Source organism: Heterodontus francisci, chromosome 12, assembly GCF_036365525.1.
Source record: "Heterodontus francisci isolate sHetFra1 chromosome 12, sHetFra1.hap1, whole genome shotgun sequence".
In the NCBI taxonomy this organism is placed as follows: Eukaryota; Metazoa; Chordata; class Chondrichthyes; order Heterodontiformes; family Heterodontidae; genus Heterodontus; species Heterodontus francisci.
In genome coordinates, this window is record NC_090382.1 from 109,518,520 (window position 1) to 109,657,483 (window position 138,964).

General features: G+C 44.4%; 3 protein-coding genes across 6 annotated transcripts; 2 read left to right on the forward strand and 1 right to left on the reverse strand.

Moving 5' to 3' along the window:
• Positions 1–386: 386 nt before the first annotated feature.
• LOC137376069 (UDP-glucose 6-dehydrogenase-like) lies at positions 387–63,158 on the forward strand. Of its 2 annotated transcripts, none has more exons than XM_068044079.1 (12): positions 387–566; positions 5,498–5,668; positions 15,547–15,648; positions 16,938–17,138; positions 29,574–29,771; positions 30,372–30,519; positions 39,562–39,656; positions 43,821–43,951; positions 46,409–46,548; positions 47,585–47,676; positions 56,903–57,013; positions 60,790–63,158. In XM_068044079.1, the coding sequence occupies exons 2-12, from the start codon at positions 5,507–5,509 to the stop codon at positions 60,895–60,897; spliced, it is 1,488 nt and encodes a 495-aa protein (XP_067900180.1). In that variant the 5' UTR covers positions 387–566; positions 5,498–5,506; the 3' UTR covers positions 60,898–63,158. The 2 variants fall into 2 exon arrangements, with proteins under 2 accessions (XP_067900180.1, XP_067900179.1); XM_068044078.1 differs by lacking the exon at positions 387–566 and adding an exon at positions 1,107–1,175.
• A 690-nt stretch (positions 63,159–63,848) lies between these two features.
• Positions 63,849–77,063, reverse strand: LOC137375726 (uncharacterized). Its single transcript, XM_068043112.1, has 7 exons — positions 76,945–77,063; positions 72,796–72,886; positions 72,685–72,708; positions 71,516–71,712; positions 70,502–70,586; positions 65,510–65,721; positions 63,849–63,951 (listed from the first exon to the last, which is right to left on the reverse strand). The coding sequence occupies exons 1-7, from the start codon at positions 77,061–77,063 to the stop codon at positions 63,849–63,851; spliced, it is 831 nt and encodes a 276-aa protein (XP_067899213.1).
• Positions 77,064–79,989: 2,926 nt separating this feature from the next.
• On the forward strand, positions 79,990–128,454 carry LOC137376070 (histidine--tRNA ligase, cytoplasmic-like). 3 transcript variants are annotated; one of them, XM_068044080.1, is made up of 14 exons: positions 80,018–80,121; positions 81,904–82,293; positions 86,888–86,977; positions 87,322–87,441; positions 94,042–94,137; positions 97,727–97,852; positions 100,457–100,564; positions 106,205–106,303; positions 115,759–115,852; positions 117,445–117,572; positions 119,378–119,638; positions 122,033–122,149; positions 123,430–123,576; positions 127,883–128,454. In XM_068044080.1, the coding sequence occupies exons 2-14, from the start codon at positions 82,183–82,185 to the stop codon at positions 127,940–127,942; spliced, it is 1,557 nt and encodes a 518-aa protein (XP_067900181.1). In that variant the 5' UTR covers positions 80,018–80,121; positions 81,904–82,182; the 3' UTR covers positions 127,943–128,454. The 3 variants fall into 3 exon arrangements, with proteins under 3 accessions (XP_067900183.1, XP_067900181.1, XP_067900182.1); XM_068044081.1 differs by having other exon boundaries at positions 80,027–80,121; positions 81,838–82,293; XM_068044082.1 differs by lacking the exon at positions 81,904–82,293 and having other exon boundaries at positions 79,990–80,121.
• The last annotated feature ends 10,510 nt before the right edge of the window (positions 128,455–138,964 follow it).

Below are 138,964 nucleotides of genomic sequence, written 5' to 3' on the forward strand. Positions count from 1 at the left end.
TGAAACGGAAGGGTTGGGAAGAAACTCATGACAGTATTGAAGGAAACTGATCTCCCTTGCAATGTTTGTATTTTTTGGTGCTGTTTGGAAACTGTTTGGCAATGTAATTTTTACAGATTTTTATGAATAAAGTATATTTTGGAAATAAAAAAAAAGAAAATACAGGGCTTTGCGGAAAGAGGAGGGGGGGGGGAGTGGAACTGATTGGGGAGCTCTTTCAAAGAGCCGGCACAGACACGATGGGCCGAATGGTCTCCTTCTGAGCAATCTAGTTCCTTCTCGCACAAAAAAGCCTTCACTGGTAGACAAACCAGGCGGAGTCACTGGTTGTCAGAACCTCTATCCCTCCCACCGTCCATGACATCAACAGCGAGCTGACGCGGCCAAGCTCCCGGTTTAGAAACTGACGCTTGCGTGGCTCCTGGATGAGTCGGTGGGGAATCAATTTCAAGTCTCCGGGAATTGGGAATTAACAAGTAATTATAGCCAGCGCCGCCCCAATCCCAGCGTTACTTCCTGTGTCTCCCACCACCATTCATCCGTCTGCGAATTTTATCAGTTCTTGGGTAAGAGTTTTGAGGATTTTTTTTTAGTACATGCTATTGCATTGAGTAGATTATTTTTATGCTGTCTTTATTGGGGTTGGTTTTCTCTTTGGGAGAGGGATCAGGAATTTATACTTTTATAGGTTTAATCTATCAATAGATTTGCAACTGCTTTTTAAAAAACAATGCGGCAGAGTTGAAGAGTCGGGGTGTCTCTGCTTCTCATTGCTTGGCTCCGGGCGGATTTACTGTGGTTCGTGGAGTTCCCTCTGTGGATGATTGATTCGCTCAGAGTGCGGACCTTAAACCCCTACATACTGCTTCCGCAAATATCTCCACCCCCCCAAAAAAAAACCCTACCCCAGAAAGGGAAGAGATTTTGACCCATTGGTTGTAAGTTACCAGGCTGGAAACGAACTTGTTCACCTCCAAACATCAGCATCTGCTGTAGGAAGAGCGATGTATGGGTTTTAAAGACTGTTGGAGAGAGGGAGGCGAGGCGAGGCATTGTCCACCAGCACTCACTGAATTCTGAAGTTGGGGTATAACGTGTGAACTCACTGAAAGATTGCATTTATGCACCGTCTTTCAGAACCTCAGGATGTCCCAAAACCCTTTACAGCCAATGAGGTACTTTATATTAAAAAATATATAGTTACTGTTGTAACAAGAAACGTGGCAATAATTTCTGCACATCTATCAAACAATGACCTGTTTTTAGTGACGCTGGTTGTACATTGACCCAGGGCACTGAGAACTCCTTAGGATCTTTTCTTTTCTTTTTCTTCTTTTGGGCCTCCTTATCTCGAGAGACAATGGATACGCGCCTGGAGGTGGTCAGTGGTTTGTGAAGCAGCGCCTGGAGTGGCTATAAAGGCCAATTCTGGAGTGACAGGCTCTTCCACAGGTGCTGCAGAGAAATTTGTTTGTTGGGGCTGTTACACAGTTGGCTCTCCCCTTGCGCCTCTGTCTTTTTTCCTGCCAACTACTAAGTCTCTTCGACTCGCCACAATTTAGCCCTGTCTTTATGGCTGCCCGCCAGCTCTGGCGAATGCTGGCAACTGACTCCCACGACTTGTGATCAATGTCACACGATTTCATGTCGCGTTTGCAGACGTCTTTATAACGGAGACATGGACGGCCTGTGGGTCTGATACCAGTGGCGAGCTCGCTGTACAATGTGTCTTTGGGGATCCTGCCATCTTCCATGCGGCTCACATGGCCAAGCCATCTCAAGCGCCGCTGACTCAGTAGTGTGTATAAGCTGGGGGTGTTGGCCGCTTCAAGGACTTCTGTGTTGGAGATATAGTCCTGCCACCTGATGCCAAGTATTCTCCGGAGGCAGCGAAGATGGAATGAATTGAGACGTCGCTCTTGGCTGGCATACGTTGTCCAGGCCTCGCTGCCGTAGAGCAAGGTACTGAGGACACAGGCCTGATACACTCGGACTTTTGTGTTCCGTGTCAGTGCGCCATTTTCCCACACTCTCTTGGCCAGTCTGAACATAGCAGTGGAAGCCTTACCCATGCGCTTGTTGATTTCTGCATCTAGAGACAGGTTACTGGTGATAGTTGAGCCTAGGTAGGTGAACTCTTGAACCACTTCCAGAGCGTGGTCGCCAATATTGATGGATGGAGCATTTCTGACATCCTGCCCCATGATGTTCGTTTTCTTGAGGCTGATCTTTAGGCCTCAGTTTAATGTCTCTTCTGTAAGAAGGAACCTTCAATAGTGCAGCATTCCTTCAGTACTGCACTAGAATGTCAGCCTGGGTTATGGGCAGGATTTTACGCCGGGCGGACGGGAACTCGCGTCCACCCAGCCCGGGGATCCAACTCGCATTTTATGGGTCCCCGGGCTTTAAATGTTCCGAAGCGGGACGCCCCGCCTCAGTGAGCTGCCGGCCAATCATCAGGCCATCAGCTTTTATTCCCAGCAGTGCCACCAGGAGCGGTGGCCACTGCTGGGACTGCAGCCCAGCCAAGGACATGGAGCCAGGACTGAAGGTAAGTAAGGGTTGCCTCGCCAGGCTAATCGGTCGCGGTCCGGCGAGGCAAGGATGGTCGCTTGGGGGGAAGGGGAAGGGGGGGTGCGTCTCGGGTCCTGGGGATATGGGGGCGGCCATTCACATCTGCCGGACACCCGTTTGCCATGGGTAAAATACCAGTGGAGGTGGGCGAAGGCCCTTAAGTGGTCACTTAAGGGGCGGAGGCCGGTAAGGCCTCCAAGAGCCCCCCGCTCAACTTTATGCTACTACCCCACGCCCCCCCCCCCCCCCCAGCTCGCTGGGGTGGCATAAAATGTGCCTGGGGTGGGACTTGAACACACAGCTGTCTGATGCAGAAGCATGTGTGTCCCACTCAGCCCTGGCTGACAATGCAACTGATGTAGTGACTAAAGTCTGCAATTTTTCTTGTTGGTTGTATTGAGTGGGCAAGTGCTGTCAAGTTGCTCATCCCCAGTACAAAACCATTGAGTATCCAATTTGACCGTCACTCAGTGCCAGTTTTGGGAGTGGCCAGTTTCAGAATTCTGGATTCTCCTGAGGTTAAGACAAACAGGAGAGAGCTTTACTCTGTAGCTGCCCATTCCCTAACTGAACTGCGAGTGCTTCAGTGTTGCAAACAGAAAGTCATTCTATTCCCTGGTACTGACTCTTTACTGCAACAAATTATCCAATTGTTATCAGATTATTATTTGCAAATTGGCTGCTGTTTCCTACATGATATCAGTGACTGCACTTCAAAAAAAAGTTCCATTGTCAGTAAAGTGCTTTGTCCTGAGGTGGTGCTGTATAAATTCAAGTCTTTTACTGAGATCGCAACAAATTCCAAGTTCTGCAGCAGATGTTAAATTGCAACCTAATGACAATTATGATATTTGGTAACTTGACTGGTTAGTATGTTCAGTAATAATATTCACATTACTGAATAACTCCATGACTGCTTCTGGGCCAATTATATCCTTCATTTCCATAAAACGTACAGCTCAGAAACAGGGGCATTCAGCCCAATTGGTCTATGTTGGAGTTAGGAACACAGGAGCAGGAGTAGACCATTCAGCCCATCGAGCCTGCTCCGTTAGTCAATATGATCATGGCTGACCATCTACTTCAAGGCCTTTTTCCCACACTATCCCATATCCCTTTGTCATTTGTATTTCGAAATCTGTCAATCTCTGCATTAAACATAGTCAATGACTGAGCTTCCACAGCCCTCTGGGGTAGAGAATTCCAAAGATATCTCCTCATCTCTGTCCTAAGTGGCTTCCCCCTTATTTTGAAATTGTCTCCCCTGGTTCTAGACTCCCTGACCAGGGGAAACTTCTTAGCTGCATCTACCCTGTCTATCCCTTTTTAAGTATTTTGTAGGTTTCAATGAGATCACCTCTCATTTGTTGAAACTAAAGAATACAGGCCCAGTTTTCCCAATCCTGGGAACAGGTCTGGTGAACCTTTGTTGCACTCCCTCCATGGCAATAATATCCTTCCTAAGGTAAGGGGAGCAAATCCGCACACAGTACTCCAGGTGCGGTCTAACCAAGGTTCTATACAATTGAAGCAAGACTTCACTACTCCTGTACTCAAATCCTCTTGTGATAAAGGCTAACATACAATTAGCCGCCTTAATTGCTTGTTGTACCTGCATGTTAGCTTTCAGTGACTTATTGACAAGGACACCCAGGTCCCTTTGTAAATCTACACTTTCTAATCTCTTACCATTTAAGAAATACTCTGCACATCTGTTCCTCCTACCAAAATGGATAACCTCACATTTTTCCACATTATATTCTATCTGCCACGTTCTTGCCCACTCACTAAGTGTATCCAAATCCCCTTGAAGCCACTTTGCATCTTCCTGAACACACATTCCCACCTAGTTTTGTGTCATCCGCGAACTTTGAAATATTACATTTGGTCCCCACGTCCAAATCATTGATATATATTGTGAACAGCTGGGGCCCAAGTACTGATCCTTGCGGTACCCCACTAGTCACAGCCTGCCAACGCGAGAATAACCCATTTATTCCTACTCTCTGCTTTCTGCCTGTTAACCAATCCTTAATCCATGACGGTATATTATCTCCTATCCCATTTGCTTTAATTTTGCTAACCAACTTGCTGTGGGGAACTTTATCAAAAGCCTTCTGAAAATCCAAGTATACCTTGTCCACCAACTCCCCTTTATCAGTTTTGTTAGTAACATCCTCAAAAATCTCCAACAGGTTCATCAAACATGATTTCCCATTCATAAATCCATGTTGACTGTGCCCAATCAGATTGTTTGTGCTCCAGTTGAGCCTTGTCCCACTTTACTTCATCTGACCCTATTGGTATAACCTTCTGTTTCCTTCCCCCCCCACCCCCCCCCTTGTGTTTGTCCAGCTTCCTTTTAAACGTATCTATACCATTCTCCTAAACTATTCCTTGTGGTAGTGAGTTTCACATTCTTAGCACTCTCTCAGTAAGGAAGTTTCGCTTGTGTTCCCTATTGAATTTATTAGTGACCATCATATTTATGGGACCTAGTTTTGGTCTCCCTGACAAGTGAAAACATCTTCTGTAAGTCTACCCTATCAAATCCCTTCATGATCTTGAAAACCTCGACCAGGTCACCACTCAGCCTTTTTTCCTGAAGAGCCCCAACCTGTTCAATCATTGCTAGTTATGGTTATAATCGCTCAGTTCTGGTATCACCCTTGTAAATCCTTTGCACCTTCTCCAGTGCATCTATATCTTTTTATAGACCTGTTCACGGCACTCCAAACATGGAAAGTCAAGTGACATTAATTCAGTGAAACAGAGGGGGTGGTTTTGGCAGGGGTGTGAGGACTATGTAGTAGGGTGGGAGAATCTACTGCTCTGCATTAAACAGTACTGCTGCAGCTTGCATTTGTTAAATGTATTTTACGATGTTCAACACCAATGTTGCTCCCCACCTCTTTCAAACTAGGTTGAGAAGATGGTGCAAGTCAATAAGATTTGCTGTATTGGAGCAGGATATGTCGGGGGCCCAACGTGCAGTGTCATTGCACAAATGTGCAAGGAAATCACCGTGACTGTGGTGGATGTAAATGTCGAGCGAATTAAGGCCTGGAATTCCAACCACCTTCCTATCTTTGAGGTGAGTCTATTGACTGCATTCCTTTTGTGGAAGGAATACCTGAAAATGATCTTTGGAGATGGGAGGGACAATACTGTTGTTATAATTTTTGATTTGAGAGTTGAATCCTGGTGTGTAAGGTGTTGAATGCAAGACTGTTAAATTAGGGAGAGGAGGTTGATGCAGATTCCTAGAACAGAAGTAATCGGTGAGGTTCTGAAGAAGGGTCACTGACCTGAAACGTTAACTCTGCTCCTCTCTGCAGAGATGCTGCCAGACCTGCTGAGTATTTCCAGCATTTCTTGTTTGTGTTTCAGATTTCCAGCATCTGCAGTATTTTGCTTTGATATTAATCGGTGAGGTTGTTGGAATTAGGGAGCCACTTGCAGCAATGCAAGAACTAAACTCACTACATTCATATGTGCCTGAATGAAAAGTACTAGAAGTATCAACTAGAGCAGGAGTTCTGAACCTTTCTCGTTTGAGGCCCCCCACTCCTATGTTACAAAATGCCACAGACCCCTGTAACACAATGCAAGTAATTTACCTGCATTAAAGTATTAATTATACAATTAAGCATATTTTTGTTTTACTTAATGTGCAGCTTGTTGCTGGTGCTGAGCAACAGTTCAGTCAAAACATTGAGGTATTCTCGACAAGCACACGTGCATGTCACAGTCACTGTTTATCCTCGGTTATTGCTCAGTTATCCTGAAGTTGATCGACAGTCTCTCTCCCAGCAACCACCAACCCCTGCCCCCCGACACCAGGAGACAATCAGTCTGGGTTTTCTGGAGTTAAACTGAAGTTAATAGACTGTCACTAAGGTTGGCAGACTGTTACTGGAGCTGATAGGGTGCTGATGAGACCAGTGGTGTTGACAGCCATCCCAACTCTTGCTTCGCCTCTTGTCCTGTTACTAAAGAGCCAAGCTGAGCGTGCCTGCTGAGACTGGATGCTGTCTCCTTGACAACAGAGAACCAATGACAACATACCTCTGGGGCAAAGTGGAGGTTTTTGGCTTTTCAGTAAAGGACTGAAATGATACTGTGCTGGTGTTGATCGGTGAGTCAGGGCTCGAAGGTAAAACTCTGCCTTGGATACTGTAACCCTTGGGAATCAGAATTAAATCAACTTTAAATTGTCTGAGCAGTGGAAACAGGCAGATCCCTTAAATCCTTTTTGCAGACAACTGAATTGGAGAAGAGTAGACCATGGGAACATAATCTTTGGCCATGAGAGATCAAGGAAGCTGGAAATGTTTACTCAGTTGGAGCTTGGCAACGATTTCAAGTTTCTAGCTAAATTGAGCCCCAATAATATGTTTGATGAAGGTGAGGAGATAGTTGAGGTTTGATCGGTGGAGGGGGACACAGACACCACAACACATGATGAATATTTAAAATAGAATAATCAGGGGCTGAGTGAAGGGAGGTAATGTTGGCAAATTAAAGGGAGTTCACTACTTTTTTCCCCCGAAAGAAATAAGGATATTGGAGAATATCATAGATTTTGTTTTGAACTTTGCTGGTTGATCACAATGCTCCTTTCCAATCTATACACCAAAGTTACAGCACAGAAACGGGCCATTCGTCCCAACAAGTCCATGTAAGCATTTATCTTCCACAAGAGCAAGTAGCCAAGTCATGTTTGCCCACCTTATTTTCCTATCCCTTCAACCGTTGTGTAGGAACATAGGAATTGCTAGGTTGAAAAAAGACTAAGGGCTAGCTATTCCATCTTCTATCATTCTGACAATAATGGTGTTGACATAGCATCTGCCTCAACTACTAATCCCATCGCAAAAATGTTTCTCTAATCCTCTGCCATAAATCCTTTACATTTAATCTTTTAACATTGACCTTTAAACTACTGGAAACAGTCTGTTTCTATCTATAAGAGCAGGTCAGACGCTGGGAATTCTGCAGCAAGTAATTGTCGCTACCTGACTCTCCAAATCCTGTCCATCTACAAGGCACACTCCATTCCACAAGTGGAATACTCTCCACTTGCCTAGAAGGGTGCATTTCCAACAACATTCAAGAAGCTTAACACCATCCAGGACAAAGCAGCCTGCTTGATCGGCACCCCATCCACCACCTTCAACATGCACTCCCTCCAACACCAACACAGTGGTAGCAGTGTGTACCAATCTACAAGATGCACTGCAGCAATTTGCCAAGGCTCCTTCAGCACCTTCCAAACCCTTGACCTCTACCATCTGACACACCATCCTGATTTGGAACTGTAATCACTGTTCCTTCACTGTCACTGGGTCAAAAACCTGGAACTCCCTTGCTAACAGCACTGTGGGTGTACCTACCCCACATGGACTGCAGCAGTTCAAGAAGGCAGCTCACCACCACCTTCTCAAGGGTAATTCTGGATGGATAATAAATGCTGGCCTAGCCAGCAACACTCACATCCCATGAAGGAATCAAAAAAACTAGAAGAACAAGGGCAGCAGATGTATGGAAACACCACCGCCTGCAAGTTCCTTTCCAAGCCCCACACCATCCTTGTTAAACAGACAAATGTCCAGTCACCAAAATGGGGAAGCCGATGAATTCAATTGTTTATTGATCAATGCACCTTATCCCAAAATTATCGCAACCGCATTCACTCATGCGCCACACACACACACACGTGCACACTAAAAGACAGATAGAGAAGGGAAAAAGGAAGGTGACTTTTAGTGGGGCAAGAGGTCATGATAAACCTGTTGAATGGATGCAGGCCTGAGATGATTGTAGGTTTCTCTTTTGATCGGACATTCAGTTGAAGATGGGTCACTTCTAGTTTTCACTGCTGTATAATGTAGAGGTAGGATGCTACAGCAGGGCACATGCCTGCTGGATTGGCTGGAACACAAACTGTTAGGATGTTGCTAGGTATATGGGCTGTTCGTCCCAAAGACTGGCAGATCGTCACAAACAACATGTCCCTTCCACTGTTCGCAACGGGCAAGGTACAGGCAGACCCAACCAGCCCGTGCTTGCAAAACTCAAAACACATTGTCCAACATTAGGTGCGAGTCTGTGATTGGACAACATTTGCTAAATAATTGTCAGTAAGCTAAGAATTACATTTGACAACCAGTTTGATTGTCAGTCGGGTTTGCAGTGTGGCGCATTTGTGCGTACTGGAAACTACATATATTAATACATAGGGCCCTGTTCTTTGCAGACAGAATATGTACAAACATTGCACCTGTTGCAGCTAAAAAAAAAAGTGACAGCCATTCACTGGTTCATTCCTCAAGGCAATGCCTTGACCAATCAGAGTCAAGCTGCCTGGTTTAAATTTCAAACAAAGTTTGGCAGTTAACTGTCAGTCACCATAAACTGGTGCATTCTCCATGGCAACGCCTCTACCAATCAGAGTTCACTTGTCAACCAATAAGCACTCTCTTCTCATACAGTATAAAGTTGTTGTTTTCCCTTACATTGGTATTCTTTCAGATTGTCCTGATGAGTGCAAGATGAAAAGCTTTGACAACATATCTCTATTTTCAGCAACACTCAAGTTGTGCTTGTTTTGGAAAACCTGTTTGGTGAACCCTAGTTCTTTGAGTTATCTGATTTGCTTAAGTTTAGCTTCATTAACAGGGAGCGTCTCCTTAACATGATTTGCTGGGATAACTGCTGTTTAAATTCTACTCATAAGATCATTTCTTGAACCAGAAACTCCTGTGCTAGTTGCTGTTTAAAGTTCTTGCTGCTTTTGAACTGTTGTTTAAACTCTCTTCATGAGTCACTTTCAGTAAGTCACTGTTTAAACTCTAGTTCACTGAGCATTGACTGTTTTAAATTCTGATCACATTCTGTCTGGCTTCTTTCTTATTCCCTCGTCCCACCATTGGTGGCCACCCTTACAGCTGTCTCTGCCCTAAGCTCTGGAATTTGCTCCCCCTGGAATTCACATTTGCATTCTCGTGCTTGCTCTCTGTTTTTCCCACCACTGAGGGCGTTGATTAACACATGGGAATATGATATTATTGCTATCACAGAGACATGGTTGAGGGAAGGGCAGGACTGGCAGCTCAATATTCCAGGGTATAGAATGTTCAGATGTGACGTTGGGGGGGTGTAAAAGAGGAGGTGGCATTGCACTATTGATTAAGGAGTCAATTACTGCATTAAGGAGGGATGATATCTTAGGTTCCTCAAATGAGGCCATATAGGTAGAACTTAAAGACAAAAAGGGGCAATCACTTTGCTGGGAGTGTACAGACAGGGACAGACAGAGGAGCAGATATGTAGGCAAATCTCAGAGGTGTAAAAATAATAGGGTCATAACAGTAGGGGATTTCAACTTCCCCAATGTCAACTGGGTTAGCCTTCATGCAAAAGGCTTAAAGGGGGCAGAATTCTTAATGTGCATACAGGAGAGCTTTTTGAGCCAGCACATAGAAAGTCTGACAAGAGAAGAGGTGGTACTGGACCTAATCCTAAGGAATGAAGCGGGGCAGTGGGGGAGCATTTGAGGGATAGTGACCATAACTATGTAAGATTTAAGCTAGTTATGGAAAAGGACAAAGATGGACCGGAAATAAAGGTACTGAACTGGGGGAAGGCCGATTTCAATACGATAAAACAGGATCTGGCCAAAGTTGACTGGGAGCAGCTACTTGTAGGAAAGTCTACATCAGACCAGTAGGAGTCATTCAAAAAGGAAATAGTGAGAGTTCAGGGCCAACATGTTCCCATAAAGGTGAAGGGTAGGACCAATAAGTCCAGGGAACCCTGGATGTCAAGGGATATAGAGGATTGGATAAGGAAAATAAAGGAGGCTAATGGCAGATTGGCAGAGTCAGAGCGCTGAAAACAGCGGAGGCGCTAAAGGAGTATAGGAAGTGCAGAGGGTACTTTAAAAAGTAATTAGAAGAGAGGAGGGGGCATGAAAAAACACTGGTGGGCAAGATAAAGAAAAATCCCAAGGCGTTTTATAAGTACATCAAGGGCAAGTGGATAACCAGGGAAAGAAAAGGGCCCATTAAGGACCAAAGTGGCAATCTGTGTGTGGAGCTGGAGGACATAAGTGAGGTTTTAAATGATTACATTTCACCTGTGTTCACTATGGAGAAGGACGATGTAGGTGTAGAGATCAGGGAGGGGGATTGTGATATACTTGAACATATTAGCATTGAAAGGGAGGAAGTATTAGTGGTTTTAGCGGGCTTAAAAATGGATAAATCCCCAGACCCAGATGAGATGTATCCCAGGCTGCAATGTGAGGCAAGGGAGGAGATTGCAGGGGCTCTGACACAAATTTTCAAATCCTCTCTGGCCACAGGAGAGGTACCAGTGGACTGGAGGACAGTGAATGTGGTACCATTATTCAAGAAGGGTAGAAGGGATAAACCAGGTAATTACAGGCCAGTGAGTCTAACATCAGTGGTAGGGAAACTACTGGAAAAAATTCTGAGGGACAGGATTAATCTCCACTTGGAGAGGCAGGGATAGTCAGCATGGCTTTGTCAGGGGGAGATCATGACTAACAAATTTGATTGAATTTTTCGAGGTGGTGACTAGATGTGTAGATGAGAGTAAAGCAGTTGATGTAGTCTACATGGACTTCAGTCAGGCTTTTGATGAGGTCCCGCATGGGAGATTGGTCAAGAAGATAAGAGCCCATGGGATCCAGGACAATTTGGCAAATTGGATCCAAAATTGGCTTAGTGCAAGGAGGCAGACGGTGATGGTCGACGGTTGTTTTAGCGATTGGAAGCCTGTGTACCGCAGGCATTGGTGCTGGGATCCTTGCTGTTTGTAGTATTCATTAATGATTTAGACATGAATATAGGAGGTATGATCAGTAAGTTCGCAGATGACACGAAAATTGGTGGTGTCATAAATAGTGAGGAGGAAAGCCTTAGATTACAGGACAATATAGATGGGCTGGTAAGATGGGTAGAGCAGTGGCAAATGGAATTTAATCCTGAGAAGTGTGAGGTGATGCATTTTGGGAGGACTAACAAGGCAAGGGAATGTAGAATGGATGGTAGGATCCTAGGAAGTACAGAGGGTCAGACGGTCCTTGGTGTACTTGTCCATAGATCACTGAAGGCAGCATCACATGTGGGTAAGGTGGTTAGGAAAGCATATGGGGTACTTGCCTTTATTAGCCGAGGCATAGAATATAAGAGCAGGAAGGTTAGGATGGAGCTGTATAAAACGCTAGTTAGGCCACAGCTGGATTACTGTGTACAGTTCTGGGCACCACACTATAGGAAGGATGTGATTGCACTGGAGAGGGTGCAGAGGAGATTCACCAGGATGTTGCCTGGCCTGGAGCATTTCAGCTATGAAGAGAGACTGAAAAGGCTAGGGTTGTTTTCCTTAAGAGCAGAGAAGGCTGAGGGGGGACCTGATTGAGGTATACAAAATTATGAGGGGCATTGATAGGTTAGACAAGAAGAGACTTTTTCCCTTAGTGGAGGTGTCAATAACCAGGGAGCATAGATTTAAAGTATGGGGCAGGAGGTTTAGAGGGGCTTTGAGGAAAAAAATTTCACCCAGAGGGTGGTTGGAATCTGGAACACACTGCCTGAAGGGGTAGTAGAGGCAGGAACCCTCACAACATTTAAGAAATATTTAGATGAGCACTTGAAATGCCATAGCAGACAAGGCTACGGGCCAAGTGCTATAAAATGGGATTCGAATAGATAGGCTTTATGGCCAGCGTGGACACGATGGGCCAAAGGGCCTGTTTCTATGCTGTGTAACTATGACACCCTGCCACCACCACCCCCACTCCTCCAGTAAGGCACTCTTCTTTTTTTAAAAAAAAAACCTCTTTGACCAAACATTTGGTTACCTGTCTTCTCCCCTTCTTTGGTTCAGTAACTTTTTTTGTAGATAATGCTCCTGTGAAGCATCTTGGGACATTTTTTAAAATGTTATAGATGTTTTATAAACATCCAAAAGATGCATTGCAGCAATGCACCAAGGCTCCTTCGACAGCACCTTCCAAACTAGCAACCTCTAACACCTAGAAGGACAAGGGCAGCAGATGTATGGGAACACCACCACCTGCAAGTTCCCCTCTAAACCACACACCATCCTGACCTGGGACTATATCGCCGTTCCTTCACTGTCGCTGGGTCAAAATCCTGGAACTCCCTCCCAAACAGCACTGTGGGTATACCTACCCCACATGGACTGCAGCGGTTCAAGAAGGCGGCTCACCACCACCTTCTCAAGGGCAATGAGGGCAAATGTAGGAGCATGATTAAGTTTGCAGATGATATGAAAACTGGCTTTAGGCTGGAAAGCTTTAGACTGCAAGAAGATTTAGATGGTCTGGTCAGTTAAGCAGAAAAGTGGATTGAATTCCTTTTTCAGAGAAGTGTGAGGTAATGCATTTTGGGCGATACAACAAGGGAATCCACAATAAATGGGAGCCATAACCTGCAGGGCCATGGACCTAGTGCAGGAAGGTGGGATTAGGCTGGGTAGTTCTTCATCGACTGGCACGAGCACCATAGGCTGAGTGGCCTCCTTTGTTGTAAATGTTCTATGGTTTATCTGAATTAGAGATGGGCATCAAATGCTGGCCTTGCCAGTAATGCCCATATTCCATGAATGAATTAAAAAAAAATGCAAGGTTCTTAGTTTCTGTCTATGGAAATACATCAATGCAATAAGAGAACTGTTGGCGGCTAATTTTGATTGTTCAGTCCAGTTACTGTCAGACTTCTCACAAGTATCACTCCACAATGAAGTGCAGTTGTTGTGAAATTTCAAGAAGCAGCATATGCATTTGCAACAGTTCACCAGTGATGATTAATCCACAGCAAGAACTTTTTATCAGTGGCTTGCTTTGGTTGATTCAGTGTCTCTTTAATTGTCCTCAGCACAGCAATACTGTCTCTTGAACAGTTTGTACTGTGATGAATTACACCCCCTTTTCTCTCAAGTCTGCTGGGTGCTGGCAGTAATTTAACCCTTTAGTCTTGTGTTATCATATGGAAATTGTACATATTAAATGCAATGGGCAAGTATCCTGATTTGACCATTGAGAATTGAAGCCATCTGGTCCTGCTCGGTTGGCTTATAAACCAAACCACTTTATGCCATCAGTTAAATTATTCCTTTGTTTTAAAACCATTAATTCCACTTCAACATTGCTTCCAGAAACAGTTAACTCTGTTTCTCTGTCCACAGGTATTGCTTGACCTGCTGAGTATTTCCAGCATTTTCTGTTTTTATTTCAGATTTCCGGCATCCACAGTATTTTGCTTTTGTTTCAGCTTGTTAATGATTTTAAAGGCAGCTTTTTCAGCTGGTAGTTGGTGATTCAGTACATGTGTGCAGTGCGTGAGGTCTAGAGTGTGCTGTTAGTTATCTCTTGCTGTGTTTAAAGTGGAGGAGTTGAGGATAGTAAGTGTGGATTAGTAACATCGAGAAAGGGAATTGAGAGTTTAACAGAGAAACAGGGTTGGGGAGATCAACAAGAAAATGATTGGGAGAGTAAGGAGGGAGGAAGAGTAAAAGATTTTCCAGCCTTTGTGAGTTTCCCAGGTTGATCTGTGATCATGTCGCAGCACTGAGTGGCTTCTTTGGAAAAAAAACGAGGGGAGGCAGTGGCATACTGGTATGGTCACTGGACTAGTAACCCAGAGACCCAGGTATTGCTCTGGGGACATGGGTTCGAATCCCACCACGGCAGAAGGTCAAATTTGAATTCAATTAATAAAATCTGGAATTTAAAGCTAGTCTAATGATGGCCATGAAACCATTGTCGATTGTTGTAAAAACCCATCTGGTTCACTAATGTCCTTTAGTGAAGGAAATCCGCTGTCGTTACCTGGTCTGGCCTACATGTGACTCCAGATCCACAGCAATGTGGTTGACTCTTACATACCCTCTGAAATGGCCTAGCAAGCCACTCAGTTCAAGGGCAATTAGGTAATGGGCAATAAATGCTGGCCTGGTCTGCGACGCCCACATCCAATGAAAAACTTTTTTAAAAAACTGGTCTTCAATAAAATATTGATCGGAAAGACTTGATTTTAAAAATAAACTTGCAGCACGACAGTTTAACAGCTGCATTTCCTTAAAGAAGCTACAATCTACTGTGGCCTTGTAAAACCCAGTGTCACTGGAATCAACCATAGCCTTGTAGCATCATCCAGTTTTCTGTCTTGCTCTACTGAAGGTGTTGGCTCGGCCTCAGATATAATTCCGCGTGTGTGAACTGCCTTCTGGTAACATGTATGAATGACTGAGCACAAATTTGGATTGTGTGGATCATGAGGGAGCATCATTGCTGTGTTGGATCCTGACTCACCCGATGGGAAGGGTTGGACAGACTAGGGGACAATGACGACTGTGTGTGTGAGAGAGACGCTGTGAGATCCTTTAGGACTTGAGTTGGAAGCTGGGAATCTGGGGTTATCTTGCTCTCTACATTTCCATTTACCCATCCCCACCTCCCTAAAGTTTCAGGGCAATGAGTTGAGCTCCCTGAGATCAGTTGATTCTGCGTTGCTTGAGATTGTGCCTTGGACACTCCTAATCTATGTGACTGTTACACACAGGAATTGTTAGATGAGGAAAAACCAAGGTCCATCTAGTTTGCCTTTTATCATTGTAACTATCAGGATGCTAGAACAATAATGCAGTTGTTGGCTAGTCACAAGCAATAAATCTCTATCAATGAGTCTATTAACAGACCTGGACACGAGATGAGGGTAAATCCCAGTGGTGGAGAGCTCTGGGAACCATAAGCCCAAAGGATCATGTTGCTCGCCAGCACGAAATGTTCACCACGTGTCTTATCAATGGGGCAGTGGATCTATCAATCGATTCACTGGAAGGTATGGAGTGCTTTGGTTATTAATGTAGAAATTGACAGTGATTTTTATGTTGTGTCTTTTCCAATTTTACTCAAAGCCAGGTCTTCAGGAAGTGGTGGAGTCCTGTCGTGGGCGAAATCTCTTCTTCTCCACTGACATTGACAATGCAATTAAAGAAGCTGATCTGATCTTTATATCGGTGAGCAGGGTTAATACTCAGCATTTTAATGTTTCTCTGTGGGTGTGTTTCCAGCCCCGGCTTCAAGATTCAGAACTACATCTCTTCATGCTTCAGCTCTCTCTTTTTCTCGCTCGCTCTTTTTTCTCTTGCTCCCAATAAGGCAGGGGCAAGTAAAACTGGAGGCCCTTTCACCTATCCACTTCTTCTGAGATCCTGTCTAGGGAGAGTCAACCCTGTTTACTTCATCTCACCCTATCAGCATATCTTTATCTTCCTTTCTCCTGCACGTACTCAACTAGCTTCCCCTTAAGTGCATCTATGCTAATTACCTCAATCATACCTTGTGGTAGTGAGTTCCACGTTCTTACCACTCTGGGTAAAGAGGTTTCTCTTGAGTTCCCTATTGGGTTTATTCGTGACTATCTTATACTTATGATCTCTAGTTTTAGTCTCCCCACAAGAGGAAACAACATCTCTAGATTTACCCTATCCGACCCCTTCATAATCTTGAAGACGTCTGTCAGGTCACCGCTCAGTCTTTTTTTTTTCTAGTGAAGAGGATACCTTTCCTTTTCTGATAGTCTTTCCTGATAGTCGTAACCTCTTATTTCTGGTGTCATCCTTGTAAATCTTTTTTGTGCTTTCTCGAGTGCCTTTTATATCCCTATTGTAATCTGGAGACTTGAACAGTGCGTGGTGCTGCAAGTACATCTTAGAATCTTAGCATCATGCAGCACAGAAGGAGGACATTCAGCCCATTGAGTCTGTACTGGCTCATTGGCAGAGCTATCCAATTAATCCCTGCTCTTTCTTCCTAGTCCTATAATTCTTTTTCCTTCCAGTATTTGTATTTTTTGAAAGTTATTATTGAATCTGCTTCCCCCACCCTATAAGACAATACATTCCAGATCACATTTACCGATCACCTTAAATCTTTGTCCTCTGGTTGCCGACCTTCCTGTCAATAGAAACCGTTTTTTTCCCCTTTCTACTCTATCAAAACCCTTCATGATTTTGAACATCTCTATTAATTCTCCCCTTGACCTTTTCTGCTTGCAGGCGAACAATAACGGCTTCTCCAGTGTCTCCACATAACTGAAGTTCTTCATCCCCGGTACCTTTAGTTGTAAATCTCTTTGGAATCCTCTCTAAGGCCGTGATATCTTTCCTAAAGTGTGATGCCCAGAATTGGCCACAATTCTCCAGCTGAGGCCTAACCAGTTGGCGAGTACACACACCTTCACTAGGACTGTTGTAGGCATGAATTATCTGATCATTTCCTTCCCTTCCTTGGTGATTCTAAATAGGTAAACACTCCTACAAAAACCTTTGGAATCGGGAAGGGGCGCGCTGCGGACCTGAAGTACATTGAGGCCTGTGCCCGCCGGATAGCAGAAGTGGGCAACGGGGGCAAGATAGTAGTGGAGAAAAGCACAGTGCCAGTGAGGGCAGCAGAGAGCATTCGGAGGATATTCAATGCCAACACCAAGCCCAATTTGAACCTTCAGGTAAGACAGCACACTCGTTAAGGGTTTGACTCACGTCTGACTGCAGCCGAAACCCGATTGTGGTTGAGTTTTGGCACTTGATTTATTTTGTCCCATTGTGAAAAAAAATGCACCTTTCACAACCTCAGGATGTTCCAAAAAGCTCTACAGCTAGTGAGGTACATTCTGAAGTGTAGTCGCTGTTGTAAAGTAGGAACCGCGCCAGCCAATTTACACACAGCAAGATCCCACAATGTGGTAAATGACCAGATAATGTTTTTTGTAGTGCGGTATAAATAATTGACCAGGATACTGAGGAGAACTCCCTCTTCAAAATAGAGTCATGGGACCTTTTACGTCCACCTGAGAGAGCAAGCGGGGCCTCGTCATATCCCAAATATGGCACCTCCGGCAGTGCAGACCTCCCTCAGTGCTGCACTGGAGTGCCTGCCTAGATTATGCACTTAAGTCTCTGGAATGGGACTTGAATCCACCATCTTCTGACTCAGAGGCAAGAGCGCTACCACTGAGCCACAGTGGGCATCGTGAGCAAGGTCTTTCTGGGGTGAGATAGCATGAGATGTTGAGATGGGTTTGAAGAAGCTGGCCTGCTGACTCTGTTCCCACCCTTCAGTCTTGTGCATTATCAGACTTCACTGGTTTGTCTTCTACAGGACAGTAAATTCTACTTTAAAATCTATCGTTGCTTGAACTTCCTCGTTAAAAATACCTTTTTTCTGTGCTAGTTGGCCACTCACATCTTTCTCTTAACACTGCGTAGCTTCTCCACCCACCGCACCCATCATGTACTCTCTTCCTCCACTTCCCATCTCTTACTAGGCTCACCTGCTCTGCAACCCACCTCGTGTTCGCCATCGTTGCCCATTCTCCTTCGTCATGACCCTTCTCTCCTTTTCAACTGCTACCCCATCTTTAATCTCCCCCTTCCTCGAACACATTGCCTCCAGCAAGCTGTGTTTACCTGCTCCAGTTGATCAGGAAGGCCTCAGCCCAATTGAAACAATCACCAAAGATCATCGGTGATTCCAATTGGCTATGGCCTCTAGTCACTCTGTCCCTCTCCACTGTGATGTGGAACTCTCCTTGTGTGACTCCAAGCACATTGTCAGCAATGGCTTCTCCTCCCAACCCTTCGTGCTTCTCTCTGGAGTACGTAAACTATCCTTCCCTGTTGCTCCCTCCGGCTTCTTATTTACGTGTTGCTCCTGGCGGTCAATTCCTATATGTACGCCGATAACTCGGGCATAACCTGTGACCTTGGACTGTTTGACCAACATCAAGTTGTGGGTGAGCCAAAACTTCCAATTGAATGTCAGGAGGACCAAATCTATGTTGTTCGACTCCAGTTAAACACTAAATCTCTCCAGTTGGACCAGTTTGCAACCTTTTGGCCTTTTTCTACCCTGACCCAAGTTTCAATCCTAGCAACAGGCTTTGCTTTCACCTCTAATATCGCCTGCTTTTGTCCTTGTCTTTCTCTCTTCCTCTTCCATCTCACCCATTGCTGTCGAAACCTTCATTCTCCAGACTTCTCCAATGATCTCCTCACCAGTCTTCTGATCTCTACTCTACACAAACTCCCAATTACTTCAAAACTCCACCGTCCGCTGTCCCACACACTGAGCCCTACTCATCCAATCCCTTCCTTCTACCTCTGCTGACATTCTGTCCCCACATGCATTGAATTTAAAGTCTTTCTCTTCTTTTACAAGTCCCCTTCAGGGCCTTGCCCACTTTTTACAGATACTGCCAACAGGTTCCTTCAAGACCTTGCCACCTTGTACAGATGCTACCTACTGCAACAACAACAAGTTGCATTTTTCAGTGCCTTTAGCATAATCGAGCATCCCCAGGCACTTCACAGGAGCATTATCAAACAGAATTTGACACCAAAATCTACATGAGCTATTGGAATAGGTGACCAAAAGCTTAATTTATAAAGTTAGGTTTTAAAATGTGTCTGAGAGGAGGAAAGAGAAGTAGAGAGCAGAGAGGTTTAGGGAGGCATTCCAGAGTTTAGAGCTTGGGCAGCTGAGGACATGGACACCAATGGCGGAGCAGTCAAAATCGGGAATGTGCCAGAGGCCAGAATTGGAAGATTAGAGGGGAGATGAGGAAAGGTTTTTTCACCCAGAGGGTGGTAGGGGTCTGGAACTCTGCCTGAAAAGGTAGAAGAGGCAGAAACCCTCGACTCATTTAAAAGGTGTCAGGATTGGCAGGGCTGGAAAGGCTGGGTGGCTCGTTTATCGGCCAGCACAGACACAATGGGCCAAGTGGCCTCTTTCTGTGCCTTAAGCCTTCTATGATTCTATCTTGGAAGGTTGTAGGGCTGGAGGAGATGAGAGATAGGGAGGGGCAAGGCCATGGAGGGATTTGAAAACAAGGATAAGAATTTTAAAAACAAGATGCCTGAATCTTCGATCGTCTTATGCATTTCCTCTCTTGCACCATTGTCAGAGTCATCGAGTGATACAGCACCGAAACAGGCCCTTCGGCCCAACGAGTCTGCGCCGACCATCAACCTCCCATTTATACTAATCCTACATTAATCCCATTTTCCCTCTCACATCCCCACCTTCCCTCAATTCTCCTACCACCTACCTACACTAGGGGCAATTTTTTTTTTTTTTACAATGGCCAATTTACCTATCAACCCACAAGTCTTTGGGAGGAAACTGGAGCACCCAAAGGAAACCCATGTGGTCACGGGGAGAACTTGCAAACTCCGCACAGGTAGTACCCAGAACCGAACCCGGGTCGCTGGAGCTGTGAGGCTGCGGTGCTAACGACTGCACCACTGTGTTGACTAGATGTTCAACCATCTTGGCCTTGATCTCTGGAAGTCATTCTGTACCTTCCCTCCAATGGCACACATCCCTCACGCTCCCCCCGCCCCCCCGCCCTGCCGCCCCCAGTCCCTATTGCTATTTATCTCCAAGCCAAGATATTTGGTCTTTTCAACCATGCTTTGTATCCTCTCTTCTAACTCTCCTGATTAGCATATATTTCTCCTCTGTGAATGCATTGGGATATTTTCTGAGTTAGAGGCACTATATAAATTCAAGCTTTTGTTGTCCCTTCTGAGTGAAGTTATAGACTAACCATCAGAAAGGGACAGTTTTCAAACTCTCTGGCAATGCTCCTAACTGTTATAGTATCGGACGCTTTAGTTGGGCAGAGCTCTTAGCCCTTGAGGCTGTGCAGCTCTCTCTCGTGGCTTGTTCTTGACAACATCTTCCCAGCTTGCAGTATCGATGTTAGGAGTTTTCCGATCCCCTTGTAAACGTCTATAACTGAAGCCTAGATTGGCTCAATGGCTTTGAAACTATTGCAAGGTCTTCAGACAAGAGATGTTTTGGAATACTTCCATCTGATGGAGATGGCACCAGAGACATCTGTGTTTGAGAAAATCTATTCGTTTCCTCGGCTTTGGTGTCAAGAATATACAAAATTGTTGGGCAGTAGAAAACCAGCTGATCTGTCAAGCCTGCACCACACTCCTGACATCCAGAATATAGAAATATAGAATGGTTGCAGCACAGAAGGCCATTCAGCCCATTGTGTCTATGCTGTCTCTGCGAGAGCAACTCACCAAGTCCCGTTCCCCTGTCTTTTTCCCCGTAGCCCTGAAAATCTTTTCTCTTCAGATAATTGTCTAATTCCCCTTTGAAAGCCACAAATGAATCTTCCTCCACCACACTCTCAGGCAATGCGTTCCAAATCCTAACCACTCGCTGTATAAGAGAGTTTTCCATGATGTTACCTCTGGTTCTTTTGGCAATCATCTCAAATCCGTGTCCTCTGGTTCTCGACCCTTCTGCCAATGGAAACAGTTTCTCTCTCTCTCTGTACTCTGTCCAGACCCCTCATGGGTTTGAACACCTCCGTCAAATCTCTTCCCAATCTTCTCTTCCCTAAGGAGAGCAGCCTCAGCTTCTCCAATCTATTCATGTAACTGAGGTCCCTCACCCTGGAACCATTCTCATGAATCTTTCTTTTCTGCACCATCATTAAAGCTGTCGCATCATTCCTGAAGTGTGGTGCCCAGAATTGGGCACAGTACTCCAGTTGAGGCCAAGTTTGTGTTTTATAAGGGTTCACCATAACTTGCTTGCTTTTGTACTCTATGCCTCTATTTATAAAGCCCAGGATCCAACATATTGTCTTAACCGCAAAGTGTCTAAACACCTTAGTCTCACCCCAGTCACAGCCATTTAATCTCCTGGGAAAGGTGAAAAACCCAAGCTCAATAAGAGAAAAACTACTCTGGAAATTTCTGCTGTGAGCCCCTCAGATGATCAGTCCAGGAGATTGATCACATTCATCAGATCAACTCTTGAGTCTAATCTGTCCTATAGGAAATGGACCCAGGTCTTTGAACCTATCTTTGTCTCCTATTTGATACTTAGAATGGGATGGAGGTGGTAGGTGTGGAAAGAATTAGTCTTTTCTCTGGTCTGCAGGAGGTGCTGCAGGTCTCGCAGTCATACCCACATGTTCAGTAAACCTCTATCTTGATGTTCAACATTGATTTTCTATTATTCCACGTGCACCTGGTCAATTTGCTGAACTTAGTCTCTAAATTCACTTGTAACAGCCCTTCAAAACACTCCCACAGGGGATGCTGAGGCCAAGTGGGCCCACATCAGAGACGCCATCTATGAGTCAGCTTTGACCACCTACGGCAAAAGTGCGAAGAGAAATGCGGACTGGTTTCAATCTCATAATGAAGAGCTGGAACCTGTCACAGCCGCTAAGCGCATTGCACTGTTGAACTACAAGAAAGCCCCCAGCGATTTAACATCCGCAGCACTTAAAGCAGCCAGAAGCACTGCACAAAGAACAGCCAGGCGCTGCGCAAACAACTACTGGCAACACCTATGCAGTCATATTCAGCTGGCCTCAGACACCGGAAACATCAGAGGAATGTATGATGGCATGAAGAGAGCTCTTGGGCCAACCATCAAGAAGATCGCCCCCCTCAAATCTAAATCAGGGGACATAATCACTGACCAACGCAAACAAATGGACCGCTGGGTGGAGCACTACCTAGAACTGTACTCCAGGGAGAATGTTGTCACTGAGACTGCCCTCAATGCAGCCCAGCCTCTACCAGTCATGGATGAGCTGGACATACAGCCAACCAAATCGGAACTCAGTGATGCCATTGATTCTCTAGCCAGCGGAAAAGCCTCTGGGAAGGACAGCATTACCTCTGAAATAATCAAGAGTGCCAAGCCTGCTATACTCTCAGCACTACATGAACTGCTATGCCTGTGCTGGGACGAGGGAGCAGTACCCCAGTACATGCACGATGCCAATATCATCACCCTCTATAAAAACAAAGGTGACCGCGGTGACTGCAACAACTACCGTGGAATCTCCCTGCTCAGCATAGTGGGGAAAGTCTTTGCTCGAGTCGCTCTAAACAGGCTCCAGAAGCTGGCCGAGTGCGTCTACCCTGAGGCACAGTGTGGCTTTCGTGCAGAGAGATCGACCGTTGACATGCTGTTCTCCCTTCGTCAGCTACAGGAGAAATGCCGTGAACAACAGATGCCCCTCTACATTGCTTTCATTGATCTCACCAAAGCCTTTGACCTCGTCAGCAGACGTGGTCTCTTCAGACTATTAGAAAAGATTGGATGCCCACCAAAGCTACTAAGTATCATCACCTCATTCCATGACAATGTGAAAGGCACAATTCAACATGGTGGCTCCTCATCAGAGCCCTTTCCTATCCTGAGTGGCGTGAAACAGTGCTGTGTTCTCGTACCCACACTTTTTGGGATTTTCTTCTCCCTGCTGCTTTCACATGCATTCAAGTCCTCGGAAGAAGGAATTTTCCTCCACACAAGATCAGGGGGCAGGTTGTTCAACCTTGCCCGTCTAAGAGCGAAGTCCAAAGTACGGAAAGTCCTCATCAGGGAACTCCTCTTTGCTGACGATGCTGCTTTAACATCTCACACTGAAGAATGCCTGCAGAGTCTCATCGACAGGTTTGCGTCTGCCTGCAATGAATTTGGCCTAACCATCAGCCTCAAGAAAATGAACATCATGGGGCAGGATGTCAGAAATGCTCCATCCATCAATATTGGCGACCACGCTCTGGAAGTGGTTCAAGAGTTCACCTACCTAGGCTCAACTATCACCAGTAACCTGTCTCTAGATGCAGAAATCAACAAGCGCATGGGTAAGGCTTCCACTGCTATGTCCAGACTGGCCAAGAGAGTGTGGGAAAATGGTGCACTGACACGGAACACAAAAGTCCGAGTGTATCAGGCCTGTGTCCTCAGTACCTTGCTCTACGGCAGCGAGGCCTGGACAACGTATGCCAGCCAAGAGCGACGTCTCAATTCATTCCATCTTCGCTGCCTTCGGAGAATACTTGGCATCAGGTGGCAGGACTATATCTCCAACACAGAAGTCCTTGAAGCGGCCAACACCCCCAGCTTATACACACTACTGAGTCAGCGGCGCTTGAGATGGCTTGGCCATGTGAGCCGCATGGAAGATGGCAGGATCCCCAAAGACACATTGTACAGCGAGCTCGCCACTGGTATCAGACCCACCGGCCGTCCATGTCTCCGTTATAAAGACGTCTGCAAACGTGACATGAAATCGTGTGACATTGATCACAAGTCGTGGGAGTCAGTTGCCAGCATTCGCCAGAGCTGGCGGGCAGCCATAAAGACAGGGCTAAATTGTGGCGAGTCGAAGAGACTTAGTAGTTGGCAGGAAAAAAGACAGAGGCGCAAGGGGAGAGCCAACTGTGCAACAGCCCCAACAAACAAATTTCTCTGCAGCACCTGTGGAAGAGCCTGTCACTCCAGAATTGGCCTTTATAGCCACTCCAGGCGCTGCTTCACAAACCACTGACCACCTCCAGGAGCGTATCCATTGTCTCTCGAGATAAGGAGGCCCAAAGAACAAGGAAATGGCGGAAGCGTTGAACAGATATTTTGTATTTGTAGAAGACACAAAAAACATCCCAAAGATACTTGGGAGGGGGAAAAAAAGAGGTAAAAGTGGGGGAAGAACTTAAAACAATCACAATCACCAGGGAAAAGGTACTGGGAAAACTATTGGAACTGAAGACTAACAAGTCCCCAAGACCTGATGGCCTGCATCCTCGAGTCTGAAGAAGTGGCTGTGCAGATAGTAGGTGCATTAGTTGTGATCTTCCAAAATTCCCTAGATTCTGGAAATGTCCCAGCGGATTGGAAAATACCTGATGTAACATCTCTATTCAAGAAAAGAGGGAAACAGAAAGCAGGAAACTGTAGGCCAGTTACCCTCACATCTGTCATAGGGAAATTACTAGAATCCATTATTAAGGAGGCTATAGCAGGACATTTAGAAAAACATAATGCAATCAGGCAGAGTCAAAATAGTTTTGTGAAAGGGAAATCGTGTTTGACTGATTTATTAGAGTTGTTTGGGGAAGTAACAACCAACATGGATAAAGGGGAAACTGTAGATGTGGTGTACTTGGATTTCCAGAAGATATTAGATAAGGTGCCACATCAAAGGTTACTACACAAGATAAGAGTTCAGGTGTAGGCAGTAACATATTAGCATGAATAGAGGATTGGTTAGCTAACAGGATGCAGAGAGTAGGGATAAATGGATCATTTTTGGGTTGGCAGGACCTGACTAGTGGAATGCGACAGGGATCAGTGCTGGGGCCTCAACTATTTGCAGTCCACATCAATGAGGACCAAAATGTATGGTAGCTAAATTTACAGATGGCACAAAGATAGGTAGGAAGGTAAGTTGTGTTACGACCGACCGCTCAAGACAAAGCCCCCAATCAAAATATACTATTCAGATTGTGGTGGGAGAAACACACTGTTGATTCAGTCCTGTCCCTCCACAGATCGCCTAACATATCATTTTTAAACTTTCAAAATTAAAGAAAGACCCAGCCAAATTGTACCATCTATTAACCCCCAAATGAGGCTAACCAAGCCAGATGTCTTTAGATCAACAAATTAACTGCTTAATTAGAAAAACAAAATTCTTAAACACTACTAAGATATCAACACCATTTAAAATAGAAAAAATTAGTGTCCTTGTATATTTACGCTCATACTGAAGTGAAATCTTCCGATGTGGAATAGTCCAAGGTTGCTTGACCTCCTCACAGCTGTCTGATGGGGGGAAAAAGGTTCTTCAACAGTAGAACAGTCTGTAGTCTGGTTCAGCAGTTGAATTGATGCTCTTCATTTCCAGCGATGAATTTCAACAATTATAGTTCAGTAGTTAAAGGAATTGGTTATTTTCTTTTAAGAAATTAATCTGGCTTGACGTCAGAATTCTGAGAGTATAATAAATAGGGTTCAAATAAACCAAGAGAGCTCTCTTTTCCTTCAGTAGATGCTGGCTGACAGTCTGTGTCTGTCTCTGTTAACTGTGTCTCAAAAGCCAGTTTTTCAGCCAGCTTCAAATATCAATTGGCAACAATGTATCTCTCGATCCTCAATCTCTGAATGGCTGTATCCCGGGGCAACCAGAACTCACTCTTTGACTCGGCCTCTGGAGCTTGCTGCCTTAAAGCAGTACTGCTCCTTTTCCAGCCTTGAAGGCACACCGCATTCTTCCCAGAAAAAAAAAGCTACAGGATCATAACCGTTGTCAAGAGGACACAGTCTACAAAGCGATATAGGTAGGTTAAGTGAGTGGGCAAAAATCTGGCAGATGGAATATAATGTGGGAAATTGTCCGCTTTGGCAGGAAGAATAGAAAAGCAAATGCATTACCTCACACTTCTTTGGATTGAATTCCATTTGCTGCTTTTCCGCCCACTCAACCAAACCATTGATATCTTTCTGGAGTCTATGGCTATTCTCTTCACCATCAACTACACGGCCAATTTTTGTGTCATCGGCACATTTCCCAATCATGCCTCCCACATTTAAGTCCAAATCATTAATATATATCACAAACAGCAAGGGACCCAATACTGAGCCCTGTGGAACGCCACTGGAAACTGCTTTCCATTCGCAAAAACATCCGTCAACTACTACCCTTTGTTTCCTGTCAGTGAGCCAATTTTGGATCCAACCTGTCACATTCCCCTGTTTCCCTTGGGCTTTCATTTTACTGACTAATCTGCCATGCAGGACCTTGTCAAATGCCTTACTAAAATCCATGTAAACCACATCCACAGCACCACCCTCATCAATTCCCCCTTGTTACTTCCTCAAAAAACTCAATCAAATTAGTAAGACATGACCTTCCCGTAACAAATCCATGCTGACTGTCCCTGCTGGAAGGATACTTGCACTTATCGGCGAGACTAGAACCAGGGGACACAGTTTAAAATACGAGATCTCCCATTTAAGATGGAGATCATTAAGAGAAGACATTTTTTCTGAGTGTTAGCCTGTGGAATTCGCTTCCTCAGACAGCCGTGGAGGCTGGGTCATCAAATATATTCAAGACTGTTGGATAAATTCTTGATGGATAAGGAAGTCAAGGGTTATTGGGGGGGGCGGACAGGAAAGTGGAGTTGAGGACACATTCAGATCAGCCATGATCTTATCAAATGGCAGAGCAAGCTCAAGGGACCGAATAGCCTACTCCTGCTAATTCATATGTTTGTATGACCCATCGAGTCCATGCCAGCTCTCTGTAGAGCCATCCAGTGAGTCCCATTCCCCTGTTTTTTCTCCGTAGCCCTGCAAGCTTATTTGCCTTAAGTTTGTTTTTGTATTTGCTCGTGGGATGTCGGCGTCACTGGACCAGTATTTATTGTCCATCCCTAATTGCCCTTGAGAAGGTAGTGGTGAGCTGCCTTCTTGAACTGCTGCAGTCCTTGAGATGTAGGTACACCCATAGTGCTGTTAGGAAGGGAGTTCCAGGATTTTGACCCAGCGACAGTGAAGGAACAGCAATGTAGTTCCAAGTCAGGATGATGTGTGGCTTGGAGGGGAACTTGCAGGTGGTGATGTTCCCATGCATCTGCTGCCCTTGTTGCCAATCAAGTGGGTTGCTTTGTCCTGGATGGTGTCGAGCTTCTTGAGTGTTGTTGGGGCTGCACCCATCCAGACAAGTAGAGGGTATTCCATCACGCTCCTGATTTCTGCCTGTAGGCATTGGGGCGACAGGAGTTGAGTTACTCGTCACAGAATTCCCAGCCTCTGACCTGCTCTTGTAGCCACAGTATTTATGCGGCTACTCCAGTTCAGTTTCTGGTCAATGGTAACCTCCCAGGATGTTGATAGTGGGGGATTCAGCAGTGGTAATGCCATTGAACGTCAAGGGGAGATGGTTAGATTCTCTCTTGTTTGAGATGGTCATTGTCTGGCACTTGTGTGCCCATCAAATTTCCTTTTGGAATTATTCATAGTCTTCACTTCCACCATTCTCGTAGGCAGCGAGTTCCAGATCATTACCACTCACTGCAAAAAAAAAAGTTCTTCAGATTTCCCCTGTATCTCTTGCCCAAAATCTTCAATCTGTGTCCTGTTGTCCTTGTACCATTGGCTAATGGGAACAGCTTTTCTTTGTCTATCGTATCTAAACCTGTCATAATCTTGTACACCTCTATCAAATCTCCCCTCAATCTCTTTTGTTCCAAGGAGAACAACCCCAGCTTCTCCAAACAAACCTTTTGTAAGATAAGGGTAAAATCCCTCATCCCTGCTGGTAAATCTGCTCTGCACCCTCTCAAGGACCTTCACAACCTTCCTTAAACTGTGGTGACCAGAACTGGACGCAATGCTCTAGTTGTGACCTAACCAGAGCTTTGTAACTGTTCAGCATAACTTCTCTGCTTTTGCACTCATTACCTCTATTTATGAACTGCAGATCCTATATGCTTTGCTCTCAATATGTCCTGCCACCTTCAAAGATCTATGCACATGTACCTCAGATCTCTCTATCCGTGCGCACTCTTTAGAACTGTGCCATTAAGTCTATATTGCATCTCCCTATGTAGTATCAGCTTACACGTCTCCCTATTAAATTCCGTCTGCCACTTGTCTGCCCATTCTGCTAGCCTATCTATGTCCTGTTGCAGTCAATTGGTATTATCCTCAGTTTGCCACACCTCCAAGTTTGTTATCGGCAAATTTTGAAATTTTACTCTCTATACCGATATCCAAGTCATTTTTATTTTTATATAATAGAAAAAAAGCAGTGGTCCTAGCACTGACCCACTGTCTACCATCCTCCAGTCTAAAAAAATAACCATTTACCATCACTCATTGTTTTGTGTTCTGAAGCCAATTTTTCATCCAAGCTGACACTGACCCTCCTAGTCCATGAGCCTCAATTTTGTTAACCAGCCTTTTATGTGGTACTTTGTCAAAATCTTTTGCAAAATCCATGTAGATGACATCCACCGAACTCCCTTCATCAATCTTCTGTTACTGCTTCAAAAAATGTAATTAGATTATTCAAGCACGTTCTGCCTGTTACCAAAGCAAAATACTGCGGATGCTGGGAATCTGAAATAGAAACAGAAAATGCTGGAAACACCCAGCAGGCCTGGCAGAACCTGTGGCGAGCGAGAAGTAGAGTTAGCCAAAAGATCCCAGACCTGAAATGTTAGCTCTGTTTATGCCCACTTGAGAGGGCAGACAGGGCCTCTGTTTAATGTCATCCTAAATACGGCATCTCTGACACTTCAGTGCGGTACTAAGGGAGCGCTGCACTATCAGCCTAAATTTTGTGACCAGATCTCTGGAGTGGGACTTCAACCCACAACCTTCTCACTCAAAGGTGAAAGTGTTACCCACTGTGCTACAGCATGACCAGCAGATCGTGGCTGACCTACCTAACTCCATATACCTGCCTTTGTATGCCATAGTACCTTGGATAGATTTTTGTTAACCAGTTTTAAAATTAATTGATCTTGAATCAATTGCAGTTTGCGGAAGAGAGTTCTACCAGCCTTTTATTTATTTCCTAACCTCACTCCTGAAAGTTCTGGCTCTAATTTTTAGGCTTTGCCCCCTAGTCACTAGGCTTCCTAACCAGCGGAAATAATTTCTCTTCATCTATCCTATCTTTTCCCCTTAATATCTTGGAAGGTTTGATCAACTCACTCCTTAACCTTCTAAGTTCCAGGGAATGCAACCCTAGAATGTATAATTTGTCCTTGTAATTTAACCCTTGGAGTCCAGGTATTATTTTGTTAAATCTACACTGCACTCCCTCTAAGGCCAATATATCCATTCTAAGGTGTGGTTATCAGAATTGCTCACAGTACTCCAGGTGTGGTCTAACCTGGACTTTGTGTAGCTGTAGCATGACTTCTGTCCCCTTGTATTCTAGTCCTTTAGATATAAAACCCAGCTTTAACTTGTCATCTAGAGGGAATTTATGCAATACTGTTGATCCAAGGTAGAAGAACTCTTGTACAAAATTCTAGCATGAGAGTTGAATGTTGCTCAGTATATTGATGTGTGTGAATATTTGTACCCCAAGGTGCTGTCTAATCCAGAGTTTCTGGCTGAAGGAACGGCAATCGCTGATCTAAAAAATCCGGATAGAGTTTTGATTGGTGGAGACGAGACACCTGAAGGTCAAAAGGCCATTCTAGCCCTCAAAAGTATCTATGAACACTGGGTCCCTGAGAACAAGATCATTACAACCAACACCTGGTCATCAGAGCTCTCTAAACTGGTACATAGTCTCTTACTAAGGCATGGAGGTTTTAAGTTGGGGTCCCCGAGGGATCAGACCTCTGACCACCTTTGATGCAGAGTTGGGAGCTAGGCGATGTTAGTGGCGGCACGGATATGTGGAGGGAAGTTCATCTCGCGGTCAGATATGACGCCAGGGTTGCGAATGGTCTGGTTCGGCCTCCCAACAGTTGCCAGGGAAAGGGATGGAGTTGGTAGCTGGGGAACAGAGTGGCGGAGGAGGTTCAAAGAGCGAAATGCCTTATTCCTTTTCCTATATTCCTTACATTTCAAAGCAATGTGGCTTTCAATTTTAAAGATGAAATGAAGCTTGGACATCAAGGTCTGGTCGTCAGAATGAGCTTGACATTGACAGTTGAGTTAGGTTTTATAGGGGCCATCTGTGTTACTGGATGTGTTAACTGAAGGTATACTGGTCCAATCCCCTCAAGATAATGGCCAACATTAGCCCCTTCAATTATGGTTTAAACCTGTGCATTAGCATTCTTTTATTGAGACAGACGTGCTGTATGTAATGTAGTGCTTAATTAACGATGTGTGTGTGTGCTTCCTCCCCTGCTTTGACCTGCCCTTCCCATAGGCTGCTAATGCCTTCCTCGCTCAGCGGATCAGCAGCATTAACTCTATCAGTGCCTTGTGCGAGGCAACGGGGGCAGATGTGGAGGAAGTGGCCCATGCCATCGGCACCGACCAGAGGATTGGAAGCAAGTTTTTAAAAGCCAGTGTCGGTAAGGATCTCATTAGGTAGAATTTACGGCACAAACTGGGCCATTCACAACTGGCCTATGCTGGTGTTTAAGCTCCCACATGAGCCTCCTCCCACCTTATTTCATTAAAATCCATCAGCATAACTGATAACTCCTTTCTCCCTCATGTTTATGTAGCTCCCCCCTAACTGCATCTGTGCTATTTGCCTCGTGCACTCCTTGTTGTAGCACATTCAAATCACTCTGGGTAAAGAATTTTCTCCTGAATTCCCTATTGGATTTATTAGTGACTGCTTTATATTTGTGGTCCCCTCATTCTGGACTCTACTCCTGCACCCCCCCCCCCCCCCCCCCACTCCCCGCCCCCACAAGTGCAAACATCTACATGTCTATCCTGTCAAAGACCTCTGTCAGGTCACCCCCTCAGCCTTCTCTTTTCTCGAGAAAAGAGTCTTCCTGATCACTATACCTGCTTGTATTTTTGCACCTTCTCCAGTGACTCTATAAGTTTGAAAGAACAAACTCACATTTATATTGCTTTATTTTTCATGAGCTCAGGATGCCTCAAAGTGCTTCACAGCCAATAATGTACTTTTAAATCCAGGTCACTGCTGTGATGTCTGAAAAGTGACAACAGTTTGTGTGTAGAAAGGCTCCATAAGCAGCCATCAAATAAATGAATAGAATTTGTTTTTTAATGATGTTGGTTAAGGGACGAATATTGGCCAGGGCACTGGGGAGAAGTCCCTTTGTTTTCTTTGACATAAGATTTCATGGCACTATTTCAATGTAAGAAGGCAGACAGGGCCTGAGTTTAACGTCTCATCCAAAAGACGGCATCTCCTAAAGTGTAGTACTCCCTCAGTACTGCACTGGAGTGTCAGCCTAGATTATGTATACAAGTTTTCCAGAGTAGGAATTGAGCCCTTGACCTCTAACTCGGAAGGGTGTGTGCTACCCACTGAGCCGAAGTTAAATATGGAACCAGATAATCAATTTAACATTGTTTGCCATCTTTGATTCCAGCATGCTGTTGAGGCCTTGCTGAAATTATGAAAGAAGAGATATTGGATGTTTGAAGGAAATAGTCTTGCATACTAAATGATGCTGTAAATGGGGTTATTCTGAGCTGAGATGGAGATGGGCGTATGGTAGTGTGATGGTTATGGAAGGGGAGGCTCAGCCCAGAGCTGCTTGTGGTAGATTCAGAAGCCACAAGTTATGAAATATGTGGGCTGGCACCAGAAAAAGGCCACAAAAGCTGCTGCCCTTGTAAAAAGAAGACTGGTTCAGTTTGCTCTTCAGGGGAGGCAGCCCCATCTATTCTAGACCTAAATATAAGTCCAGTTTCTCATTGTGGTTGATTTTTTTAATGCACATTAAAGCTTTGCTGTCCAATAGAAATGGCTGACAAGCTACAGGTGTGGCTACAGTGACACTGTTTAAACCACGTGGACACATTCTAGTGGAAATGCCTTAGCCCAATACAGGTAAATGTATTTAGTGTGTGCAGTTCCTTAACCACTATGCAACTAGTTTTTTACTGGACTAGTAATCCAGAGGTCTGGACTAATAATCTGGAGACACAAGTTCAAATCCCACCATGGTAGTTGGGGAATGTAAATTCAGATGATTAACTAAATATGGAAGAAAAAGGTAATATCTGCTGTCCTTACCCAGTCTGGACTAAATGTGACTCCACATCCACAACAATGTGGTTGATTCTTAACTGTTCTCTGAAATGGCCTAGCAAACCACTCAGTTTTACTGCAATGACCTCCAACAATCACAACCATATTCCTTGCGCTAGGTACGTCTCCAGCCAGTGCAACTCAGTTGTATCAAAACTGCTACTTAAAACTATTCAGACCTAAACAGCATTGCAGGTGTAACATCACCACATGGACTGCAGTGGTTTAAAAATGCAGCTCATCACCACCTTCTCAAGGGCAATTAGGGACTGTCAATAAATACTGGGCTTGTCATCGACACCCACACCTCATGAGTGAACAATGTTTTTTTAAAAAAAAAACACCATTCAGTAACTGAAGAAGTAGAAGAAAGTTACAATCTTAAAAAAAAACACATGCACACTTTTTTTTGTCTTGCCATTTTTACCAACAAATGCACAGAGGTTGACATTCGCATGCATATGATGTGCAAAGGGGAGTATTAAGATAGGATTACATGACCAACAACAATGTCTTGACTCCTCACTAATGTAACAGTGCTTTAAACATGACAGAGATATGGAGGCACTGAGACGCACAGTACCAGACAGTGACTCATGCCCTTGGACTCGCTATGTACTGTATGTGTGCAGGAGCTGACACTGTATTAAATTCATTCACGGGATCTTGGGCGTTGCTGACAAGACCAGCATATTTTGCCCATCTCTACTTGCCCTTGAAGGTGATGGTGAGCTGCTACCCTCATCAATCCTCCATGTCAACCACTGAAAAAATTCAATCAAGTTAGTCTGATGCGATCTTCCTTAATAATTCCAGGCTGACTGTGCTTGATTAATCTGCGCCTTTCTAAATGATGATTAATACTGTCCCTCAAAATTTTTGTCCATCCCTTTCTCCCTTTTTAAATAACAGTACAAAGTGCAACAGTACAACAGTCAGCAGACGTGGTCTCTTCAGACTACTAGAAAAGATCGGATGTCCACCAAAGCTACTAAGTATCATCACCTCATTCCATGACAATATGAAAGGCACAATTCAACATGGTGGCTCCTCATCAGACCCCTTTCCTATCCTGAGTGGTGTAAAACAGGGCTGTGTTCTCACACCCACACTTTTTGGGATTTTCTTCTCCCTGCTGCTTTCACATGCGTTCAAGTCCTCTGAAGAAGGAATTTTCCTCCACACAAGATCAGGGGGCAGGTTGTTCAACCTTGCCCGTCTAAGAGCGAAGTCCAAACTATGGAAAGTTCTCATCAGGGAACTCCTCTTTGCTGACGATGCTGCTTTAACATCTCACACTGAAGAGTGTCTGCAGAGTCTCATCGACAGGTTTGCAGCTGCCTGCAATGAATTTGGCCTAACCATCAGCCTCAAGAAAACGGAACATCATGGGGCAGGATGTCAGAAATGCTCCATCCATCAATATTGGTGACCACGCTCCGGAAGTGGTTCAAGAGTTCACCTACCTAGGCTCAACTATCACCAGTAACCTGTCTCTAGATGCAGAAATCAACAAGCGCATGGGAAAGGCTTCCACTGCTATGTCCAGACTGGCCAAGAGAGAGTGGGGAAAATGGCGCACTGACTCGGAACACAAAAGTCCGAGTGTATCAGGCCTGTGTCCTCAGTACCTTGCTGTATGGCAGCGAGGCCTGGACAACGTATGTCAGCCAAGAGCGACGTCTCAATTCATTCCATCTTCGCTGCCTCCGGAGAATACTTGGCATCAGGTGGCAGGACCGTATCTCCAACACAGAAGTCCTCGAGGCGGCCAACATCCCCAGCTTATACACACTACTGAGTCAGCGACGCTTGAGATGGCTTGGCCATGTGAGCCGCATGGAAGATGGCAGGATCCCCAAAGACACATTGTACAGCGAGCTCGCCACTGGTATCAGACCCACCGGCCGTCCATGTCTCCGCTTTAAAGACGTCTGCAAACGCGACATGAAATCCTGTGACATTGATCACAAGTCATGGGAGTCAGTTGCCAGCGTTCGCCAGAGCTGGCGGGCAGCCATAAAGACGGGGCTCAAGTGTGGCGAGTCGAAGAGACTTAGTAGTTGGCAGGAAAAAAGACAGAGGCGCAAGGGGAGAGCCAACTGTGTAACAGCCCCGACAAACAAATTTCTCTGCAGCACCTGTGGAAGAGTCTGTCACTCTAGAATTGGCCTTTATAGCCACTCCAGGCACTGCTCCACACACCACTGACCACCTCCAGGCGCTTACCCATTGTCTCTCGAGATAAGGAGGCCAAAGAAGACAAAGTTAGCGGTCCTCAAGCACAATACTTGTAGCCAGAGAGGATTGGAAAATGATGGCCAGAGCCTTCGCTATTTCTTCCTTTGCTTCTCTTAATAGCCTTCGATACTTTATACCTGAGCTTGGTGATTGATCTGCTTTCAAAGATGCTAAACCCCTTAATATTTCATCTTTTTTATAAATAGAGGCATAAAGGACAAAAGCAAGGAAGTTATAATGAGCCTTTATAAAATACTGGATCAGCCTCAAATGGAGCATTGTGTCCAGTTCTGGGCACTGCACTTTGGGAAGGATGTGAAGACATTAGAGACAGTTTAGAAAAGATTGACGAGACTGTTTCCAGAGATGAGGGACTGCAGTTGGGTGGTAGATTGGAGAAACTGGGGCTGTTCTCCTTAGAGAAGAGAAGGTTGGCAGGAGAATTGATAGAGGTGCTCAAAACGATGAGGGATAGAGAGAAACTGTTCCCATTGGCAGAAGGGTCAAAAAGCAGAGGGCACTGATTTAAGGTGATTTTGCAAAAAGAAAAAGAGGCAGAAGAGATTCACCAAAATGGTTCTAGGGATGGGGGATTTTGTCTACAGGGCTGGGGTGGGTGGGGGTGGGGAGGAGTTGTGGTTGTTCTCCTTGGGGGGGGGGGGGATGTTAGGGGGAGATTTGATGGAGGTGTACGGGATTGTGACAGGTTTAGATGGGGTGGATAAAGAGGGCTTGTTGCCATGAGCTGTTGGCACAGAGACTAGGAGACACAGGTTTAAGGTTTTTAGCAAGAGATGCAGGGGGGATGTGAGGAGGAGCTTTGTTGCACGGTGGGTAGTGGTGACCTGGAACTCGCCTACGAGGGTGGATGCGGAGACGATGAATGATTTCAAAAGGGAATTGGATGGTCATTTGAGGGTTACAAGGATAGGGCGGAGGAGTGGGACTGAATGGATTGCTCTAGGAGAGCTGGCATGGACTCGATGGGCCAAATGGCTGCCTTCTGTGCTGTAATAACTATAAATACAGTCAGCCACATCTGGATTTCCCATCAGGCACATGTCTTACAGCACAGAAACAGGCCCTTCGGCCCAATGAGCCTATGCCGACCATCAAGCACCTGTCCTAACTAATCCCATTTCCCCGCACTTGGCCCATAACTTTGTATGTTATGGTGTTTCAAGTGCTCATCTAAATATTTCTTGAATGTCATAAGTGTCCCTGCCTCTACCACTCCTTCAGGCAGTGTGTTCCAGATTCCAACCACCCTCTGGGTGAAAAAATTCCACCTCAACTCCCTTCGAACCCTCCTGCCCCTTACCTTAAATCTATGCCCCCTAGTTATTGACCCCTCCGCTAAGGGAAAAAGTTTCTTCCTATCTATCCTATCAATGCCCCTCATAATTTTGTACACCTCAATCAGGTCCCCTCTCAGCCTTTTCCGTTCCAAGGAAAACAACTCCAGCCTATCTAGTCGGTCTTCATAACTGAAGTGCTCCAGCCCAGGCGACATCCTGGTGAATCTCCTCTGCACCCTCTCCATTGCAATCACATCCTTCCTATAGTGTGGTGACCAGAACTGTACACAGTACTCCAACTGTGGCCTAACCAGCGTTTTATACAGCTCCATCATAACCCCTCTACTCTTATATTCTATACCTCGGCTAATAAAGGCAAGTATTGCGTAAGCCTTCCTAACCACCTTATCTACCTGTGCTGCTTCCTTCAGTGATCTATGGACAAGCACCCCAAGGTCTCTCTGACTCTCTCTACTCCCTAGGGTCCTACCATCCATTGTATAATCCATTGCTTTGTTAGTCCTCCCAAAGTGCATCACCTCACAGTTCTCAGGATTAAACTCCATTTGCCACTGCTCCGCCCATCTTACCAGCCCATCTATATCGTCCTGTAATCTAAGGCTATCCTCCTCACTATTTACAACACCGCCAATTTTCATGTTATCTGCGAACTTACTGATCATACCTCCTATGTTCACGTCTAAGTCATTAATGTACACCAGAAACAGCAAGGGTCCCTGCACCGATCCCTACGGTACACCACTGGTCACAGGCTTCCACTCGCAGAAACAACCCTCCACCATCACACTCTGCCTCCTGCCACTAAGCCAATTTTGAATCCAATTTGCCAAATTGCCCTGCATCCCATGGGCCTTTACTTCCTTAACCAATCTCCCATGCGGGACCTTATCAAAAGCCTTACTGAAGTCCATGTAGACTACATCAACTGCTTTACCCTCATCTATACCTCTAGTCACCTCCTCGAAAAATTCAATCAAATTTGTTAGACACGATCTCCCCCTGACAAAGCCATGCTGACTATCCCTGATTAATCCCTGCTTCTCCAAGTGGGGATTAATCCTGTCTCAGAATTTTTTCCAATAATTTCCCTACCACTGATGTTAGACTCACCGGCCTGTAATTACTTGGTTTATCCCTGCTACCCTTCTTAAATAATGGTACCACATTCACTGTCCTCCAGTCCTCTGGTACCTCTCCTGTGTCCAGAGAGGATCTGAAAATTTGTGTCAGAGCCCCCGCTATCTCCTCCCTTGCCTCACATAACAGCCTGGGATACATCTCATCTGGGCCTGGGGATTTATCCACCTTCAAACCTGCTAAAACATCTAATACTTCCTCCTTTTCAATGCTAATTTGATCAAGTATATCACAATCCCTTTTCTGATCACTACACCTGCATCATCCTTCTCCATAGTGAACACAAATGAAAAGTAATCGTTCAAAACCTCACCTATGTCCTCCGGTTCATCACACAGATTGCCTCTATGATCCCTAATGGACCCCACTTTTTCCCTGGTTATCCTCTTGCCCCTAACATACATATAAAATGCCTTGGGATTTTCCTTTATCTTGTCTGCCAGTGATTTTTCATGCCCCCCTTCGCTCTCCTAATTACTTTTTTAAGTACTCCCCTACACTTTCTATACTCCTCTAGGGCCTCCGCTGTTTTCAGCCCTCTGAATCTGCCATACGCTGCTTTTTTTTTCCTTATCCAATCCTCTATATCCCTTGACATCCATGTGTGGCTAATAAATTGGGCACCACTGGTCTAGCACAGCTTTAATTGCTCCTCCCTAATTGAGTCAAACTGATGGTAGTGGCTTGTTAAGATGCCATTGGTCTGTTATCTCGATACTCCTGTTCATATGAACTTTAACCTTTTTGTGCATTTTCTGATAAAATGGTAAGCTGAAAAGTATGTTCAATACCCAAAACTGAATCCAGTACTTCAGTTAGGATGTGAGCAAGGCTGTAACTGAAGCGTCGTTTCCTCTCCTTTGTATTCCAGCCCCTTTGCGATAAAGGCCAAAATGTCATTTGCTGCCTTGATTGGAAAAGGACAAGAAATACTGACTTGCATTTATATAGCACCTTTCACGACCTCGGGATGTCCCAAAATGATTCACAATATACTTTTAAAGTGTTGTCACTGTTGTAGGAAACACTGAGCCAATTTATGCACAGCAAGCTCCTTGGGACAGTACTGAGATAATGACTAGATAATTTTTTTTTTCTTGGGTTGATTGAGGAATAGATATTAGCCCAGGACACGGGGGTGAATTCCCTTTCTCTCCTTTGGGAATCATGCCCAAGGTGCTGGAATGGGACTTGAACCCACAACTTTCTGGCTGAGAGGCAACAGTGCTACCCGCAGTGCAATGGCTAATACTGTCATTCATTTTTGTATCTGTCTACTGACTTTTAATACTCTTGTATACTTGAACTTACAATTCTAGTCTCTCACCATTTATTGAACACTCTGATTTATCTTTCTTGAGTCCACAGTGGATGTGCTCAGAGTTGCCCCAGATTGAATTCCATCTGACATAGTTGTTCCTGCTCACCTTAATCTGTTTATGTCCCTTTGTAACTTCCTGCTTCCATCTTCTCTACTTACTGTCTCTCCTAACTTAGTGCCATCTTCAAACTTGGATATATGACTCTTGATTCCTTCATCCAAGTTATTAATAAATATGGTGAAAAGTTGAGGCGAAGGAGCAGATCACTGGGGAACACCATAGTCAGATGCTGCCAATCTGTGTGTCTACCCTTTACGCCCGAAGTTCTGTCTCCTATCTCCCCAACCAATTTCCAACCCAAGTCAAAAGGTAAAGGAGAAAATAATTGGACTTACTTTGCTAATAATTTCTTGTGTGGAACCTTATTGAATGTCTTCTGTAAGTCCATCTAGGTGACATCCATAGACACTCCCTTATCTACCTTATCAGTGATCACCTCAAAAAATTCAACCAGATTAGTCAGACGTGACTTGTCTTTAACAAAACCATGTTGTGTCTGATCAGCTCGTATCTGTTCAATTGCTTAGACACTCAATTCCTAATGACATCCTAGTAGTTTCCCCACAATTGACATTAAACTGACATGCATGTGGTTCCCTGGTTTCTCTTCTCTCCACCCGCATCCCCCCTTCACCACTACCCTTCTTAAAAATAATGTATTGACATTAGAACATTTACAATCTAATGGCAGGATTCTTGACTCGAGAGCTTGAAAAGATTATGATGAATGTTTCTGCTATTTCCTCACCTACTTTTGACACCTTAGGGTGGAAAACATCAGGTCCTGGAGATTTAGTTTAGTTTAGAGATACAGCACTGAAACAGGCCCTTCGGCCCACTGAGTCTGTGCCGACCATCAACCACCCATTTATACTAATCCTACACTAATCCCATATTCCTACCACATCCCCACCTGTCCCTATATTTCCCTACCACCTACCTATACTAGGGGCAATTGCTAATGGCCAATTTACCTATCAACCTGCAAGTCTTTGGCATGTGGGAGGAAACCGGAGCACCCGGAGGAAACCCACGCAGACACAGGGAGAACTTGCAAACTCCGCACAGGCAGTACCCAGAATTGAACCTGGGTCGCTGGAGCTGTGAGGCTGCGGTGCTAACCACTGTGCCGCCCCAAATTTATCTATCCTAAGTCCCATTATTTTCTCCACCACTTCGTTACTTGTATTGAATCACACATGTTCCTTCCCATTGATTTATTTTTGGTTTCCTTTCTATTAGTGAATTTTATTCTGTCACTCTTCCTTCAGACTTGTATCTTTTCCATTGCAGGCTTCGGAGGCAGTTGCTTTCAGAAGGATGTTCTCAATCTGGTGTATCTTTGTGAGGCTCTCAACCTGCCAGAAGTGGCCAGGTACTGGCAACAGGTGAGAATTTGCTGACTTGGGTCACAACAACTACAGTTGGAAGGTTTCCAAAGAAGGCAGTTCGACTCAGACGTGAGCATTTCTCCATCACCTTATCACATCAGCATCGCCACACGCAGCATTTCTTGTAGTCATAGTCATACAGCACAGAAACAGGCCCTTCGGCCCACCGCCTCCATGCCGACCATAATGCCTATCTATACTAATCCCACCAGCCTGCATTAATTCCATATCCCTCTATGCCTTGCTCATTCAAGTACCTGTCCAGATGCCTCTTAAATGTCGCTACTGTTCCTGCCTCCACCACCTCCTCAGGCAGCTCATTCCAGATACCCACTATTCTTTGTGTGAAAAATTTACCCCTTTGATCCCCTTTTAAACCTCCTCCCTCTCACCTTAGATCTATGCCCTCTAGTTTTAGTCACCCTTACCATGGGAAACAGACTCTGGCTACCTACCCTATCTATGCCTCTCATAATTTTATATACCTCTATCATGTCCCCTCTCAGCCTCCTTCGCTCCAATCTCTCTTTATAACTCAAGCCCTCCAAACCAGGCAACATCAATGTGAATCTTTTCTGCACCCTCTCTCGCTTAATTACATCTTACCTGTAGTGCGGTGACCAGAACTGCACACAGTACTCCAAATGCAGCCTATCCAATGTTATGTACAACTGTAACATGACGTCCCAACTCTTGTACTCAATGCCTCGGCCGATGAAGGCAAGCATGCCATACGCCTTCTTCACCACCCTGTCTATCTGTGCTGCCACTTTCAGGGGGAACACCATCGCCTCCCAGGTTCCCCTCCAAGTCATGGCCATCCTGACTTGGATACGTATCAGTTGTTCCTTCATTGTCACTGGGTCAGTATCCAGGAATTCCCAACTTAACATCACTGTGGGGAGCATCACTCTCATCACCAAGGAGAAGGTGCCCCACTGCATTTTCAGGGCAACAAAGGATGGGCGATAAATGTCATCGTTGCCAGTCACCCACATCCCAATAGCAAATCTTTTAAAAAAATAAAAAAAAATGCAATTTGTTTGAAGTGCAGTGACTGTAGCAGCCATTTAGCACACAGCAAGATCCCACAATCAATGAGATGAATGACCAGTTAGTTTCCTTTTTTTGTGTTTATAGTATTAGTTGAGAGGGAAATATGGTCCAGGGCATGGCTTTTAAAGTAGTGCAATAGAATTATTAACATCTATTAGATACACAGACAGGGCATTGTCTCAGTTTAATAGATGCATGGCTCTCTGACTCTATATTCTTGTATGACCTTAATATAAGTGAGATTGTGATCTGTCTGGTTCTGGTCATTTTATTTTGAACAGACTGGAAATTTTCAAACATAAGTCATTTTTAAAAAAAAATGTGTCTCCACCCCTCCCAAGGTCCTGTCTGTTAGTTATTAAGTCTAACCATCTCTCCTTGACATTTAATGGCATTTCCGTCACTGAATTCTCCACCAACAACATTCTGTGGGTTACCATTGATTAGAAACTTAACTGGACCAGCCATATAAATACTGCAGCCGCAAAAGCAGATCAGAGGCTGGGAATTCTGCAGTGGGTAACTGACCACCTGACTCCCCAAACTGTCCACCATCTACAAGGTACAAGTCGGGAGTGTGATGGAATACTCTCCAATTGCCTGGATGAGTGCAGCTCCAACAACACTCAAGAAGCTCGACACCGTCCAGGACAAAGTAGCCCACTTCATCGGCATGCCATCCACCACCTTAAACATTCATTCCCTCCACCACTGGCACACAGTGGCAGCAGTGTGTACTGTTATGATCAGGTGAGGAGGGGGTTGAAGGCTCCCCTCTTTTCACTCCTCTTGTTTGACCACAGGTTTATTCCTTTTTGAAGTGGATATACTTGCTACTTCAGTAAGTGTTTAACTATTAACACGCCATGATATAAAAAGAACCAGTCGGACAGGTTTTCTTGAGTTTAACAAAGAGAGAGGCTAGCTTTATTATACTTGAACCGTTCTAAGTAAAATAATAAAATACGTGCAACTTTCACACGTGTGCACACAAAAATAGGTTACAGAGTCGGGAAGGATAGATTGGTCGCATTAAACTCCAGAGAAATAAAAGGAGTATACAGTCCTTGGAGGTTGGTGACTCGGCTGGCTTCAGGCTGAATTCAGTGGTCATGCGACTTTCCTTTGGTCCTGAGGCTTCTGGTTTGAACATTTGGAAACTGATTTGGTGGTTTTCTGGGAGGCAACAATGTGGATGATTTTCTTCAAGGGGGTCTCTATGTTCTTTCTGGAAACTTCTCTACTCTTAGTAGCTCCCCCTCAGGCTTAAATAATTAAACACAGATCAATTACACCAATGAACACTAGGGTCTGCAGCAGGGAATAGGCCTTGGTGCTCACGGTCAGCAGGCAGAGTTTGAAGCTTGTAAGGTTTGAGTGATTCGTATTTAAGTTTAATATTCAAGTTTCCAGCCAGTGGATTAAAAAAAAAAATCGTCATTCGACCTAGCATGTTTTCGTGACAGTACCATTGACGAGATGCACTGCAGAACTCGCCAAGGCTTTTTTGGGACAGCACCTTCCAAACCCACAATCTTTATCACCTAGAAGGACAAGGGCAGCAGATGCATGGGAACACCACCACCTGCAAGTTCCCCTCCAAACCACACACAATCCTGACTTGGAACTATATCGCTGTTCCTTCACTGTCACTTGGTCCAAGTCCTGGAACTCCCTTCCTAACAGCACTGTGGGTGTATCTACACCACATGGACTGCATCAGTTCAAGAAGGCAGTTCACCAGCACCTTCTCAAGGGCAATTAGTGATGGGCAATAAATTCTGGCCTTGCCATCGATGCTTGCATCTCAAACTAATTTGAAAATGTTGCCAAGGCTTTCAATGAAATTCCTTCGTCGGTAAAACAAGATATAAAACTCGAGCTATGATCCCACTCCTACTTCACGCTTATTCTGTTGTATCTGAGTTCCATTTGCTGCGCTGTTTTTACAGAAAATACTTGGAGTCCTTTTCTACATTAAGGCATTAATTAAAATCAAATTGTAGGTTTCTTTTATCAGGTAATAGAACTTTGTTAGGGTGCTGCGAATCAAATATGAGCAACCCATGCACAACACATTTAATCCCTTCTTGATTTTACTAAATTGAGCTTGTAGAACCAAATTGCTCTTCAGCTTTCGAAGATTGAATGAATTGAAATGTCTATCAATGGAAAAAGTCATTACAGTAATGGAACTGCATTGATAGGCTGAGTAAATTGGGTCTGTATTCTCTGGAGGTTGGAAGAATGAGAGGTGATCTCATTGAAAAAGACAAGATTCTTAAGGGGCTTGTCGGGGTAGACACAGAGGGTGTTTCCATTGGCTGGGAATCTAGAACACTGGCACAGCCTCAGGATAAGGGGACAAAATTTAGGACTGAGGTGATGAGGAATTTCTTCACCAAGGTTGTGAATCTTTGGAATTGACTACCTGAGTGGGCTGTGGATGCTCTAATGTTGAGTCTGTTCAAGACAGACAGCGATGGATTTTTGATCTCTCGGAATCAAGAGATATGGGGAGAAGGCAGGAAAGTGGAGTTGATGCAGAAGATCAGCCATGATCGTATTGAATGGCGGAGCAGGCTCGAGGAGCTGCATGGTCTACTCCTGATCCTATTTCTTTTAACTGAAAGCCATGATCCTGCTGTCATTTGAGCTGGTGGGATTGAACGGGCCTGTTTGTGAATTCTAAGCCTGACATTTCACTTGCCATCCATTTGGAAAACCATCTTAAGATGTGAAATCAGCCTGTGCTTTCTTTCTAGTTTTTCAGGGAGTCGGAGCAAGGAGACCAAAATTAGGGGCTATAAATATGATAGTCACCTATAAATCCAATAGGAATTTATTTATAGAGAAACCTCTTTACCCAGAGAGTGGTTAAGAGTGTGGAATTCGCTATCACAAGGAGTAGTTGAGTTGAACAACATGTTTGCATTTCAGGAGAAGCTAGAGAAACACATGAAGGAGACAGGAATAGACAGATATGTTGATAGGGTGAGATGAGGTAGGGGTGGGAGGGAGGCTTGTCTGCAGCATAAACACTGGGGTGGTTCAGTTGGACTGAATAGCCAATTCCTGTACATTTTATGTGATTTTTGTTACCAGGTGATTGAGATTAACGATTACCAACGGCGAAGGTTTGCAGCGCGGGTAATTGGCTGCCTTTTCAATACCGTCACCGATAAGAAGATTGGATTGTTGGGATTTGCCTTCAAGAAGGACACTGGCGACACGAGGTAAATTGCTGTAACATTCGTGCTTTGTTCAAAAGGTCACGGCTGTGCACTGACCTACCTTCTCACTTTTACAGCTAGATGCATGGGAAAACTTGGCAACACCTGGAGATTTTGTCTTTCTCTGTTAACTGGGGCATTCACCAGAGCAAGCAATTTATTTGTTTTGACACTGACGGATATCCCAGAGGCAATTATGCAAATTTCAGAGGAGCAGGAGGAGGGCATTCAGCCTCTTCTGGCCTGCTGTGCTGTTCAATTACATCATGTTGATTGATACCTCAGTGCCGTTTACCTACCTTAGTTCTACATATCCCGATACCCTTATCCAACAAAAATCTATCGATCTCAGCTTTGAAAGCTTCAGTTGACCCCTGGTATCAACAGCCTTTTCGGGGACAGTTTCTGATTTTCACTAACCTTTGTGTGAAAAAGTGCTTCCTGCTTTCACTCTTAAATGGCCTAAATCCAGTTTCAAAGATTCTCCCCCCTTGGGCTGGATTTCTCCACTAGTGGAAATAGTTTTTCTGTACCTACGCTGTCGAATCTCTTTATTATCTAAGTACCTCAATCAGAACAGCCCTCAACCTTCTAAACTCGAGGGAATACAAGTTTTGCAACCTGTCCTCATAATGTGATCATTTCAGCCCCTGCATCATTCTGATAAATCTGCGCTGCATCCCCTCCAAGGACAGCATCTCCTCCTTGAAGTACAATGGCCAAAACTGAACGCAGTCACTCCAGATGGGGTCTGACCAAATACAGTTGTACAACTGAAGCATCACTTCCTCACGTTTGTATTCTGAGATTAAGGCCAACATTCCATTAGCCTTTTTGTACTCAGCGCTAACCTCTCATGATCTGTGAGCCTGGACACCTAAATCCCTTTGCTCCTCCACAGCCCAGCGTCTCACCACAAAGAAAATACTCCCAGTTGTCTCGAATCCAGAAGTGGATATCTCATTTCCCACATTGAATTTTTTAAAATTAAAGCATTTGCAAAATAAAAGCCAGTCATTTCCTGCTGGTTGCTTGTTGCCCGTGGCGATGCGGAGTGAATTCACAAGAAGCTGCTGCCAATCTATCAAGAAAAACTATCTCGGTAGCTTTAATTAGCCTCTCGATCTTGGGTAGGGCCTAATTATAGCAGAGCCTAATTAGTAGCCTTAAGTGGATAAGCAAGTTTAACCTGACTGCACCTCCGCAACATTGTGGTAACATTTTAAACCAGCAACATCACTGGAGATCAGTATTTCTTTTGTTGTTCTCAGGATGTGGGCATCACTGACACTGTCAGCATTTAATTTGATACAACGGAGTGGCTTGCTGGGCCACTTGAGTTAAGAGTCAACCACATTGGTGCAGGACCTTTTTATTTAATAATTCATGGGATGTGGGGTGTCGCTGACAAGGTCAGTATTTGTTGCCCATCCCTAGTTGCCCTTGAGAAGGTGGTGGTGAATTGTCATCTTGAATTCAACCGAGTGGTTTGCAAGGCCATTTCAGAGACCAGTTACATTGCTGTGTGTCAGGAGACACATTTGGGCCAGACTAGGAAAGGACAGCAGAGTTCCTTCCCTTAAAGATATCAGTGAGCTGGTTGTTTTTTTTTCAATATACATCAGAAAAGTTCTTGGTGTGAAAAGTATTCCCATAGTTTTCCTTCTATTAAGGTCAAATATTTCACCAGAATCCATTCATTGCAGGAATGGAGGAAAATTTGACTTTTTAATGGGTTTGACAAGTAACATTTTCTGTTTCATTTTGTAAACAAGGTAAATCTTCCCTAGTAAGTTAGGAAATTGAGAAGCTGGGATTGATCCCCTCGGAGTAGAGAAAGTTAAGGGGACACTTGAAAGAGGTGTTCAAAATCTTGAAGGGTTTTGATAGAGTAGATAAGGAGAAAAACGTTTCCAGTGACAGGAGGGTCAGTAACCTGAGGACACAGATTTAAGCTAATTGGCAAAAGCACTGTGGGGGTGCGGGGAGTGTTGGGGGGCAGTGGGGGGCCTAGGAATGATAATTTATGTAGTGAGTTGTGATGATCTGGAACACACTGCCTGAAAGGGTGTGGAAGCAGATTCAATTGTAATTTTCATGGAATCACAGAATGGTAACAACACAGAAGGAGGCCATTCGGCCCATGTTTGTGTCGGATCTCTAAGAGCTACTCAGCTAATCCCATTCCCCTACCTTTTCCCTGTAGCTCTGCAGATAATTATCCAATTTCAAAAGGGAATTAGATAAATACTTGAAAAGGAAAAAAATTGCAAGACAATGGGGAAAGAGCAGGGGAGCGGGACTAATTGGATCAGTCCTTCAAAAAACTAGCACAGCCACGATGGGCCAAATGGCCATCTTCGGTGCTGTATGATTCAATGAAGTGCATTAACCCTTTAACCACATTGTTGGGTCTCTGAACCAACTGGCCTCCTGTTTTATGTTTGCTTTTTGTTGCAGGGAGTCTTCCAGTATCTACATATCCAAATATCTCCTGGATGAGGGAGCCAGACTGCACATCTTTGATCCAAAAGTGAAGAAGGAGCAAATTATTCAAGACCTGTCTCACACCAGTGTTTGCGATGATGATCCCGACAGGGGTATGTAGTCAAGATGATGCAAGAGTTTGAGAATTTTTGACCAGACAAGCTATGGATGAGGAAGGTCATTGGGTTCATCTTGGTCCCTGTATTGCACTGTTTATTAAATTATGCCTACCAATTCATTCCAAGTGTTCACTCTGCAGGAAGAAAAGCTCAATTTGAGGGAATTGGATAAATACTTAAAGAAATTTTTGTGCAGGCTATGAGGTAGAAGCAGGACAGTAGGACTAATTGGATAGTTATTTCAAAGAGCCAGCAAAGCAGGATGGGCTGAATGACCACCTTCTGTGCTGTATGATTCTGAGACTTGCTTTTGTGCCTCTATCTTGCTACTGAGCACTTTTGTTTTGGGTGAATTGTTTTTGGGCGAGGGTGCTTTTAAAAAGTCCGGGAAGGGACAGCTGTTTTACTCTGCCCACCGAGAACCATGTTTGCAAGAATTGGTCTTGGGGGGTGGTGGGGTGGGGGGGGGGTGTTCATCTAATGGGCCACAGGAAGGCAATTGCACCAATATTTATTTAGCTTTTTAATTAATCCAGCTGTATCTACACAAACATTCTTGGCTATACTTCATTGGTTGTAATATGCTTAGGATGTCCTGAGGTAGTGAAAAGCAACATCTAAGTGGCTCATTTTTGCCTCTGGAATGGGTCTTGAACCCACAGCCTACTGCTTGGAGACATGAGCATGTAATCTTGGCTGATACTCCAGTGCAGTACTAAGTGAGTGCTGCACTGCTGGAGATGCTGTCTTTCAGATGAGATGTTAACCCAAGGCCCCACCTGCTTTCAGGTCAAAGTAAAAGATCCCACAGCCACTATTTTGATGAAGAGTTTACGCTAGTGCCCTAGCCAATATTTATCTCTCAACCAACATCACTAAAATATGTTATCTGGTCATTATCACACTGCTGTTTATGGGATCTTGCTGTGTACAAATTGACTACTGAGTTACCCTATGTTACCATAGTGACTTCACCTTAGACTGCTATAGAAATGCAGCTTCTTAATGCAAGTTCTTTTCTTTCTTGTAGTGTCACGTTTGGTCACAGTCTCTTTGGACCCTTACGAGGCTTGTAAGAATGCCCATGCTATTGTGATCTGCACAGAATGGGATATGTTCAAGGTATTAAAAATAACTACTGTTGTGGCTAGTTTTTCTCTTCTTATCTTCTCAATCTGCTCTTGAAGATGAAAAGAAGTAAAGCTTGGCCCTCTGCTAGTCTAAATGGTGGCTTGCTATTCCCATGCAAATCCATTTATTTGACTGTAGCTCTGTTGCAACCTAGTCTGATCTGCCTTTATCTCCGATGTGTCCATCCAGATTATAATTGGGAATGGGGCACTCGGTTCTATCTGAAGCCCGGAGTTGATTTTAATATACTTTGTATGAATCAAAAATGAGGTAATATTGAAAAGCATGTTGGTATATTACATAGACTTTACAACACAGAAACAGTATATGCTGCTGTTTTTATACTCCACATGAATCTCCTCCCATCCCTCTTCATCTCACCAAATCAGCATAATTTCCTTTTCCTTTCCTTCCTCGTATTTATTTTGCTTCCCCTGATGTATGTAGTCCTTTTGAAACCTGAACTTCAATGCATTAATGTTATTTTGATATATGAGCTCAAAGAACAGCCTTTCAGGCCAAATAAACCTTCCCTCTTTATCGTTGATCAGTAATTGGTTGGTTAATTATGCAGCCTTGCTACATTTCTGAAGGTAGATAAAGCCTTAACCCCAGGCAGAGGTTTGACCTGGGACTTTCCAGCTCTGTGGCTTGTGTTTGGGTATACACTTTGACGGGATACACTAGGGCGGCACAGTGGCGCAGTGGGTAGCACCACAGCATCACCGCTGCAGTGACCCGGGTTCAATTCTGGGTACTGCCTGTGTGGAGTTTGCAAGTTCTCCCTGTGTCTGCGTGGGTTTCCTCCAGGTGCTCCGGTTTCCTCCCACAAGCCAAAGACTTGCAGGTTGATAGGTAAATTGGCCATTAGCAATTGCCCCTAGTATAGGTAGGTGGTAGGGAAATATAGGGACAGGGTGGGGATGTGGTAGGAATATGGGATTAGTGTAGGATTAGTATAAATGGGTGGTTGATGGTCGGCACAGACTCGGGCCGAAGGGCCTGTTTCAGTGCTGTATCTCTAAACTAAAACTAAACTAAAACTAAAACTTAATTAGGGGCAGGGAGGGAGATTCCCAGAATAGGAAGAGTGTCCCATATTGTGTGACCAAGATGGAAGTTAATATTGTAAAGTATGATAATACCCAGCATCTTGAAACTTGGAAATAAATGTTTCAGTGATCATACAACAAGGAATGAAACGGTACTTTCACAGCATTAATTAGGCTACTTGTCATAGAGATACAGCACTGAAACAGGCCCTTTGGCCCACCGAGTCTGTGCTGACCAACAACCACCCATTTATACTAATCCTACACTAATCCCATATTCCCTACCGCATATCCACCATTCTCATACCACCTACCTACACTAGGGGAAATTTACAATGGCCAATTTACCTATCAACCTGCAGATTTTGGCTGTGGGAGGAAACTCACGTGGTCACAGGGAGAATTTGCAAACTCCGCACAGGCAGTACCCAGAACTGAACCCGGGTCACTGGAGCTGTGAGGCTGCAGTGCTAACCACTGCACCGTCTTCTCCAAAAGGCAGTAATTGCCTACAATACAAGGTAGCATAGCACTTTTAGCCTTGATTAAGTGCCCAAATCCAGGAGTAGGGCCTGAACATGCAACCTACTTATTGCAAGTCCAAGTGCTTGTAATGTAGCCATGCTGACATTACTTAACTAGCACTGAACAAAGGTTTATTGATGCTGCTCATTCAGCCTTGAAGCAATGACTCAGTCTTCAACTGACTCCAACAAGTGTCCATTCTCTTTCCTATCACACAGTTAGAGACTAATCTTGGTGTATTGTCCCTGAAACTTATCAATATGGGTCAAAGCAAAATGAGATAGATATCTTTGCAGTCCCTGTAGTTTGGCCAAAAAAAAAACACCTTAGACTTGTGTTGAAAGTTAGAGTACCTTCTCTATCACCGTGGCTTGGTGCTGTAGATTCAGGTGCTATAGATTCAGATGCAATAGATTGAGTGCTCAAACATCTCATTCAGGACCTTTACAACTCCAGAGGATGGATTCAGTACTCGGCTTCCAGGGGCAAAAGGACAACGTTCTAATTATATCACTTTGGACAAAGTTATAAAACTTCAAATTCTCTTCAAATGAAAACATTTGTGAAATTCTCTCTCTCCATTTAAAGGAAACAGCCAAAGTATCTATTAATCTGTCGGCGATCTGCCATTTTTTTTGCTATTGAGTTACGCTGCCCTTGGTACAAACCAACTGAGCTGTACTTAATTCTGGGTGTTTAACCCTTGCTAAACTGAGACAGGAAAGTTTTACATTTCACCAAATGCTCCTTCTAGCTTGCAATAGGCTTCAAATACTGTATTAACAGGAATCTTGACACCCACCCCAACAGTTCCTTTCCATTTTAAAGTTAGAGGGAAGCCAGATTTCCCAGGCGGGTAGAGTATGAAGAGATTTTAGTTTGATGGAGGGAGTTCCTGCACAATTGGAGGCAAGGAAAGAAAACTTTTACACTCCAATATGCTCCACAGAAGTGATAAAGGGGTGGTACTGCAGCCCCCTGACACTAGGCACACAACAAAAGTGAAGGAAACATTACCTGAACGCAGCTTAAGGAGGCTTCCTTCCCAAAACCTTTAACTTTAATCCCACAACCTTGGGATTCCCAGCACAAACTGGTCAACTGGAGCAGGTTCTTATAACTCTCACCTGCTCCCTGGCAGGGGGAGAGACCATGATCAGTGGGCTTTGATCCTGCAGGTGCTGTTTTTGTGGGGGTATTTTCTGGGTTTTTTTGAGGTGGGGGGTTGTTGGTTTCAGCACCGTTTTTATGGCATTTCGCTCTTTGGGAGTGGAGATCTACCTTAGTTGTTGTTTTCCTGTTGCTTGGGGTTTTAGTACCTGTCCCAGGAAAGCTTCAAGCAAACAATGGCTGCAACCAACACCAGAGCTCCAGGCCAGGGGGTGCGTAACACCATTAGGGTGGCGGTGAAAGATAGCGAAGGAGGTGCACCCATCGACCGCGCCTGCAGTCTATTCCAGTTGCATCTTCTGCTGCTTGTTGGCAAACATATAACCACAAAAGTATCTGATCTGAAGGTCAGTGCAAAGCAATTCTGTTCAAAATGCTGGCTATTTTATAAAATCCTTATTAAAATAATTGCAACTTCAATCTGGGTCCATGACTATTTGTGAGAGCGACAGAACCATTTTACAGTATATTGTACTGTTTATGCTCACATTCCATAGAATAGTATGGCACAGAAGGGGGCCATTCAGCCCATCAAGTTTGTGCAGGCTCTTTAGAAAAGCAGTCCAATTAGTCCCGCTCCCCAGCTCTTTGCCCATATCCTGCCAATCTTCTGAAGGCTACGATTGAATCTGTCTCCATCACCCTATCAGGTAGTTTATTTCAAATCCGAACCACTCGTTACGCAAAAAGGTTTTCCCTCGTGTTGCTTCTGGTTCTTGAGCCAATCACCTTAAATCTGTGCCCTCTGGTTACCAATTTCAGCAGTTGGAAACAGTTTCTGTTTATTTACAAAACCTTCATGGTTTTAAACACCCCTACGCAATCTCTTCTCCTTCTCTGCTTTAAGGAGAACAACCCCCAGCTTCTCCAGGCTATTCACATAACTAATCCCTCATCCTGGAACCATTCTGCATCCTCTCCAAAGCCTTCATGCCCTTGTGGTGCCCAGAATTGGACACAATAGTCCAGCTGGGGTCAACTAGTGTCTTCTATAGGTTTAACATGTCTTTCTATATTTTGTACTCTATGCCTCGATTTATAAAGCCCTGGATTCCATATGTGTGTCAGCTGTTGGTAGCACACTTGCCTCTGAGTCAGAGGTTTTCTGGGTTCAAATCACAGTCCAGGACTTGAACTCAAAGATCAAGGCTGACGTTCTAGCGCAGTACTGAGGGAGGAGGGATGTAAACTGAGGCCCCGTCTGCCCCTCGGGTGGATGTGAAACATCCCATAGCCACTATTTTAAAGAGCAGAGGAGTTCTCCCTGGTGTCTTGGCCAATATTTAACCCTCAATCAATGTCATTAAAAATCACATTAGCTGGTCGTTATCACATCGCTATTTGTGGGAGCTTGCTGTGTGTAAATTGGCTGCTGCATTTTCTCATTACAGCAGTGCATACACTTCAAAAAGTTGTTCTTTGGCTGTAAAATGCTTTGAGATGTCCGGTAGTCATGAAAGGCGCTATATAAATGCAAGTCTGTCTTTTTTTAAATTTGTTTTGTTAACCTATCCTGTCGCCTTCAAAGATTTGTGCACAAACACCCCCAGATTGCTCTGTTGTACCATTTAGCATGTAGTGTTTTTCCACATTCTTCCGACCAAAATCTATCACCTCGCACTTTTTTGCGTTGAATTTCATCTGCTATGTGTCTGCCCATCTCACCAGCCTCTTAAATGTCTATTTCTGTCTTCCTCACTGTTTCTACAATTCCATTTTTTGGGCCATCTGCAAATTTTGAAATTGTACCCTGTACCCACAAGTCCAAATCATCAATATGTATCAATAAACAGCAGTGGTCCTAGTACTGAAGCCGGGGAACACCTCTGTATACCTTCCTCCAGTCTGAAAAACTGCCATGCACCATAACTCTCTTTTCTATCCCTTAGTCAATTTTGTATCCTTGCTGCGCCTGCCCCTTTTATCCATGGGCTTCAATTTTGCTAACAAGCCTACTATGTGGTATTTTAGAAAATACCTTTTGAAAGTCCATATACACATCATCAACTGCATCGTTCTCATTCACCCTCACTGGTACTTCATCAAAAACTCAATTAAGTTAGTCGAACATAATTTTCCCTTTAACAGATCTGTTCTGGCTCTCCTTTAGTATTCCATGCTTGTCCAAGTGTCTGTTCATTTTGGTCTGGATTATTATTTCTAAAAGTTTCCCCACTACTGACGTTAAACACTCTAGTCTGTAATTGCCACGTTTATCCTTTCTTACTGTACAAGAATGTAACATTTGCAATCCTCCAGTTTTTTTGATACCACTCCTATATTTAAGGAGGATTGGAAGACTGTGGCCAGCACCTCCTCAATTTCTATCCTTATTGCCTCAGCAACCAAGGATGCATCCCATCCAGATCACATGACCTATTGAATTTAAGTACTGGCATCCTTTCTAGTGCTTTCTCTTTATTTTTAGCTCATCCAGTATCTTAACAACCTCCTCATTTACCATAGCTTTGCAAAGTTCACTTCCTTGATAAACACCGATGCAAAGTACTAATTTACTATCTCAACCATGCCTTTTTCTTCCACCGATATTTCTCCAGTTTGGCCGCAGTGTTCCTCTGACAACCTTTTTACTATTAATATGCTTGTAGAAAACATTTGGATTCCCTTTTTATGCTAGCTGCCAATCTATTGTTCTACTGTCACTTTGCCCCTCTTATTTCCTTTTCTTCAGTACTTTTTGTGTTCATCCTGATTCGCCCTTGTATTCCTTGCTAGGAATATAAGAGCTTTTGCAAGTATATAAAAAGGAAGAGAGTAGCTAAAGAAAGTAGTTGGACCCTTGGCAGCAGAGTCAGGAGAAATTATCATGGGGAATGAGGAAATGGCAGAAACAATAAATAAATATTTTGTGTCTTGTCTTCACTGTAGAAGACACTAATTACATACCAGAAATAGAGGGTAACCTAGGGGCTAATAAATCAGCAGAGGAAAAGGTACTGGAGGAACTCCAGGGACTAAAATCTGACAAATCCCAGGACCAGGTGGCCTACATCCTAGGTAGCTGCAGAGATAGTGGATGTGCTGGCTATGGTTTTCCAAAATTCCCTAGATTCTGGAACGGTCCAAGCAGATTGGAAGTTAGCAAATGTAACACTGCTATTTAAGAAAAGACGGAGAGCGAAAACCAGAAACCAGAGGCCAGTTAGCCTGACATCAGTCTTCAGGAGAGTGCTAGAATCTATTATTAAGGAAGTATTAACAATGCACTTAGGAAAACATAGGATGATTAGAACAAGTCAACATGGTTTACATAAGGGAAATCGTGTTTGACAAATTTATTGGAGTATTTTGAGGATGTAACTAGTAGGGTAGATAAAGGGGAACCAGTAGAGGTAGTATACTTAGATTTCCAAAAGGCATTTGATAAGGTGCCACACAAAAGGTTAATACACAAGATAAGGGCTCATGGAGTTGGGAGTAATATATTAGCATGGATAGAGGATTGGTTAACAGACAGGAAGCAGAGAGTAGGTATAAATGGAGCACTTTCAAGTTGGCAGGCTGGGACTAGTAGAGTGCCACAAGGATTAGTGCTGGAGCCTCAGCTATTTACAGTCTGTGTTAATGACTTAGACAAAGAGACAGAGTAATGTATCTAAGTTTGCTGATGATACAAAGCTAGGTGGGAATGCAAGCTGTGAGGAGGATACAGAGGCTGCAAAAAGATATAGACAGATTAAGTGAGTGGGCAACAAGGTGGCAGATGATGGAGATGTGGGGCAGTGTGAGATTATTCACTTCGGTTGTAAGAATAGAACAGCAGAATATTTTTTAAAAGGTGTGAAACATGTAAATGTTATTCAGAGACACTTGGGTGTAGTACATGGAACACAAAGTTAGAAAGCAAGTGTCATGTTGGCCTTTATTGCTAGGGGATTGGAGCACGAGAATAAAGAAGTCTTGTTATAATTGTACGGGGCTTTGGTGAGACCACACCAGGAATGCTCTGTAATTTTGGTCTCCATATTTAAGGAAGGATATACATGCATTGGAGGTATTACAGCGAAGGTTCACTAGATTGGTCCCTGGGATGAGGGAGTTGTCCTGTGATAGGTTGTGTAAATTGGATCTATATTCTCTGGTATTTAGAAGAATGAGAGGTGATCTCATTGAAACATTCAAGATTATGAAGGGGCTTGACAGGGTAGATACTGAGATGTTGTTTTCCCTGGCTGGGGAATCTAGAACAAGGGGGCACAGTCTCAGGATAAGGGGCCAATCATTTAGGACTGAAATGAGAAATTTCTTCACTCAAAGGGTTGTGAATCTTTGGAATTCTCTACCCCAGAGGGTTGTGGATGCTCCATTATTAAATATATTTAAGGCTGCAATACAGATTTTTGGTGTCTCAGGGAATCAAGGGATATGGGGAATGGGTGGGAACGCGAGTTGAAGCCCAAGCTCAGCCATGATCAAATTGAATGGTGGAGCAGGCTCGACGGGTGATATGGTCTATTCTTTCTCTTTATTTATGTTCTTATTTGTATTATCAAGCTGACACATGTCATGAGCTCCTTTTTCTGCTTCATCCTACTCTCTAACTCCAGGGAGATCTGGCTTTAGTTTCCCTCCCTTCCCCCCTTGTAGACTATGCCCAAACCATCTCCTCTTTAAAGGCTTCCCATTGCTCCATTACATTCTGCCTGCCAGTCTTTGACTCCAACTTTTTCTTGCCATTGTTAATATCAAGAATAGGACATGAACTTTTATTTTAAATGGCACTTTTTTTTAAAACATGAAGAGTTCCATGGAGCTCCACAGAACATCTTTAATGGAAAGTAGACAGTGAGCTAGGAATGGAGAGATTAGGAGAGCTGACTGAAATCTTGGTCAAAGAGAGATTGGTTTTGAGTAGGGCTTTAAAGAGGAGAGCAGTGGGGAGTGTTCAGTGGGGAATTGTAGAGGGTAGAAGCTAGGTGGCTGAAAGCACTGCCATTGGTGGTGAGCCAAAAGGCAATGATAATTGTATATTAATTGGGTATTTCATTGTATTTAGGTGGTGTACATGAACTAGGGATTCACCTGTGCTCCTAATATATAGGAGCAGACTGAAACTGTAGTTGTTGGGTTTTGACGATACAGGTTTGTAATGTGCCTCTAAGTAAAAGCTTTTAAGTGTGTAAAGACCAGGCTCCAGTTCTATCCTTCACTGCCTGACTATCTACAGAATATCGGGCAAGGTGCACGAAGCCAGAGTCGCAGAAATGGAGTGTTTGAGAGGTGGAGGCATATTAGACTGTGGAAGCTTTTGCAGAGATTGGGGGGGAGAGTGATCCCGGGTGGGATATTGTGCTTGTTTCGCTGGGCACAAAGGCATGGATAATGCCGATGAGAACAGTCAAGCAGATTGACAGCTGCTGATGTGTCATTGCCAGTAGTGAAGTCAAAGATGAGGGATTTGGGTCGTCAAGATTGCGATTGTATGCCATTTCGGACGGGAGAAATATTTCCAGGGAGCAACGATGGAAGTGATGGAATTGGAGGAGGCTAATGGGTGTGGTTGGTAAGGGAGATGAAGAGGAGGTCGAAGATAAGCCCCAGTAATGCTTGCTGTCCATGCTACCATTTTGTTCTGGGAGTGGGCGGGCTGCACTCTGTTTCTCACATTACTCGTTCGCCCTCCCCACCCACCAGCTTTGGATCTCACCTGAGTCATATGATTGTAGGGTCAAGCTCCACTCCAGAGACTTGAGCACATGATCTAGGCTGACACACTCAGTGTAGCACTCACTCAGTACTGCACTGTTAGTGGTGGAACTCCCTTCCTAACAGCACTGTGGGTGTACCTACCCCACGTGGACTGCAGCGGGTCAAGAAGGCGGCTCACCACCACCTTCTCAAGGGCAATTAGGGATGGGCAATAGGTTCTGGCATTGCCAACAATGCCCACATCCCATGAATTAAAAAAAGTGCCATCTTTCCAATGAAACGTTAACTCAAAGCCCCATCTGCCCCCTCGGGTGGATGCACTATTCGAAGAAGAGCAGGAGTTCTCCTTAGTGTCCTGAACAATTTTTATCCTTTAGCCAACATCACACATACATTATCTGGTCATTGTCACATTGCTGTTTGTGGGAGCTTGCTGTGCGTAAATTATCTGCCTTGTTTCCTACATTACAACAGTGACTACACTTCAAAAATAAATCATTGGCTGTAATGCACTTTGAGGTGTCCTGAGGTCAGGAAAGGCACTTTATAAATGTATTGGGGACTGCATATAGTGACACCACTATTCCCAGCCAGGAAACAGGTCAGTGGCCAGCATGTTAAAGTCCTGAATGTGACCTTTGGGTAACTCTACATGTGCAAATGCAAATCATACACTTTTGTTCCAAATTCCAGTCTGTCCTCCAGTCTTGAGTTTCAAACAGTTGCAGCTAGGTCATGTTGTGCATAAAAATGGATGCAGATCTTGTCTGTATCTCAGTTTAAGTTTGTCACCTTTTCAGGAGCTGGACTATGAGAGGATCTACAAGGCGATGCTGAAACCAGCGTTTATCTTTGATGGTAGACGCATTTTGGACAGTCTTCATGAAAAGCTCCAGCACATAGGTTTCCAGGTAAGAGAATGAGTGGCAGGAAAGCACATGATCCAGAACTAGGATTGATGCCTTTTGGTCTAGTCCATGATTGGATGAGATGGGCAGGAGAGGTGATGGCTGCTTGAGTTCTGATGTTCTACTCTGCTAATGAATATTCATTTGAAAGTGTAATCTCTACCTCATGTTTTCCACTAAAAACAGACAAATAAAAGACTTTAAATGGCCATATATTCAGTACCATTTGCAACTCCTCAGATACCAAAGCACTGCATGCCCACATGTAACAAGACCTGGACAATATTCAGGAGACAGAAAGCAGGAAACTACAGGCCAGTTAGCTTAACATCTGTCTTGGCGAAAATGTTAGAAGTTATTATTAAAGACGTTATAGCATGGCATTTAGAAAAATTCTAGGTAATCAGGCAGGGTGATGGTTTTGTGAAAGTGCAATCATGTTTAACCAATTTATTGGAGTTCTTTTGAAGAAGTAATGTGCTGTGGAGAAGGGAGTACTGGTGGATGTACTGTACTTAGATTTTCAGAAGGCATTTGATAAGGTACCATATCAAAGGTTAATGTGGAAATTAAAAGCTCATGGTGTAGGGGGTAACATATTGGCATGGGCAGAAGATTGGCTAGCTAACAGGAAACAGAGTAGGCATAAATGGGTCATTTTCTGGTTGGCAAGATGTAATGAGTGGTGTGATGCAGGGGTCTGTGCTGGGGCCTCAACCTTTTACAATTTCTATAAATGACTTGGATGAAGGGACTGAAAGTATGGTTGCTGAATTTGCTGATACAAAGATAGTTAGGAAAGTAAGTTGTGAAGAGGACATAAGGAAGCTACAAAGGGATATAGATAGGATAAGTGAGTGGGCAAAGATCTGGCAAATGGAGTATAATGTGGGAAAATGTGAAATTGTCCATTTTGGCAGGAAGAATAATAAAGAAGCATATTATCTAAATGGTGAGAGATTGCCGAGCTCTGAGATGCAGAGGAATCTGGGTGTCCTAGTGCATGAATCGCAAAAGGTAATAAGCAGGTACAGCAAGTAATTAGGAAAGCTAATAGAATGTTATTGTTTATTGCAAGGGAAATTAAATGCAGAAGTAGGGAGGTTATGCTTCAGTTATACAGAGCATTGGTGAGACCACATCTGGACTACTGTGTACAGTATTGGTCTCCTTATTTATGGAAGGATGTCTTCTTCTTTGGCCTCCTTATCTCGAGAGACAATGGGTAAGCGCCTGGAGGTGTTCAGTGGTTTGTGAAGCAGCGCCTGGAGTGGCTATAAAGGCCAATTCTACAGTGACAGGCTCTTCCACAGGTGCTGTAGAGAAATTTGTTTGTCGGGGCTGTTGCACAGTTGGCTCTCCCCTTGCGCCTCTGTCTTTTTTCCTGCCAACTAATAAGTCTCTTCAACTCGCCACATTTTAGCCCCGTCTTTATGGCTGCCCGCCAGCTCTGGCGAACGCTGGCAACTGACTCCCATGACTTGTGATCAATGTCACAGGATTTCATGTCGCGTTTGCAGACGTCTTTAAAGCGGAGACATGGACGGCCGGTGGGTCTGATACCAGTGGCGAGCTCGCTGTACAATGTGTCTTTGGGGATCCTGCCATCTTCCATGCGGCTCACATGGCCAAGCCATCTCGAGCGCCGCTGACTCAGTAGTGTGTACAAGCTGGGGATGTTGGCCGCCTCGAGGACTTCTGTGTTGGAGATACGGTCCTGCCACCTGATGCCAAGTATTCTCCAGAGGCAGCGAAGATGGAATGAATTGAGACGTCGCTCTTGGCTGACATACGTTGTCCAGGCCTCGCTGCCATAGAGCAAGGTACTGAGGACACAGGCCTGATACACTCGGACTTTTGTGTTCCGTGTCAGTGCACCATTTTCCCACACTTTCTTGGCCAGTCTGGACATAGCAGTGGAAGCCTTTCCCATGCGCTTGTTGATTTCTGCATCTAGAGACAGGTTACTGGTGATAGTTGAGCCTAGGCAGGTGAACTCTTGAACCACTTCCAGAGCGTGATCGCCAATATTGATGGATGGAGCATTTCTGATGTCCTGTCCCATGATGTTCGTTTTCTTGAGGCTGATGGTTAGGCCAAATTCATTGCAGGCAGCCGCAAACCTGTCGTAAAAGTATTGGAAGCAGTTTAGAGAAGGTTTAATAGACTAATACCTGGAATGGGCAGGTTGTCTTATAAGGAAAGGTTGGACAGGCTAGGCTTGTATCTGCTGGAGTTTAGAAGAGCAAGAGGTGACTTGATTGAAACATACAAGATCCTGAGGGGTCTTGACAGGGTGGATGTGGAAAGAATGTTTCCCCTTGTGGGTGAATCTAGAACTAGGGGTCACTGTTTAAAAATAAAGGGTCAACCATTTAAGACAGATGAGAAATTTTCTCCTGAGGGTCATGAGTCTTTGGGACATTCTTCCTCAAAAGCAGAGTGGAAGCAGAGTCCTTAAGTATTTTTAAGGCAGAGGTAGATAGATTCTTGATAAGCAAGGGGGTGAAAGGTTATCGGGGTAGGCGGGAATGTGGAGTCGAGGTTACAGTCAGAACAGCCATGATCTTATTGTTTGGCAAAGCAGGCTCGAGGGGCTGAGTGGCCTACTCTTGCTCCTAATTCGTATGTTTGTATGTAGATCATGAATAATTAAATGTCAAAGTGATGATGCAAGACAATGGGAGATAAGGAGACAAGTATAGAAACAGAGGATGGGTTCAGTGCAGATGTAAATTAGTTACAGCTCTGCACTTGCTTAAAAGCTGCTCCTCTAAACATCATTCCAGTTCTGATGAAGGGTCATCACCTGAAATGTTAACTCTTTTTTTCTCTCTCTCTCTCTCTGTCTCTCTCTCTGTCTCTCTCTCTGTCTCTCTCTCTGTCTCTCTCTCTGTCTCTCTCTCTGTCTCTCTCTCTCTCTGTCTCTCTCTCTCTCTGTCTCTCTCTCTCTCTCTGTCTCTCTCTCTCTCTCTCTGTCTCTCTCTGTCTCTCTCTCTCTCTCTCTCTCTCTCTCTGTCTCTCTCTGTCTCTCTCTGTCTCTCTCTGTCTCTCTCTGTCTCTCTCTGTCTCTGTCTCTGTCTCTGTCTCTGTCTCTGTCTCTCTGTCTCTGTCTCTCTGTCTCTGTCTCTCTGTCTCTGTCTCTGTCTCTCTGTCTCTGTCTCTGTCTCTGTCTCTGTCTCTGTCTCTGTCTCTGTCTCTGTCTCTGTCTCTGTCTCTGTCTCTGTCTCTGTCTCTCTCTCTCTCTGTCTCGCTCTCTCTGTCTCTCTCTCTGTCTCTGTCTCTCTCTCTCCGTAGATGCTGCCTGATCTGCTGAGTGTTTTCCAGCACTTTGTTTTTACTTCACATTTTCAACATCTGCAGGATTTTGCTATTGTTTACCTTAAGCCCTCAGGGGTGGAATTCCCTCCTTTAACCTCCTCCTTTAACCTCCTCCTTTAACCTCCTCTCCTTTAACCTCCTCTCCTCTCTCGTGTTCTCTTGTCCTTCAAAGACGCTCCTTAAACTAAACACTTTGACCAAACTTTTGGCTACCTGTCCTAATATCTCCTTATATGTCAGATTCTCCTGTGAAGCACCATGGGGCGTTTTGCTGTGTTAAAAGTGCTATATAAATGCAAGGTGATGTTTTTCTGAATCTGCATGTTCAAAATATCTCCACATCCCAGTTGACCATGGCAGACTTCACCTGGGCACACACTCAGGACGGATGTTTTGAATTACACTGAGCTGCAATGTAATGTGGCCTTTTAATGTAAATTTCTGTTTCTCAAATTCAGGTTGAAACTATTGGAAAGAAGGTGACTGAGAGGATACCATTCACAGCCAACAAAGATATCTCAAGGATCGACTTGCAAGCTCCTCCTGCCAAGAAGCTAAAAATTTAATGACCAACTGCTTCTTGTGGCTTTCAGTCATGCATTTTATACACTCAGTATTATTTTTTTATAAATGAGAAGAGTTTTCAATCTATATCCATTATGATTAATGACACTACACTCCAATTTTTGGATAATTTTTATAAAAAATGTTATGGGGCCTCATTGATCTGTGTTTCTTCACCTTTTGGTTTGGATGGGGCCCATACACAACTTGCACTGGTGATGTTGAGGTCCAATGTCTAACCTGTGAGGTTGTTATTGAGTAAGTTATTCTGAATTTTTAATCATAACCTAAAGTAAATTTGTAGGGGTGAGGAAGGAGTAGTAGAAATTTAGCCCTTTTGAAATGTCTTCCTAGCCATTTCCTCATGGACCAAGCAGGGTTGCTAACTCTCAAGTTATTCCCGGGGCTATTGACCTTCTGCCTGCAACTGCCTTGTCACCCACACATTCCTCACATTGGTTGCCCAACATATCCTCACTCAAGACCATGCCTTCCTGCAGCTGATTGGAAAGCAAATGGACTTTTCAGTTATCTGGACGATATTTGATTGTCAGTCGGACAGCCTTTCCTATCCCCGTGAACAGTTGTGATTCAAAGAAGTACTATTTTTCCTAATTTTGTTTAATGCCCGATAATCTTTCTCATGGTTGTTGCAGCAGTATCTGGGAGATTACTCTTTAATTCCCGGAGACACCACGGCGATCCCTGAGGGTCGGCAACCCTCGGACCAAATGAGTCGAACTTTCTTAAATGAATTGTCTTCCTTCTCCCTTTCCAGGTAGGGGGGCAGTGACTTTCTAGTCTTTTAAGCAAAAAGTGACTCAGTCTGCTTAAATATATATATTTTAAGGTCACTGCTGGTGCTGTCTGCTGCTGTTCTTCATTGAAGATTGCCACATTATGCCCAGCCCAAAACCAAGTAGGGAGTGGGAGGAAAGTGCTAGGATTTCATTCTGACTTAACTTTACTTAAAGTTTCATTACTGTTTTTAATACGTACTCCATATTAAAGGGACGGTTGTAAGTGAGGGATGGATGTAGATTCTATTTTAAACATCAGAACTTTAGAAAATTCACCCAATGTCCATGGACCATAGCACATTCCCACTTTTAGGGGTGTGCTTTCCTCCTTTAGCTGTTGGTTGCAGCAGCAATGCCCAATTTGTACCTGTGCTGATTTTTTCCACTGTCGGCAAAATAAGGAAAATCTTGGATGTTCTGGACTTCACGCTGAGGGGGGATACTTTAATCCAACTCGCTTGGCGTGACTCCACAGAATAGAGGGGAGCACCAGTTCTACACCCTGTCCAATAACTTCAATCGAGAATAAAATCAGGAGGGGTGTAAAAACAGCATCACACCCGATCCCATTGGTTCCCAATGAGCAGGTCAGGTTAAAATTGCCACTCTAATCTCCAGTGAAGTAATGGGAATTGAAGTTTTAATAAACCAGGTGGGGGCCACAGCAGTTGAGAGGTTCGACAGTGCAGATTGAGATTACAGTTCAACATATTGTCCTGCCCCTCCCCCCAAAATAACTGTCCATTTTACATTGGTAGATAGTGTTCAGTCCTGCTGTAACTTTATATTGTGGGTAGAGAAATGGGGCTTCATGCAAATTGACTGCTAAGTCTTGACTGACATACGTAATCCTGAAGGTAAATATATAAGTGGACTTAAAAGCCCAAGAGAATAACCAGAGAGAATTAACAGTCACTGAATTTTAGTCCATGGAATTATTATTTGAAAGCCTTGATGATGAGTTTGGACATGGTCAAAATGCTAATTCATGTAAGAGGCTGGGGTCTAACCTAGTTTGCCATGAATGTGAAAATTAGAAGCCTCGTTATTTTAATTAAAGGTTTTATCACGTGATCGATCTTGTGCAGTTAGATGTACTTTTTTCAAGTTCTCCAGTTCTGTAAAGTTTGGATTTAATTGGGATTGATAGCAAGTTTATGAATAACTGAATTAACTTGTTGAATTTTTATGACCTATCCTTTGTTTATTACAGGCCTAGAAGGTGTGTAGGTTATGAAATGGAACAGACAAATGTCATGAGACATAAATCCCAAGTTAATAACTTTAATTATTGATGTTGGGCATCTATGATACTGTGAAAAATGTACATTGTACATACTCCTGAATTGATTGTACCTGATTCACCAATTTTAAAAAAACACTGCTGCACCAACCTTTTATTCATGTTCGAGTAATCATATTTGATACGCCTCTTTCGTAATAAAATTAAGATTTGGAAACTTGAGGGACTTAGTTTACGAATCTGTTTCACATCCACCACAAGATATGAAGGTCTGGACTTGTACCAGTCATCATTCCATTAACAAAGGCAGTGCCTCTAAGTTGAAATAAGGTTGATTGCAAAACCTAGGCTTCAGTTCGAGATTAATCTGATAGTCCATACAGGTTTCGCTCTGCTAACCAGAGCAGACAGTTTTAAGAAGCAAAGAAAGATGAGAATTTTTTTTAACATGACAAGTTATGAGCTGAAACACGCTGCCTGAAAGGGCAGTGGAAGCAGATTCAATAGTAACTTTCAAAAGGGAACTGGATAAATAGTTAAAAAGGAAAAAGTTGGGCAATGCCAAGGAAGTGGGACTAATTGAATAGCTCTTTCAAAGAGCTAGAATAGAAATGGCAGGACGCATGTCCTCCTGTGCTGTCGGATTCTGTTCCACTTTTGTGATGTGTTGATGTGATTTAGTCACATGGAATAACTTTACTCAGTGGGGCTTCTTTTTGATGCAATGGAAAATTTACGATTCGTGCCCAAAATCCAAAAAACAAACTAAACACAAAAAATGTCAAACTTTATTTCTAAAATGTACAGTAATCTTTTAAAATTTCTTGTGTAAGCATGGTTGCAAATCTCTCACGTTACTATTTTGAGCATTGCTAACTTATGCACAATAGAATCTTTTGTGTATACATGTTCACAGAAACAGATTCCTGGGTAAAACCTCCAGTCGAATGTACTCGGCTAGTTGTTCCGGCCTAGTGATGAAGATTACTTTTTTGGCAGTGTTTTCATCCAACCTGAAAGAGAGCAGAGTTCAGAAATGTTCACATTCCAATTCAGCTAAAATACTAAACTTTTAGCCATGGCTCAGTGGGTAGAACACTCTCCTCTGAGTTACAAGGTTATAGGTTGAACTCCTCACTCCCAGAGACTTGAGCACAAAATCGAGGCTGGCACTCCTGTGCGGTACTCTGGGAGTGCTGCACTGTTGGAGATGCCATTTTTCACGAGACATTAAACCAAGGTGCCCTATCAGCGCTCAGGTGAATGTAAAAAAGTCCCATGGTACTATTTCGAAGAAAAGGGAGTTCTTCCCAGTGACTTGCCAATATTTATCCCTCAACCAACATCACTAAAAATAAATCAGATTATCTGGCCATTGTCATGTTGCTGTTTGTGGGAGCTTGCTGCATGTAGATTGGCTGCTACATTTCTTACAATACAACAGTGGCCAAACTTCAAAAGTACTTCATTGGCTGCAAAGCACTTTGGGACATCCTGAGGTCATAAAAGGTGCTATATAAATGCAAGTCTTTCTTCGAAACTGATTTGGACTGTCAGTTTAGCTTAGTTGGTAGCACTCTCCCCTCTTGACTTGAAGGATGTGGGCTTGAGCCTCACTCCAGATCTGACGCTCCCAGTGCAATATTGAGAGAGTGCTGCACTGCTGGAAGTGCCGTCTTCTGGATGAGATGTTAAACTGAGGCCCCGTCTGCCTGTCTGAATAATGGTGCTATTTGAAGAAGAGCAGAGGAGTTTTCCTGCATCACCACTGACATCTTCAAAAAATAGATTCACTGGTCTTTGGTTTCATTTTCTGTTTGTGCGATGGCACAGTGACTGCTGTGTTTGCCTACACAATAACTGTGCCTACATTTGTAAAGTAACTAGTTGGCTATGGTGTTTTGGGACTTCCCAAGGCCCTGAAAGATGATTTATAAGTGGAAGTTCCTCCTTTACCATGGAGTTGTGGTTACCTCATTTGCATGCGTTTTGTCTTTCATACATGAGTGGGCACTGATTGGCCTTGCCCATAAGAATGCAGCGAGGCGTGGAAAAAAAAAAATCACTAAAACGGATGAACTGATCATTATCTCATTGCTGTTTGTGGGAGCTTGCTCTATGCAAATTATCTGGAGTGCTTCCTCTATTACAACAGTGACTACACTTCAAAAGTACTTTGTTGACTGTAAAGCGCTTTGGGATGTCCCGCGGTCATGACAGGTGCCATATAAATGCAAGTTCTTATTTGTCTCAGCACCTTCAGAGGAGGGGAGAAAATTGAGGGTAAATGCTCTTCTGATGGAAAATGCAAGTTTTTTTTTGCTCTTTATATAGGGAGGGGGACATTAACGCTCTGGCTCTTGACTACTCAGTTATCCATTAAATTATCTGTAAGGATGACTAGAATTTTTTCCTCTCCTTCACTGTATGGGTTTTGTTGGTCATCTGCATCTCCCTGGTTTAGGTTCCACCCTAGTTACAGCAGGAGTGAGACCCCCACCCTCCATCCCTGACCCCTCCCAGCCACACGTTATCACCTAATAAGGTTTTATTCAGAAAAAAAAGACATACCAACTGCGTATAATTACCCAGCAGCCACTGAAAAGCACCGGAGGGTTAACGATGAGCCAAATGCCTAGTCGCTCTGGGTAATAATTGGACAGCAACCAGATTAAATTCTTCACGAATTGGTAATCCATGCTATTCATCGAGAAGTCTTTCATATCAAATACAATACAGAAGTTGTCACATATAGCATCGTCACACTGGTTGCCTGCGGCTTCCTGCAGAGTACAGAACAGATTAAAAGAGAGGGCCGTTTAATGGCTAGGATGTTTGGTGCTGTTTCTTTGACCTCATATTAACTCACAGTATTAGCGTCTTGTGTAACTTTTCTCTCTTACCCCCCACCCCCACCCCCCCTCAAACTCATTCCTCCTTTCTTGAAGGCATCAACAGCCTGGGGGGTTACCATTCACCAGAAACTGAACTGGAGTAGCCATATAAGTACTGTGGCCTCAAGAGCAGGTCAGGTTGGGAATTCTGTGGTGGGTAACTCATCTCCTGGCTCTCCAAACGGTGTCCAGCATCTACAAGTCACAAGTCAGGAGTGTGATGGATTACTCTCCACTTGCTTGAATGGGTGCAGTTCCAACAACACTCAAGAATGCCATCCAGGACAAAGCAGCCCACTTGATTGGCACTCCATCCACCACCTTCAACATTCAGTTCCTCCACCACCCACGCACAGTGGCAGCATAGTGTACCATCTATAAGATACACTGAAGCAACTCACCAAGGCTCCTTCGACAGCACCTTCTAAACCTGCAAGCTCTACCAACTAGAAGGACAAGGGCAGCAGATGCATGGGAACACCACCACCTGCAAATTCCCCTCCAAGCCACACACCATCTGACTTGGAACTACATCACTGTTCCTTCACTGTCGCTGGGTCAAAATCCTGGAGCTTCCTCCCTAACAGCACTGTGAGTATACCTACACCATATGGACTGCATCACCACCACCTTCTCGAGGGCAATTAGGGATGGGCAATAGGCAATGGCCTAGCCAGCGATGTTCACATCCTGTGAAAGAATTTTTTAAAATGATGATCTACCCTCCGAGTAACTGCCGTTTTTGTGTGTGCCAGCTGTGGCTCAATTGGTAGCATGCTTGCCTGAGTCAGAGTGGGTTCAAATTCCACTCTGAAGATTTCAGTACATTTCTCCAGCGATAGTACTGAAAGATGCACTATTAAACCAAGGCTCTGTCTGCCCTTTCAGCTGGATGTAAAGGATTCTTGGACACTATTTGAATACAGCTAGGTCTATCTAGTCTTGATTAATATTTAACATTAACCCATATCACTAAAACAGATTATCTGGTCATTGTCACAAACTTTGATTTTAAACACGCCCAATGCCCCACTCTCCCCCCCATCTCCTATCCGCTTCCTCCAATCCTAAATGAGGGCACCTGCAGTGTGGGAGCTTGCTGTGTGCAAATTGGCTCCCATGTTTCCTACAGTATCACAGTGACTAAACTTCAAAAGTTTTATTTATTTGGAGATACAGCACTGTAACAGGCCCTTCGGCCCACCGAGTCTGTGCCGACCAACAACCACCCATTTATACTAACCCCACAGTAATCCCATATTCCCTACCACCTACCTACCTACACTAGGGGCAATTGACAACGGCCAATTTACCTATCACCTGCAAGTCTTTGGCTGTGGGAGGAAACCAGAGCACCCGGCGAAAACCCACGCTGTCACAGGGGGAACTTGCAAACTCTGCACAGGCAGTACCCAGAATCGAACCTGGAGCTGTGAGGCTGCGGTGCTAACCACTGCGTCACTGATGAAATATCATCCACCTAAAATGTTAGCTTTGTTTCTCTCTCCACCGCTTCTGCTAGACGTGCTAAATAATTTCAGCATTTTCTTTCTTTATTTCAAAAGTACCTCATTGGCTGTAAAGCACTTTGGAATGTCCTGAGGTCATGAAAGGTGCTATAGAAATGCAAGTTTTTTCCCCTTTTTTTATTGGAAGTGAAGAATGATCCTAATCTGACTCTCATTCAATGGACTCCACTCAACTAAGAGCTTTCCACCAAAATGGGGGTTTTTCTCACCTCAATGCCTGGGTCTGTTGTTGACATATTGATAGAGATTGATTGCTATGATTAGTCAATAACTCCATTATCATTGTACCATGCAACTAGCAGGAGTGCAGAAGGCGAACTCGTTGGACTTTGATCATCTAGAAATTCGTGTTGCACGCACCCACCCACCCCCACCACCCCCCCCCCCCCCCACCCACCCCCACCCCCATGCCAGCTGAGATCAGCTTACTTAACATGTACTGGGGACTGATTTGCAGGGTTATACAGAAAAATCTGATGTGTAGGACTAAATTGGACAGCTCTTTCAAAGAGCTGGCACAGGCATGATGGATTGAATGTCCTCCTCCTGTGCGATTCTATGACTGAATGAGTCATGTGCAGGGGGAGGAGGAAGGTCAGGAAAGCCATGGTGGTAGACGACTCAATAGTTAGGGGAACAGACAGGCGTTTCTGTGGCCGTCGACGTGAATCCAGGAAGGTGTGTTGCCTCTTGGTGCCTGGGTCAAGAATGTCTCTGAGCAACTGCAGAACATTCTGAGGGAGGAGGGTGAACAGCCAGGGGTCATAGTCCATATTGGTACCAATGACATAGACAGAAAGAGGGATAAGGTCCTGTGGGCAGATTTCAACGAGCCAGAAAAGGAATTAAAAAGTAGAACCTCAATAGTAGTCATCTCCATAGTACTCCCAATGCCATGTGCAAGTGAGTACAGAAATAGGAACAGAGTGCAGCTGAATGCATGGCTGGAGAGATGGTACAGAAGGGAGGGCCTTAGATTCAAGGGGTATTGGGACCAGTTCGGGGTCAGTGGGACCTGTACAAGCCGGATGGCTTGCACCTCAATGGAATTAGGACAAATATCTTGACTATGAGGTTTGCTAGTGCTGTTGGGGAGGATTTACACTAGCTTGGTAGTGGAATGGGAACTTGAGCGTAGATTCGGAAGGAAGAGAAGCAAAACTGCAAATAGAAGGCAGGAAATTAGAGAACAATTATGGAGGGTCGAGGAATCAAAGAAATTAAGATAGACAACAAAGGTGTTCTTCAGTGCTAAATGGTATATGCTTCGATGCAAGGAGTCTTGTGAATAAGGCAAATGAGCTGAGGGCACAGGTAGACACTTGAAAGTATATTATAGTGAGAAATGGCTTAAAGAAGGGCAGGAATGGCAGCTCAACATTCCGGTTTACAGGGTTTTCAGGCGGGATAGAGAGGGGGATATAAAAGGAGGGGGTGGGGTCGTAATATGGGTTGAAGAAACAATCACAGCTGTAAGGAGGGATGATATGCTCGAAGGATCATCAAACGAAGCCATATGGGTTGAACAGAGGAACAAATAATGGGCAATCACTGCTGGGAGTGCACTACGCACCCCCAAACAGTCAGAGGGAGTTAGAAGAGCAACAAATTGCTGAAAAGTGCAGAAACAAAAGGGCAGTAATAGGGGATTTCAACTTTCCTAATATCAACTGGGATAATTTCATTGTGAAAGGTACGGAGGGGGCGGAATTCTTAAAATGTATTCAGGAGAACTTTTTTAGCCAGTACATAGCAAGCCCAACAAAAGAAGGGGCAGTTCTGGACTTAGTTTTAGGGAATGCATCTGGGCAGGTGGAAGGGTATCAGCGGGGAGCATTTCAGTGGTAGTGGTCATAATTCAGTTTGATTTAGATCCAAAATTGGCTCAGTGGCAGGAAGCAAAGGGTTATGACTGATGGGTGTTTTTGTGACTAGAAGTCTGTTTCTAGTGGGGTTCCATAGTGCTCAGTACCAAGTCCCTTGCTGTTTGTGGTATGTATCAATGATTTGGACTTAAATGAAGGGGGCATGATTAAGAAGTTTGCAGACGATATGAAAATTAGCTGGGCGGTTGTTAGTGAGGAAGAAAGCTGTAGACTGCACAAAGATATCAATGGACTTGTCAGGTGGGCAGAAAAGTGACAAATCAAATTCAATCCACAGCAGTGTGAGATAATGCATTTGGGGAGGACAAACAAGGTAAGGGAAGACACATTAAATGATAGGATTCTGAAAAGTGTCGAGGAACAGAGGGATGTTGGAATGCATGTCCACAGATCCCTGAAGGTAGCACAACAGGTAGGTAAGGTTATTAAGGAGGTATATGGGATATTTTCCTCTATTGGCTGAGGCCTAGAATATATGAGCAGGGAAGTAATGCTAGAACTGTATAAAACACAAGCTAGACTGGAGTGAGAGTCACCACATTATAGGAAGTTTGTGATCATACTAGAGAGGGTACAGAAAAGATTTATGAAAATGTTGCCAGGAATGGTGAATTTTAGCTATGAGGAAAGATTAGATAGGCTGGTTTGTTTTCTTTGGAACAGAGGAAGCTGAGGGGAGATTTAATTGAGATGTATAAAATTATGAGAGGCCGAGATAGAGTAGATAGGAAGACCTAATTCCGCTAGCAGAGAGGTCAATAATCAGGGGGCATTGATTTAAAGGAATTGGTGGAAGGAGTAGAGGAGAGTTGAAAATAATTTTTTTCACTCAGTGGGTGATGGGGGTCTAGAACTTACTGCCTGAAAGGACGGTTGAGGCAGAAACCCTCATTGCATTTAATAAACATTTGGATATGCACTTGAAGTGCTGTAACCTACAGGACTATGGACCAAGAGCTGGAAGGTGGGATTAGACTGGAGAGCTCTCTCATGGCTGGCACTGACATGATGGGCCAAATGGCCTCCTTCTATGCCATTAATTGTTCTATGTTTCTATGAATCATGGGGGAAGCTGAAGGAGATTAGGAATGTTAATTGAGTGACACTTAAAATACCATTTAGATTCTCAATCTTCAACATTCAAAGACAATACTCTTAACAAGCATTCATTATAAGGGGTAAAGTAATGGATCTTCATCAAACTGGAATGTCTCAAATGTTCCTAAAATTTGCTGACTTGCAGGCTAAACTCACCAAAAGATATACAATGAATTTCATAAGACTTTGCAAGTTCCGGTCCTTTGATTGATGGAGTTTGGCTGTTACCAGTAAGATAGGCCTGAGGGAATAAAATCATAACTTTATGTCCCTGCTGTTAAGTGTATAGTAATTGAGTGTTTCAATGTAATCAGGAGGTGGCCATTAACTGGGAATTCATTTGTGCTTCTATATATGTGAGCAGAGTGAAACTGTGGTTGTTGGGTTTGGAATTGCAAGTTTATCATGTATATCTCCGTAAATAAAAATTTATAAAGTGTGTAAAGATTAGGCTCCAGTTCTATCCGACACCACCTGGAATAGAATTCCTTCAGCACCCACTTCAGTGTTCACCTCTGTAAGTTCTTGGACGACAATGTAGTTAATGACGAGGAGGCAAATTGGCCCATTGTGGGTGTCAACCTTGCTAAGTGGGCAACACTCTCACCTCTGAGTCAGAAGATTGTTGGTTCATAGCCCCACTTCAGAGATTGAGCCCACAATCTAGACAGACACTCCCAGAACAGTACCGAGGGAGAGCTGCACTGTTGGAGGTGCTGTCTTCCAGAGGAGACATTAAACCAAGGAGCTGTCTATGCTTTTAGGTGGATGTAAAAAATCCCACAGCCACAATTGAAAGAAAAGCAGGGAAGTTCTTCCCGGTGTCTTGGGCCAATATTTATCCCTCAACCAACAACATAAAAAAAAAGATTATCTGGTCATTTATTTAATTGCTCTTCACCTCATTGGCTGTTAGTCCTCATTGGGACATCCTGCAGTCTTGCTCTGTAAATGGGAGTTATTTCTTTAAATTCAATACGCCCCCACTCCCGTTAACTGTGTGTTGGACATGTTTCAGTATTTTAATATACAATGCGATTTAAGAGTGAAGGAGACAGCAAAGGTTTCTCATCTTCACTTTTCTGATGATGACCTTTTGTTTTAGATTTTTTTCCCTCCCTTGCTGTTTTAATGAAAGAACCCAGTTACATAAAGGGTGAGGATACCTGCCTGCCAGCATTGTCTTTCTCCTCCAGCAATACTGCTTTCCCAGTTCTCAGTTCATTCTTGATATCCGGGTCTTCAACTGTAATCGAGTCAACGCCAAATTCCTTCCTCCATTTCAAGTAACGGAGGATCGCGTTGAAGGCCTGATCGACGGATCGGAAAGCTCGCAGGAACCTTGCAAATGCTTTGTCGTTCAGATCCTGCAAAACATCAGTCAACGTTCAGGAATGCCACACGGCACAAAGATTTCTCAGCAGAGGTTTGCATATATAAAACGTAAAAACATATGATGGCAAATGATGTAAAACTAGTTATTTTTGTGCTCATTTTTTACGGGACTGCCGACTTTGCAAATACAGGAAGTTAAATATTCTTCGATGACGTCCATTTATTCCTCCGCCTCCTGAGCTCTTTTTGAGTGACAGCTCAAAAGGGCACTGTCCACACTCCAAATGGCCTTCTGCATGGTTGGGTTTAGAGTGTGTGCACCAGTGGGGATTTTAACACCTGGGAGGGATCACAGACCAGCCTGGTCCTATCCATGCACATATATTTTGAATATTGGTCATGTGACTGTGTTTCTGTCAGCTTTGGCTCAGTAGCTAGAACTCTCACATCTGAGTCAGAAGGTTGTGGGTTCCAGACCTGCTCCAGAGACTTGAGCCATAATCAAGGCTGACACTCCAATGTGGTGCTGAAGGAGTGCTGCACTGTCGGAGGTGCCTCAATTGAGACATTAAACCAAGGCCCTGTCTGCCCTCTCTTAGGTGAATGTAAGATATTCCATGGCACTATTTCAAAGAAAAGCAGGGGATTTCTCCTTGGTGTCTTGGCCAATATTTATTCCTCCACCAACACCTAAAACAGAATATCGGGTCATTTTACATTTCTGTTTATGGGAGCTTGCTGTACACAAATGTTTCCTACATTACAATAGTGACTATAAATCAAAAGTACTTCATTGACTGGAAAGCATTTGGGACGGTTCTGAGGTCATGAAAGATGCTGTACATAAATGTAGGTTCGTTCTTTCTTTAAATCCACCTCCCAGTGCACAGTCTATCTCCAGCCACATCACATAATATTCAGTCGTGATTATCCTGAACCTAAACTTCACATGAGATATTTTCATTAGACAATTCAATGTTGTGATTTACAAACCGAGTCCCTACCTTTGGAAACGTATTGCACAGACCCTGGAAAAGAAAATAAACAAGATATAAAGATTGAGATTATTTTTGTTAATTAATACTGAGACTCAGAGAGAGGTAAAACAATAATACCTTTGCCTTTTGCTCTAGCAGAACTTTATTCTCCTCTGAGTCTGGTGCAGTTGGACAAGGTCTTTCTTCAGACGTAAGGCTTTCATTTTCCCTAATAAAATTGTAAGACATTTAAAAATTGTAATGATGTATCTGCAGTGGTTATCCAATATGGAACAGAGAGGTACAAGTTTTATTCCGCAAGTGGGCGGCACACTGGCGCAGTGGTTAGCACCACAGCCTCACAGCTCCAGCGACCCGGGTTCAATTCTGGGTACTGCCTGTGTGGAGTTTGCAAGCTCTCCCTGTGTCTGCGCGGGTTTCCTCCGGGTGCTCTGGTTTCCTCCCGCAGCCAAAAGACTTGCAGGTTGATAGGTAAATTGGCCATTATAAATTGCCCCTAGTATAGGTAGGTGGTAGGGGAATATAGGGACCGGTGAGGATGTGGTAGGAATATGGGATTAGTATAAATGGGTGGTTAATGGTCGGCACAGACTCAGTGGGCCGAAGGGCCTGTTTCTCTAAATCAAATAAATCAAATCAAGTTTTGCATTTGTTCCATCCAGAACATAAATTCTTCTCGGAACCATCCCTCTGACAGGAATAAAGGAATCTTTGCACTGAACCAATAATCCATTCATGTCCAATTTTTTTTTATTTGTTCAGGGGATGTGGGCATCACTGGCAAGGCCAGCATTTATTGCCCATTCCTAATTGCCCTTGTGAAGGTGGTGGTGAGCTGCCTTCTTGAACTGCTGCAGTCCATGGGGTGCAGCTGCATATGTTGCATATGAACGTGGGCTCCTTCACTATCTGAGGAGTCGTGAAAGGTGCTGAACATTGTACAATTGTCAGCGACCATCTCCACTTCTGACCTTATGATGGAGGGAAGGTCATTGATGAAGCAGCTGAAGATGGTTGGGCCTAGGACACTACCCTGAGGAACTCCTGCAGTGATGGCCTGGGACTGAGATGATTGACCTCCAACAAGCACAACCATCTTCCTTTGCGCTAGGTATGACACCAACCAGTGGAGAGTTTTCCCCCCAAGATTCCCATTGACTCCTGTTTTGTTCGGGCTCCTTGATGCCATAACTCGGTCAAATGCTGCCTTGATGTCAAGGGCAGTCACTCTCACCTCACTTCTGGAGTTCAGCTCTTTTGTCCATGTTTGGACAAAGGCTGTAATGAGGTCAGGAGCTAAATGGCCCTGGCGGAACCCAACTGAGCGTCAGTGCGCAGGTTATTGCTCAGAAAGTGCTGCTTGATAGCACTGTTGACGACCCCTTCCATTACTTTGTTGATGGTCGGGAGTTGACTGATAGGGCAGTCGTTGCCCAGGTTTGATTTGTCCTGCATTTTGTGCACACGATGTATTTTTCACATTGCTAGGTAGATGCCAGTGTTGTAGCTGTACTGGAACAGCTTGGCTAGGGGCGCGGCTAGTTCTGGAACACAAGTCTTCAGTACTATTTCCGGAATGTTGTCAGGGCCCATAGCCTTTGCAGTATCCAGTGCCTTCAGCCATTTCTTGATATCACTTGGAGTGAATCGGATTGGCTGATGATTGGCATCTGTAATGCTGGGGACCTCAGGAAGCACTTCTGGCTGAAGATGGATGCAAATGCTTCTGCCTTCTCTTTTGCACTGATGTGCTGGGCTCCTCTATCATTGAGGATGGGGATATTTGTGGAGCCTTCTCTTCCTGTTAGTTGTTTAATTTTCCACCACCATCTACGACTAGATGTGGCAGGACTGCAGAGCTTAGATCTGATCTGTTGGTTGTGGGATCGCTTAGCCCTGTCTATTGCATGCTGCTTCCGCTGTTTGGCACGCAAGTACTCCCGTGTTGTAGCTTCACCAGGCTAACAGCTCATTTTTAGGTATGCTTGGTGTTGGTCCAGGCATGCCCTCCTGCACTCTTCACTCAACCAGTGCTGGTCCTCCGGCTTGATGGTAATGGTAGAGTGGGGGATATGCCAGGCCATGAGGTTACAAATTGTGGTTGAATACAATTCTGCTGCTGCTGATGACACACAGCGCCTCATTGATGCCCAGTTTTGCATTGCTAGATCTATCCAATTTAGCACGGTGATAGTGCCACATAGCACGATGGTGGGTACCCTCAGTGTGAAGACAGGACTTTGTCTCCAAAAGGACTGTGCGGTGGTCACTCCTACCAATACTGTCATGGACAGATGTATCTGCGGCAGGTAGATTGGTGAGGACTAGGTCAGGTAGGTTTTTCCCTCTTGTTGGTTCCCTCACCACCTGCCGCAGACCCAGTCAAGCATCTATTTCCTTTAAGACTGGCCAACTCGGTCAGTAGTGGTGCTACCGAGTCACTCTTGGTGATGGACATTGAAGTCCCCCTCCAAGAGTACATTTTGTGCCCTTACTGCCCTCAGTGCTTCTTCCGATTGGTGTTCAACATGGAGAAGCACTGATTCAATAGCTGAGGGGGGTGGTAGGTGATAATCAGCAGGAGGTTTCCTTGCCCATGTTTGATCTGATGCCATGAGACTTCATGAGGTCTGGAGTCAATGTTGAGGACTCCCAGGGCAACTCCCTCTCGACTGTATACCACTGTGCCGCCATCTCTGCTGGGTCTGTCCTGCTGATGGGACAGGACATACCCGGGGATGGTGATGGTGGTGTCTGGGACATTGTCTGCAAGGTATGATTCTGTGAGTATGACTATGTCAGGCTGTTGCTTGACTAGTTTGTGGGATAACGTTCCCAATTTTGGTATATGCCCCCAAATATTAGTAAGGAGGACTTTGCAGGGTCAACAGGGCTGGGTTTGCCATTGTCGTTTCTGGTGCCTAGCGATGCCCGGTGGTCCGTCTGTTTTCATTCTTTCTATTAGACTTTGTAGCGGTTTGAGACAACTGAGTGGCTTGCTCGGCATTTCACTCAACCACGTTGCTGTGGGTCTGGAGTCACATGTAGGCCAGACCAGGTAAGGACAGCAGATTTTCTTCCCTAAAGGACATTCGTGAACCAGATGGGTTTTTACAACAATCGACAATGGTTTCATGATCACCATTAGATTAGCTTTTCAATTCCAGATTTATTAATTGAATCCAAGTTCCACCATCTGCCATGGTGGGATTCAAACCCATGTCCCCAGAGCATTAGCCTGGGCCTCTGGGTTACTAGTGTAGTGATATTATCATCATGTCACCCCCTCCCCTCCCACTTCTGTCTGCTGGCCCCTCTGCTAATCTTTGAATGCTGATTGCTGGGGCCTAAGAGGTGCCTGTTCTATATGCATTTGTATAGCATCCTTAACATCACAAAATGTCCCAAAATGATTCACAGGAGCGTAATCAGACAATCACTGAGTCTAAAAAGGAGACATTAGGACAGGTGACCAAAAGCTTGGTCAGAGAGGTAGGTTTTAAGGAGCATCTTAAAGAAGGAGAGAGGTTTAGGGAGGAAATTACAGAGCTTCGGGTCCAGATGACTGTAGTCATGGCACCAATGGTGGGATGAAGGAAGTGGGAGATGCACAAGAGGCCAGAACTGAAAGAATGCAGAGTTCATGGAGGGCTGGAGGAGGATTCAGAGATAGGGAGCTCCAAGACTATCGAGGGATATGAACACAAAGATGAGCATTTTAAAACCATTTTTTAAAGCAAAAAAAATCTCAAAGTTCTTCAAAAAGAGGCATTGGGAAGTAGCTATTGAGTTGTACAGGAGAGATTAGAAAAAGTGCCGAAAAGCTTGATCGAACAGATGGGATACGTTATTTTCAAGGTGGTCAGGGAAAATTTAGGAAAGGAGTTCCTACAAGTAGTATCAAGTGATTGAAACTTTGCAACGAATGGTGGGGTAAAGGGAGTGGAGAGAGTCACTGTTGGCCAAAGTCAGAAAAATAGATTGGGCTGGACGTCCAATCTCTCCACATCTCCATCCCCTACCAGGATGGTCTGAGGGCTCTCTGCTTCTTCCTTAAAGAGAGGCCCAACCAGTACCCATCCCCACCATCCTCCTCTGCCTGGCTGAACTTGTTCTCACATTGAACAATTTCTCCTGCAACTCCATTCACTTCCTTCAAATAAAAGGTGTTGCTATGGGTACCTGCATGGGTCCTAATTATGCCTGCCTTTTTGTGGGACATGTCGAACATTCCGTGTTTCAGTCCTACTCATGCCCCTCCCTCACCTCTTTTTCCGGTACGTTGATGATTGTATCGGTGCCGCGTCCTGCTCTCGACCCGAAATGTAAAACTCCATCAACTTTGCTTCCAATTTCCCCCCTTCTCTCAACTTTACATGGTCCATCTCTAAAACTTCCCTTCCCTTCCTCGAATCCTATGTCTCCATCTCTGGGGATAGGCTGTCAACTAATATTCATTAAAAGCCCACTGACTCCCACGGCTACCTTGACTACACTTCCTCACACCCAGTTTCCTGTAAGGACTCCATCCCATTTTCCCAGTGTCTCTGTCTCCAACGCATCTGTTCTGATGATACAGCCTTCCACAACAGCGCTTCTGACATGTCTTCCTTTTTCCTCAACCAAGATTCCTCCCCACTGTGGTAGACAGGGCCGACAACTGTGTCTGACCCATTTTCCACAATTCTGTCTCACCCCTTCCCCTCACTTTCCACCCCACCAGCCTCCACATTCAAAAGACCATCCTTCGCCATTTCCGCCACCTCTAGCATGATGCCACCACCAAACACATCTTCCTCTCCCCTCCCCTGTCAGCATTCCAAAGGGATTGTTCCCTCTGTGACACCCTGGTCCACTCCTCTATCACCCCTGACACCTTGTCCCCTTCCCACAGCACCTTTTCATGCAATCGTAGGAGGTGTAATACCTTCCCTTTTACCTCCTCTCTCCTCACCATCCAAGGCACCAAACATTCCTTCCAGGTGAAGCAGTGATTTACTTGTACTTCCTTCAATTTAGTAAACTGTATTTGCTGCTCACAATGCAGTCGCCTCTACATTGGAGAGACCAAATGTAGATTGGGTGACCGCTTTGTGGAACACCTTCGCTCAGTCCGAAAGCATGACCCTGAGCTTCCGGTTTCTTGCCATTTCAACATTCCCCCCCTGCTCTCATGCCCACATTTCTGACCTTGGCCTGCTGCAGTGTTCCAGTGAACATCAATGCAAGCTCGAGAAGCAGCACCTGATCTTTCGATTAGGCACTCTACAGCCTTGTGGACTGAACATTGAGTTCAACTATTTCAGAGCATGACTGGCCTTTTTTTATTATTTTTTATTTCTTTTTAAAAATTATTTGAATTTATTTTTAACCATGTGCCTGTTTTCATGTTGTGCTTTTGGACGGAGCTGTTCATTATTCTGTCATTAACACTCTCTCTGAGCTAATGCTTTGTCTTTCACCACAACCATTGACACTATCTTTGCCTTTGTCCCATGACATCTTTGTTGTTTAATCTCTCTTGCCCTTTGCCCTATCACACACCTTCCATTTTGTTCTCTTCCCCACCACCAACCTCCCTCCCCCTCCCCTATCACTTGCTTAAAACCTAATACTTTTCTAACCTTTGCCAGTTCTGATGAAGGGTCACTGACCTGAAACGTTAACTCTGCTTCTCTCTCCACGGATGCTGTCAGACCTGCTGAGTATTTCCAGTACTTTCTGTTTTTATTTCAGAAAAACGGAGCATTTGGGAGTGGCTAATGAACTAGGTCACCCTTAATGCCAAAGGATTAAATTATGAGGAAAGACAGCAAAGTTAAAGTAAACAGATAGGTAGAACTTGCATTTATTTAGCCCCTTTCACAACCTCAGGATTCCCCAAAGCACTTTCCAAGCAATGAAGTACTTTTGAAGTGTATTCACTGTTGTAATGTAGGAAATGCAGCGGCCAATTTGAATATAGCAAGGTCCCACAAACAGCAATGTGATAATGATCAGACGATCTGTTTTAATGATGTTGCTTGAGGGATATATATTGGCCAGGGCAATGAGTAAATGCAATGCAAATGTAAAATTCACATTTCACAATCCAACAGCATTGGAATGTCCTGCTGTGATACTATAATTGTGATGGAAAATCCCAGTTTTTACAGTCTATTGCTAATAATTCACTTAATTTGTGCTAAAATATCATCCAATAATGTGGTTTAAGAATTTCAGCGAACACAGCAAAGTGAAAGTTTAGTGCTTTGAAAAGCAGAATTAAGCAGCTTTGAATGGAGACTATATATGTAATAGTATCTTTAAATGCTTATAGTCATGCACCCATTATTGTTACAGTAATTCTGTGACATACTGGGATTTCTGTGATGATAGCAGGATTTGCTCAGTTCTCATTCAGGATTTAGCTGGATTACGGTGCTACTATATACAATACCCTTATTGGCTACCTTGCCGAAGATGCCATTCCATTCTGACCCCGATGGTTTCTTGAAGTCATTTTATCTCCCACTATTTGCCTGGTGGTAAGTTGGATTTTTAGCAGAAACTTAACACAGAATCAGTGTCATTGTGCCGTCACTCGCTCTCCTGAGTGCTCACAATGGAACAATGCAATGGCAACATCCCCAGAACGTCAGCAACCAGGGGAATGCAGGCATTACAGGTTAAACTGCAACAGATTTCATGCAGAGTTAACGGGATTACGAATGGTTGCTATTTTATGGCTGTATAACATTACGTGGTTAACTTTTCTTGAAGCATAAGTAGAAAATAGGGAACCATTGCTGCAAAATTAATTTACATATGAAGGCTTTGGAGCTTCTAAAATCGTGTAAATACACCAAAACCTATAGGTTGGCTTGTTGTTAGTGTATTTTGGCATTAAATTGCATCTTCGCAACAACCTGCAGAATTATCCATGATACGCACGCGCGGATTCTTGAACGGAGGGGCGGGGCTTCTATGACAGCTGGGTCCCACATGACAGAGGGGCGCGGGGCGGGGCGAAGGGCGGGCTGTCCCATCACGGCGGCGCCAGGATTGGCCCGCGCGGCAAAACAGAGGGAGGCATCAGTGGGATGCGCTGGGGCGGGGCTTCGGTAACTGACATGAGTATGGGCGAGGCCGCAATGACTGACATATGCGGGCGGGGAGTGAGAGACTTGCGTGGGCATCAAACGTCGATGACAAGCGAGAGCGTGGGCGGGGCTACTGCGTCTAACGTCTCGGCCGCTGTCCTGAATGTGGGCGGGGTTTACGTGATTGCTGTTTTTATGTGGGCGTGTTCGGGGCTTGTTCTGTGATTGACGTGTGTGGGCGGGGTTTGAGTGTGGCCTACCGGCAGCTGGTTGAGAATTATTTTCCCTTTCACCGGCAGTCATGGCGGAGCAAGGGGAACGGGTGCGCAAACTGAAGAAAGCCAAAGCCCCTCAGGACCAGGTCAGTGACATGGTTACAGGAGCAGTGGGAAACTCCATTTCCAAATAGTTTAAAATAAAGGCTCCTGTGGCCTGTGAAGCCGCGGGCTCGAGTGGCGGCAGCAGCCGGGATTCATGGCCTCAGCCCCGTGGAAGGAGCGGATAGAGGCTGAGGATTGAGATCTGTTGCCATGGAGACTGAGGTGGTGCTCTGCCAGACAGTTAGGCCGCAGGTCTGATCCGCGGCCTGTGCTGAGGGAGCCGACCCCCACAGGGGAGCTGCAGCTCGGCTCTAGGTCAGGGTGTGGACCCGGCCAGTCAGTGCCGCTGGCAAGGGCTGTGATTCCTCCATGGTTGAATTGCCCGCTGAGAATCACTCATCTTCTCCCTTCCCCACCCATAGGCAGGTAGCTCACTGTCTCGGCTCACATCCTATTGGATCATACAAGCCAAGCTTCTACAACCTATCCTCATAACTTAAGCCCTTTACCATTCTGGTAAATCTGTACTGCACCCTTTCCAAGGCAAGTACATCCATCCTGAGGCGTGGTGTCCAATATTGAATGCAGTACTGCGGATGGAGGCTGATTAAGGCCCTGCTGAAATGAACTGTAGCTTCTGCACTCTGTATTCTTATGCGCTGAGATAAAGGCCTCATTTCGTTAGCGTTTTTGAATACTTAGAATGAATTTGACCTTTTGACAGATTAATGCTACTGGCTTGCAGTGAGCTGTACAGTCTGAGCTGGGACATCATTCTTGTTCTATAAATATTAGTTTGATATTTATAACTAATCTAAATTGCCATCCGCGTCCATTAACTCCATCTCGGAGTGTTCTTCATCTCCCATATACGCCCTATTCATTTTCCATTACCCCTCTCCCTGCACTTTCAGGAAATGAAATTTAAAACAAACAATAAAAATCACTATTGCAGTCTTGTTTTTTTAATGCTGAGTTGATCAATGCCTTTTTAATTGCATTATTGATAACAGTCTGGCTAATGTCAATGTCCATATGCATTGAACAACTATAACTGGAGGACATTTTCTAAATTAGGGAAAGATGCAGTTAGTAGTATATAAGCAATTATGAAATTCTATAATCCAGGTTACCCTTGGTCCTGTCTTAACTGAGATCTGTGTAATACTGAAATGTATATGTGGGTTTATTGGTGAATTGCTGGCATCCTTGGGACAGTGTGGATGATGCGACATTGTCAATTACAGAGAGGGTTCAAAGAAAAGTGGGAAAATGTGAACATAATTTTCAGAGTCCACTCCAATTTGAGTTTGTTCAGAAGTGATGGTGCAAGGAGAATTGATAAACCCTAACAGGACTGGCAGAACTTTGCCAAAAAATAAAAGTATGGGCGAAGGAAAATTAGATAAAGGACCGTAACAATTCAAAGAAATATGAAATTCGGGAGTGGGCGGGGCACTTGTGTTGCAGCACAAGTGTCTGCAAACAAGACAACGGTTAATCGTAAAATACTGATGGAATATTTATAAATTGGAATTAATTGATTGTATCCCGCCACCAAGCCATCAAATTCATGATGGTTGTAACGGTTTAGTACTGTAGTTATAGAAATAGTTCGCACCTATATCTGTGATATATGTTGTTGTTTCATGATTTTAGTAACTATACATGGGCTTAGCTATAACTATAAATGTGTTAGAGGCCCAGTGACTGGAAAGAAGTTCTTTCAGACCTCTGATTTGAAATCTGTTTTTCAGTTTAGTTAATTATCATTGTTACTCCTCTCCACCATGCTTTGCTGCCACACTATACCACTGGGTTAGTGGTAATTGCTGACCAGTTTTCTCCTGTTCCTTCATGCACGATCCAAATGGAAATTCCTTCTCCTTGTGCTGTGTAACTTTTGGACCTGGTGAATTCTGGACTCTGGATGGAATCTCTGGGAATGAAAATTTTAATGGGACTCGATGTCCTATCAACACCTTCCCTTTTGTTCTCTTTTGCCCCACGCCCATATTGCTTAATGGGACTTTGGTGATTATTGGAATTGAACTGGACTTGTGGAGCACCTTACCTTCTTGTGCACTGAACTTGAAACCAAAATGAACAAATTTGGAACAATCGCTGTGAAATACTGGTTTGGATTTCGCTGCTACCGGATTGGATACTGTAACACGGCTGCACGGGTGATGTGCTCTCTGCCGAATGAACAGGTGTGTAACTTTTAATGGGTGTTTTAGCTCGTCAATAAACAGGTCTAGCCACTATTTTAGTGCTTGGATGAACAACAATAACTTCTATTTGTGTAGTGCCTTTAATTTTCCTTATTTGTTCTTGGGATGTGAGTGTCACCGGCAAGGCCAGCATTAATTGCCCTTAAGCAGGTGATGGTTTGCTGCCTACATCTGAGTGACTTGCTAGGCCATGACAGAGGGCAGTTAAGAGTCACTATATTAGTGTGGGTCTGGAGTCACATGTAGGCCAGACCAGGTAAGGATGGCAGATTTCCTCCCCTGAAAGGAATTAGTGAACCAAATGGGTTTTTACAAGAATCCATTAGTTTCATGCTCATTGTTAATAAGACTCGCGTTTTATTCCAGATTTATCAATTAATTGAATTTAAATTCCCCCAGCTGCCATGGTGGGATTTGAACTCGTGTCTCTGGAGCATTAGGCCGGGCCTTTGAATTACTTTCCCTAAAACTTTGCCATTGGCCCCCTATTGTAATAATTAGTTCCAATGTGCTTCACAGACGTGTTCTAGATCAAAATTTGACATACAGCCACATAAGGCGACATGGGGCAGGTGGCCAAAAGCATGGTCAAAGAGGTAGCTTTTAAGGAGCATCTTAAAGAAGGAAAGAGAGGTGGAGACAATTAGAAAGGGAATTCCAAAGCTTAGGACCCAGGCAGCTGAAGGCATGGTCAATGGTGGAAGATGCGCAAGAGGCCAGAATAATTGGAGGAGATTACAGAGAATTATAAGAACATAAAATGCAGCGACTAGAAATTGCAGTCCAAGAGCCTCCCTTGCAGATTTTAACATTGCTGTAACTTTACAAAAAATTCCTCCATTGAGTGTACCTGTCATCTGATAAAGCCATCTGTTGATGGCTTCTGCAGGGAAGTCTATGGCCTTGGATATTTGCCTTCTCAGTTGAAGGAAAACCTGAATGGAGGTAGAAAGGCAGAGGGAGACTGCTGGCAGCTCCAGGGAGCTTGATATTCAATAGGCCAGCCCGTTTTCTTCCCTCGAAGCAATTCATTCAACATGCTAAGTAAAATGTTATGGATCATCAAGAAACTCAGCTTGTCCTTGAATGTTGCCAAAACTTGTATCAACCCACACCTGGTCAGCCAAACGTTCCACCCCTCATGTATGTTGAAGGCGAGGTTCTGGAATATGTTGAGCACTTCCCATACCTTGGCAGCCACCTCTCTAAAGGCCACCAGGGACGAGGAGATCCAACACTGGATCAGCTGCGCCAGCTCAGCCTTCTACAAACTACAACAGCAAGTGTTTGATAACAAAGACCTCTGCAAGTAACAAAAGTCCTATTGTATAGAACAGTTGTCATCACCACAGTCCTGGACTGCAGTGAGACTTGTACTCTGTGTCAGTGACACACAATAGTGCAAGAGAACTTTCTTCAGCAATGCCTCCGGGTTTAATGGGAGGACCGACGAACAAAGACTAGTGTCCTTCTTGAAGCCAGCTCCACAAGCATTCAGGCAAAACTCTGGCAAAAAATTCTGATGAAAGGTCACTGACCTGAAACATTAACTCTGCTTCTCTCTCCACAGATGCTGCCAGACCTGTTGAGTATTTCCAGCTTTTCTTGTTTTTATTTCAGATTTCCAGCATCTGCAGTATTTTGCTTTTATTTTCCTGCACAGTCAACTTTGATGGACTGGACACTGTGTCCGGATGGCTAAAACCATCTCCCCTGCCAAGTCTTGTTTTCTCAACTCTCAAAGGGCCAGTGTGCCAGCGTTTCAGGGGAGGACAAAAAAAAATGCTTCAAAGACACTCTGAAGCTCTCTTTGAAGCGCGGCAGAATTGACACTGATGACTGAGGAGCTTGCTACCAATTGTTAAAATGGCGTCTCCTTGTCCATCAAGCTGCATCATGCTTCGAGTCCAAAAGCCTTAACGATGAGGCAGAGCAGTGGCAGAGAAGGAAAGAAAAGGAAGCAAATCCTTCACTGTGAATCCCACTGCCTCGTGGGACATGTATGTACCAAAGATCTGCAGGTCGAGAATCTGCCTCTTCAATCACATGAAGATCCATGGCAGAAACTCGCAACCCAGAGTAGATGTCAGCCTTGAATCGAGGGACAGCCTACGACAATGATAATGTTACTAAAATGTCACGAGTAGCTTCCTGAACCTTAAAATCACACTCGCATCACATAGAACCTATACAATAAAAAGGCTTGCATCTAAGAAGCAACCACAGCATTTGCCTCTTTCAGAGCACTCTCATCTCTGGAACAAAACCTGATCAGTTCAAGTGACCACTTATCTGTTAAATTACAAGTCAAATGTCTCGAACAATTTTGTTTGGCGAATCAAAAACAGCAAATGAGGAATGAGCACCCAACCGACAGAAGTTGAGCAATCGGGTGCAGTGGTAATGTCACTGGACCAGTAATCTAGAAGGCCAGGCTAATGCCCTGGGTACATGGGTTCAAATCCCACCACAGCAGCTGGTGGAATTTAAATTCAATTAATTAACAAAATATTCAATTAATTAAAATCTGGAATTGAAAGCTAGTCTCAGTTTCATGGCATGTTACTATCATTGATTGTTGTAAAAACCCATCTGGCTCACTAATGTCCTTTAGGGAAGGAAATCTGCTGTCCTAACCCAGTCTGGCCTAGGGCGGCACGGTGGCGCAGTGGTTAGCACCGCAGCCTCACAGCTCCAGGGACCCGGGTTCAATTCCGGGTACTGCCTGTGTGGAGTTTGCAAGTTCTCCCTGTGTCTGCGTGGGTTTTCTCCGGGTGCTCCGGTGCTCCGGTTTCCTCCCACAAGCCAAAAGACTTGCAGGTTAATAGGTAAATTGGCCATTATAAATTGGCACTAGTATAGGTAGGTGGTAGGGAAATATAGGGATAGGTGGGGATGTTTGTTGGAAATATGGGATTAGTGTAGGATTAGTATAAAAAATGGGTGGTTGATGTTCGGCACAGACTCGGTGGGCCGAAGGGCCTGTTTCAGTGCTGTATCTCTAATCTAATCTACATGTGACTCCAGACCCACACAATGTGGCTGATTCTTAACTGCCCTCTGAAATAGCCTAGCAAGCCACTCAGTTTAAGGGCAATTAAAGATGGACAACAAATGCTGGCCTGGCCAGCGATGCACATGAAAGATTTAAAAACAAATCACAAACCAGCGAGTACCACAAAATGGGATAATCAAATCGCTTAAATAATTTCTTCACATTGCTGTCAGCTTCCATTTTCCTTCTTGTACAGGAGTGCAAAGGAAATTCAGATCTGTAACAGAGTAGATTAAAACTTACGCAATTCAGTATGCACTTCATGGTCAAGTAGCCTAATATCGTTTGCTATCGAGGCTCACTCTTGGGGAAGATATCTTGGCAACTGCAAACCTTTTTTGTAATTTAGGGATAGTATTGGTTTTTAGTTGCTGGCATCAGTGAGACATGCTATCCTGAGTCCTGCAGATCTCAAAGCCATGTCTATTTTGAAATGTTGGCGACCTGCAGAGACACTAAATGTTTTGTGTGTGCGGTTTGGACTATCTTTTAACGGTGTTGTTCCACATGAGTGGAATTTGAGTTCCAGTTTACCGTGACTTTCATCAGTACTAGAAATACAAAAAACTGATGGTCTTGAGTGTAAGGACAGCTCTTGCATTCAGTAATATCAGTGCACTATTTTGGGTTCTGGAAATATTTAAACTGGAATAAGTAGTTTTCAAATGTCTACAATTTGCAAAATATTCCCCCAGCCAGGGAGAGTCCGGATAAATTGTTGCTGTTATTCCTGTCAAACTATAGCAAATTCTCAGCTTCCTATTTACAGGGCGGCACAGTGGTTAGCACCGCAGCCTCAGAGCTCCAGTGACCCGGGTTCAATTCTGGGTACTGCCTGTGTGGAGTTTGCAAGTCCTCCCTGTGTTTGCTACTGCCTGTGTGGAGTTTGCAAGTTCTCCCTGTGTTTGCCTGGGTTTCCTCCGGGTGCTCCGGTTTCCTCCCATATGCCAAAGACTTGCAGGTTGATAGGTAAATTGGCCATTAGCAATTGCCCCTAGTATAGGTAGGTGGTAGGGAAATATAGGGACAGGTGGGGATGTGGTAGGAATGTGGAATTAGTGTAGGATTAGTATAAATGGGTGGTTGATGGTCGGCACAGACTCGGTGGGCCGAAGGGCCTGTTTCAGTGCTGTATCTCTAAACTAAACTTTAAATTAAAAAACTTGCATTTATATAATGCCTTTCACGACCTCAAGACATCCCAAAGCAAATGAAATACTTTTAAATGTAGTCACTGTTGTAACAGTATGAAACTTGGCAGCCAATTTGTGCATAGCAAGTTCCCCACAAACAGCAATGTGATAATGACCAGATAATCTGTTTGTGATATTGATTGAGGACTAAATATTGGCCAGGACACTGAGGAGAATCCCCTGCTTATCTTTGAAATAGGGCCATGGAATCTTTTATCTTTTACCAGAGATAGTTGGCAGAGAGCAGATATTAATGAAATTGTACACTAGTTGAAATCAAGATTTAGTTCACTGTATTTTCAATTTTTAAAATTATTTTATTCAGATTTCAGAGGAATCAGCAAAATTGGTGGAACTGAAAGCTCAGCATAGAACTAACGATGGGAAACAACAATTTGTACTCAAAACACCCAAGGTATGTTCAGTGTAATTGCAAGCAAGAGCTTCAGGAAGTGGTGGGTGCTCTGCTCCACTGTTGTAGAAATTTCCCTGTTCATGTTGCAGGTTACTTTCAGTAGCCAGATGGACCTTAACGCAACCGTGTTTATGTGCACAGAGGGAGCTGGGAACACTCCAGTTGACAAAAAGCCATGTTTATTTGCCATCTTTGCTTTCAATACAGATGGCATTTGTATTGTGGCAGCAGTAGCATTGAGAGTTTTTCATTATGGTGGGTGTGATTTTTAAAATTCTTACTGCAGTGCCACACTAGAGGAGGGTGCTTTTTTTGATCTCTTATGCAAGCGTTAAATTTTACAGGGAACCAGAGACTATAACCCGAAGCAAATGGCTATCCGTGAGAAAGTCTTCAGCACCATCACTGACTGCTTTAAACGGCATGGAGCTGAGACCATTGACACGCCAGTGTTTGAGCTCAAGGTAAGGCACTCAGTGGGGCTATGCAACACCTGAACATTTTTCTGTTTTGACTGGGGCAGTGTGGGTGGTTCTCTGATAGATCAGTGCTGTTGTTGAGCTAATTTAACATATTGGTATTTGTAGATCATGGGAAAAATTCATAACCGAACCAATAAACCTTAACATGCGATAGGCTTTTGTGGGATACTTCCACTGCATCACCTGAAATTACACACACTGTTATGACCAGCAGTACTGGATCCATAACCATCAGACGTTTCCCCTACATCTCAATTTTTCTTCTATGTCCATATGTACAAAATCTATTCTGCCAAAGCAGTATTTATTGCACATGCCTAGTTGCCTGCATCAAGTTTAACCATATAGAGTGGAACTGCAGTCTGCTATATGAAAGACTGGGTAGGCTTGGTAGGTTTCCTCCTCTGCACCAGTTGAAGTTTTGCAACAGTCTGGCAGTTCTCATGGTCACTTTTTTTTTAGCCCCCACAGACTTCTAACTTTAATTTCACAGCATTGCCATGGTACAATTTGAACTCATAACATCTGGGTACCATAACCACCAGGCAATCCAATGCAATGCAACATCAATCTGAGTGAGTCCTTGCAGTGCATTGCATGCTGATTTTTCCTTTAATCCATCTTCACTGCAGTAGGGCAATCAATCTACATGGGCTTGGATGAAGTTCCTGTTAATTTGGCTAACAGAAGCACATTATCCAGCATGATTAACGTATGCCTAGGATGTTCTATCGCTGCTGCATCATAAGGGGCAGTTGAGAGTCCCTCTTTCTGCCAACCCATATCATGTTGTGCATTGGCCAGTGGGCTCCATGCAGAGCTGTATGTAACAAATAACTGGGAGTGTTCAGACAATTCACGCTATTGGCTCTTTTGGCTTTAGTGATAAGTGATTGAATTACTATCTCAGAGCCTGAATTTGACTTGACAGTTCAAACTTTATTGCCCACAATTCCTACTTATAGAAACATAGAAAATAGGAGCAGGAGTAGGTCCTTCGGGCCTGCTCCACCATTCAAATAAATCATGGTTGATAGTCACATTCAGTACCCTGTTCCCACTTTCTCCCATATCCCTTGATCCCTTTGGCATTAAGAAATATATCTATCTCCTTCTTGAATATATTTAATGACTTGGCCTCCACTGCCTTCTGCGGTAGAGAATTCCACAGGTTCACCACCCTCTGAGTGAAGAAATTTCTCCTCATCTCAGTTCTAAATGGCATACCCTGTATCCTGAGACTGCGACCCCTGGTTCTGGACTCCCCAGCCATCGGGAACATCCTCCCTGCATCTAGCCTGAGTAGTCCTGTTAGAATTTTATAGGTTTCTGAGATCCCCTCTCATTCTTCTAAGTTCTCGTGAATATAGGCCTAGTCAACCCAATCTCTCTCAGAAGCACAGAATAATAGTGGAGGCCCTTCGGCCCATCGAGTTTGCACCGATGCATTAAAGACACCTGACCTGTCTACCTAATCCCATTTGCCAGCACTTGGCCCATAGCCTTGAATGTTATGACGTGCCAAGTGCTCATCCAGGTACTTTTTAAAGGATGTGAGGCAACCCGCCTCTACCATCCTCCCACGCAGTGCATTCCAGACCGTCACCACCCTCTGGGTAAAAAAAGTTCTTCCTCAAATCCCCCTTAAACCTCCTGCCCCTCACCTTAAACTTGTGTCCCCTTGTAACTGACCCTTCAACTAAGGGGAACAGCTGCTCCCTATCCACCCTGTCCATGCCCCTCATAATCTCGTACACCTCGATCAGGTCACCCCTCAATCTTCTCTGCTCCAGCGAAAACAACCCAAGCCTATACAACCTCTCTTCATAGCTTAAATGTTCCATCCCAGGCAATATCCTGGTGAATTGCCTCTTCACCCCCTCCAGTGCAATCACATCCTTCCTATAATGTGGTGACCAGAATTGCACACAGTGCTCCAGCTGTGGCCTTACCAAAGTTCTATACAACTCCAACATGACCTCCCTGCTTTTGTAATCTATGCCTCGATTGATAAAGGCAAGTGTCCCATATGCCTTTTTCACCACCCTATTAACCTTCCCTTCTGCCTTCAGAGTTCTTTGGACAAACACACCAAGGTCCCTTTGTTCCTCGGAACTTCCCAGTGTCAGGCCATTCATTGAATACAAAGGTGTCATTATACTCCTTCCAAAGTGTATCACCTCACACTTTTCAGGGTTAAATTCCATCTGCCACTTTTCTGCCCATTTGACCATCCCGTCTATATCTTCCTGTAACCCAAGACACTCAACCTCACTGTTAACCACTCGGCCAATCTTTGTGTCATCCGCGAACGTACTGATCCTACCACCACATAGTCATCTATGTCGTTTATATAATGACAAATAGGCGACCCAGCACAGATCCCTGTGGTACGCCACTGGACACTGGCTTCCAGTCACTAAAACAGCCATCTGTCATCACTCTGTCTCCTACAGCTAAGCCAATTTTGAATCCACCTTATCAAGTTACCCTGTATCCCATGTGCATTTGCTTTCCTAATAAGTCTCCCATGTGGGACCTTGACAAAGGCTTTGCTGAAATCCATGTAAACTACATCAACTGTACTACCCTCTTCTACACACCTGGTCACATGCTCAAAAAATTCAATCAAATTTGTTGTTAGGCATGACCTCCCTCTGACAAAGCCATGCTGACTATTCCTAATCAAATTTTGCCGCTCCAAGTGGAGATAGATTCTCTCCTTCAGAATTTTCTCCAATAGTTTCCCTACCACTGATGTGAGACTCACTGGTCTATAGTTCCCTGGCTTATCTCTACAACCTTTCTTAAATAGTGGGACCACATTAGCTGTTCTCCAGTCCTCTGGCACCTCCCCCGTGGCCAGAGAGAAATTAAAAATTTGGGTCAGAGCCCCTGCAATCTCCACCCTCGCCTCCCACAGCATCCTGAGACACAAATCGTCCAGACCTGGAGATTTGTCCACTTTTAAGCCTGCTAAAACCTCCAATACCTTGTCACTCCCTATGACAATTTGCTGAAGAACCTCACATTCTCTGAGTTCCATATCTACATCCTCATTCTCTTGGTGAAGACAGATGTGAAGTATTCATTCAACACCCTACCAATGTCCTCTGGCTCCACCCACAGATTTCCCCCTTGGTCCCTAATGGGTCCTACTCTTTCCCTGGTTATCCTCTTCCCATTGATATAGAATATCTTGGGATTTTCCCTACTTTTACCAGCCAGACCTTTCTCATATCCCCTCTTTGCTCTCCTAATTGCTTTCTTAAGCTCCATCTGACATTTTCTGTACTCCATTAATGCTTCCATTGACTTGCTCTCCTTGTATTTGCTAAAAGCCTCTCTTTTCCTTCTCATCCTACCCTCAATGTTTCTGGTCATCCATGGTTCTCTGGGCTTGTTGCTCCTACCTATTACCCTAGAGAAAACATGTTGGGCCTGTACCCTCCCCATTTCCTTTTTGAATGCCCCCCGCTGCTCTTCTGTAGATTTCCCGACAAGTAACTCTTTCCAGTCTACCATGGCCAGATCCTGCCTTATTTTACTAAAATTGGCTCTTTTTTTGCAACTTGTCTATTTCTTTCGTCATAACAAGCTTATGTTGTTCCATGTTGTGGTCGCTATCACTAAAATGCTCCCCCACCAACACATCAACCACCTGTCCGGTATCATTCCCCAGAATTAGGTCCAGCACTGCACCCTCCCTTGTTGGATCCTCTACATATTGAGCTAAAAAGTTCTCCTGTACACATTTTAAGAACTCCACTTCATCTAAGCCCTTAACACAATGACTATCCCAATTAATGTTGGGAAAGTTGAAATCACCTAATATAATTACCCTATTATTTTTACACACCTGTGCGAATTGCGCACATAATTGCTCCTCAATTTCCTGCTCACTATCTGGGGGTCTATAATAAACACCGAGCAATGTGGCTGTCCCTTTTTATTCCTAAACTCTACCCATAAAGTTTCATTTGATGCCCCCTCCAAGATATCATCTCTCTTTACTGCAGTAACTGACTCCTTAACTAATATTGCAATGCTTCCTCTGTCTTGCCTGAAGATTCTATATCCCGGGATATTGAGCTGCCAATCCTGCCCCTCCCTCAACCATGTCTCCGTGATGGCTACTATATCACAATTCCACCTGTCAATCATTGCCCTAACTCATCCATTTTACCTGTAATACTTCTGGCATTAAAGTAGAGGCCATCCATCCTGATCTTACTCCCTTGAAACATACTTCCGCTGTATTCCCTCTGACTTGTTTGCTTTCCTGTGTTTAGCTGTGTCCCTATTCTGCTAGGAGTCTGCGTCCCCTCCCCCTGCCAAATTAGTTTAAACTCCTCTCAACAGCACAAGCAAACCGCCAGCAAGGATGTTAGTCCCCCTCTGGTTCAGATGTAGACCTTCCTGCTTGTACAGGTCCCACCTTCCCCAGAAATGGTCCCAGTGGTCCAGGAATCTAAAACCCTCCCTCCTGCACCAACTCTTAAGCCATGCATTCATCTGTGCTATTCTCCTATTTCTATACTCGCTAGCACGTGGCACTGGCAGTAATCCAGAGATTGCAACCCCCAAGAGGTCCTGCTTTTTAGTCTACTGCCTAACTCCCTGAGTTCTTGATGCAAGACCTCATCCCTCTTTCTACCTATGTCATTGGTACCAACATGTCCCATGACCTGTGCCTTATCACCCTCCCCTTTCAGGATGTCCTGCAGCTGTTCAGTGACATCCCGGACCCTGGCACCAGGGAGGCAACACACCATCCTGGAGTCACCTTGACAGCCACAGTAGCGCCTATCTGTTCCCCTGACTATCGAATCCCCTATTACTATTGCTCTTCCTCTCTTTCCCCCTTCCTGTGCAGACAGGCTGCCTGTGGTGCCAGAGGCTTGGCTCTGTCCGCACTCCCTGGAGGAACCAGCCTCATCAGCCTCCAAAATGGAATACCGATTTGCATGCGGGACCCCAGGGGACTCCTGAACTACCTGCCTGTTTCTCTTGGAATGCCTGGTGGTCACCCATTCCCTTCCTTCCTCAAGTCTCTTCAGCTGCGGTGTGACCACCTCTCTAAATGTGCTATCCACGATGCTCTCAGACTCGTGGATGCTCCACAGTGTTTCCAGCCACCGTTCCTGCTCTGAAACCCAAGCTTCCAGGAGCTGCAGTTGGACACACTTCCTGCACACATGCTGGTACCGGGTACTGGAAATGTTCCCGGATTCCCACATGCAGCAAGAGGAGCAAACCATGGCTTTAAGCTCTCCTGCCATGACTAAACCCTTTAAATTTAAAACTTTAGACAACTATTATAATAAAAAAAATCAACTAAGTCTTGCTAAAACAATGACTTACAATTCAATCCAGTTTGAAAAATACGCACCAGGACTTACTCACCAGTCAGCTGTGCTCTTTGGAAACTCTCAACTCTGCTCACTCTCTGAGGACAGGTAGGAAATGAAAGGAGCTCCTCGCTCCCTCCTCACAAAACTCCCACTTTAGCAACCTAATGCAGCCCCAAGTGCAAACGAAGTCAGCGCTGTAAGATGGCCCACTTTTATACTGTCTGACTCTGGTCCCTGAAAACTGGTTTAAGCCAGTTATCTAATTAACAAGGTGCAGCTGCAAGCAGAGCCTGAGTGAACTCTGTTGAAAGCTGGTCTAAAACTCACCTCCAACCCAAACAGCAACTGTTAAGTTAATTTGCTAAATAAAAGAAAGACTAGACTTTAGATAAAACTAACCCTTAATTACCATCAGTCACAAAACTCCCACTTTTGCACTCTAATGCAGCCCCAAGTCAGCACTCCAGTGCAAAAACCTCTCCTCATGTGTCAATCCTGCCATCCCAGGAATCAGCCTAGTAAATCTTCTTTGTACTCCCTCAATGGCAAGAACATCATCCTTCCTCAGATAAGGAGACCAAAACTGCACACAATACTCCAAATGTGGTCTCACCAAGACCCTGTATAACTGCAGTAAGAAATCCTTGCTGCTGTACTCAAATCCTCTTACAATGAAGGCCAACATACCATTTGCCTTCCTAACTTCTTGCTACACCTGAATGCGTGCTTTCAGTGACTGGTGTACAAGGACACCCAGGTCTTGTTGCACCTCCCTCTTTCCCAATCTATCACCATTCAGATAATCTCCCTTTCTGTTTTTACAACCAAAGCGGATAACCTCACATTTATCCACATTATACTGCATCTGCCATGCATTTGTCCACTCACCCAACTTGTCCAAATCACATTGCAGTCTCTTTGGTCCTCCTCACAGCTCACTTTCCCCCCCAGCTTTGTGTCATCTGCAAACTTGGAAATGTTACGTTCTACATATCTCCTGATCTGCCCTGAAAACATTTGCATCTAATTGGGTACATAGCTAGTTGGAGTGTGAATAGTAGAAGTTGTACTTTAATTGCTGCACATTGGTTGAAAATCCATCAAAAGGTAACATTTATTGTGAAGTAAATGTCATTAATAATTCACCCATAAAATCCATATAATTCATTCATGAAAATATATTTTTCCATTATCTTTTGTTGAATCACAGTATATCTCTGTTCTTTAGGAAACCCTGATGGGAAAATATGGCGAAGACTCAAAACTTATCTATGACTTAAAGGACCAGGGTGGTGAGCTGTTGTCCTTGCGTTATGACCTAACAGTATCCTTGATCTGCCTGTGTACTAAGTTCAACAGTAAGACAAAAGTGGACGATCCTTGAATTATTGCAGTGTCTGGGTGAGCAGGGCAGACTGGGTTCAGGAGACCAGATAATGCAGTGGATTTACCACACTGCTTTTCGTCTCTGGGAGCTGTGCTCAAATTCAGCTAAGACTAATGGGCTGAAAGTCTTCTCTTTCCACTGAGCTAAGTGATTGAATTTGAGGACATTTCACTTGCATTCAGAATCAGTGTGGGCCCACAGTACAAAATTGCCCCTAATTAGGTGCCTTCGCTTGGTACAGGAAATGGAAAATTGTCACATTGGCGCAGTGATGGTTGCTGTTCTGAATTTGGGGTGGGTACACATTTTTTGGGGCTTGATGCTGATATGAGGTTTTGAAATGGAAAGTATGGTTTACCAGCACATTCTCCCCACCCATGTTTAAAACAAAAATGCTTTTGGGAGCAAATGATTGCACTTGGTTAGAGAGCAACAGATGAATATTTGTTGATGTATGGAAACTTGTTTGTTCAAGTTTTAATTGAATCAGATTTTTAAAATGCCAGTTTCAAGAATAGCTTTGACATTTGTAGAAGTTTGAAATAGAGTTCTTTCCCCTGGTACCTGAAATGGCTGATTTCTTGCTTTGTCCACCACGTGGCTTTGTCAATCACTGGCAAACGTTGGTTTTGCAAAAGGAAAAGAAAATGAGAATTGAGTGTGATTTAGATAACTGGAATGAGAGAAAATAAGGACTGGGTACCAGTTAAAAATCTATTAAGCAACTTAATTAGAAGGAGTTTGCTTACTGTGTGAAACTAAACTTAAGCCCTTGTCTGATATACATAGTGCAACCAGTCTGGTTTCCTATCTTGAGTGGTGTGAAACAGGGCTGTGTTCTCGCACCTACACTGTTTGGGATCATCTTCTCCCTGCTGCTCTCACATGCGTTCAAGTCTTCAGAAGAAGGAATTTTCCTCCACACAAGATCAGATGGCAGGTTGTTCAACCTTGCCTGTCTGAGAGCGAGGACCAAAGCACAGAAAGTCCTCATCAGGGAACTCCTCTTTGCTGACGATGCTGCATTAACATCCCACACTGAAGAATGTCTGCAGAGACTCATCGACAGGATTGCGGCTGCCTGCAATGAATTTGGCCTAACCATCAGCCTCAAGAAAACTAACATCATGGGACAGGAGGTCAGAAATGCTCCATCCATCAATATCGGCGACCATGCTCTGGAAGTGGTTCAAGAGTTCACCTGCCGAGGCTCAACTATCACCAGTAACCTGTCTCTCGATGCAGAAATCAACAAGTGCATGGGAAAGGCTTCCACTGCTATGTCCAGACTGGCCAAGAGAGTGTGGGAAAATGGCGCACTGACACGGAACACAAAAGTCCGAGTGTATCAAGCCTGTGTCCTCAGTACCTTGCTCTATGGCAGCGAGGCCTGGACAACGTATGTCAGCCAAGAGCGACGTCTCAATTCATTCCATCTTCGCTGCCTCCGGAGAATCCTTGGCATCAGGTGGCAGGACCGTATCTCCAACACAGAAGTCCTCGAGGCGGCCAACATCCCCAGCTTATGCACACTACTGAGTCAGCGGCGCTTGAGATGGCTTGGCCATGTGAGCCGCATGGAAGATGGCAGGATCCCCAAAGACACATTGTACAGCGAGCTCGCCACTGGTATCAGACCCACCGGCCGTCCATGTCTCTGCTTTAAAGACGTCTGCAAACGCGATATGAAGTCCTGTGACATTGATCACAAGTCGTGGGAGTCAGTTGCCAGTGATCGCCAGAGCTGGCGGATAGCCATAAAGGCGGGGCTAAAGTATGGCGAGTCGAAGAGACTTGGCAGTTGGCAGGAAAAAAGACAAAAGCGCAAGGCAAGAGCCAACTGTGTAACAGCCCCGACAACCAATTTTATCTGCAGCACCTGTGGAAGAGTCTGTCACTCTAGAATTGGCGTTTATAGCCACTCAGGCGCTTCTCCACAAACCACTGACCACCTTCAGGCGCTTACCCATTGTCTCTCAAGACAAGGAGGCCAAAGAAGAAGAAGAACCAGTCTTGTTCATGGGGCACTGTTTTTAAACATATATAATGCCAATATTTGCTCATTGCCCAGAATTTACACTGTCTGCTTTGATATGGAGCCACATGCCCAGAAAGGTAACAGACGTGATATCCAACCTGTGCTGAGTAAGTTGGCGCTGTCGTGGGGACACTACAAGTTGACTTTGATGTCCAAGTGTAGAGGAGAAACATTTGTTTCGACTTCAGTGGCGATCCCTATCTATAAAATAAATGAACTTCCCAGTGACCGATTAAAGAATCACACAAGATTTCACATTATAGGATATTTACGATAACCACTAAATCAAAACATTAACTGAACAGTACTGAGTTGGTAGCTAATATGCTAAATTACAAAAGGATATTTCCTATTTACTTAATAACACACTCGAAAACCCCACATCACATTTCTGCCTTACACAGTGTTCTCAGTGAAAAGCTGTCCTTACAGTTATACGTCCCAAACTCCCAGCTGCAATGGGTTGGATCTTCCAGTGTCCTCTTCGCTCACTTCTTCCTAACACATTCGACTGGACTTCCATTAATAAGGCAATCACTGGTGGCCCCATTAGTTTTTTTCGCCTATGCAAACTGTGAGCCCTCGAACCGGGTTCAAACCATAGCAGCCTTTTGCTGTTTCCCTAGAAACAGCTGACTCGTCGGTCTCTGTTTAGGTTGTGCAGCTGACTGCCGGTCTTTGTTTCTTCCTTTCAGCCCCAGACCTAGGAAAGCCGCTCGAAATTATCCAGATCAAAGTCAGTAGTCGTTTGCCTTTGATAATTCTCAGAGCATACATTTGACCCAAGCAAAACCACCTGGCCCTTCCTTTGTTTCCAGGTGTTAAAAATTGCAACTCAACTCTGCATTTTAGAGCCCCTGGCTTCCTGTTTCCAATCAGAGGGTCTGGGAGAGCGAAACCCATCGTCCTTTAGGGGTTATAACCTTGTACCCTGCTTTCAAAAGGTTCTTTGATCTGGGTTCCTTGTTCTCATGGTAACCAAGAGCCAGGCTTGTCACTGGGCAGATTTTGTATGAGGTCACATGATTCCTCCAAATGTTCATTTACACTTCATTAAAGATCGCAGTTTTTAAAACCTAACCATACTGTGAAGTCCAGCAGTTATAACACAATTGCAAAGGCTCCAATACCTGACTGCTATCCAATTATCCCTGCTAGGACGTTTGTGTATGTAGTTGTTAGGTAAGCAGATGGGCGCTGTTGAATAACCTTCCAACTTTAGCTTGTCAAAGCTCAAAATGAGGGCGAATCAGTTGGGTGACATATTGGAAGACAGCTGGCAACAAAGGAACCATATTCTGTCACATGTCGCCGTCTTCATGAAAGGAGAACAAGGGGATATTTAAAGGGAAGGATTTTAAAATGGAGGCGTGACATAAAGTAATGATTTCAATTCTGTGATCAACATGAAATTATAACATTTCAAGTAGAGCTGTGCAGCCAGTTCTGTCGTCATTACAGTATTTGTCCTTGACCTTGTTTTCTCAGGTTCCTTTTGCCCGTTACTTAGCTATGAATAAAATGACCAATATCAAGAGATATCACATTGCAAAGGTATACCGAAGAGACAATCCAGCCATGACCCGGGGCCGTTACAGAGAGTTCTATCAGTGTGTGAGTATTTGTTGAACTGATGTTAGGAGCATTCTACTTGGGATTTATTAACTTTGCAGAAATGAAATAATTTTGGAATAGCTGAGTATTAATGACCATATCAAGAAATCCGCAAATAGAGAACACACATTGTTCAGAAAGCTACACTGTAAAAATCCAGTTTATAAGCTGATGTAGAACTCATATTTTACAATGCTGCTTTGCTCCACTTTGTTGTCTATGATTTACTGATTTATACATAGGTTTTCAAACTGGAGGGATTCTACAATGGGAACCCAAGTAATCCACCAGGGCATTGGTTTCTCTATATTTGATGACTTCCTAGCATATTTTTGTTGCTGCGTATGAATAAAAATATTTTCTGCAGTGATTTTCATTGTCGAGTGAGACTATCTTACGGAATCTAGGACTGGGGCTCTGGTGATTAGTCGGGGTGATGGAAGGTATCGTCGACAGTGCTATCAAGCGGCACTTGTTTAGCAATAACCTACTTGCTGATGCTCAGTTTGGGTTCTGCCAGGGCCACTTAGCTACTGACCTCATTACAGCCTTGGTTCAAACATGGACAAAAGAGCTGAATTCAAGAGGTGAGAGTGACTGCCCATGACATCAAGGCAGCACTTGACCGAGTATGGCATCAAGGATCCCTCGCAAAACTGGAGTCAATGGGGTGGGTGGCGGTGGGGGAGCTCTCCACTGGTTGGAGTCGTACCTAACGTAAAGCAAGATGGTTGTGGTTGTTGGAGGTCAATCATCTCAGCTCTGGGATATCAGTGCAGGAGTTCCTCAGGGTAGTGTCCCAGGCTCAACCATCTTCAGCTGCTTCATCAATGACCTTCCTTCGATCATAAGGACAGAAGTGGGGATGTTTCCTGATTGCACAATGTTCACCATTCGCGACTCCACAGATACTAAAGTAGCCTGTGTCGAAATGCAGCACGACCTGAAGAGTAACATTCGTGCCACACAAATGCCAGGCAATGACCATCTCCAACAAGAGACAATCTAACCATTTCCCCTTGACATTCAGTGCCATTACAATCGTTGAATTCGCCACTATCAAAATCCTGGAGGTTACCATTGACCAGAAACTGAACTGGAGTAGCCATGTAAATACTGTGGCGACAAGAGCAGGTCAGAGGCGAGGAATCCTGTGGCGAGTAACTCACCTCCTGACTTCCAAAGTCTGTCCACCATTTACGAGGCATAAGTCAGGAGTGTGATGGAATACACTCCACTTGCCTGGATGGGTGCAACTCCAACAACATCAAGAAACTTGATACCATCCAGGACAAAGCAGCCCACTTGATTGGCACCCCATCCACAAACATTCACTCCCTCCACCACCGTCACACAGTGGCAGCAGTGTGTACCATCTACAAGATGCACTGCAGCAACGCACCAAGGCTCCATAGACAGCACCTTCCAGACCCGCGACCTCTATCACCTAGAAGGACAAGGGCAGCAGATGCATGGACGGCGCAGTGGGTAGCACCACAGCCTCACCGCTCCAGTGACCCGGGTTCAATTCTGGGTACTGCCTGTGTGGAGTTTGCAAGTTCTCCCTGTGTCTGCGTGGGTTTCTTCCGGGTGCTCCGGTTTCCTCCCACAGCCAAAAGACTTGCAGGTTGATAGGTAAATTGGCCATTATAAATTGCCCCTAGTATAGGTAGGGGAATATAGGGACAGGTGAGGATGTGGTAGGAATATGGGATTAGTGTAGGATTAGTATAAATGGGTGGTTAATGGTCGGCACAGACTCGGTGGGCCGAAGGGCCTGTTTCAGTGCAGTATCTCTAAATCAAAAAAAAACCACCACATGCAAGTTCCCCTCCAAACCACACACCATCCTGACTTGGAACTATATCGCCGTTCTTTCACTGTCGCTGGGTCAAAATCCTGGAACTCCCTTCCTAATAGCACTGTGGGTGTACCTACCCCACATGGATTGCAGCGGTTCAAGAAGGCAGCTCACCACCACCTTCTCAAGGGTAATTAGGGATGGGCATTAAATGCTGTCCTCGCCAGCGATGCCCACATCCCGGAACGAATTTTAAAAAAAGGTCCCCAGAAGTATGTCTGTAATGACAGGGGAGTCTTTGGGAGTGATTCAGTATCGGAAGGGATTCTGAAAGTGACTCAAAATTCAAAAGGCTGTTGCTTTTGGAAAACTGTTTAAAGAATAAATTGAAGTTAATAACTGCAATCTTTATCTGCTGATTTTGCTTCAATATAAATCTATACATTTCAATAAAAACCTTTTGTAGTTTTGACGAACTACATAGTTCAGACCAGTGTGTGTTTTTGCCTATTTGAAAGATTGAGAGTATACCACGGATGTCCCACACGAAGTAGATTGTTAATCCTAAAGTATGCTATCCCACTCAGTTCATGCATATGGTTCACTTTTGTTTCATGTAGCATGAGGAACCTACATTTTCAATTAGCATGAGTGACGATGCTCTATTTAGACACTTAAATTATAGAACCAAGTCTGGCTACCTGTCGGATTTTCTCTTTAACTTATATTCAGTGTTGCAATGCAAAATGTATTTATGCTGTCAGTCTCAATTTAAATTTTTTTTTAACTCTTTCCTTTCTCAGGATTTTGACATTGCTGGCCAGTATGATCCAATGATTCCTGATGCTGAATGTCTGAAAATTGTCTGTGAAATCTTGAGCGAGCTGCAGTTGGGACAGTTTCTTATTAAGGTAAAATTGAGGAAATTTCAATAAGATCAAAAGATTTTAAAGAGTGGGGGATGAAGATCAGGTTAAATGTTTGAGATACCACAGCAGGACAACACCATTTTAATTTAAATCTTTTCCCATTGAGAAACCCAGGTAGCAATGTGATGGATTATCACTATTGTCATGTCAGTATGTAAAGGCAGATATAAGTGAGACTAGCTGAATTTGTTCTCTACGAATGTAAAGCTGAGGAACTGGCAGACTTGGGATGGTTGCCATTAATGTTTTTTGTCCTTGACCTTCAGGCAGGTTTGCCAGGTAGACATCAGGTCAGGGGCCTGAACAACTGCATTGTGTGAATTAATTCCGTTATTCAGTTTAGAACTGAGATTGTCTTGGGCGACTATAACCAATTAAAATAGCTTAAAACCAAATATACATTTTCTGTTTGCATAAAATTCACCTGTGAGTTCCAGGCAAGGCAAAGACAAAATAGAAGAGTTAATCCCCTGCCAGTGAGTACTAAGCGAGAATTAAGTTTGAACTTGGAGGAAGAAGAGTGTGAGATGGAGGAATAATACTGAAAGCTTGTGCCAGCCAGAGTGAGAGAGAGAGATGGCGCCTTACTACATTCACTACTGAAGGAACAGAGTGTGGCTTCAAAGCTCGAGGCGGTTGAATGGACTCATTGGGCAGTTGTGCTGTCCTGAATGTGCTTTACTTGTTAAAATCATTGCAGATAAAGCTGGTAGGTCAATTTGTAGCTTGAAATGAACTCGCTTTGTTGATACTTCCGTTCATAGGGGTATAACAAAACTGTAGAGGACACTGGCAAATAGGGTTTGTGCAAGTTCTATGGGTAGGGGCAGAAATTTGAGTGGCTTCGTTGTTTGGATGTAGAGCACGATGTGTTCATTCAAAGAGGGTGTAGCTCAGGAAAATAAAAACTTTCTTCTTCTTTGGCCTCCTTATCTCGAGAGACAATGGATAAGCGCCTGGAGGTGGTCAATGGTTTGTGAAGCAGTGCCTGGAGTGGCTATAAAGGCCAATTCTAGAGTGACAGGCTCTTCCACAGGTGCTGCAGAGAAATTTGTTTGTCGGGGCTGTTACACAGTTGGCTCTCCCCTTGTGCCTCTGTCTTTTTTCCTGCCAACTGCTAAGTCTCTTCGACTCGCCACACTTTAGCCCCGCCTTTATGGCTGCCCGCCAGCTCTGGCGAACGCTGGCAACTGACTCCCGCGACTTGTGATCAATGTCACAGGATTTCATGTCGCGTTTGCAGACGTCTTTAAAACGGAGACATTGCCAGCCGGTGGGTCTGATACCAGTGGCGAGCTCGCTGTACAATGTGTCTTTGGGGATCCTGTCATCTTCCATGCGGCTCACATGGCCAAGCCATCTCAAGCGCCGCTGACTCAGTAGTGTGTATAAGCTGGGGGTGTTGGCCGCTTCAAGGACTTCTGTGTTGGAGATATAGTCCTGCCACCTGATGCCAAGTATTCTCCGGAGGCAGCGAAGATGGAATGAATTGAGACGTCGCTCTTGGCTGACATACGTTGTCCAGGCCTCGCTGCCGTAGAGCAAGGTACTGAGGACACAGGCTTGATACACTCGGACATTTGTGTTCCGTGTCAGTGCGCCATTTTCCCACACTCTTGGCCAGTCTGGACATAGCAGTGGAAGCCTTTCCCATGCGCTTGTTGATTTCTGCATCGAGAGACAGGTTACTGGTGATAGTTGAGGCTAGGTAGGTGAATTCTTGAACCAGTTCCAGAGCGTGGTCGCCAATATTGATGGCTGGAGCATTTCTGACGTCCTGCCCCATGATGTTCGTTTTCTTGAGGCTGATGGTTAGGACAAATTCATTGCAGGCAGCCGCAAACCTGTCGATGAGACTCTGCAGGCACTCTTCAGTGTGAGATGTTAAAGCAGCATCGTCAGCAAAGAGGAGTTCTCTGATGAGGACTTTCCGTACTTTGGACTTCGCTCTTAGACGGGCAAGGTTGAACAACCTGCCCCCTGATCTTGCGTGGAGGAAAATTCCTTCTTCAGAGGACTTGAACGCATGTGAAAGCAGCAGGGAGAAGAAAATCCCAAAAAGTGTGGGTGTGAGAACACAGCCCTGTTTCACGCCACTCAGGATAGGAAAGGGCTCTGATGAGGAGCCACCATGTTGAATTGTGCCTTTCATATTGACATGGAATGAGGTGACGATACTTAGTAGCTTTGGTGGACATCCAATCTTTTCTAGTTGTCTGAAGAGACCACGTCTGCTGACGAGGTCAAAGGCTTTGGTGAGATCAATGAAAGCAATGTAGAGGGGCATCTGTTGTTCACGGCATTTCTCCTGTATCTGACGAAGGGAGAACAGCATGTCAACGGTCGATCTCTCTGCACGAAAGCCACACTGTGCCTCAGGGTAGACGCTCTCGGCCAGCTTCTGGAACCTATTTAGAGCGACTTGAGCAAAGACTTTCCCCACTATGCTGAGCAGGGAGATTCCACGGTAGTTGTTGCAGCCACCGCGGTCACCTTTGTTTTTATAGAGGGTGATATTGGCATCGCGCATGTCCTGGGGTACTGCTCCCTCGTCCCAGCACAGGCATAGCAGTTCATGTAGTGCTGAGAGTATAGCAGGCTTTCTTCAAACTTTCTTCACAGAAGGGCTAAATACATAAATCGTGGCTTCTTAGATCAGGACTGCGCCAAGGGTGAAATGAGTAGGAGAGATTGAATATGAAAACTGATTGTTAGGTGATAGCAAGGTTGGGTTTGAAAGAGTGTAGATTGTAAGACGATAGAAAGACTGAGCTGGATGAGATGTTCATGGTTTTGAGGCTCTAAGTGAAGAATCAGTTAAAATACAAAGATTGATCAATTGCTGATGCTGAGGAGGAATACAACTTTCAAAGCCCAGTGCTGAATGTGTTTTTGAAACGTTTGTTCTGCTGGCTTGTGGTTAATGAGTGAAAAGGAATGCTGTTTAGGTGACTGCAGACATGAATTCTACAATTAAATTTCATTCTTCTATTGTTATGAAACTGCCATATAATCGGATGTTAAGGAAGCAGGGCCTTGAACCCTAAAGTCTGACTACCTAACCCGAACAAACCCGACTACATGTGTTGAGTTTGGGTGGGGTTGGGTCTATATTCTGTGTCCAGCATTCAGGCTCGGGTTGGGCTGGACTGTACTGTTTTGTTTTGTATTGTTTTCTTTTTAATCCAAGTTTTGACGCGATTTTTTTCTGTTTCAATAAAATGTTTGATGTTTTCAGGTCGGGTTGGGCATGAAAAAAATTAAAGGATTCGGGCTGCAGTCGGGTTTGGGTTGGTGGTGGTCAGGTTTTAATTTTATACCCGAGCCAGGCTTTACTATACCCAAGTGCCTTCAAACATCCAAATTTTGTACTTCCATTTATATGTTGCAGTGAAATAGTAATCCAGCACAATCTTTGCATCGCAATTGTTGTTCATCTGTCAGACTGCGGTTCTTGTGCTATAGTTCATGGAATTGGGGATTTCCAAATGCTGTAGTATAAACCCAAGGTAATGCGAGTAAGCCTCAATCTGAAACCCACTCTTTCGACTCTGGCATTCTTATGATACCAACAGAGCCAGAATGATTCAGTACGTACAAGGTAACCTGCTGGGTCAGAGCTGCAATTTCCATCCACTGTTAAGTGAGATTGCTCTAATAACAGCAGCACACCTAGAAGTGATTTTATATGCCTGTTTTATACATCATACAATTTGTGGGTTCCGCACATGCTAACTTTTTTTAAAATTCAGGTTGATGTGGGCGTCATTGGCAATTCTAGAATTTATTGCCCATCCTTAGTTGCCCTGAGAAAGTGTTGATGAACTGCATTTTTGAACAGTGCAGTCCATGTGGCTTGTTGCTCTTTGTGGTGGTTTGATACACATGAGTCGTTTGCTAGGTTACTTCAGAGGGCAGTTTGGAGTCAGCCACATTTGATGTAGGATTGGAGTTGAACTGTATGCCAGACTGGGCAAGGTTGACTGGTTCCCTTCTCCACAGGACATTAGTGACTCGGGGGTTTTTCCAACAATCTGACAACTTCATGGTCACTCTTACAGTTGCCAGCGTTTTATTTTTAATTTAATTTGAATTCTCAAACTCGCGTTCTCTGGATAATTAATCCAGGAATCTAGATTACTAGTCCAGTAACGTAACCTCTACACGACCATGCCCTTATATACTGGGCACGCATCTGTTTTGTGTCTGTTTTCTGCAATGCGGTTTAGGTTTTCATTGTTATATTTGCAGTTTATAAAGTTCAGCTCCAAGTGATCTGCTGCTTGTTGTTAAACTCCAGGTATGTGAAGGAGATACAAATCTGTTGGTCCTGGTGAAAGTGAAACTGCACTGAACTCTGTTTTTTGCTCCAGCAGTGTTCCACATTGACTGGCTTTAGGAACTAATGTTGAGTCCTCGGTCAGTTTGTCATCTTGCTTGAGAATAGTTTACGGAAAAGCACAAACTAGCTTCAACGTAATTCCTTATCCAGTGAGAATAAATAAAACCATTTAATTCCTTGACAATGCAATATCCTTTCTACATCAAATGCGTGCTGTATCCAGCATTAAAAAAGATGTGGAAAGATGTAGAAAATTAGTTGTACTCTCCTACAGGGCATGGGGGAATGGCATGAATTCCCTGCAGTGTGTTCCAATTTTACTTGTGTTATGAAAGGAGACTAAGTACTAGAAGTATTCCTAATAGGGGGAGAGGGCAGCTTTTCTGCAGCAGTTTGTGTTTTGTCTGCAAATGGTGCAGGAGACAGGTTACAAGTTTAGGGCTCGCCCATCCTAAGGATTTGTTTGCTTTCTGTTTCTCTTATATATTATACAAAAAGTGGTTCAGCAACACACTGAACCCTTGGTACTGTAAAGACTCCATTTTGTATTTTAGACTAGATTCCACAGAACTGAGCAATGAACAAACAGCTATGTATACAGATGTTTGAGACTTTTGTGCCTTTCTATTCTAGCTAAAAGGTGTCTCTGCTGGTTGCCAAAGGTCTGTGTAGATCATTAATCAGGCAACCGTGTTTCTGGCCTGTTGTGTCTGTGGCCAGAATAGACATAGGGCTTAAATAAAAACAAAGTGCTGGAAATACTCAGCAGGTCTGGCAGCATCTGTGGAGAGAGAAGCAGAGTTAATGTTTCACGTCAGTGACCTTTCATCTGATGGGTTTCATCTGATGAGTATTTCTAGCACGTTTTGTTTTTATTTCGGATTTCCAGCATCTGCAGTATTTTGCTTTTGTTTTAGACCTAGAGCTTGTGCGACAAGGGGGAAAGGTTTACATTAGTTGCCATGTTGCTGCTGACTTCAGAGCGGCTGGCTGAAATCATCTCTTGAAGTGTGCCCTGACTGCTCGGGAGATTTATAGTTCAAACTTAGTGTTACCTAATCGCTATTTCCTGATTTACATTTATGTGTTTTTTTCCCAAACTTTGCAGTACTCTGCTCTGTGGACCTTGTCCTTCACGTTGGTTTCTTAGTAAATTTGAACTGAGAAGGTCCAATTTTGCAGCAGTTACAATGACTTGTTCCTAAGGTTGGAGCTCTGTCTTGCAAAAAATCTGTTCTGATGCAAAGATTTTGTAATTATGTCCATTTGTCTGTATTCAGGTTAATGACAGGCGTGTCCTTGATGGGATGTTTGAAGTTTGTGGAGTCCCAACTGATAAATTTCGGACAATCTGTTCCTCGGTGGATAAAATGGATAAGGTAATCGTTTGTGAACCAGACTTGTTGCCCTTTTGTAGAGAATAGTGCTCTTCGGGGGGGTTTAAACTAAATCAGCAGGGGAATGGGAACCTAAATTGTAGTTCCAGTGTACAGGCTGTTGAGAGTAGTGAGGTAGGGGATAAGGTTACAGGGACGCAAGAGGGCACTGGCAAGCAAGAACTTGGTTTAAAGTGTGTCTACTTCAACGCCAGGAGCATCCGGAATAAGGTGGGTGAGCTTGCAGTATGGGTTGGTACCTGGGATCCTGATGTTGTGGCCATTTCAGAGACATGGGTAGAGCAGGGGCAGGAATGGATGTTGCAGGTTCCGGGATTTAGATGTTTCAGTAAGAACAGAGAAGAGGGTAAAAGAGGGGGGGGGGTGTGGCATTGTTAATCAAGGAAAGTATTACAGCGGCAGAAAGGACGTTTGAGGACTCGTCTACTGAGGTAGTATGGGCCGAGGTTAGAAACAGGAGAGGAGAGGTCACCCTGTTGGGAGTTTTCTATAGACCTCCGAATAGTTCCAGAGATGTCGAGGAAAGGACAGCGAAGATGATTCTCGACAGGAGCGAGAGTAACAGGGTAGTGGTTATGGGGGACTTTAACTTTCCAAATATTGACTGGAAATACTATAGTTCGAGTACTTTAGATGGGTCTGTTTTTGTCCAGTGTGTGCAGGAGGGTTTTCTGACACAGTATGTGGACAGGCCAACCAGGGGCGATGCCACATTGGATTTGGTACTGGGTAATGAACCCGGCCAGGTGTTCGATTTAGATGTAGGTGAGCACTTTGGCGATAGTGATCACAATTCGGTTAGGTTTACCTTAGCGATGGGCAGGGATAGGTATATACCGCAGGGCAAGAATTATAGCTGGGGGAAAGGAAATTATGACGCGATTAGGCAAGATTTAGGATGTGTAGGATGGGGAAGGAAACTGCAGGGGATGGGCACAAACGAAATGTGGAGCTTATTCAAGGAGCAGCTAATGCGTGTCCTTGATAAGTATGTACCTGTGAGGCAGGGAGGAAGTTGTCGAGCGAGGGAGCCGTGGTTTACTAAAGAAGTTGAAGCGCTTGTCAAGAGGAAGAGGGCGGCTTATGTTAGGATGAGACGTGAAGGCTCAGTTAGGGCGCTTGAGAGTTACAAGCTAGCCAGGAAGGATCTAAAGGGAGGGCTAAGAAGAGCAAGGAGAGGACACGAGAAGTCATTGGCGGATAGGATCAAAGAAAACCCTAAGGCTTTCTATAGGTATATCAGGAATAAACGAATGATAAGAGTTAGAACAGGGCCAATCAAGGATAGTAGTGGGAAGTTGTGTGCAGAATCAGAGGAGATAGGGGAAGCGTTAAATGAATATTTTTCGTCAGTATTTACAGTAGAGAAAGAAAATGTTGCCGAGGAGATTACTGAGATACAGCCTACTAGGCTAGATGGGATTGAGATTCACAAGGAGGAGGTGTTAAGCAATTTTGGAAAGAGTGAAAATAGATATGTCCCCTGGGCCAGATGGGATTTATCCTAGGATTCTCTGGGAAGCCAGGGAGGAGATTGCAGAGCCGTTGTTGTTGATCTTTATGTCGTCATTGTCGACAGGAGTAGTGCCGGAGGACTGGAGGATAGCAAATGTTGTCCCCTTGTTCAAGAAGGGGAGTAGAGACAGCCCTGGTAATTATAGACCTGTGAGCCTTACTTCGGTTGTGGGTAAAATGTTGGAAAGGGTAATAAGAGATAGGATTTATAATCATCTTGAAAAGAATAAGTTCATTTGCGATAGTCAGCACGGTTTTGTGAAAGGTAGGTCGTGCCTCACAAACCTTATTGAGTTTTTCGAGAAGGTGACCAAACAGGTGGATGAGGGTAAAGCCGTGGATGTGGTGTATATGGATTTCAGTAAGGCGTTTGATAAGGTTCCCCACGGTAGGCTATTGCAGAAAATACGGAAGTATGGGGTTGAAGGTGATTTAGAGCTTTGGATCAGAAATTGGCTAGCTGAAAGAAGACAGAGGGTGGTGGTTGATGGCAAATGTTCATCCTGGAGTTTAGTTACTAGTGGTGTACCGCAAGGATCTGTTTTGGGGCCACTGCTGTTTGTCATTTTTATAAATGACCTGGATGAGGGTGTAGAAGGGTGGGTTAGTAAATTTGCGGATGACACGAAGGTCGGTGGAGTTGTGGATAGTGTCGAAGGGTGTTGTAGGGTACAGAGGGACATAGATAGGCTGCAGAGCTGGGCTGAGAGATGGCAAATGGAGTTTAATGCGGAGAAGTGTGAGGTGATTCACTTTGGAAGGAGTAACAGCAATGCAGAGTACTGGGCTAATGGGAGGATTCTTGGTAGTGTAGATGAGCAGAGAGATCTTGGTGTCCAGGTACATAAATCCCTGAAAGTTGCTACCCAGGTTAATAGGGCTGTTAAGAAGGCATATGGTGTGTTAGCTTTTATTAGTAGGGGGATCGAGTTTCGGAGCCACGAGGTCATGATGCAGCTGTACAAAACTCTGGTGAGGCAGCACCTTGAGTATTGCGTGCAGTTCTGGTCACCGCATTATAGGAAGGATGTGGAAGCTTTGGAAAGGGTGCAGAGGAGATTTACTCGAATGTTGCCTGGTATGGAAGGAAGGTCTTACGAGGAAAGGCTGAGGGACTTGGGGTTGTTTTCGTTAGAGAGAAGGAGGAGGAGAGGTGACTTAATAGAGACATACAAGATAATCAGAGGGTTAGATAGGGTGGATAGTGAGAGTCTTTTTCCTCGGATGATGATGGCAAACACGAGGGGACATAGCTTTAAGTTGAGGGGTGAAAGATATAGGACAGATGTCAGAGGTAGTTTCTTTACGCAGAGAGTAGTAGGGGCGTGGAACGCCCTGCCTGCAACAGTAGTAGACTCGCCAACTTTAAGGGCATTTAAGTGGTCATTGGATAGACATATGGATGAAAATGGAATAGTGTAGGTCAGATGATCGGCGCAACATCGAGGGCCGAAGGGCCTGTACTGCGCTGTAATGTTCTAATGTTCTAATTCTAATAGGTGGAAAGCCTAGCCCATTGTTTATCACAGACTGTTCCTAGTCCTTGTACAAAGCCACTGCTTATGAGCTTTTGTTTTCAGGAGTTTCAAGTTGATAAAATAAACATAACTTTAAAACGGAAAATGCTGGACATACTCAGCAGGTCAGGCAGCATCTGTGGAGAGAAAAACATAGGATTAACATTTCAATTTGATGACTTTTTGTCAGCCAGCCATGTTCTAATTAACAAGCTCATCCAGGGGTGACTACAGTTGGCCTTGATGCCTCCTGGGTTATGCAAGTGAAAACCAGCCAGGGTTCCTATACATGCTGCTGATAACCCAGTAATATGCTGCTGGAAGCGCATGTGTGTGGACCTTGGGTGAGGAGAGGATCTGGCTCGGCTGTCCTGGCTCTCAGACTCCAGTTCACACATGCACAGCTTAGAGGGAACACTGCTGGTCGCTACACGAAGTATTACCAGCTTTAAAAGACTAGTCTGTGCTCTATGCAAACAGAAAAGACTTTTGCAACCTGCAGATTGCTGGAAATCTTAAAGAAAAACAGAAAATGCTGGAAACACTCAGGTCAGGTAGCATCTGTGCAGAGAGAAACAGAGCTAATGGGAAAGACACAATTAAAACTCTCAGATGATTTCGCACTTGTGCCATGGATCCACACTCCAGCAAAGGATCTATTGTAATTTCAAATAGGAGATAAGAAAAACCCAACAAGTATGGAATATCACAACAGGACAGTTGTCAGCTTAACAGCACAATGTACTTGTAATATTCTAGTTACGACCAATTGAAACATAATGGAACAATATCAGCAAAGCTAACTTTGAAAACCTATTGCTAAATGATGCTACAATAAAACACAGCAACTCTATATTCTGACATCAGATCAATTTGTAGAACAAGGTGGTAAAGTTCAGAGCATATCTCCTCGTAATGGGTATATGGATCTGCTTTGCTTTGACAGTTTAGTTTAGTTTAGAGATACAGCACTGAAACAGGCCCTTCGGCCCACCGAGTCTGTGCCGACCATCAACCACCCATTTATACTAATCCTACACTAATTCCACATTCCTACCACATCCCCACCTGTCCCTATATTTCCCTACCACCTACCTATACTAGGGGCAATTGCTAATGGCCAATTTACCTATCAACCTGCAAGTCTTTGGCATATGGGAGGAAGCCGGAGCACCCGGAGGAAACCCAGGCAAACACAGGGAGAACTTGCAAACTCCACACAGGCAGTAGCAAACACAGGGAGGACTTGCAAACTCCACACAGGCAGTACCCAGAATTGAACCCGGGTCACTGGAGCTGTGAGGCTGCGGTGCTAACCACTGTGCCGCCCTGTAAATAGGAAGCTGAGAATTTGCTATAGTTTGACAGGAATAACAGCAACAATTTATCCGGACTCTCCCTGGCTGGGGGAATATTTTGCAAATTGTAGACATTTGAAAACTACTTATTCCAGTTTAAATATTTCCAGAACCCAAAATAGTGCACTGATATTACTGAATGCAAGAGCTGTCCTTACACTCAAGACCATCAGTTTTTTGTATTTCTAGTACTGATGAAAGTCACGGTAAACTGGAACTCAAATTCCACTCATGTGGAACAACACCGTTAAAAGATAGTCCAAACCGCACACACAAAACATTTAGTGTCTCTGCAGGTCGCCAACATTTCAAAATAGACATGGCTTTGAGATCTGCAGGACTCAGGATAGCATGTCTCACTGACAGTGTTTGAGGTTTTTTTCTCGGTCTGAAACGTTGGGCCTGATTTTAATTTTGTGCAAGTGGGTGGGTTTTGAATGAGTTAAAATCTTTCCCATTAGCTCTGTTTCTCTCTGCACAGATGCTATCTGACCTGAGTGTTTCCAGCATTTTCAGTTTTTCTTTAAGATTTCCAGCATCTGCAGGTTGGAAAAGTCTTTTCTTTCTGCTTAGGGCACAGACTAGTCTTTTAAAGCTGGTAATACTTAGTGTAGCCACTAGCAGTGTTCCCTCTAAGCTGCGCATGTGTGCAGCTGCTCAGAAGTTGTCCCCTTTAAGATACCGCACGTGCGTGGCCATGCAGAACTTATTAAATGTACCATGCATTGAATGAACAGACTGCACACAAACAAAGAAATTTCGAGGAGACGTTGGCTGCCAGTCTTTATTTTTGTAAGAATCGTGCTTTATCTCCATGATCTTTCTCTCCAAAACAGCAAAGGGTGAGATAGAGCTTGTTCAGTTGCAGTTTGTTGAGGTGTCATTTCAAAATGCTTCCCAGTGGTGATGATATTTAGAGACAGCCTCCTGAACTGTGACTGTTTATCCGCTTGTGCTTCAGTAACAAAAATGAAGATAATTGAATAGCTATCCATCCCAGTTAGAATTTTTCCCAAGTTTTGTGAAAATGTGTTTTAACGCCACCGAAGGAGGTAAACAGTTTCTCTCTGGGGTTCATATGATTTTTTACACCAAAGTAGTTTGCAGGATTCATAGTTTTAGCATCATTTCATCTTGGTGAAAGGTAACCCAAGCATTTTAAGTGCCCTTGGTCATAATTCTATTGGTCTTAATGGTCATATAAGTGTTCTGACAGATGCAAATGGCTCTTTATCTTTCCTGAGTTCTATTTTATGACCTGGTCACTCCAAGACAATTTCTCTGCAATTTAAACCGCCCAAATAGGGTTGTGCATGTGAACTGCTTGTATTACAGGCAAAGCTCATATGCTTTTCAAGTGGAGTACCTTCCAAATAGCATCATAATTGAGCATTTATTGTACTCAGTGCATATATTGAATTAAAAGCAGCCTTCGTAAATGTGATTGACTAAGTGATCCAAATTGAAACTTTGGTACTGATCATGGTAGTTTTTGTATTTTCTTTCAGTTCTTTGCGTTCCCTTTCCCAAAGATGCTGGTACCATTCCTCAGGTGCCAGTATCTCACCCAAGTGGCCGTTGTTTGTATCGGCTTAGCCAGAAAGCTCTGGCTGGCCTCTCCGAGGGAAATGATCCTGTCTTCACCTAATGTTCTTTGTATGAACACTTTGCAGTGGTTATTGGATAGGAGTCAGCAGTGGGGAATCCCAGCTGATTTTGTTCCCATTTCCCATCGTGACCACAGGAAACATAGATGTCAATGTTAGTGGCCCCAGCACAATCCTAACTAAAATCAACTGACTTGGCACAGAATGCAGATCAAACCTTGCTGACCTACACAGCCAGCTTGGCACAATACCACGTGGTGCTTTTTACTCACCTGAGTCACGCATATGGATCATGTTCACTCCTGGTATGATTTCTATAAACTTTGACCATCATGAAGCATCATTTCCCACAAATCGTAAGGTACATTTTAATTGTTCACGAAATTAATGGCGATATTTCTTGCAGATAGTCGCTACTGTGGCTGTCAAGGTGACTCCAGGATGGTGTGTTGCCTCCCTGGTGCTAGGGTCTGGGACGTGACTGAACGGCTGCAGGGCATCCTGAAGGGGGAGGGTGATGAGGCACAGGTCATGGGACATGTTGGTACCAATGACATAGGTAGAAAGAGGGATGAGGTCTTGCATCAAGAACTCAGGGAGTTAGGCAGCAAACTAAAAAGCAAGGCCTCTCTGGTTGTAATCTCTGGATTACTGCCAGTGCCACGTGCTAGCGAGTATAGAAATAGGAGAATAGCACAGATGAATGTGTGGCTTAAGAGTTGGTGCAGGAGGGGAGGGTTTTAGATTCCTGGACCACTGGGACCTTTTCTGGGGAAGGTGAGCCCTGTACAAGCGGGACGGTCTACATCTAAACCAGAGGGGGACTAACTCCCTTGCTGGCGGGTTTGCCAGTGCTGTTGAGAGGAGTTTAAACTAATTTGGCAGGGGGAGGGGACGCAGACTCCTAGCAGAATATGGACACAGCTAAACACAGGAAAGCAAACAAGTCAGAGGGAATACAGCGGAAGTAAGTTTTAAGGGAGTAAGATCAGGATGGATGGCCTCTACTTTAATGCTAGGAGTATTGCAGGTAAAACGGATGAGTTAAGGGCAAGGATTAACAGGTGGAATTGTGATATAGTAGCCATCATGGAGACACGGTTGAGGGAGGGGCAGGATTGGCAGCTCAATATCCCGGGATATAGAATCTTCAGGCAAGACAGAGGAGGGGGTAAAAGAGGAGGGGACATTGCAATATTAGTTAAGGAGTCAGTTACTGCAGTAAGGAGAGATGATATCTTGGAGGGGGCATCAAATGAAGCTTTATGGGTAGAGTTTAGAAATAAAAAAGGGACAGCCACATTGCTAGGCGTTTATTACAGACCCCCAGATAGTCAGCGGGAAATTGAGGAGCAATTATGTGCGCAATTCGCAGAGGTGTGTAAAAATAATAATAGGGTAATTATATTAGGTGATTTCAACTTTCTCAACATTAATTGGGATAGTCATCATGTTAAGGGTTGAGATGGAGTGGAATTCTTAAAATGCATACAGGAGAACCTTTTAGCTCAATATGTAGAGGATCCAACTAGGGAGGGTGCAGTGCTGGACCTAATTCTGGGGAACAAAGTCAGACAGGTGGTTGATGTGTTGGTGGGGGAGCATTTTGGTGATAGCGACCACAACATGGTACAATTTAAGCATGTTATGGCGAAAGAAATAGACAAGTTGCAAAAAAAGGTTTTGGGTTGGGAGAGAGTGAATTTTAGTAAAATAAGGCAGGATCTGGCCAAGGTAGACTGGAAAGAGTTACTAGTCGGGAAATCTACAGAAGAGCAGCGGGGGGCATTCAAAAAGGAAATGGGGAGGGTGCAGACCCAACATGTTCCCTCTAGGGTAACAGGTAGGAGCAGCAAGCCCAGAGAACCATGAATGACCAGAAACATTCAGGATACGATGAGAAGGAAAAGAGAGGCTTTAAGCAAATACAAGGAGAGCAAATCAATGGAAGCATTAGTGGAGTACAGAGAGTGCAGGATGCAGCTTAAGAAAGCAATTAGGAGAGCAAAAAGGGGATATGAGAAAGGTCTGGCTGGTAAAAGTAGGGAAAATCCCAAGATATTCTATAAGTGGGAAGAGGATAACCAGGGAAAGAGTAGGACCCATTAGGGACCAAGGGGGAAATCTGTGGGTGGAGCCAGAGGACATTGGTCGGGTGTTGAATGGATACTTCACATCTGTCTTCACCCAAGAGAATGAGGATGTAGATATGGAACTGAGAGAGAGACTGTGAGGTTCTTCAGCAAATTGTCATAGGGAGTGACAAGGTATTGGAGGTTTTGGCAGGCTTAAAAGTAGACAAATCTCTAGGTTTGGACGATTTGTGTCCCAGGATGCTGTGGGAGGTGAAGGTGGAGATTGCAGGGGCTCTGACCCTCATTTTTAATTTCTCTCTGGCCACGGGGGAGGTGCCAGAGGACTGGAGAACAGCTAATGTGGTCCCACTATTTAAGAAAGGTTGTAGAGATAAGCCAGGGAACTATAGACCAGTGAGTCTCACATCAGTGGTAGGGAAACTATTGGAGAAAATTCTGAAGGAGAGAATCTATCTCCACTTGGAGCGGCAATGGTGCCTGGGATGGAACATTTAAGCTATGAAGTGAGGTTGGATAGGCATGGGTTGTTTTTGCTGGAGCAGAGAAGACTGAGGGGTGACCTGATCGAGGTGTACGAGATTATGAGGGGCATGGACAGGGTGGATAGGGAGCAGCTGTTCCCCTTAGTTGAAGGGTCAGTTACAAGGGGACACAAGTTTAAGGTGAGGGGCAGGAGATTTAAGGGGGATTTGAGGAACAACTTTTTTACCGAGAGGGTGGTGACGGTCTGGAATGCACTACCTGGGAGGATGGTAGAGGCGGGTTGCCTCACATCCTTTAAAAAGTACCTGGATGAGCGCTTGGCACGTCATAACATTCAAGGCTATGGGCCAAGTGCTGGCAAATGGGATTAGGTAGACGGGTCAGGTGTCTTTAATGCATCGGTGCAGATTCAATGGGCCGAAGGGCCTCTTCTGCACTGTATTATTCTGTGATATTTTAGCTGAGCTAAGCATGGTGCCTACGTTTTCTGATAGCTTCGCAAGCCACTCGGTTGTGAAGGGCAATTAGAGATGGGCAATAAATGCTTGCCTTGCCAGCGACGCCCACATCCCATGAAATAATTTTTTTTCAAAACTCCCATCGATTTTCTTTTAAATGATTGCACTTATCCATGTTTTAATATGCACTAACCAATGATTTAGTGCACAAAATAAATCATGTATTTATTATGTATGTGTGTATACATATATATTATATAAATTATGCCTGTGTATATTTATTTATATACTCCCTGATCTATGTGCATCCATTTTTTAACAGTCCTACTGATGCACTTCTGTGGTGGTCACTGTATCAGGTTTATGTGGACTCATTCATTTCTTGACTCCTATGTTCCTGTAGATGCCATGGGAAGAAGTGAAGAATGAGATGGTTGCAGAAAAGGGCCTTGCTGCAGAGACTGCTGACCAGATTGGAGAATATGTTCAACTCAATGGTATGCTTTCTTTAAAGAAAAGAGTGTTTCTGACTAAAGTCAAAAAGCCTCCTCAATTTTCCATTGATTCATGCAAGTACATGTATGTTAGATGCTGAATGCACAATGGTTCTTTTTAATATTTTTAGCGTGTAAAGATGGAGGAACGCACTTACATTTTCAGATTGTCACAATGCGGTCCACAGCCAATGAATTACTTTTTGGAATGTAGTCACTATTGATCAGGCAAACACAGTGGCCATTTGGCACAGTGCAAGGTGTCAGAAATGTTAAAATGAGATAACTGACCAGACTCTGTTTTGTGGCGGAGTTGGATGAGGATGGAATGTTGGCCAGTACACAGGGAGAACTCTGCCAGTGTTCAGGGAAGAGGGGATCTGTCCAGACCCTAAACACAACTATGCACAGTCCCCATCACCAAATAAACTGAGGTAAATGGACTAAATGTCTCCGCCTGTAGGCTGGCGTGACTGCCTAGTGTTGGCTCGGATGCCTGCTCTCGTATGTAAATGATCCTCAGGTAAGAAATATGACTACGATTTGGACATTTCCTGTGCAAGTAGAAGTCTCGCAGCTGCAGGAGATGTGCCTCAGTCAAGGAGGTATAGAAAGCTCAGGCCACAGTATAAATGCAGCCCAATTGTGCATTGAGTAGGAGAGATGGTGGCGTAGTGGAAATGTCACCGAATTAGTAATCCAGAGGCCCAGGCTAATACCCTGAGGACATGAATTCAAATCCCACCACTGCAGCTGGTGGATTTTAAATTCATTCATAAATAAATTCAATTAATTAATAAGCAAAGGAATTTAAAACTAGTCTCAGTAATGGTGCCACAAAACTATCATTGATTGTTGTAAAAACCCACCCGTTCGCTCATGTCCTTTATGGAAGGAAATCTGCTGTCTTACCCAGTCTGGCCTACATGTAACTCCAGACCCACAGCAATGTGGTTGACTCATAACTGCCCTCTGAAATGGCCTAGGAAGCCACAAACCACTCAGGTTTTTAAAATTTGCTCATGTGATATGGCTAGGCTAGAATTTATTGCCCATCCCTAATTTCCCTTGAACTGAGTGGCTTGCGAGGCCATTTCAGAGTTAATCACATTGTTGTGGGTCTGGAGTCACATGTAGGCCAGACCAGGTCAGGATTGCAGATTTCTTTCCCGAAAAGACATTAGTGAACCAGATGGGTTTTTACAACAATTGACAATGGTTTCATGATCCCCATTAGACTAGCTTTTTAAAATAAATTGCAGATTTATTAATTGAATTCCAATTTGGTCATCTGCTGTGGTGAGATTTGAACCCATGTTCCCAGAGCAATAGCCTTGGCTTCCACAGTACTAGTCCAGTGACATTACCATTACACCACTGCCTCTCCCAAGTTGTCAAGGGCAATTAGGGATGGACAACAAGCAGTGGCCTTGCCAGTGTCGCCCACATCCCATGAAAGAATAAAAAAAAAATTAAAGCGCAACTATGCGTGGCACTGTTTGTTACCTCATTTAGATTATATGATGTAAAGTTGTTGTTTTCCATGTATCTGTCTTTTTACTTCTTCATGGAGAATAACCCAGTGTCTTTTGCAGGTAGGGCAGAGTTGATTGATAAGCTGGTACAGGATGTCAAGCTGTCCCAGAACAAGGTGGCTTTGGAAGGTCTGAATGACCTAAAGCAGCTCTTTATGTATTTGACACTTTTTGGTGTGGAGGAGATGGTAAGCAGCTCAGCTACATGATTTACAGCGTTTTCTAATATAATCACACTCTGGGCTACACTCTGGCCCCAGTCCGATTGGGGCAATGGGAATATCATTTGTAGACTGCAACCTGTCGGGGTTGACTGACATAGCAGGTTTTAATCAAGTTTAGGCAGTTGGGAAAATGCAATCTTTTTCTTTACTCCAAAGGATAATGGTACAGTTCCCTCCTGTCCTAATACTGATGCCAATGCCCCATGAAATGGAATCCCTCTTTCCCACACCACTCCTTCAGCCACATGTTTACTTCCCTAATTTTCTTATCCCAAACCAATTTGCACATGGTTCAGGTAATAATCCAGAGATTATAACCCTTGAGGACCTGTTTTTTAAATTTTGTTCCTAGTTCCTGATAATCCCCAGACAGGTCCTCTTGCCTAGTCTTGCCTATGTTGTTTGTCCCAACGTGGACCACAACAACTGGATCCTTCCCCTCCCCCTCCAATATCCTTTCAAGCCGGTTAGAAATGTCACTCACCCTGGCACCGGGTAGGCAACATACCATGTGGGACTCTCGGTCCTGCTTACAAAGGATGCTGTCAGTACCCCAAATTATGGAATCACCTACCACGACCACTTTTCTTTTGGCTCCCCCCGCTTGAATGGCCTCTTGTCCAACAGTGCAGTGGTCAGTTTGCTCATCCTCCCTACAGTCCTTTTCCTCATCCACACAGGGAGCAAGTACCTCGTACCTGTTAGACAAGGTCAAGAGCTGAGGCTCCTCCATTGCTGAATTCAGGATCCCTCTACCTGCCTCACTCGCAGTCACACCCTCCTGTCCTTGACCACTGGCTGAATTTGAGATACTTAATCTACTGTGCCTTAAGCACAGCGTCCAGGAACCTCTCCCCCTCCCTGATGTGCCACAGTGTCTGAAGCTCAGACTCCAGCCTGTCAAATCTGAGCCGAAGTTCTTCGAGCTGCAAGCACTTGCTGCACGTGTGCTCACTGTGGCTCGCAATGGAATCTGCCAGGTCCCACTTCATGTAGCTGTGGCACATCGCCTGCCCTGCCATCTCTACTTTACTTTAGTTAATTAGTTTTTCAAATTAGTTTTTTAAATTTAGTGCAGATTCCCTACCAGTTTTCCTGTGACGTCACTTTTTTCAGATTTTTCTCAGTTTCAGTTGGAACTGTGGTGCAGTGGTTAGCACCGCAGCCTCACAGCTCCAGCGACCTGGGTTCAATTCTGGGTACTGCCTGTGTGGAGTTTGCAAGTTCTCCCTGTGTTTGCGTGGGTTTCCTCCGGGTGCTCCGGTTTCCTCCCACATGCCAAAGACTTGCAGGTTGATAGGTAAATTGGCCATTAGCAATTGCCCCTAGTGTAGGTAGGTGGTAGGGAAATATAGGGACAGGTGGGGATGTGGTAGGAATATGGGATTAGTGTAGCATTAGTATAAATGGGTGGTTGATGGTCGGCACAGACTCGGTGGGCCGAAGGGCCTGTTTCAGTGCTGTATCTCGAAACTAAACTAAACACTGAAGCCGTGAAAGCAGCTCTGCCCCTCAAGGTCCACTCTACCTCTGCTCCCTGGTGACAAGGCCACGAAATCCCCGAGGTAAGTTATTTATATTCACAGCTCCGCCCCTCCGGGTCCGCTCTACCTTCGCTTCCCGGTGACTAGTAGGATCTGGCAGACGGCAGGGAAAGGGTCAAACATTTTACAGCACCCTTGTTGAGAAAGTCATCTCTGTGGATACTGTTTGCATGTAATTTTCCTTTATATTCATTTTGTGTTGAAAATAATTGATTTTTATTTCAGGTTCTCTTTGACCTGAGTTTAGCTCGAGGTTTGGACTACTACACTGGTGTCATCTATGAGGCTGTACTAGTCCAGAGTCAGGCCAACACGCAGACGCAGCAAAATGAACACTGTGAGCCAGTTAATGTGGGCAGCATAGCTGCTGGAGGGCGGTATGATGGTCTTGTTGGAATGTTTGATGCCAAAGGTTGTAAAGTGCCGTGCGTGGGAGTCAGCATTGGGATTGAAAGAATATTCTCCATAATGGAACAGAAAATGGAGGTACAGTAGCTGATCCTTTGTGTAATTTGCTGTAAAAACAAGTATGAACACATTGAAGGAAAGAAACATTGAATGTTGCATTGACTCTTGACATCTGTTGCAGCGCTTTTCTTCAGTAAGCTTATTGGTTGCAATATGTGTTTTCCCTCCAGTTCATTTAGTTCAGTGTGCCCATTGTCAAATCCAATTCCATACATTTGATTGAATTGCATCTACAAATAAAGTATGGGAGGTGTGTGAGCCTTTGGGCTACCGTTTCATATTTTGGTGCATTAACAATCCAAAAGATAAATATTTCAGTGGATTGATGCTAAGTTTGACATTTCTGATGTCTGATCAGCTTGATGCCTAGCTCTTTAATCTTTCCCAAGGTAGAGCAGACATTAGGTTCATCAATGTTTGAGTCATTTTTCCTTTTATTTTAGTTAGCTTTGCAAATTGAGAGTCCTGCACTAATCTAGAAAACAGTTAATTTGAATGCTGCTTTGTTTTAAATCTGGAAGTAAAAAACTGGTATCCGTAAAAAGTCAACGTGAAGCTATTGGATTGTTGTAAATAAACAACTGGTTCATTAATGTCCCTTCGGAAAGGAAATCTGTCGCCCTTACCCGGTCTGGTCTATGTGACTACAGTCTGACATCAATGTGGTGAACTCATTACTGCTATGCAAAGGGGTCTAGGAAGCCACTTTTTTTTAATTCATTCATGGGATGTGGGCGACGCTAGCCAGGCCAGCATTTATTGCCCATCCCTAATTGCCCTTGAGAAGGTGGTGGTGAGTTGCCCCAAGTCTTTTTTTTCCAAAAATATACTTTATTCATAAAAATCTGTATAAAAAAAATTACAAAACAGTTCAAAACAGCACCAAGTTGACATTCCAAAAAGTGCAAAGGAAATCAGTTTTCTTCAGTATAGGAATGAGTTGCCTCACCCTTCCATTCCATTTTACATGCCATGTACATTCTACAGCAAACCTATATTTGGTGTCTACAGCCTGAGAGGCTTTCCATGGTTCCAGCCCCTCCGTTCACTATGGCGGGAGGATCTTACACAGTGGTTTTTCCCCATTCAGCCGTTGTGGGAGCTGCCCCAAGCTTCAGTGCGTCCCTCAGCACGTAGTCCTGGACATTGGAGTGTGCCAGTCTGCAAGACTCGATTGTGGACAACTCTTTGCGCTGGAAGACCAGCAAGTTTCAGGCAGAAAATATTACTAATAATTAAAATATCAAATGCAGCTACTTTGAATTATAAAATGATATATCACTGCAGTTCAGCGGGCATTGTAACAGATTGGGTATATTGCACAATAACGAAACCATTCAAAATCCTGTGGTCTGCCAGCTTCCATAAAGTGGAAAGACGTGCCCCTGTTTATGATTCCCCCACCAAAGGAAATATATTCTCTCTATCTACCCTATTGAAATCTTTATTATTTTAAAGAGCGACTTATCTTTTTCTGAAGTGCCGTCCCCAAACTGAACACAGTACTCCAGGTGGAGTCTGGCCGAGGCTGTGTACAGCTGAAGAATCACTTCCTCCCCTTTGTATTCCAGCCCCCCACCAGCTAGCTTAGTGTCACTGTAACCTTGGAAATACAACTTTCTATTGCTTCATCCAAGTACCATAGAGATATGTGAAAAGCTGAGACTCCAGTATGGATCTCCAGGTCAGGAGAAGTCCAGGATTGTGATTCAGCAATGATGGGGAGCAGCAGTACATGTCCAAGTGAGGATGATGGCATTCCTATGATATTGCTGCTTTCCTTCTCGATGGTAGAAGCAGAAGGTTGGGTAGTGCTTGCATTCACCATCCTAAAGTAACGGGATAATTTTCCTTCAGGCAGTTATCTGTTTTCATGAATTTATTTGCATTCAGTGAGCTCCAGTGGAACATTGGTTGGTATTGGGGCAGTTTTCCAACTTGGGCGCTGCTGACAGGGAGCCTCGTGCCATGGTGGCACATGTCGGAAGTTGGGTAAATGGTTATGAAAGTATGTGTAATAATTGCCTGAATTATACTACATGCTGGTCCTGCCACAGCACCAAGTGAGAACATTACATCTCTTCATGTGCAAAAGAGAAGAAAAGGACATTTAGTAGAAAACCCACTAAATATGGGGGAAAAGCAGGGGATGTGAGACTAATTGCATAGCTCATTCAAAGAGCTGGCGCAGGCACAATGGGACGAATGGCCTCCTTCGGTGCTGTATGATTCCGTTAACCTCGGTGCTGCATCCATGCTGGCCCTGCTAACTTGCCTCATCGAGCACGTTCTCTCTTAGTCCTTCTTTCTGAAATGACAGTGCTTGTTTTCATACTGTACTATGACCTGTGTTCAAGGAATAGCCTAATTTCTTTTTGCTGATCACGAGTGATTTCTGTTCCGTTTTATTAGGCCTCCGATCAGAAAATTCGCACAACGGAAACTCAGGTTCTTGTTGCCACGGCGCAGAAGAAGCTTCTGGAAGAGAGGATGAAGTTGGTGGCAGAGCTCTGGAAGTCTGGAATCAAGGTCTGTGTCAGGCTGTAATGTGGACTGTATACATACAAGTAAGGAGATGAGGGACTTCAGTTCAGTGTAGTGATTGGAGAAGCTGGCATTGTTCTCTTTAGAACAGGGATGGTTAAGGGGTAATAGAGGTGTCCAAAATTTGAGGGGGTTTTCATAGAGCAAGTAGGGAGAAACTGTTCCCTTTGGCACATGGGTCAGTAGTTATAGATTTAAAATAATTGGCAAAAGAGCTAAGGAGAAGATGTGGAGAAATTATTTCACTCAGTGAGTTGTTTTGATCTGGAATGCACTACCGGAAAGGGCGGTGGAATCAGATTACATCGGAAAAGGGAATTGGATATGTACTGGCAAAGGGCCAGTTTTCAGGGTTATGGGAGAAGAGCTGCTGTTTGGAACTAAATTGGATAGCTCTTTCAGAGAACCGGCACAGGCGTGACAGGCCAAATGGCGGCCTCCTGTGTTGTTAGGTTCTTTGTTTCTAGGAGATTTAGTTCAAGTGAGGGTGGGTACCAAGATTTTTGTTGATGAAACACAGTGCATTTATTTAAAATACTTCAGCGCTCATCCCCTTGAAGGAACAGTGCTGACCCATACTCACTTCTGTGTTTCCAGACTAGGGAGGGTTTCCCTCTCCAGTCTGGATTCCCTCTCCAAACCACTGTAAACTATGGTTGTGTTTGTGTTGAGTGTATGTACATACAAATAAATATTAGTTGAGAACAGGATTGTGCCCAGATGTGATGAACTCTCTTTTCTCCCCACCCCCTCACACCCACCATCTGAAAAGCTGGCTCATATTCTCTGGCTGGAATATGAATGCCATTTGGGAAAGGTGCTAGAGAGTTCTTGGTGCCTGTGGAACTACTTGTCTGTGAGGATAGGAGTCTTTGGTTGGGGTTGGGGAGTGGAGGGACAGATGGTGAGGAGATAAAATAAAAATTAAGTACAGAACCCACTGTTCTCATGCAGCAGGTGCCAGATCCCTCCAGGTCCGTGCAAGCTTATTGCAAAAGTAACTATTGTACACCGGAGGGAATGGGATTCTGTTGTAAGTGGTCAGAAACCAGAACATGCTTACAAAATGCTGGCACTGGTGGGTAAAATAATTTAAGTAGTAATTAGATATTATTATTATTTAAACTAAAAGTTTAATGTCTCAACTAGCACCAGTGCTGAAATGATTCAAAAGTCAATGACAATGTTGACAATGCCAACTTGCGGTGGCTTCTTGGAAGAGCTGTTTAACCCAGTGGTGGAATTTTAATTCTGCAATTATACAGGCGGAAATCATGTACAAGAAGAACCCAAAGCTCCTGAACCAGCTCCAATACTGTGAGGAGACAGGAATTCCTCTGGTGGCTATAATTGGAGAGCAGGAACTGAAGGATGGAGTTATCAAACTTCGAGTGGTTTCTACAAGAGAGGAGGTTTTATTATTTATTTAAAGTTCTCACCTGCTTCCCTAAGATTCAGTGTATAAAACCCTTTAATACAGTTGTACCTGCATAAACAAACACTCCCAACTAATGGACACTCGCAGAAAACACTTATTGAAAAACCCAAATAAATTGCAAGGTTAAAATATACCAGAGGCACCCTGCAACCACAGACGCTCGCAAAGTACAAATTGTAGACAGCTTCAATGCACCGATCCTTTTACAACTTAAAAACAAGGGACAAGTAGATCAGTGTGAGGCAGCAGCAGGTTTTGTGGAATGGGGGCTCTTTACCCAGCATGCATAGTGGCAGTGAAACTCCTGTATCTCTGGGATTGAATCATTGCACAGCTTCCATCCCAGGGAGAGAGCTGTTTCTCTGTCATTATCGATGCTGGGTAAAAAAACTCTGCATTCTACTGAAAATGTTGACAGAACATTCAATGACCATTTTAAAATAAGAACACTTGATGCCCAATGTTCCCTCTAATTTCTCTTCGCTGTGTGCGGCCCGTTTTACTGTGCGGTCTCTCAGATTGCTCTGCGGCTGCACGTGTGAACATCTTAAACGGACTGTCCCTTTTTGTTCTTTCATGGGATGTGGGTGTCGCAGGCAAGGCCAGCAATTGTTGCCCATTCCTAATTGCCTTTGACAACTGAGTGGCTTGCTCAGCCATTTCAGAGGGCAGTTAAGAGTCAACCACATTGTTGTGGTCTGGAGTGACATGTAGGCTGGACCAGGTGAGGATGGCAGATTTCCTTCCCTAAAGGACATTCGTGAGCCAGATGGGCTTTTACGTTAATAGTTTCATAGTACCATTACTGAGTCGAACTTTTTAATTCCAGATTTTTCATTAAGCAATTGAATTTATTCATTAATTGAATGAAATTCCACCAGCTGCTGTGGTGGAGTTTGAACCTGTGTCCTATGGACATTAGCCTGGGCCTATAGATTACTCCAACAACAAGAAATGCTGGAATCACTCAGCAGGTCTGGCAGCATCTGTGGAAAGAGAAGCAGAGTTAACGTTTCGGGTCAGTGACCCTTCTTCGGAACTGACAAATATTAGAAAAGTCACAGATTATAAACAAGTGAGGTGGGGGTGGGGCAAGAGATAACAAAGGAGAAGGTACAGATTTGACCAAAAGGTCACGGAGAACAGGCAAACAATATGTTAATGGTGTGTTGAAAGACAAAGCATTAGTACAGATTAGGTATGAATACACTGAATATTGAACAGCAGCAAGTGCAAACCTGAAGAAAAACAACCTGAAAAAAACAGTGGGTAAGCAAACTGAACAAACTAAGATGAAATGAAATAAATGCAAAAAAAGATTGTAAAAAATGTAAAAAGGAAGAAAAAACAACTAAAAATGAAAGTAAAATGGGGGGCTGTCATGCTCTGAAATTATTGAACTCAATGTTCAGTCCGGCAGGCTGTAGTGTGCCTAATCGGTAGATGAGATGCTGTTCCTCGAGCTCGCGTTGATGTTCACTGGAACACTGCAGAAATCCCAGGACAGAGATGTGAGCATGAGAGCAGGGGGTAGTGTTGAAATGGCAAGAAACCGGAAGCTCAGGGTCCTGCTTGCGGACTGAGCGGAGATGTTCCGCAAAGCGGTCACCCAGTCTGCGCTTGGTCTCCCCAATGTAGAGGAGACCACACTGTGAGCAGCGAATACAGTATACTACATTGAAAGAAGTACAAGTAAATCGCTGCTTCACCTGAAAGGAGTGTTTGGGGCCTGGGATAGTGAGGAGAGAGGAAGTAAATGGGCAGTTCAGCTTTACCTCCCATTTACCTCCTCTCTCCTCACTATCCCTAGCCCCAAACACTCCTTTTAGGTGAAGCAGCGATTTACTTGTACTTCTTTCAATGTAGTATACTGTATTCGCTGCTCAGTGTGGTCTCCTCTACATTGGGGAGACCAAGCGCAGACTGGGTGACCGCTTTGCGGAACATCTCCGCTCAGTCCGCAAGCAGGACCCTGAGCTTCCGGTTTCTTGCCATTTCAACACTCCCCCCTGCTCTCATGCTCACATCTCTGTCCTGGGATTGCTGCAGTGTTCCAGTGAACATCAACGCGAGCTCGAGGAACAGCATCTCATCTACCGATTAGGCACACTACAGCCTGCCGGACTGAACATTGAGTTCAATAATTTCAGAGCATGACAGCCCCCCATTTTACTTTCATTTTTAGTTGTTTTTTCTTCCTTTTTACATTTTTTACCATCTTTTTTTGCATTTATTTCATTTCATCTTAGTTTGTTCAGTTTGCTTACCCACTGTTTTTTTCAGGTTGTTTTTCTTCAGGTTTGCACTTGCTGCTGTTCAATATTCAGTGTATTCACACCTAATCTGTACTAATGCTTTGTCTTTCAACATACCATTAACATATTGTTTGCCTGTTCTCCGTGACCTTTTGGTCAGCTATGTGGCCTGGTCCAATCTGCACCTTCTCCTTTGTAATCTCTTGCCCCACCCCCACCTCACTTGCTTATAATCTGTGACTTTTCTAATATTTGTCAGTTCCGAAGAAGGGTCACTGACCCGAAACGTTAACTCTGCTTCTCTTTCCACAGATGCTGCCAGACCTGCTGAGTGATTCCAGCATTTCTTGTTTTTGTTTCAGATTTCCAGCATCCGCAGTATTTTGCTTTTACCTATAGATTACTAGTTCAGTGAAATTGCCGCTACACTACCGTCTCCCCTTGTATGTAGCCTATTTGTCCCCTGCATGGTATAGTTCTGGACTGCAATGTGACCAGACACCCATATAGCTTAGAGGGAATTTTGCTGATGCCATCTCCAAGCTGCCTGTAATATACAGGTTTCATTGTACATTAAAAACTTAATGCACTGAATTTATCATAGTCATAGTTATGCAGCACAGAAACAGGCCATTCGTCCCATCGTGTCAGTGCCGGCCATCAAGTACCTAACTATTCTAATCCCATTTTCCAGCATTGGCCCTGTTGCCTTGTATGCTATGGCGTTTCAAGTGCTGATTTAAATACTTCTTAACTGTTGTGAGGGTTCCTGCCTCTACCACCCCGTCAGGCAGTGCGTTCCAGATTCCAACCACCCTCGGTGAATATTTCTTTTTCCTCACATCCCCTCGAAACCTCCTACCCCTTACCTTAAATCTATGCCCCCTGGTTATTGACCCCTTCGCTAAGGGAAAAAGTTTCTTCCTATCTAACCCATCAATGCCCCTCATAAATTTGTATACCTCAATCGGGTCCCCCCTCAGCCTTCTCTGCTCTAAGGAAAACAACCCTAGCCTTTCCAGTCTCTCTTCATAGCTGAACTGCTGCAGCCCAGGCAACATCCTGGTCAATCTCCTCTGCATCCTCTCCAGCGCAGTCACATTCTTTCTATAGTGTGGTGCCCAGAACGGTATACAGTACCCCAGCTGTGGCCTAACCAGCGTTTTATACAGCTCCATCATAACCTCCCTGCTCTTATATTCTATGCCTCGGCTAATAAAGGCAAGTATCCCATACCTCTTCCTAAGCACCTTCTCTCCCTGTGCTGCTGCCTTCAGTGATCAGGGCAAGTACACCAAGGTCCCTCTGACTCTCTGTACTTCCTAGGGTCCTACCATCCATTCTATATTCCCTTGCCTTGTTAGTCCTCCCAAAATGCATCAGCTCACACTTCTCAGGATTAAATTCCATTTGCCACTTCTCCGCCCACCATATATTCCTGTAATCTAAGGCTTTCCCCCTCACTATTTACGACACCACCAATTTTCATGTCATCTGCGAACTTACTGATCATACCTCCTATATTCATGTAGAAATCATTAATGTACACTGCAAGCAGCAAGGGTTACAGCACCGATCCCTGCAGTACACCACTGGTCACAGGCTTCCACTCGCAAAAACAACCTTCGACCTCCTGCCACCAAGCCAATTTTGGATCCAATTTGCCAGATTGCCCTGGATCCCATGGGCTCTTACCTTCTTAACCAATCTCCCATGCGGGACCTTATCAAAAGGCTTATTGAAGTCCATGTAGACTACATCAACTGCTTTACCCTCATCTACACATCTAGTCAATGCCTCGCAAAATTCAATCAAGTCAGTCAGTTAGTTGGTTGTGGTGTGTTACAAATAAATAAATACTTTGTAAATTTACCCTATGTGCTTTGAAAGAAATGTGAGCAGCTAGATGAAAGTACAACATTTCTTTTTAAATGTGGAAAAATAGAACTACTGTGAACGGTATTACAAATATCTCCTGGAGTAATTCCAGCTTTGAATGGATTTTTTTTTTGTTATCTTTTGCAGGTTAATGTTGCAAGAGCAAATCTCATAGAAGAAATTCAAAAGAGAACGTGTCAGTCCTAACCCCTTCAGAAAGATGTATAATGTCTGCCTTTCTAAGGCACATCTGTCTTCGTGTCTATCATGTAAAAGAGGTTCTATTACCAGGACACCATGCGACATCATTAAATTTGACCACTGCTAGTTAATAAGCACCCATGAACAAAAAACTCACTGCTATGCTCATGTGAGGCTGAAAGGACTTTTTTTCCCTAATTGGTCATTAAATTTGGACGTGAATGTATGTTCTGTCTCAATTATGTTGGACAAGACTATCCTGTCTTTTACAAAGGCAGAGTGGGGCTAGAATTTGCTTGTCCAGCCAAATCAATAAAAAGGTGTGCTGGCAAAGTTGTTGTCTCAAAGTATTTGATCACCCTTTCTTAACCAGCCAAAAACACGTAGAAAATCTCACTGCAAATAAATCCCAGCTGCTCTGAAAGTCTTTCAAATCACTTTGAACTCAGAACAAACAGGAATAAAACTTGAATTCCTATAACCATTCCTACACTGTGCTAATCTAGTTATAACCATTTTTGTCCAACCTTCTCCATATTAAAAACGTATGCACACAAAATGCTTGTCAGTGGTATAAGGCAGTGGTTTTCAGAGTTTTTTGGTATAGGTCCCCTCTTCAACTGAATTAGTAATCTTGGACCCCACCCCTCCAAACCCTGGCCAGCGTCCTAATCAACATTATGATTCTCATAATATGAAAGTGCTGCATGTAAAGAGTGTTTACTTTTGCTTTTAAGAAAACAGGTATTTGCTTACAGATATTGGTGAGAGGGTGTGTCTGCTTCTCACTTGTGAATCTGCCTATCGTTGGCAGGAGCACAGAGAAAGCATATGGGGAGCAGGAGCACTAGGGAAGCACAGCACGGCGAGTGCAGGAAACTGGTGAAAGCATTGGGGAGTAGGTGGAGAGAAGGAGCACTGTGGGAGGGGAGAAAGAGAGTGTAGGGGCCCCGTGAAAGCAGCAACCGAAAGAGAGTAGAGCACAGGGAAGGCAGAGCACAGAGTACACCTCTGGCCACTGCTTACCCGCTTTCTTTTGACCGTGTTGCCCAGCGGTATGGACTGCCTTGCATTGTGGAACCCTTGGAAGGTTATTTAATGAATGGCATATTTTTTATATTCGCTTATTCTCCTGTGATAATTGTATAACATGAATGAAAAATGCAAAGGATTATAATCTTAATTGTTTCTTTCAGAAATAGCTGCTTTGAAAAGGTATGGTATTACATATAGTCCTGTTGGTCAATGGTTCTCAAATCTTTGGTTGAAGGACCCCTTTTCAAATGGATTAGTAATCCTGGACCCCCCCCCCCATCTAAATTATAATATAATATAATACTCGTAATAAACTGCTGCATGTAAAGAGTGTTTGAATAATGCTTTTAAGAAAATAGATATTTACTTACTGATGCAGGGATCTTTGTGCCCCTCTTGGCACTCCTCTATGTGGGCTTGCCCACCTAGGTGCGACAGTCAGCCCACCCTGCACTGCACATGTGGCTGCAGTCCGCTCCTGGCTTGCATCAAACCTGCATCTGGTTGCTCATGTTTCCCACCTGTAAGGCTGGCCCTGTTCAGTAAGCACTTCCGCATTATTTTCCGCACCCCTGGAAAGTCTCTACAGACCCCAGTTTGCGAATCACTGCTGTGGAATAAATCTGATGACTGTATTAGGTTCTTAAATGTTGTTGTGCAAGGTTTAACACAGCTTCAAGTCTCCTGGTCATTTGGTGTCGTTTTTTTCGCCTCACCTTGTAAATAAGGACACTGATGTGTTCACAGGGAGCCTTTGCACTTGCAACTTTCCAATTCAACATGGAGTTCAGCAATTTCAGATAACTACTGCCATTTTTGCCAGACAGCAGGTGTGGGTCATGACTTTGCTGTTGCCATTTACAGCTCCTCTTGGTCCATCTTTTGTTTATTTGTTCCAGTGCCACCCCATTTTGCCTTGCACCACCATCTCTTTTTGTTATTTAATCTCTCCTGCTTTACACCCTATAACAGGTTCTTTCCTCCTTCCCTGCCTCTATACTTGCTTAAAACCAGTTACATCTGTAACATTTTACTATTATGATGAAAGGTCATTGATCTGAAATGTTAGCTGTTCCTCTCTCCACAGATGCAGCCTGATCTGCTGAGTATTTCTAGCATTTCAGATTTCCAGCAGCTGCGGTATCATGCCTTTGGCTTTGCAGTTTGTGGACTACTCATTGTCGTTATCACAGCAGACCTGTAGTAGGAGAGGGGAATAGTGTAGATGAATTTAGGGGAAGTTACATGAATGTATAGGAAATGAATAGAAGGGTATGTTGGTCAGGTTATATGAAAAGGGGTGGGAGGAGGCCTTGTGGAGTAGAAACACTGGCATGGATCAATTGGGCCAAAAGCCTGTTTCTGTGCTGGATGTTCTATATATGCAGACACTTGTAATTGGGTGTAAAAACATTTTGAAGATTTAGGTTTATGATGATGTTGCCCTCGGTTACCTTTAAAATAACAGTGATTGCTGACAAGTCACCGGCCCACTGACGTCACCGGAGTGTGCCAAACTGCGCATCAGGAATTACTAGCTACTAACTACTAATTACCACTACTGACCAAGCTGGTCGAGTCCTAAAGGACATAGCTGCTAGATTGGGTATGCGATAGGTGGTGAGGGAACCAGCAAGAGGGAAAAACATAGTTGACCTCATCCTCACCAATCTGCCTGTTGCAGATGCATCTGTGCATGACAGTATTGGTAGGAGTGACCACCGCACAGTCCTTGTGGAGACGAAGTCCCGCCTTCACATTAAGGATACCCTCCATCGTGTTGTGTGGCCAAATGGGTTAGATTTCAAACAGATCTAGCAATGCAAAACTGGACATCAATGAGGCCCTGTGGGCCATCAGCAGCAGCAGCAGAATTGTACTCGACCATGATCTGTACTCTCATGGCCCGGCACATCCCCCACTCTACTGTTACCATCAAGCCAGGAGACCAACCCTTGTTCAATGAAGAGTGCAGGAGGGAATGCCAGGAACAGCACCAGGCATACCTCAAAATGAAGTGTCAACCTGGTGAAGCTACAACAGGACTACTTGCATGCCAAACTGCATAAGCAGCAAGTGATAGACAGAGCTAAGCGATCCCATAACCAACGGATAAGGTCTAAGCTTTGCAGTCCTGCCACATCCAGCCATGAATGGTGGTGGACATTTAAACAACTAACTGGAGGAGGTAGCTCCACACACCATCGTGACTTGGAACTATATCGCTGTTCCTTCACTGTTGCTGGGTCAAAATCCTTGAACTCCCTTCCTAACTGGGGGAGCCCAGCACATCAGTGCAAAAGATAAGGCTGAAGCATTTTCAACAATCTTCAGCCAGAAGTGCTGAGTTGATGATCCATCTTGGCCTCCACCTGAATTCCCCAGCATCACAAATGCCAGACTTCAGTCAATTCGATTCACTCTGTGTGATATCAAGGAAGGACTGATGGCACTGGATACTGCAAAGGCTATGGGCCCTGACAATGTTCCGGCAATAGTACTGAAGACCTGTGCTCCAGCGCTTGCCAGGCCCCTAGCCGAGCTGTTCCAGTACAGCTACAACACTGGCATCTACCTGGCAATGTGGAAAATTGCCCAGGTATGCCCTGTACACAAATAGCATAACAAGTCCAACCCGGCCAATTACCGTACTATCAGTCTACTCTCAATCATCAGTAAAGTGATGAAGGTGTCATCGACCGTGCTATCAAGCGGCACTTGCTTAGCAATAACCTGCTCAGTGATGCTCAGTTTGGGTTCCACCAGGGCCACTCAGCACCTGACCTCATTATAGCCTTGGTTCAAACATGGACAAAAGAGCTGAACTCAAAAGGTGAGATGAGAGTGACTGCCCTTGACATCAGCATTTGACCGAGTATGGCATCAAGGAGCCCCAGCATGAAGGCAATGGGATTCAGAGGGAAAACTCTCTGCTGGTTGGAGTCCTACCTAGCCCAAAGGAAGATGATTGCAGTTGTTGGAGGTCTCAGCTCCAAGACATCACAGCAGGAATTCCTCAGGGTAGTATCCCAGGCCCAACCATCTTCAGCTGCTTCATCAATGAACTTCCTTCCATCATAAGGTCAGAAGTGGGGATGATTGCACAATGTTCAGCACCATTCGTGACTCCTCAGAAACTGAAGCAGTCTGTGTAGAAATGCAGCAAGACCTGGACAATATCCAGGCTTGGGCTGGTAAGTTGCAAGTAACATTCATGGCACACAAGTGCCAGGCAATAATTATATCCAACAAGAGAGAATCTAACCATCTCCACTTGACATTCAATGGCATTACGATCGCTGAATTCCCCACTATCAACATCCTAGGTTACCATTGACCAGAAACTGAACTGGAGTAGCCATATAAATACCGTGGCTACAACAGCAGGTCAGCAGCTAGGAATCCTGCAGTAGGTAACTCGCCTCCTGACTTCCCAAAGCCTGCCCATCATCTACAAGGCACAAGTCAGGAGTGTGATGGAATACTCTCCACTTGCCTGGATGGGTGCAGCTCCAACAACACTCAAGAAGCTCGACACCATCCAGAACAAAGCAGCCCGCTTGATGGGCACCCCATCCACCACCTTCAACATTCACTCCCTCCACCACTGATTCACAGTGGCAGCAATGTGTACCATCTACAAGAAGCACTGCAGCAACTCACCAAGGCTCCTTAGACAGCACCTTCCAGACCCGTGACCTCTACCACCTAGAAAGACAAGGGCAGCAAATGGTTGGGAACACCACCACCTGCAAGTTCCCCTCCAAGCCACATACCATCCTGACTTGGAACTATTTCACTGTCACTGGGTCAAAATCCTTGAACTCTCTTCCTAACAGAACTGTGGGTGTCCCTACCCCACATGGACTGCAGCAGTTCAAGAAGGCAGCTCACCACCACGTTTTCAAGGGCAATTAAGGATGGGCAATAAATGCCGACTTAGCCAGCCATGCCCACTGTCCCTGAATGAATGAAAAAAAAGCATTTTAGTTTGATGCTTAAACATTGGGTTAGGGGATCCTGTTTCAGGGGTGTGAATTCTTTTATGACCCCTCCTTTTACTGTTCTGAGCTAAGTCTCCTTAGTCACACTGGACTTCACGATATACTGTAGAGAGAATATATTTAGGACTATCTCCCACGTTTAAGGAAACTGAGGACCCTTAACCTGCCAGCACTATCATACCTATGATGGCTAATGGCAGGTGCAAAGTTCTTTGTCCTTGAGTGCCTCCTGAAAAGGAGAACAGGTCACTGAGGGAGTGTTTCACTGTCGGACGTGGTGTCTTTTGAATGAGATGTTAACCTGAAACCCCACTCTGCCCTCTTGGGTGGAGGTGAAATATCCCTTGGCACTATTCTGAAGAAGAGTCGAGGAGATGGCCAGTATTTACACCTCAATTAACATCATTGAAGAACAGATTATCTGGTCATTGTTACATTGCTGTTTGTGGCACCTTGCTGTGCGCACATTGGCTGCCACTTTTCCTATATTTCAACAGTGACTACACTTCAAAAAGTACGTCATTGGTTGTAAAGCACTTTAGGACGTCCTGAGGTTTTGAAAGGCGCTATAGAAATGCAAACCTGTCTTTCTTCTTTTCGCTCTTGTTATCTACATTTCTGTGTGATATCTTTAGATTAGTATAACCAACCAATAACTAACAGTACTCAGCCTAGCTGTTCCCCGAGTTCAATTTAAACAGATCCAGTTTTCTATGACTCTGTAAAACGGGATTAGAATAGTTAGGTGCTTGATGGCCGGCACGGACACAATGGGCCGAAGGGCCTGTTTCTGTGCTGTATAACTCTATGACTCTAACAGCGGTCCCAGTGAGCTAACACCATTGCCCTTGAGAAGGTGGTAGTGAGCTGCCTTCTTGAACTGCTGCAGGCCTTGTGGTGTACGTGCACCAACAGTGCTGTTAGAAAGGGAGTTCTGGGATTTTAACTCAGTGACAGTGAAGAAGCGGTGATATAGTTCCAAGTCAGCATCGTGTGTGGTTTGGAGGGGAACTTGCAGTTGGTGTTGTTCCCATGCATCTGCTGCCCTTGTCCTTCTAGGTGGTAGAGGTTGCGGGTTTGTAAGGTGCTGTCGAAGGAGCCTTGGTGAGTTGCTGCAGTGCATCTTGTAGATGATAAACACTGCTGCCACTGTGCCTCAGTGCTGAAGGGAGTGCCAATCAAGCAGGCTGCTTTGTCCTGGATGGTATCAAGCTTGTTAAGTGTTGTTGGAGCTGCACGCATCCAGGCAACTGGAGAGTATTCCATCACACTCCTGACTTGTGCCTTGTAGATAGTGGACAGGCATTGGGAAGTCAGGAAGTGAGTTCCTTGCCGCATAATTCCCAGCATCTGACTGCTGTTGTGGCCACAGTACTTGTATGGCTGGTCCAGTTCAGTTTCTGATCAATGGTGACCCCCAGGATGTTGAAATTGGGGGATTCAGCAATTGTAATGCGATTGAAAGTCAAGTGGAGATGGTTAATTCTCTCTTGTTTGAGATGGTCTTTGCCTGGCACTTGTGTGGCGTGAATGTTACTTGCCACTTATCAGCCCAAGGCTGGATATTGTCCAGGCCTTGCTGCATATGGAAACAAGCTGTTTCAGTATCTGAGGAGTCGCAAATGGTGCTGAACATTGTACAATCGCCAGCGAATATCCCCACTTCTGACCTTATGATGGAGGGAAATTCATTGATGAAGCAGCTGAAGAAGGTTGGGCCTAGGACACTACCCTGAGGAACTCTTGCAGTGATGTCCTGGGACTGAGATGATTGACCTCCAACAACTACAACCATCCTCCTTTACGATAGGTATGGCTCCAACCAGTGGAGAGTTTTCCCCTGATTTCCATTGACTCCAGTTTTGCAGGGGCTCATTAATGCTACACTCAATCAAACGCTACCTTGATATCAAGGGCAGTCACTCTCACCTCAACTCTGGAGTTCAGCTCTTTTGTCCATGTTTGGATGAAGGCTGTAATGAGGTCAGGAGCTAAATGGCCCTGGCGAAACCCAAACTGAGCGTCAGTGCGCAGGTTATTGCTAAGCAAGTGCCACTTGATAGCACTGTCGATGACCCTTTCCATCACTTTGCTGATGATTGGGAGTAGACTGATAGAGCAGTAGTTGCCCAGATTGGATTTGTCCTGATTTTTGTGCACAGGACATACCCGGGCAATTTTCCACATTGCTGGGTAGGTGCCAATGTTGTAGCTGTACTGGAACAGATTGACTAGGGGCACGGCTAGTTCTGGAACACAAGACTTCAGTACTATTGCCAGAATGTTGTCAGGGCCCGTAGCCTTTGCAGTGCCTTCAGCCATTTCTTGATATCACGGTGAGTGAATCCATTTGGCTGAAGACTGGAATCTGTAATGCTGGGGACCTCAGGAGGAGGCCAAGATGGATCATCCATTCGGCACTTCTGGCTGAACATGGATGCAAATGATTCAGACTTCTCTTTTGCACTGATGTTGAGGATGGGGTTTTTTGTGGATGCTGTGGTTCTGGAGTCACATGTAGGCCAGACCAGGTAAGGATAGCAGATTTCCTTCTCTAAAGGATATTAGTGAACCAGATGGGTTTTTGCAACAATCGACAATTGTTTCATGATCACCATTAGATTAGTTTTTTAATTCCAGATTTATTAATTAAATCCAAATTCCACCATCTGCCGTGGTGGGATTCAAACCCATGTCCCCAGAGAATTAGCCTGGGCCTCTGGGTTACTAGTGTAGTGATATTACCACCACGTCACCCCCTCCCCTCCCACCTCTGTCTGCTGGCCCCTCTGCTAATCTTTGAATGCTGATTGCTGGGGCCTAAGAGGTGCCTGTACTATATGCATTTGTATAGCATCTCCCTATAGCAAGGGGAGGCGGTGGTATTGTCACTGAACTAATAACCCAGAGACCCAGGTTATTGCTCTGGGGACAAGGGTTCAAAACCCTTCTTCAGAACTGCTCACTGACTTGAAACGTTAACTCTGCTTCTCTCTCCACAGATGCTGCCAGACCTGCTGAGTTTGCCAGCACTTTCTGCTTTTATTCCTAACTATTCTAATCCCATTTTCCAGCACTTGTCCGTAGCCTTTTATGCTATGGCTGCATCTTCTCCAGTGCAATCACATCCTTCCTATAGTGTGGTGACCAGAACTGTACACAGTATTCCAGCTGTTGTCTAACCAGCATTTTATACAGCTCCATCATAACCTCCCTGCTCTTATATTCTATACCTCGGCTAATAAAGGCAAGTATCCCATACGTCTTTCTAACCACCTTCTCTCCCTGTGCTGCTGCCTTCGGTGATCTGTGGACAAGTACACCAAGGTCCCTTTGACCTTCTGTATTTCCTAGGGTCCTACCATCCCTAGCCATGTTACTCCTCTCAAACTGCATTACCTCACACTTCTCAGGATTAAATTCCATTTGCCACAGCTCCGCCCATCTTACCAGCCCATCTATATCATCCTGTAATCTAAGGCTTTCCTCCTCACTATTTACGACACCACTAATTTTCATGTCATCTGCGAACTTACTGATCATACCTCCTATATTCACGTCTAAATAGTTAATGTACACTACAAACAGCTAGGGTCCCAGCACCGATCCCTGTGGTACACCACTGGTCACCGGCTTCCACTCGCAAAAGCAACCCTCAACCATCAATCATCACCCTCTTACCACTAAGCCAATTTTGGATCCAATTTGCCAAATTGCCCTGGATCCCATGGGCTCTTACCTTCTTAACCAATCTCCCATGTGGGTTATCAAAATCCTTACTGAAGTCCATGTAAACTACATCAGCTGCTTTACCCTCATCTACACATCTAGTCACTGCCTCGAAAAATTCAATCAAGTTTGTTAGACATGATCTCCCCCTGACAAAGCCATGCTGACTATCCCTGGAGATTAATCCTGTCCCTCAGAATGTTTTCCAATAGTTTCCCTATTACTGATGTTAGACTCACCATCCTGTAATTACCTGGTTTATCCCTGCTACCCTTCTTGAATAATGGTACCACATTCGCTGTCCTCCAGACCTCTGGTACCTCTCCTGTGGCTAGAGAGGATTTGAAAATTTGTGTCAGAACCCCCGCTATCTCCTCCCTCGCCTCACATATTGGCCTGGGATACATCTCATCTGGGCCTGGGGATTTATCCACTTTTAAGCACGCGAAAACAGCTGATACTTCCTCCCTTTCAATGCTAATATGTTCAAGTATATCACAATCCCCCTCCCTGATCTCTACACCGACATTGTCCTTCTCCATTATGAACACAGATGAAAAGTAATCATTTAAAACGTCACCTATGTCCTCCGGCTCCACATACAGATTGCCACTTTGGTCACTAATGGGCCCTACTCTTTCCCTGATTATCCTCTTGTTCTTAATATACTTAAAACATGCCTTGGGATTTTCCTATATCTTGCCTGCCAGTGTTTTTTCATGTCCCCTCTTGGCTCTCCTATTACTTTTTTAAGTCCCCGCTCACACTTTCTAAACTCCTCTAGTGCCTCTGCTGTTTACAGCGCTCTGAATCTGCCATAAGCCTCCTTTTTTTTTTCTTAACCAATCCCCTAGATCCCCTGACATCCAGGGTTCCCTGGACTCGTTGGTCCTGCCCTTCACCTTAACGGGAACATGTTGGCCCTGAGCTCTCTCTATTTCCTCTTTGACTCCCACAGGCCTTGTGTAGACTTTCCTACAAGTAGCTGCTCCCGGGCCACTTTGGCCAGATCCTGTTTTATCATATTGAAATCGGCCTTCCCCCAATTCACTACCTTTATTTCTGGTCCATCTTTGTCCCCACGCACTTCCTCACACCCTCTTTCCTGTAAGGACTCCATCCCATTTTCCCAGTGTTTCTGTCTCTAACGCATCTGTTCTGATGATGCAGCCTTCCACAACAGCGCTTCTGATATGTCTTCCTTTTTCCTCAACCAAGGATTCCTCCCCACTGTGGTTGACAGGGCCGACAACTGTGTCTGACCCATTTCCCACAATTCTGCCCTCACAATTCACCATTTCCGCCACCAAACACATCTTCCCCTCCCCTCCCCTTTCAGCATGCCAAAGGGATTGCTCACTCCGCAACACCATGATCCCCTCCTCCATCACCCCCGACACCACGTCCCCTTCTCATGACACCTTTCAATGCAATCGTAGGAGGTGTAATACCTTCCCTTTTACCTCCTCTCTCCTCACCATCCAAGGCACCAAACATTCCTTCCAGGTGAAGCAGTGATTTACTTGTACTTCCTTCAATTTAGTAAACTGTATTTGCTGCTCACAATGCAGTCGCCTCTACATTGGAGAGACCAAATGTAGATTGGGTGACCGCTTTGCGGAACACCTTCGCTCAGTCCGAAAGCATGACCCCGAGCTTCCGGTTTCTTGCCATTTCAACATTTCCCCCTGCTCTCATGCCCACATTTCTGACCGTGGCCTGCTGCAGTGTTCCAGTGAACATCAACGCATGCTCGAGAAGCAGCACCTCATCTTTCGATTAGGCACTCGACAGCCTTGTGGACTGAACATTGAGTTCAACAATTTCAGAGCATGACTGGCTGTTTTTATCTTTTTTGAATTATTTTAATTTATTTTTAACCGTGTGCCTGTTTTTCATGTTGTGCTTTTGGACGGAGCTGCTCATTATTCTGTCATTAACACTCTCTCTGAGCTAATGCTTTGTCTTTCACCACAACCATTGACACTATCTTTGCCTTTGTCCCATGACATCTTTGTTGTTTAATCTCTCTTGCCGTTTGCCCTATCACACACCTTCCATTTTGTTCTCTTCTCCACCAGCAACCCCCCCCTTCCCCCTCCCCCCCTCTCTCCCCCCCTCTCTCCCCCCCCCTCTCCCCCCCTCCCCCCTCCTCCCCCCATCCTCCCCCCTCCTCCCCCCTCTCGTCCCTCCCTCTCCCCTCCCTCTCCACCTCCCCTCCCCTCCCTCCCTCCCCCCTCCCCTCCCCTCCCTCCCTCCC

What these genes read in the sequence shown, in the direction of transcription:
- LOC137376070 (XM_068044080.1), top strand. Translation starts at nt 82,183, where the DNA reads ATGAACAAATTTGGAACAATCGCTGTGAAATACTGGTTTGGATTTCGC. An exon ending in TAATGGAACAGAAAATGGAG is followed by an intron (nt 119,639 to 122,032) that starts GTACAGTAGCTG and finishes CCGTTTTATTAG; the next exon opens with GCCTCCGATCAGAAAATTCG. An exon ending in TCTGGAAGTCTGGAATCAAG is followed by an intron (nt 122,150 to 123,429) that starts GTCTGTGTCAGG and finishes GCAATTATACAG; the next exon opens with GCGGAAATCATGTACAAGAA.
- LOC137376069 (XM_068044078.1), top strand. Translation starts at nt 1,122, where the DNA reads ATGCACCGTCTTTCAGAACCTCAGGATGTCCCAAAACCCTTTACAGCC. An exon ending in AACCCTTTACAGCCAATGAG is followed by an intron (nt 1,176 to 5,497) that starts GTACTTTATATT and finishes CTTTCAAACTAG; the next exon opens with GTTGAGAAGATGGTGCAAGT. An exon ending in ACCACCTTCCTATCTTTGAG is followed by an intron (nt 5,669 to 15,546) that starts GTGAGTCTATTG and finishes TTTTACTCAAAG; the next exon opens with CCAGGTCTTCAGGAAGTGGT.
- LOC137375726 (XM_068043112.1), bottom strand. Translation starts at nt 77,063, where the DNA reads ATGGACCATGTAAAGTTGAGAGAAGGGGGGAAATTGGAAGCAAAGTTG. An exon ending in AATTCATTGTATATCTTTTG is followed by an intron (nt 65,722 to 70,501) that starts GTGAGTTTAGCC and finishes TGTACTCTGCAG; the next exon opens with GAAGCCGCAGGCAACCAGTG. An exon ending in TGGGTAATTATACGCAGTTG is followed by an intron (nt 63,952 to 65,509) that starts GTATGTCTTTTT and finishes GCTCTCTTTCAG; the next exon opens with GTTGGATGAAAACACTGCCA.